Source organism: Eleutherodactylus coqui, chromosome 6, assembly GCF_035609145.1.
Source record: "Eleutherodactylus coqui strain aEleCoq1 chromosome 6, aEleCoq1.hap1, whole genome shotgun sequence".
Lineage (NCBI taxonomy): Eukaryota > Metazoa > Chordata > Amphibia > Anura > Eleutherodactylidae > Eleutherodactylus > Eleutherodactylus coqui.
Genome location: NC_089842.1, coordinates 26,070,832 through 26,215,010, shown reverse-complemented (window position 1 = coordinate 26,215,010; position 144,179 = coordinate 26,070,832). Strand labels below are relative to the sequence as shown.

General features: G+C 46.2%; 1 protein-coding gene and 1 long non-coding RNA gene across 5 annotated transcripts; one reads left to right on the top strand and one right to left on the bottom strand.

Moving 5' to 3' along the window:
• The first annotated feature begins 1,627 nt into the window (after nucleotides 1–1,627).
• LOC136572020 (uncharacterized) lies at nucleotides 1,628–16,375 on the top strand. Its single transcript, XR_010785739.1, has 3 exons — nucleotides 1,628–1,736; nucleotides 3,843–4,028; nucleotides 16,298–16,375. It is a non-coding gene; the product is annotated as an uncharacterized lncRNA (long non-coding RNA).
• A 51,538-nt stretch (nucleotides 16,376–67,913) lies between these two features.
• On the bottom strand, nucleotides 67,914–121,507 carry LOC136572018 (chymotrypsin-elastase inhibitor ixodidin-like). 4 transcript variants are annotated; one of them, XM_066572639.1, is made up of 6 exons: nucleotides 121,392–121,507; nucleotides 119,338–119,381; nucleotides 113,541–113,588; nucleotides 75,145–75,202; nucleotides 71,065–71,097; nucleotides 67,914–68,243 (listed from the first exon to the last, which is right to left on the bottom strand). In XM_066572639.1, the coding sequence occupies exons 4-6, from the start codon at nucleotides 75,182–75,184 to the stop codon at nucleotides 68,047–68,049; spliced, it is 270 nt and encodes an 89-aa protein (XP_066428736.1). In that variant the 5' UTR covers nucleotides 75,185–75,202; nucleotides 113,541–113,588; nucleotides 119,338–119,381; nucleotides 121,392–121,507; the 3' UTR covers nucleotides 67,914–68,046. The 4 variants fall into 4 exon arrangements, 3 of the variants coding, with proteins under 3 accessions (XP_066428736.1, XP_066428737.1, XP_066428738.1); XM_066572640.1 differs by lacking the exons at nucleotides 113,541–113,588; nucleotides 119,338–119,381; nucleotides 121,392–121,507 and adding an exon at nucleotides 79,245–80,113; XM_066572641.1 differs by lacking the exons at nucleotides 113,541–113,588; nucleotides 119,338–119,381; nucleotides 121,392–121,507 and adding an exon at nucleotides 79,205–79,246.
• Nucleotides 121,508–144,179: the final 22,672 nt, after the last annotated feature.

The window sequence follows — 144,179 nt, the reverse complement described above, 5'->3', positions numbered from 1 at the left end:
TCAATCTATCATCCATTCTCAACAGCATTGTGGCTATCGCCCACACTTTCAAAGAGGGTCGCTGCCTGGCCCTGCCAACCCTCTGCAGTGTGTGCCTCTGGTTCCTCCTCATGGCAGACGCACTTATAAATAGACATGAGGGTGGTGTGGCTATGAGGGCAGCGTGTGGCATGAGGGCAGCTGAAGGCTGCGCAGGGGCACTTTTGTGTGCACTGCGGATGCAGGGTCGAGCGGGGGGGGGGGGGGTTGGGCAGCATGTAACCCAGGAGAAGAGGCAGTGGTGTGTCCCGCAGGCAGTGATTGTGGTTGGTTGGAGGCAGTGTGGTGCTTAGCTAAGGTGTGCCTTGCTGATGAGGGTTTGTCCGAAGTAAAAATTGTTAGGGGGGAGGGGGGGGCGGGCACCCTCTTGCCGCTATTGTGGCTTAATAGTGGGACCTGGGAACCTGAGATGCAGTCCAGCATGTTGTCCCTCGCCTGCCCTATCCGTTTCTGTGTCTTTTCCATCACTTTCGTAGGTTTTGCAGATTTTCACAAGTGAAAACCTTAGCGAAGCATGGGTCATATACAAAAATGCTCGAGTCGCCCATTGACTTCATTGAGGTTCGTTACTCGAAACGAACCCTCGAGCATCGTAGAAAGCTCGACTCGAGCAACGAGCACCTGAGCATTTTGGTGCTTGCTCATCTCTAACCAGGACGTAACCTTACTTCATGTGTCTGTGACATCATCAGACGCCTGCGATGTAATAGTGGAGGGCCGATGGTTTGCCAGGCTTGCTAATGGACCCAACAGACCAATGTAGATGGAGGAGAAAAAAAGTATGGCATTAGAAAAGTGGAGATGAAAATCCCCCAAAGATTGCAGCATGCTTAGGTCCAAGATAGGCTGCGTCACTAAGGGGTTAATGAGCCGATCTGACCTACAGTCCTTTCACAGCAGCAGATGTGATATGTGTAATAAGATCTCTCAAAAGCCCCTACCTGCTTGTTGATGGTTTCCACATAACTATATATATATATATATATATATATATATATATATATATATATACCTTATATTCTATACCACACAGTGTACAATTAAACATAATCTGATAATGGAAATTCTTTATTTTCAGCGCCCGAATGCCCAAAGAACCAAGAATGGAATAAATGTGGGACCGCATGTCCAATCAGCTGTGACAATGTATACAATCCACCAGGAATCTGTATACTATCATGTGTGCCGGGATGTTTCTGCAAAGCACCATACATCTTCCGTTCTGGCACATCTGGTCCTTGTGTCCTTCCCAAGGATTGCCCAGGTGAGGAGCAGTGAAGAACGATCCCCCATATAATACAGGAAGAGGTTTGGAACAATGTGATTCTGAAAAATGTAACTTATTCCAAATTATATGCAATCCGTTCACAGTAAGAAAAGTAATATGTGTAATAAGATCTCTCAAAAGCCCCTGCATGCTTGTTGATGGTTTCCACACAGTACATATACCTTATTTTCTATACCGCAAAGTGTAAAAATAAACAGAATCTGATAATATGAATTCTTTATTTCAGTTCCCCAATGCCCAAAGAACCAAGAATGGCGTCAATGTGGGACTGCATGTCCAACCAACTGTGGAAATGTAGATAAACCCATTTCATGTGATAAGAAATGTGTGCCGGGATGTTTCTGCAAAGAACCGTACATCTTCCTGTCTGGCACATCCGGTACCTGTGTCCTTCGCAAGGATTGCCCAGGTGAGGAGCAGCGAAGGACAATCCTCCAAATAATACATTAAGAGGTTTGGAACTAAGTGGTTTTAAGGGCTTCTGCACACTGGCGAGAGCAATATTGGGATGTGATTGATGCCCCGATATCGCTCTCACAATCCTTCCTGAAGCCCTGAATGTGAGGCGTTTGCGCAGTGAAACAGCCACCCAACCCTACAGGGCTGAAGGAATCTGTTCTTCTCCCATTGTTTCCTATGGGGCCAGTGGCAGCACCACCAGCCGCTTTGAATTCAATGGGAGATGCTTGCAATCCTCTGCCACTGCTTTGACAGCAGTGGCAGGGGACTCTCTGTGATGAGGATTTTCAGGGGAGGGCTTGAAATATTAGCACCCCCCTCCTCCCCGAAAATCATTAATAACTGTAGTAATAAAAAAGTAGAATACATCACCTTAGTAGCGCTGTCATCTCTGGTCTCGCGTCTGCTTGCAGGTCCCGGCACTCTTCTTCTGCTCTTCCTCTGGCCGGGGATTGAAAATCCCTACCTCCTGAAGCGTTGCCTCTGATTGGTCACAGCGCTCAGCCAATCAGAGGCAACGCTTCAGGAGGTGGGTATTTTTCCTGGGCAGAAGAAGAGTGCTGAGACCTACAAGGAGACGCGCTGGAGATGACAGCACTACTAAGGTTCTACTTTTTAATTTTTATTTTTCTACAGTTATTGATTATTTTCTTGGGGGGTGGTGGCTAATATTTCAAGCACCCCCACCCCCTGTCACCAGGACGTAACCTTATTTCATGTGGATGGCATGGAATTAGAATCTGAGCCCGTGCTGTGTCGGTAACATCATCGGACGCCCGCGATGTAATAGTGGAGGGCTTGCCAATGCCTGTGATTGCTATTACAAGTGATAAGGCATTTCATAATGATCATAGCTGCTACGGTACAAGTCCCTGACAGGGATATAAAAAGCGTTAAAGAAAAAAAGATAAAAATAGTGTGAAAAAAATGTATTTTTCCTATTAGTATAACAAAACCCACATATTTGGCATCATCGCATCTGTCACAACTCGTACAATAGATTGAACACATTATTAATCCTGCATGACAAAAAGCATAAAAAACACTCAAAAACTGGAGCAAAGTGCTAATTTTCTTCATTTGCTTTCCAAAAAAGGCAATAAAAGTCATCAAAAAAGCTGTATGTACCCTAAAATGGTACCAATGAATTAAAGCTCATCTACGGAAAAATAAAAAAGTTAAATAACTTTGATTAGAGCAAGGTAAAAAAAAATCCAAAAAATGGGTTTTTATTGTTAAAAAGTGGAAACACATAAAAAATAAGAATAATTTTGGTATCGTAATCGTATCGAGCTGCAGAAGAAATGTATCAGGTCAGTTATACTGCATGATTAACGCTGTAAAAAGAAGCAAAAAAAAGACAATGGCAGAGTTGATGTGTTTTCTCTACTTGTTATAAAAAAAATAATAATTAAAGTTTTACAATATAGTATATTCACCCAAACATGGTACCAATAAAAACTTCAGTTCACCACGCAAAAAACAAGCCCTCATACGGCCAATTCGATAGAAAAATTTCAAAAAAATGATGAACTTTGAAAAGTGCAAATGAAAATCCCCCGAAAATCGTTGCATCCTTATGTCCAAAATAGGCCGTGTCCTTAAGGGGTTAATCAAGACTATTAGCAAACTTTTGTATTTTAAATGCATTGGGGTAAAAACGGGTTACAAAGCCTACATCTCCTTTTAGGTAGCTTATATATGGGCTGATGGTCCCCGAGTAATCGCTCCAAAGACCCTCATCTTGTGAAGACCCGGGATCCAACAAACCAATGTTGATGGAGAAAAAAAAATTATGGCATTAGAAAAGTGGAGATGAAAATCCCCAAAAGATTGTAGCATGTTTAGGTCCAAGATAGGCTGCGTCACTAAGAGGTTAATGAGCCGATCTGACCTAAAGTCCTTTCACAGCAGGAGATGTGATATGTGTAATAAGATCTCTCAAAAGCCCCTACCTGCTTGTTGATGGTTTCCACACAACTATATATACCTTATATTCTATACCACACTGTGTAAAAAAAACCAGAATCTGAAAATGGAAATTCTTTATTCTCAGCGCCCGAATGCCCAAAGAACCAAGAATGGAATAATTGTGGGACCGCATGTCCAATCAGCTGTGACAATGTATACCAACCACCAGGAATCTGTATTACCCTCTGTGTGCCGGGATGTTTCTGCAAAGCACCATACATCTTCCATTCTGGAAAATCTGGCACCTGTGTCCTTCCCAAGGATTGCCCAGGTGAGGAGCAGTGAAGAACGATCCCCCACATAATACATGAAGAGGTTTGGAACAATGTGATTGCAAAAAAATTAACTTATTCCAAAATATATGGAGTATTGTCTGTGTTTATAAGGAACCTAAAGCCCTGCTCATCCTGAGCCTCCAGGTCCATGAATAGAACAACAGTACTACAGTGTAGACTGACACACAGGCAGAAGAGACTGTGTGGCATTCAGAATGGGCTGGGTGACAACTCTCCTGCAATATCAGAAGACCCCCAGAAAATCTGGCAAATCTCCCCCAGTGTCTTTACATCATACTCCGCTCTTCCCATTTCTGCGGCGCCATCTGGAGGGAGAAATTAGTGCAGGAATGGGGAGAGGTGAGTATCTGCACCTCTGGTCTGGGGTCTGTAAAAAAAGAGGGGTTGTGATCTGTATACACAGAGTGTAGTGTAAAATCTGTACAATGGGGGGTTGGGTATGACATCTGTATTCGGGGTGGTCTAGGGGATCTAGTCTGAGGTCTTTATGATAAACAGGGTTTAGGAATATATTCTTAGGGGGGCTGTTCCATGGTCTGTTTATAGCTGGTCTAGGACCTATTTCTCTCTTTAGGGGGCCTGGTATATGTTTCCTGTTCATTTTTGAGTGTGCTAAGCAGGGATATATTTCTGTTTGTGGACCAATTAAAAATTGGTATCAAAGTCTACACAAACTTTGAGGGTACTTTTACGTGGGCCAATGGTTCCCCACTCAATCGCACAAAAGACCCTCAACTTGTGAAGACTCGGGAACCAACAGGGCAAGTGAGTTAGAGTCACTCACTTGTTTAACTTGCTTGGTTTTCAGCTCACCTAAACACAAAGTAACTGTCGGCCTATTTAAACAGACAATCGCCACATGTGGTATCATCTCATCTGTAAAGACCTGTAAAGTGAATTAAACACACATTTTATACTCAGTCAAACGCTATTGAAAAAAAATATCTCTTTGCTTTTTTTTTGTTAATTTTGCCTAACATGCAACAAAAATAATCGAAAAACCCTTATGTAACCCAAAGTGGTGCTATAAAAACTGCAACTTGTCACAAAAAAGAGACTTCCTAGTGCTCTGGGGTGCAATAAAAAAAGGATTTTCTGAAAACAAGGGATTTTATTTTGTAAAACTGGAATAACCTAAAATATCATTTAGTATCATTGTAATTGCACCAAACCGCAGAAGAAATGTATCGTGTCATTTGGGTGGGTGGGTGCCAGGAAGCCACCGGTGGTACATAACAATATCCCATTGCATTGCCCATCACAGCTGAGGTAGTAATGTCATGTTTAATGCAGGTGGGCTTCGGCCCACACTGCATGCCCCAGTCAGACTGGGGTTCTTTAGAAGTGGACACATGTAGTTACAACTCCCTGTGGACCCACAGCATGGGTGGCTCCCTGGAACCCACCGGCGGTACATAAATACATCCCATTGCAGTGCCCAACACAGCTGATGTTACGTCAGCTGTAATGCAGGTGGGCCAAAAATTTATTGGATTACACTGTAGGCGAGGGCCCCCAAAAATTGGTGTACCAACAGTACTAATGTACCTGAGAAAAATTGCCCATGCCCAACCGAGAGGGCAGGTGAAACCTATTAATGGCTTTGGTTAATGTGGCTTAATTGGTAACTAGGCCAGGAGACAGCCCAGTTAAAATAAAAATTGGTTGAGGTGAAAGTTTCAACGCTTTAATGAGCATTGAAACGTATAAAAATTGTTTAGAAAAATTATATGACTGAGCCTTGTGGGCCTAAGAAAAATTACACGTTCGGCGTGATTACGTGAGGTTTCAGGAGGAGGAGGAGGAGGAGGAATATTATACACAGATTGATGAAGCAAAAAGATCCCCGTTTTGGATGGTGATAGAGAACGATGCTTCCATCCGCGGGTGCAGCCTACGTATTGTTTAGGTATCGCTGCTGTCCGCTGGTGGAGAAGAGAAGTCTGGTGAAATCCAGCCTTTGTTCATCTTGATGAGTGTTAGCCTGTCGGCACTGTCGGTTGACAGGTGGGTACGCTTATCTGTGATGATTCCCCCAGCCACACTAAACACACTTTCTGACAAGACGCTAGCCGCAGGACAAGCAAGCTCCTCCAGGGCATACAGCGCGAGTTCAGGCCACGTGTCCAGCTTTAACACCCAGTAGTTGTAGGGGGCAGAGGCGTCACCGAGGACGGTGCTGCAATCGGCTACGTACTCCCTCACCATCCTTTTACAGTGCTCCCGCCAACTTAGCCTTGACTGGGGAGCAGTGACACAGTCTTGCTGGGGAGCCATAAAGCTGTCAAAGGCCTTAGAGAGTGTTCCCCTGCCTGCGCTGTACATGCTGCCTGATCTCTGCGCCTCCCCTGCTACATGGGCCGCGGAAATGTGCCTTCGGCCACTAGCGCTGTCGGATGGGAAGTTTACCATCAGTTTGTCCACCAGCGCCCTGTGGTATAGCATCATTCTCGAACCCCTTTCCTCTTCGGGAATGAGAGTGCAAAGGCTCTCCTTATACCGTGGATCGAGCAGTGTGTACACCCAGTAATCCGTAGTGGCCAGAATGCGTGTAACGCGAGGGTCACGAGAAAGGCATCCTAACATGAAGTCAGTCATGTGTGCCAGGGTACCTGTACGCAATACATGGCTGTCCTCACTCGGAAGATCACTTTCAGGATCCTCCTACTCCTTCTCCTCCTCTGGCCATACACGCTGAAAGGATGGCAGGCAAGCAGCATCTGTCCCCTCAGCAGTGGGCCAAGCTGTCTCTTCCCCCTCCTCCTCATGCTCCTCCCCCTCCTCCTCCTCTGGCCATACACGCTGAAAGGATGACAGGCAAGCAGCATCTGTCCCCTCAGCAGTGGGCCAAGCTGTCTCTTCCCCCTCCTCCTCATGCTCCTCCCCCTCCTCCTCAATGCGCTGAGATATAGACATGAGGTTGCTCTGACTATCCAGCGATATACTGTCTTCCCCCGCCTCCGTTTCCGATTCTAAAGCGTCTGCCTTTATGCTTTGCAGGGAACTTCTCAAGAGGCATAGCAGAGGAATGGTGACGCTAATGATTGCAGCATCGCCGCTCACCATCTGGGTAGAATCCTCAAATTTTCCAAGGACCTGGCAGATGGCTGCCAACCAGGCCCACTCTTCTGTAAATAATTGAGGAGGCTGACTCCCACTGCGGCGCGCAAGTTGGAGTTGGTATTCCACTATAGCTCTATGCTGCTCATAGAGTCTGGCCAACATGTGGAGCGTAGAGTTCCACTGTGTGGGCACGTCGCACAGCAGTCGGTGCACTAGCAGATTAAACCGATGTTGCAGGGTCCGCAGGGTGGCAGCGTGCGTGTGGGATTTGCGGAAATGTGCGCAGAGCTGGTGCACCTTTCCGAGCAGGTATGACAAGTGTGGGTAGCTTTTCAGAAAGCGCTGAACCACCAAATTAAAGACATGGGCCAAGCATGGCACGTGCATGAGGCTGCCGAGCTGCAGAGCCGCCACCAGGTTACGGCCGTTGTCACACACGACCATGCCCGATTGGAGGCTCAGCGGCGCAAGCCAGCGGTTGGTCTGCTCTGTCAGACCCTTCAGCAGTTCGTGGGCCGCGTGGCTCTTCTCTCCTAAGCTGAGTAGTTTCAGCACGGCCTGCTGACGCTTGCCCACCGCTGTGCTGCCACGCCGCGCGACACCGACTGCTGGCGACGTGCTGCTGCTGCTGCTGACACATCTTGATTGCGAGACAGAGGTTGCGTAGGAGGAGGAGGAGGAGGGTTTAGTGGAGGAAGCATACACTGCCGCAGATACCACCACCGAGCTGGGGCACGCAATTCGGGGGGTGGGTAGGACGTGAGCGGTCCCAGGCTCTGACTCTGTCCCAGCCTGCACTAAATTCACCCAATGTGCCGTCAGGGAGATATAGTGGCCCTGCCCGCCTGTGCTTGTCCACGTGTCTGTTGTTAAGTGGACCTTGGCAGTAACCGCGTTGGTGAGGGAGCGTACAATGCTGCGGGAGACGTGGTCGTGCAGGGCTGGGACGGCACATCGGGAAAAGTAGTGGCGACTGGGAACCGAGTAGCGCAGGGCCGCCGCCGCCATCATGCTTTTGAAAGCCTCTGTTTCCACAAGCCTATACGGCAGCATCTCTAGGCTGATCAATTTTGCAATGTGCACGTTTAACGCTTGAGCGTGCGGGTGCGTGGCGGCGTACTTGCGCTTGCGCTCAAACTGTGGCGCTAGCGACGTCTAGACGCTACGCTGAGAGACATTGCTGGATGGGGCCGAGGACAGCGGAGGTGAGGGTGTGGGTGCAGGCCAGGAGACGGTACTGCCTGTGTCCTCAGAGGGGGGTTGGATCTCAGTGGCAGGTTGGGGCACAGGGGGAGAGGCAGTGGTGCAAACCGGAGGCGGTGAACGGGCATCGTCCCACCTTGTGGGGTGCTTGGCCATCATATGCCTGCGCTTGCTGGTGGTGGTGACTCCCCAGCTGATCTTGGCGCGACAAAGGTTGCACACCACTGTTCGTCGGTCGTCAGGCGTCTCTGTGAAAAACTGCCACACCGTAGAGCACCTTGACCTCTGCAGGGTGGCATGGCGCGAGGGGGCGCTTTGGGAAACAGTTGGTGGATTATTCGGTCTGGCCCTGCCTCTACCCCTGGCCACCGCACTGGCTCGGCCTGTGCCCACTCCCTGACTTGGGCCTCCACGTCCTCGCCCGCGTCCACGTGCTATAGGCCTACCCCTACCCCTCAGCATGGTGTATTAGCAGTAGTGCAGAAACAGAACGCTGTAATTAAATGTGCCGCTTATTGGCCTGTGGTTGGAGGCTGACTTCGTTTACGGAACCCTAGGAAATAATTTTCCGCAAGCCTGCTGTAACACTTAGCTGGCTGCGTATGAATTTGGAGAACTACTACCCCCAGCAGAGACCCAGAACACTGAGCACAGTGACAGGCAGGCCAAATAGATTTTTTTCAAAAGGACCACTGCGTATATTCAATCAATAGTATATGTCTTCTGTCCCTGCCTACACAATTCTGTCCCTGAACTGTGTCACGGAACTGCAGTGTGGCACTGTTATTAACTGCAACAGACCGGTGATTTCAGAGCCAGGAAATAATTTGGCGCAAGCCTGCTGTAACACTTAGCTGGCTGCGTATTTATTTGGAGAACTACTACCCCCAGCAGACACGGACCCAGAACACTGAGCCCAGTGACAGGCAGGCCAAATAGATTTTTTTCAAAAGGACCACTGCGTATATTCAATCAATAGTATATGTCTTCTGTCCCTGCCTACACAATTCTGTCCCTGAACTGTGTCACGGAACTGCAGTCTTGCACTGTTATTAAAGGGGTTGTCCCGCGCCGAAACGTTTTTCTTTTTTTTTTCAACAGCCCCCCCGTTCGGCGCGAGACAAACCCGATGCAGGGACCTAAAAAAAAATCCGCACAGCGCTTACCTGAATCCCCGCGCTCCGGTGACTTCTTACTTACCGGCTGAAGATGGCCGCCGGGATCTTCTCCCTCGGTGGACCGCAGGGCTTCTGTGCGGTCCATTGCCGATTCCAGCCTCCTGATTGGCTGGAATTGGCACGCGACGGGGCGGAGCTACACGGAGCCGCTCTCCGGCACGAGCGGCCCCATTGAGAAAAGAAGAAGACCGGACTGCGCAAGCGCGTCTAATCCGGCGATTAGACGCTGAAAATTAGACGGCACCATGGAGACGGGGACGCTAGCAATGGAACAGGTAAGTGAATAATTTCTGATAACTTCTGTATGGCTCATAATTAATGCACAATGTACATTACAAAGTGCCTTAATATGGCCATACAGAAGTGTATAGACCCACTTGCTTTCGCGGGACAACCCCTTTAACTGCAACAGACCGGTGATTTCAGAGCCAGGAAATAATTTGGCGCAAGCCTGCTGTAACACTTAGCTGGCTGCGTATTTATTTGGAGAACTACTACCCCCAGCAGACACGGACCCAGAACACTGAGCACAGTGACAGGCAGGCCAAATAGATTTTTTTTCAAGATTTTTTTCAAAAGGACCACTGCGTATATTCAATCAATAGTATATGTCTTCTGTCCCTGCCTACACAATTCTGTCCCTGGAGTATTACTGCAGGGCGCAATGCTCTGCACGGCCGATATACCAAAAAAAAAAAAAAGTGCAACACTGCTAAAAGCAGCCTCCACAGTACTGCACACGGTTAGATGTGGCCCTAAGAAGGAACGTTGGGGTTCTTGAAGCCTACACTAACTCCTAACACTCTCCCTATAGCAGCTCCGGCACCAACAGCACTGTCCCTCAGCTATCTCACAACGCATCTGAGGCGAGCCGCGGGAGGGGCCGATTTTTATACTCGGGTGACACCTGATCTCCCCAGCCACTCACTGCAGGGGGGTGGTATAGGGCTTGAACGTCGCAGGGGGAAGTTGTAATGCCTTCCCTGTCTTTCAATTGGCCAGAAAAGCGCGCTAACGTCTCATAGATGAAAGTGAAAGTAACCCGAACATCGCGTGGTACTCGTTACGAGTAACGAGCATCCAGAACACGCTAATACTCGAACGAGTATCAAGCTCGGACGAGTACGTTCGCTCATCTCTAGATGAGACCATGCGGACTGGTTATCCCTATGGGGCTTGAATTCTGCACTTCAATTTCTTCCTCCCTGTGGATTTGCTGCACCCGCTACAGTGAGGAGGAGATTGAATAGAGTGGTGGTCAAACATGCTCCATTCATGTCAATGGGACTGACAGAAATAGCCAAGTGCAAGCCTTTAACTATCTCCGTCAGACTGGAGGTACATCACCTAACCGCCTCGCTCCCTTACTTATAGCAAAGACTCGCACTACTTCTGGCTATTAAAATGTGGGTTAGGCCACTTTATTAACAAACTTTTGAAAAATTTTAACTCTCTTTTAAACTTTTAAAACTATTACCCCTTCCCATGCTACCATAAATTCCTATTTCTTTAATCCGGAAATACCAGGGGCGTTAGTAAGCCCTGATCTCATACCACAGCTAGCATGGAAAGTTCTTCACCACCAGGGATGCGGCATACCCCCTATATCGCATTCCGCCCCACCCCACTAGCGCACACTAGCGCCACCTCCAAACCATCTTGTAGTCCATACTGGAATGTTTCCAACCCGACCTCATTAAGGTGCACCCTGTCCCTTCTCAAAGTCCCCTTTTCCCTGTCTTCTAACTCCCAATGTCTAACTGCTATACCACTAAAATATTGAACAAACATTGTCATCTTCAATTTGTTCAACTTCCTGACCCACTCGATGGCTTCTGGATCCCTAGCTCCTCTCCAGACTCTTCGTGCTACAATGTCCAACCATACTAGCACCGATTCTTCGAACCAATCCTGAACGCATAAGGCCACCTGCAGACGCCCAGGTTGGATCCCGCTGCAATGATTCTCGCAGCGAGATGCGGTCCCGTTTCCCCCTAGAGGCCTGCGACTTACCCACTCCTGGTGTCTCCTCTCTGTGCTGTGTGCCGGCTGCCACCCAGCCAGCGCATCTGCAGAGAAGAGCCGGCCCGTCACCACTGATATTTCTGTGCGGGCCTCTGCTTCAGCAGCTCTCCTCTGCCAGTTCCCATTAAAATGAGGGCACTGTACCCCATCGGTCTCCGTCATCAGGTGAAGTTCCCTGAACGTCTCCATCTGAAAACGTGCATCAGATGCTCCATTCTCACATCCTGGAACATGCTAATCCCAAAAACCTATGTGCATTTGCAAACATTGCAGAACAAAATGCCGTAACAGAGCCAAAATTAGGGGGGAAAACAAAGCTTTGTTTGTTAATTGCCTGAACCCCCGCTGAATTATCAGACCAGAGACAAATCCTCCAATTAGTCAACTGCGTACCCCATATTTCCAGAGCGACCACCAAAGGAAAAAATTCCAATAGCGTCACATTTTTGGTCCACTGCTTATCTTTCCACGATATTGGCCAGGGGGCCCTGACACTGGCACTGGGATCCAGTACCAGACAGACTAAATACAGAAGTCCCCACCTAGAGTCAGGCGAAACGAGATGACGCGCCAGCCGGTGATGTCATAAATACGGCCCCCTCCTACCAAGCCCCCTAGCAGGAGAGCCCTCGAGCCCGGCCGTGATGGACGCACCTCCGCGCTCGGCGGGACACGCACCGCCGACCAGCCCGAGTAACCACCGGCATGGGGGACCCCCAAGCGGAGACACCCACAACACCGCCAGTGGCACCAGCGATGACAACGCTGAGCACCGGCGTGCTCAGAGGGAGCCTCTTCCTAACAGGCAAATTACCTGCCCGTTGAAAGAAGACAGGAAAACCTTCCAAATATGCCCCATGTCATCCGTACGAAATGTTGCGGCTCCCTCACCCCCACTGTCGCCAAAAGCAGCCGTCTTGAAAAAGCACGACCCATTGGAATCACTTTGCAAGGGAAATTGAACAGAACCAGCAACATTTGCATCTGGTGTAATGTTGCTTTCTTCCAACTGTCTCTCATAGCCACTCCACTTGGCAACCAAAAAACCATCTCCGCTGTGTCAATCTTAATACCCCAAAAAATTTTAAACGCAACACTGGTCCCATAATTTTTTCCTCGGATAGCAAAACGCCGGCCTGACCCATCAGCTTGCAAAACGTCACCAACAAAAATTCTGAATCACTCGAAGCTTCCGGGCCGACGAACAAAAAATCGGCTAAATAGTAAATGACTGATGTGATGCCCTGTACTTGAGCATCCACTCCAAAAATGAGCTAAATCACTCAAGTAGTAGCACAAAATGGAGCATCCCATTGGTAAACACATATCTGAAAAATTGTCCGTCGAGCCTGCAACCTAGTAGGTGAAAGCAAGTGAAAAGCCACTTTTGCTAAACGGGCCCGCTTGCTGGCCAACCGCACCGACTGCACTGCCCCGTCAAATGATGAGTAGGAAACGGCAGCCTTTTCTTTAGAGATGCCATCGTTTACCGATTCGTCTGACGGGAACAACAAATGATGGATCAAACGGAACTTACCGGCCTCCCTCTTGGGTACTAGCCCCAATGGGAAAACCCGCAAATTCGAGAAAGGAGGTTCTGAGAAGGGGCTACTTCTTTCAGCAGTTTCTCACTGACTACAGCGGTATTGTCAATTGCAGATTGTAAATTGGGGCATAACAGTAACGCGGGTTGATGGGGAAATGGTATGACAAACCGCTCACAAAATGCTTGCTTCCTGCCTCTTGTGGTACCCGGCAAACCACAGATGCAGGAAACTGCTTCTCACCGGGGTTCGGCGCGCTACTGTAAGTGTCCACCGTGGCAGAGGCTCTCTGCCTACAGAAGCAACGTGTCGCTGCTTCCTGTAATCCGCACACTGAACACTCGTGTTGGAAATTACATGTCACGTAAAATCTGCAATGGCCCTCGTATAGTAAATCAGAGCCTCTTGGTCAGGTGGAGGCTACAGGTCTGGGCTGTTGCCCAGCCGCAGCTGCTCCCCCCTGGAAAGCACGTCTACAGCGGATGTCGCGCCAGAATTAGCTGAATTCACACAGTGGTAGCTTGTGATGCCCAACTAATATATCCAGTACCGAAACCCAAAGCCTAAATTCCTCATCGTAGCACCACCAAGCTACACCTCCATGCAACTTGTATGCGCTATAAGTGGAATTGATGTACACCATTATTTCGGTCCTTTGCTAAGTTGATGCTGACATGTAACGTGAATTAACCCTTAAAATGTCTGGAGTCAATTACCTAAAGTTTTTGTGACCTTATGTTTCTTCTCAGCTCAGCATATCCTCCTGCTCATTCCACACACCCCCTTTGACCCAGTGTGTGTGGCTGGCTCTGCTTCCTTCCTCGCTGCCCGCTGAGCTGAATAAGGAACTGCTCCCTCCCTCCCCACTCCCCACAGATCTCGATGTCTCCCACCTTACACTTGCCACTCCCACCTGCCCCTTCTACCACAAATCCAGCCAGCTCAAGGCCGCTGGACACAGTGCCACCATCTGGAGGGACCATATGGTGCTCCCTCTCCTCCACATGGCCCTCCTTTCCCATGTGCTGCTCCTCACCTCTGCTGGCTCCAGCAGTCCTGCGCTCGCTCACAGACTGTAGCACCACCACAGACCTTGGTGCTGCCGCTGACCTCTGCTTCTGACTCCTAGCCCCGTGCTGCTCCTTACCGCTGATGGCTACAGCTGTCCTGTGCCCACTTACGCTCTGCAACACCATCACAGACCTTGGTGCTGCTGCCGATTTCTGCTCCTGACTCCTAGCCCTATGCTGCTTCTCTCCTCTGCCAGCTCCAGATGTCCTGCGCCTGCTCACGCACTACCGCACCACCACAAACCTTGGTGCTGCCGACGACCTCTGCTTCTGTCTCCTAGCCCCATGCTGCTGCTCTGTGCCTGGGTTGCTTCCTCGCCCACCGTGCTTCGTGGCTGTGGCCTGCCCCTCTTGGCGCTCCCCTCCTGAGACGACAGCTCCCGCTTCGTCATTGTCGCTGGGTTCGACCTGCAGGCTGCCAGAAGATGTTCAAGCCATCTAGTCCCATCCTGCCTCACAGCCTCCCAGATCTTCAACTGTAAATCCTTCATGTGGTCTTCTCCTTTGTCTTCCAACTGTCCTTCTTCCACTGTCCTCCACGTGATCCCTCTACTGGCATCCTCTTCTCTTTTCTCTTTTTTCTTGCTTCACACTCCACCCACTTCCTATTCTTGCTCCACCTATTCCCACTAAGCTCTCTCACACTTAAACCTTTCTGGTCCCCTCCCCTCCAGTCCCAGGCAGCTGCATTAAACATTCTGCTGCTTGCAAGTCTGATTGAAGATGAATGGAGTGTCACCACATATGCATGACCTCCGCTCCTCTTTACTGCAAGGGTGGAGTGAACCTGCAATGAGAAGGAGATGAGGATATGGACCCTCGTTCTTGGGATCAGTGGGGTTCTTAGTGGTGAGACCTCCACTGATCAGACTTTTATCAACTGTACTATGCTGTGGATAGGTAATAAAAGCAAATTTGGCGCAATAATCTGTAATTTATCTTGTTAACTGAATTTAATGTGGTATCTTTCTGTGTATAGTGCCGAATTTCTGCAGCAGAAATTCTACATACAAAACTGCATCAAAATCTGTGCCATTACATGCAGATTTTATCACAGATCCAATTGCATTGGATCTACAGGGTAAAATCTGCTGCAGATCCATGGTGAAAAAATGTGGCAAAATCAGCATCAAATGGTGCGGTTTTTGGTATCCAATTTGCTACAAAATATGCGGCGCAAAATATGCTTTGGATTTTGGTGCAGATCCAAGAGGGAGGGGCAGAACCAGTGAAGTAACACATGACTGTGCTTTCAAACTACATCGGGGGTATTTGTAGTCGATAGTCTGAGACACATAGTTCTGCATAGGATCTGTGTGCAAAAAAACAAGGATATGTTTAATCAAGACTATTAGCAAACTTGCCTTTCATATTTTAAATGCATTGCAGTAAAAACTGATTGCAAAGTCTATAAACTCTTTTAGGGTACTTATGGGCTGATGGTCGCATGATTAATAGCTTACAAGACCCTCAACCTGTAAAGACACAGGTTCCAACAGGGTGAGTGAGTTAGAGTCGCCTACTTGTTGGAGTTGCTTGGTTTTTCTTTCCCCTATGAAGGACAGCCTGATTGTTGTGAATGGAGGCGGCAGCTATAAGAGATCTCCAGCGCTCTCCGGCTCCATTCACAGGGCCATGACCTTCACAGGAGTGACAATCGCTGGGATGGTTATCAGGCACTGAAGAGCATGACAGTCACCCTGTGTAAATGTTCCCTAACAAGGCAAACTTTGAATTGGGTATTGATATGCTAATTAGAAGCTGCAGGAGTTACTAACCCCTACCCGCCCCAGAGTGTATATGTATGCTTTGGGTGAGAAGGGATTTCTGCAAATAAGCATACAGGTATGTCCTAAAGATGCTGTGAGCTCAGAAGCTGAGCCAGTGCTATCCGTAGCGGGAGCTGGCTGTGACTGAGATGTTCGCTATTTTGTGTGTATTATCTGTTAGTTGTGAAGATACTAAAATGAGGATGATATTTGTGTTTCTAATCTAAACCTCTGGGGAAAAGGAACATCGCCTGCTTGTTGATGGTTTCCGCGCAGCTATATATACCTTATTTTCTCTACCACACAATGCAAAAATAAACTGATAATTATAGTAGGATTTCACTGATTTCAGTCATTTTACAGAATCTGACAATAGAAATTCTTTATTCCAGCACCCAAATGCCCAAAGAACCAAGAATGGAGTCAATGTGCGCCCGCATGTCCGATCAACTGTGGAAATGTAGACGATAAACCTGTTAAATGTACTAAAAAATGTGTGCCGGGATGTTCCTGCAAAGCACCGTACATCTTCCTGTCTGGCACATCCGGTTCCTGTGTGCTTCGCAAGGATTGTCCAGGTGAGGAGCAGCGTAGGACGATCCACCACATAATACATGAAGAGGTCTGGAACGATGTGATTCTAAGGGCTTCTGCAGTAAGCCATGATTTTGTGCTATTACACGGCTGTGAAAATCACAGCGGCAAAACAGAATGGAACAAAGCCATTGATTCCAATGGGTTCGTTTTAACTTTTTTTTTCGGGATTCTCGCATGTTAATACTACATGCAAGAAAAGATCAGACTCACCCTATCTTTCTCTCATCCAAGAAAGATAGGGTGGGATCTTTCTTCCCACTTTTTTTTTTTCAAACAGTTAAAAAAAATAAAAATTACCTGGTTCATGCGCTACTATGCTCCGTAGTGGCGAGCGTAGTAGCGCACACTCCCCTTTGAAGAAACCCTTACAAATACAATTAATGCCAAAATCTATAGAATCTTTTTCCTGTTTCACATGGGGCTGAATGAGACCATACGGACTCCATGTTATCCCTATGGGGCATGAATTCTGCACTCATTATAATCCGCATCTTTACTTTACAACCACAAGATTATATTCCGCAGTGTAAAAGCTTTCTGCTGAGGAATTACGGACGCCTTGTGGAATTGTTGTGGATTTCTAACATACAGAAGATGTAGTTCTGCAATTAAAGTCTGCAGGATGTTCTGCAGAACGCATTCCACAGTTAAAAACGCAACAAAATCCACATCTGCGCTGCGTCCTGCCGAAAATTCCATCCCATGTGAAAAGTCCTGATAGAAGTCAATGGGATGTGCAAATACATGCAAAAATACACTAGGAGATGTGTGAAACGCTGCGCAATTGCATAAGATAAAGAACACGTCTGGAACTCATTAGACTAATTAGCCATTTCAGCCAGTGCATATTTTTTTCCGCGCGCAAATGTACATGTCTGTGCGGATAAAGGAAAGCAAAATACACTGATGCAAGTGCAAAATAATAATGTCTGTTCCACAAAACTGCAACACTCATGGGTGTGCAAATACACATACACTTCTGTGGAGGGGGCCTAAGGAACCTAAAGCTATGAGCATACTGACCTTCCAGGTGCATGAATAAAACATCAATACTACAGTGAAGACTGACACACAGCCAGCTCAAATGAGGTGGGGTAGAGGGGTGCGGCTGTTCATACCGCGTTGTCACTGGTTGGTTTATAATATCAGTCCGATACACAACTCACCACAGTCAGTGTGTAATGTGCTGCCGGCATAAATGGCGCATACACAATGGGTGCAAAGAGCTAACTTTACTCTGCGACATGTTGGTATATCACAGCGGCCTCAGACAAGGGTTCAGCCAACAGGTTGGGATGTACAATAGTCACATTAGGATAAGTGATAAAGGTCTGATTGTTGGGTCCTCACCACTGAGACCCTCACCAATCCTGAGGATGGTATCTTTCTTACTCACTGTGGATTTACTGCACCCCCTACAGTGAGGAGGAGACTGAATAGAGCGGTGGTCAAGCATGCTCCATTCGTGTCAATGGGACTAACAGAAATAGCCAAGTATAAGCGCTCAGTTATCTCCACTAGTCTGATAGAAGATGAGTGGAGACGCACCGCACATGCGTGACCACCGCTCCTCTTTACTGCGCGGGTGGAGTGAGCCCACAGTGGGAAGGAGATGAGAACACGGGACCCTCATTCTCGGGATCAGTGGGGATCAGTGGGGGTAGTGAGATCATCTGTAGTACATTGTGGATGGGTGATGGAAGCCAGTTTGGCGCATTGCCCTGGAATTCATCTCACTAACTGAATTTAATGAAGTATCATTCTGCGTATAAAGGTCTGTTCACAGGTAGTGGAAATGGTGAAGAATTTTTGTAGAAATTCCACTTCAAAATCTGCACCATTTCCTGCAAATATTATAACAGAAATTGCACCGGATCAACAGGGTGAAATCTGCTGCAGATCCACGGCGAAAAACACGTCAAATGGTGCCGTTTTTGGTGCAAATCTGCTACAAAATATTCAGTGCTAAATATGCTGTGGATTTTGGCGCAGTTATGCAAAGTAATCCACAGTGTGTGAATGTACCCTACAACAGCGATGCTGATCTATGTGCTTTATCCTGCTCTCATGCGCTTCTCCATCTCCTCCCCTCCTTCCTTCATGACCTGCGAACAGTTGATATGGGAGGAAGAGGCAGAATCAGTGAAGTAACACATGACTGTGCTATTAGACTACTTCAGGGGTATTTGTAGTCGATAGTCTGAGACACATAGTTCTGCATAGGAGCTGTGTGCACACAATAAGGATATGTTTAATACAGACTATTAGCAAACCTGTGCTTCGTATTTTAAAGCCTATACAGTCTTTTAGGAAACTTTAACATGGGCTGACGGTCACACGAATAATAGCTTACAAGACCCTCAACCTGTAAAAACACTGGATCCAACAGGGTGAGTGAGTTAGAGTCGCTCACTTGTTGGAGTTGCTTGATTTTCCACTCCCCTAAAAAGGATGGGACTGTCAGCCCATTTAGTCAGGCAATCATCTATCTATGAAGGACAGCCTGATTAACCTCTTATTAACCCATTCCCGCCCCAGAGTGTGTATGTACACTCTGAGTGAGAAAGGATTCCTGCAAATGGGCATACAGGTATGCCCTATGGATGCCGCAGGCTCAGCAGCTGAACCCATGCCATTCGCAGCAGGAGATGCCTGTGACTGACAGCTGGCCTCCTGCTGCAAAATGGAGGGACAGTGAGAACACTGATCCCTGTTGTTAACCCTTTACCTGCCATGAACAATGTTAATCGCAATATTTTAAAGTTTTACAAAGGAAGGGTGTAACGGGCATGGTCAGTCCTTTGGCCGGGAAACACAGCGGGGAAAACCTAAAAGTGGGTGACGAGTGGCTCAACCATCTCCTCCCAGTTAATCCAAAACACGGCTGGTCAAACCGTGTACAGGGCCCGATATTACCAACCGAGCTAAATGATTTTGTTATCCGTTTACGTGACGCCAGTGCCTCTTTTAAGTGTTCGAACACCCGTACTAAATAACAGAGTTCACAATGAAAAAAAAAGCGGTTTCAGGCCGGACACGGTTTTCTTTTAACTACATTTTCAACTTTGACTTTCCAAGAACGAGGTATTACAAAGTCTTAGATATAACATTCCAAGCACGTTTTTCCTTTTGACAGAAATCTCTGACATATATGCATCTAGAAGACACTTATCTCTCTTGACCTATAACCATCATCAGTCTTAGTTTTCTGATGGACGAACTCTGGGGGGTGTACTTCTGACACGAAGGGGAACACACACAATCACTTGTTACAACCTTTTTCTCCCTGTTCCAGCAACACTCAACGGTTTAGATGCTTAAAACCAACTTGTCCTCGCACCGAAGTAGTTAAGAAGGGAAAATATGTGATCAACATCACCGACTCCTGAAACAGGATACAAATGTCAAACTCCAGTCCTCAGAGGGCATGTCCCCCATGGAAAATGAGACCGGCCTAAGACTCTGCAGAAGCATCAGAGCTTCAGCCTCCTGCTAACACGTCCTCCTCCACTGAATACATCTCTGCACTCCACTGACTCTCTCCTAAAACTCTTCCCCCAACATCCCTAACCAACCAAACACGTTGCACACACAGCAGGTTAGGGAGACAACAACATAGAACATAGACAGATATGAATACACATACAGAGATACAAAGACAATTCACATGAGGTAGGCAAACGTCACATAGAGGTACCCTAAATCTGGGCCACTCAAGGGTGCTCCCTTTGTCACATCATTAGCCTTTTGCCATTAAATGATAGCAATAAAAACTCACCACACAGAAAACAACTAAATGCCAATTGAATAGCATTGGCGGAGGTCCAATGGGTTGCCATGGCAACTAAATGCCATTCAACAGCGTCCTGGTCTTCCATGGCTTGTGATCGCTCTAATAAGTGATAATACATTTCAGTTAGGAAGTACTACAGTGTGTTATCAGAGTTGTCAAAGCATCACAGGTTCAAGTTCCCTACAAGGAAATATACACTCATGAAAAAACAAAAATGGTAAAAATAAATAAATAAATAAAAATAAATAAAAAAAAACCCCTTTGTTGTGCACTTGCCCACTTTTCTTAAAAAAAGGCATTAAAAGCCACATTTGTTATCATCTCCTTTGTAAAGGGCTGTACAGTGAATTAAACACACTTTCTATCCCATACGGCAAACATGATTAAAGAAAAATCTTTGTTTGCTTTTTGCTTTTAATTTGATCACCCAAATATATGCAACAAAAATAATCACAAAATCTCAATGTACCCCAAAATGGCGCTAAAAAAACTACAGCTCTTCACGAAAAAGTCCTCTCAGTGCTCTGCGATGTACTAAAAAAGTCATTTTCCAAAAAACGGATGTTATTTTGTGAAAGTTAAATAATCTATAAAATATATAGATGTAATTGAGTATCATTTTAATCGCACCGATGAGCAGAAAAAAATGTATCATTTAATTTATATTTCATGATGAACACCGTTAAAGCCAAAAAAGCACAATGGTAGAATTGATGAGTTTTCTTTCCCTGCCCTCCAATTAATAAAGGTGATACAATTAGAGAGGAGCGAGCATACTCGATAAGGCAAATTACTCGAGCGAGTAGTGCCTTATTCGAGTACCTGCCTCCTCGTCTCTAAAGATTCGGGTGGCAGCAGTGGGAGGGGAGCGGCGGGGCAGAGCGGGGAGGAACGGAGGGGAGATCTCTCTCTCCCCCTCCCGCTCCCTCCTGCTCATTGCCACAACTCACCTCTCACCCGTCCCGGCAGCCGAATCTTTAGAGATGAGCGGGCAGGTACTTGAATGAGGCACTACTCGCTCGAGTAATTTGCTTTATCGAGTATGCTCGCTCATCTCTAGATACAATACATTATATGTACACCAAAATGATAGCAATAAAAACTCACCACACAAAAAACAAGCCCTCATACGGCCGGGTCCATGGAGAAATAAGAAGGTTATGGCTTTTTATAAGTGGGGATGAAAATCCTCAAAAGATTGTAGCTTCCCTTGGTCCATGATAGGCCGCGTCACTAAGGGGTTAATGAGCCGATCTGACCTGCAGTCCGTTCATAGCAGGAGACGTATTATGTGTAATAAGATCTTTCAAAAGCCCCTGCCTGCTTGTTGATGGTTTCCACACAACTATATATACCTTATAATCTATACCGCACAGTGTAAAAATAAACTGATAATTTTAGTAAGATTTCACCGATTTCAGTCATTTTACAGAATCTGATAATAGAAATTCTTTATTTCAGTGCCCAAATGCCCAAAGAACCAACACTGGGAAGCCTGTGGGACCGCATGTCCGGAAAGGTGTGATATTGTAGGATATAGAGGCTTAGAGTGTCCAGAACCGTGTGTGCGGGGATGTTTCTGCAATGACGGGTACGTCTTCGAGTCTGGCACATCTGGTCCCTGTGTCCTTCCCAAGGATTGTCCAGGTGAGGAGCAGTGATGGACGATCCACCACATTATACATGAAGAGGTTTGGAACAATGTGATTCTAAGGGCTTCTGCAGACAGCCATGATTTTGTCCTATTATACGGTTGTGAAAATCACGGCTGCAAAACGGGACGTAACAAAACCATTGATTCCAATGGGTTCGTTTTCACTTTCGGGATTCTCGTGTGTTGATACTACATGCAAGAAAAGGTCAGACTCGCCCTATCTTTCTCTCATGTGTTTTTTCTACATCCAAGAAAGATAGGCTGGGATCTGTCTTCCCACTTTTTTTTCAAACAGTAATTAGAAAAAGGATTTTACCTGGTTCATGCGCTACTATGCTCAGTAGCGGCGAGCGTAGTAGTGCACACTTCCCTGTGAAGAAACCCTAACAAATACAATTAATACCAAAATCTACTGAATCTTATTTGTGTTTCTAATCACACGGGACAGAATGAGTCCATGCGGACTCCATGTTATCCCTATGGGGCATGAATTCTGAGCCCGTTATAATCCGCGTTTTTACTTCACAACCTCAGAAGGATGGAAGGCTGAGTCAACCTTAAGCCGGCTACCCGAACCGCACAGGTATTGAGCCTGCAACCTTCAGGTCATGAGCGAGAGCTTAGGACTGTGTATTGCTGCCTTAACCCTGCATAGAAGTCAATGGGGATGTGCAAATACATGGAAAATACATTAGCATAATTGTGTTAGCTAGAGAGACATTGACCTCTGGTCTAGGCCAGTACACATAACCAAACACAGTTTAACAGACACATGCACTTCACTTGAGGAAGCTAGGAAAGTGCTGTGGGGGCCCCTAACTCTGAGTCACTACAATTTCACAAGAAAAAGAAGACATCTGGAAGAAGCGTTCAGCCAACATGTTGGGATGTACAATAGTCACATTAGGATAAATGATAAAGGTCTGATCATTGGGTCCTCACCACTGAGGCCCCCACTGATCCCGAGGATGGGATCTTTCGTCCTCACTGTGGATTCGCTGCAGTGAGGAGGAGACTGAATAGAGTGGTGGTCAAGCATGCTCCATTCATGTCAATGGGACTAACAGAAATAGCCAAGTGCAAGCAGTCAGCTATCTCTGCTAGTCTAATAGAAGATGATTGGAGCCGCACCGCACATGCATAACCACCACTCCTCTTTACTGCGGGGGTGGAGTGAGCCCACAGTGGGAAGGAGATGAGGACATAGGTACAGAGGCAAGGTTATGTCATGGCAGTGCGATACTTAATGAACCAGGACGTAATTTTACTGAGCCCGCACCATCCTGCAACAGGAGCCGTCTGTTACCGATGATTGTCTTCCCACTTCAACACCCGAGATCAATGAGAACAATGATCTCCGCTTTTAACCCCCTACATGTCACGACCTATGTAGATCGCTTCATGTAAAGGCTTCTGTGACATCATCAACCCCCCACTACGTAATGGTGGAAGGCCGATGGTTTGCCATGACAATAGGACACCAGATACTGGTGCCCCGGCTTGCTATTGCCTATGATTGCTATTAGAAGCGATAAGGCATTGCAGTACAGAAGTCATGCAATGCTTTATCATAGTGATCATAGCTGCTATGGTATATGTCTCCACCAGGGATATAAAAAGTGTAAAAAAGAGATGAAAATAGTGTAAAAAAAATCTTTTTGCTTTCCTTTCCCTATTAGTATTAAAAATATCCCACATATTTGGTATCTTCATATCTGCAACAACTCGTACAATAAATTGAACCCACTATTTATCCTGCACGTCAAAAAGCTTGAAAAAAAATCCAAAATGCTTGTTTTCTTCATTTGCCAAAAAACTCAATAAAAGTAATCAAAAAAGCTGCTACCAGTAAAAACTGCAGCTCGCCGCGTAAAAAACAAGACCTCCCAGAGCTCTGTCTATGGAAAAATAAAAAAAAAGGCTTTTCCAAAAAAAAGGGATTTTATTTTGTAAAACTGAAATAATCTAAAAAATATATATAATTTAGTATCATTTGAATTGTACCAAACTGCAGAAAAAATGTATCATATCATTTATGTTTCATGATGAACACCGTTAAAACCAAAAAAGAACAATGGCCCTCCAAAAAATTAGGAAAAGTGATACAATCACTAAGATGATGGCAATAAAAACTCGCCACACAAAAAACAAGCCCTCATACGGCCGGGTCCATGGAGAAATAAGAAGGCTATGGCTTTTAAAAAGTGGAGATGAAAATCCTCAAAAGTTTGTAGCTTCCCTAGGTCCCAGATAGGCTGCGTCGCTAAGGGGTTAATAAGCCAATATGACGTGATGTCCGTTCACAGTAAGGCCCAATGTCCACTTGCATGGCACGGATTCCACTGCTGAATCCCGTAGTGGAATCCCTGTGTGCCTGTGAACATGGGGAGAAAAATAGGTTTTCTTACCATTACGGCTCCCGCACGGATCTCCTCTGCGCCAGCTAGATCTTTTTTCTTAAGCATGATGAATGGGTCCGGACATGCTGGCAATGTGGCAGACGCACGCACAGCGCATTCCATGGAAATGTCCGGCTTTCCCATGGAATCCACGGCACAGCCAAAATGACAGCTGTGGCTGTGCCTCGGATATTACGGCTTCCATTGACTTCAATCGAAGCTGTCCTATGGAATCCGTGGCGAAAATGGAGCATTTTGCAATTTTTTCCTGCAGGGTACAACCCTTACGCTGAGAGAAAATGAAATCCGCATGCTTATAAATAATTTGCGGATGCTAACGCATCCCTATGTGCAGCTTTAATTTGTGGATCTCCTACACAGGTGAGTCACGCGGATTCCGTAAATCAAAGCCGCAAGTGGACATTGGGTCTAAAAGAAGTAATATGTGTCATAAGATCTCTCAAAAGCCCCTGCCTGCTTGTTGATGGTTTCCATGCAGCTATATATACCTTACATTCTATACCTCACAGTGTAAAATAAATTGATAATTATAGTAAAATTTCACTGATTTCAGTCATTTCACAGAATCTGATAATATAAATTCTTTATTTTCAGTGCCTGAATGTCCAAAGAACCAAAAATGGAGTCAATGTGCGCCCGCATGTCCGGTCAACTGTGAGAATGTAGGGAAAACAGGGAAGGTGTGTCAAGCTCTCTGTAAGGCGGGATGTGTCTGCCAAAGCCCGTACATCTTCATATCTGGAAATTCCGGTCTTTGTGTCCTTCCCAAGGATTGCCCAAAGCCGGTCCCTGAATATGTCTAATAACTGAGGAGCAGTGAGGAACGATCCCCCACATGATACATTAAAGGGGTGAAACAATATGATTCTAATAAAAGCAATTTATTCCAAAATATATTGAATCCTCTTGGTGTGTATAAGAAACAGAGAGCCCTGCTCATCCTTAAAGGGGTTGTCCCGCGGCAGCAAGTGGGTCTATACACTTCTGTATGGCCATATTAATGCACTTTGTAATGTACATTGTGCATTAATTATGAGCCATACAGAAGTTATAAAAAGTTTTTTACTTACCTGCTCCGTTGCTGGCGTCCTCGTCTCCATGGTGCCGACTAATTTTCGCCCTCCGATGGCCAAATTAGCCGCGCTTGCGCAGTCCTGGTCTTCTGCTCTCTTCAATGGAGCCGCTCGTGCAGAATGCAGGCTCCGTGTAGCTCCGCCCCGTCACGTGCCGATTCCAGCCAATCAGGAGGCTGGAATCGGCAATGGACCGCACAGAAGAGCTGCGGTCCACGGAGGAAGAGGATTCCGGCGGCCATCTTCACAGGTAAGTATAGAAGTCACCGGTGCGCGGGGATTAAGGTAAGCGCTCCGGTAAGCTTTCTGTACGTCCCTGCATCGGGGTTGTCTCGCGCCGAACGGGGGGGGGCGGTTGAAAAAAAAAAAAACCCATTTCGGCGCGGGACAACCCCTTTAACCTCTGAGTTCATGAATAGAACAACAGTACTGCAGTGCAGACTGACACACAGGCAGAAGAAACAGCAAGTTTTTAGTAAAAAAAGTATGCGCTCGTTGAAAGTGCAACTAAGTACAATAAAAGCAGTCCGTTCGGTAAAAAACGGAAAGGGTAAAAAATAGAATAGAATGGCACTTACTCGGGAGGAGGGGGGTGTATTATACAAGAAGCCCCCTCCTTTAAGTGCTGACTCCTCTAGATCCTCTCAAACGCAGATGGTATTTTGCGACAAACCAGTTGATTTTTCCAATTTTATTTCTCAAATAAAATTGCAGGTAGGCAACGCGTTTCGGTGCGACAGGCACCTTTCTCAAGCCTATGCATACATATACAAGCAGACAAGTACACTCACATTTATAGATGTCTCGATGTCATTTTCATTCTGCTTGTATATGTATGCATAGGCTTGAGAAAGGTGCCTGTTGCACCGAAACGCGTTGCCTACCTGCAATTTTATTTGAGAAATAAAATTGGAAAAATCAACTGGTTTGTCGCAAAATACCATCTGCGTTTGAGAGGATCTAGAGGAGTCAGCACTTAAAGGAGGGGGCTTCTTGTTTAATACACCCCCCTCCTCCCGAGTAAGTGCCATTCTATTCTATTTTTTACCCTTTCCGTTTTTTACCGAACGGACTGCTTTTATTGTACTTAGTTGCACTTTCCACGAGCGCATACTTTTTTTTACTAAAAATTTGCTGTTTGTTTTTTATTGGGGGACCACTCTCCTGGTGAGAGTCCCCCCACACTGTCATTGCAGCTCTCCTCCTTCACGGAGGATAGGAAAAGAGCATATTGGAGAACCTGCTCACTATCCGTTGGCGCTGTCTGAATTGTTGTGTTTGTCTACACAGGCAGAAGAGACACCCTGTGGGTGAGCAAGGTAAAGTTGCTAATATTGTGTGTCAATTGGTTGGGCTATATGATCGGTTTGTGTGGCGCAGATACCAATCAATTGCAACAAACACTTAAATATACCGTGTAACACAACATTATATCTCAATGGCCTTAGATAAGGGTTCAACCAACAGGTTGCGTTGTACAATAGTCTTCTCTACATAGAGGCACAGCTCTTAAAAGTTCTAAAATGTTGCTCAGTCCAACAAACAAGTGCCAGTACCAGGGCAGCCCAAATGGCAAGGGTGATATCTTTCTTTGTGGATCAACAAGTTGTAGTCCTTCTGTAATACAGAGGTATTGCAGCAGGTAGCCTCTATATGGCCTGCTGTGGATGGCAGGGTTACCCTTGCAGCCTCCTAACGTAACACCCACGTGGGGTGTCCATTGCATCTGGCTGTACAGATCACAGAGTACTGTCACTAAGAAGCATGCGCCCAACTAACACTTTTACGTGATAGGGCCATATGTCCCCTGTGCTGGCTACTAATGGAAATATCTCAGGTTAGTGCCTAGGGGTCAGCCCAAGGAAAGTCTAGAAGCAATGGGATGAAGCTGAAAGGGAGGAGACACAGATTAGATATTAGACAATGAGGGAGGTCAAGGAGTGGAACAGGTTGCCACGGGAGGTGGTGAGTTCCCCAATGGAAGTGTTCAAACAAAGGCTGGACAAATATCTGTCTGGGATGATTTAGTGAATCCTGCACTGAGCAGGGGGTTGGACCAGATGACCCTGGAGGTCCCTTCCAACTCCACCATTCTTGGTGTCCTATAGTAGGGCACGATACTTGCATTCAACTACCTATTTTGTAACACAGAACAAATGGGAGCTTAAAGGGGTTTTGTCACTACAACAAAAATTTCTAACAGCTGGGCCCAGCTTAAAATAAAAAAAATAGACTATACTAACCTCTATTCGGCCCCAGGGACACAACTAAGCAGCTCCCGTGGCCTCGGCGCCTGCTCTCAGTACGTACATGAAGTGGAAGTTAGGTGAAGGCTGTGGCCTAACAGAGGCCACAGTGTGACTATGCAAACTCCTGGCCTCAACACTCACATGTTGAGTACAAGAGTTCAAGATGATGATGCTGCAGACTTTGATAGGTAGCAGTGGTCAACTGACATCTGCCACACATACACACCAGGAGCCAGGTCCATGGGAGCAACTGAGTTGTGTACTGGGGGCTGGAGCCAGGTGTTAGAATTTTTTTTTGTTGTAGTGACAAAACCCCTTTATGCAATTGTTCAACAAATCCGGCATAACTGTAAATGGCCTGTTAGCAGCTGTCATGTTGCCACCAAGGGCTGTTGTGCCAGCCCAAAGCACTATGGTGAGTGTTGATTTTATTATTGTTTGTGGCTGGCAATTAATTGTGATTAGCTTTGTTCGGATACCAGTGCCCTTGGGCACAATTTGTAGTTGTGAGTGGTGAGGTGTGGAATAATACATGGAGCCAGATATTTTGCGTAATTTGTTGTAAAACCAGTATTATTAAATGAGTTAGTGAGATGAGGTAGTTTTCTTCATAACATTCAGTGCGTAATAATTGATACACAAACTGCGACCTGTGCATAACTCATCCATATACTGGGAGCTTACTCTGGATTTCTTCTCTCTATCCTTCTTTGTATATATATATATATATATATATATATATATATCTCTTTATTTCTTTATCTCCCTCTCTTCAAATTTACATCTCTTTTATTTTCCCTCAATTCACTGTCAAAGCTGTCTCTCCTCACTCACGGTTTTCTCAGATTTCTCTCTTGTTTCTCTCTCTCTGTCACGGCTGAAATCTGTCTCTTTTCACTTCTCTCTCTTGCCTGACACTTTAATTTCTCCTGTCGGGCACTTATTTTTCTGGCACTCCCTCTCTGGCACTTGTTTTGCCTGATGCGTCACTCACTCACTCACTCACTCACTCACTCACTCTCTAGCTCACTCTCCAACTGACTCCTGTGACTGTTGTCTGGCTATTTATAGTCTATGTCACCTGACCAGTTTGTCTGCAGCCAATCACGGCCTATCTGGTTGCTAGGCTACCTGCCTCATCTGAGTTTTTATGTATTTTTTCTATCTTGTGCAGCTGGCTAATAAATGTCCTAACTGGTTGCTTAGTTACCTGCATCCCTTACGTAAACTGACTCAGATTAAACCCTAGGGACGGCTATTATATTACCCCCATAACTAAACAGTGCTATGTAGTGCCTATTTCCAGGACACTACACAATTAACCTTTTCTAAACCATTTACCAATTCTCTCTGTCACATACACACTCTAGCACATTACGCGGGTGTAACCTCCACGATTTGATCTATTTTAGCCACTCCATCTTGTGCTTACCTTCCATTCAAGCTGCCAATAGATCACACTCCAACACAGTGTTTACACAAAAAAGATAAAAGGAAGATAATATAATTATATACAATAATAACAACACGGGCCGTGGCCTAACAGAGGACCGAGACAACAGCAGCAGTATGAGCTCCACTCAGTACAGACATTCCAGCGGCAACATCCATAACATCACTGAGCAACTACCGTCGTTCCGTAAGCGAACTCAGCCTCCAACCACAGGCCAATAAGCGGCACATTTAATTACAGTGTTGTGTTTCTGCATTCCTGGTAATACAGCATGCTGAGGGGTAGGGGTAGGCCTAGAGGACGTGGGCGCGGCCGAGGACGCGGAGGCCCTAGTCCGGGTGTGGGCACAGGCCGAGCTCCTGATCCAGGTGTAGCGCAGCCGACTGCTGCGGGATTAGGAGAGAGGCACGTTTCTGGCATCCCCACATTCATAGCACATTTAATGGGTCCACGCGGTAGACCTTTATTAGAAAATGAGCAGTGTGAGCAGGTCCTGTCGTGGATGGCAGAAAGTGCTTCCAGCAACCTATCGTCCACCCAGAGTTCTGCGCCGTCCACTGCTGCAACTCAGAATCCTCTGGCTGCTGCTCCTCCTTCCTCCCAGCCTCCTCACTCCATGAAAATGAGACATTCTGAGGAGCGGGCAGACTCCCAGGAACTGTTCTCGGGCCCCTGCTCAGATTGGGCAGCAGTGGTTCCTCTCCCACCAGAGGAGTTTATCGTCACTGATGCCCAACCATTGGAAAGTTCCCGGGGTCCGGGGGATGAGGCTGGGGACTTCCGGCAACTGTCTCAAGACCTTTCAGTGGGTGAGGAGGCCGATGACGATGAGACACAGTTGTCTATCAGTGAGGTAGTAGTAAGGGCATTAAGTCCGAGGGAGGAGCGCACAGAGGATTCTGAGGAAGAGCAGCAGGACGATGAGGTGACTGACCCCACCTGGTTTGCTACGCCTACTGAGGACAGGTCTTCAGAGGGGGAGGCAAGGGCAGCAGCAGGGCAGGTTGCAAGAGGCAGTGCGGTGTCCAGGGGTAGAGGCAGGGCCAAACCGAATAATCCACCAACTGTTTCCCAAAGCGCCCCCTCGTGACATGCCACCCTGCAGAGGCCGAGGTGCTCAAAGGTCTGGCAGTTTTTCACTGAGAGTGCAGACGACCGACGAACAGTGGTGTGCAACCTTTGTCGCGCCAAGATCAGCCGGGGAGCCACCACCACCAGCCTCACCACCACCAGCATGCGCAGACATATGATGGCCAAGCACCCCACAAGGTGGGACGAAGGCCGTTCACTGCCTCCGGTTTGCACCGCTGCCTCTCCCCCTGTGCCCCAACCTGCCACTGAGATCCAACCCCGCTCTGAGGTCACAGGCACTACCGTCTCCTGGCCTGCACCCACACCCTCACCTCCGCTGTCCTAGGCCCCATCCACTAATGTCCCTCAGCGCAACGTCCAGCCGTCGCTAGCGCAAGTGTTTGAGCGCAAGCGCAAGTACGCCGCCACGCACCCGCACGCTCAAGCGTTAAACGTGCACATAGCCAAATTCATCAGCCTGGAGATGCTGCCGTATAGGGTTGTGGAAACGGAGTCCTTCAAAAGTATGATGGTGGCAGCGGCCCTGCGATACTCAGTTCCCAGTCGCCACTATTTTTCCCGATGTGCCGTCCCAGCCCTGCACGACCACGTCTCCCGCAACATTGTACGTGCCCTCACCAACGCGGTTACTGCCAAGGTCCACTTAACAACGGACACGTGGACAAGCACAGGCGGGCAGGGCCACTACATCTCCCTGACGGCACATTGGGTGAATTTAGTGGAGGCTGGGACAGAGTCAGAGCCTGGGACCGCTCACGTCCTTCCCACCCCCAGAATTGCGGGCCCCAGCTCGGTGGTGCTATCTGCGGCGGTATATGCTTCCTCCACTAAAGCACCCTCCTCCTCCTCCTCCTCCTCCTCCAACGCAACCTCTGTCTCGCAATCAAGATGTGTCAGCAGCAGCAGCACGACGCCAGCAGTCGGTGTCGCGCGTCGTGGCAGCACAGCGGTGGGCAAGCGTCAGCAGGCCGTGCTGAAACTACTCAGCTTAGGAGATAGGAGGCACACGGCCCACGAACTGCTGCAGGGTCAGACAGAGCAGACCGACCGCTGGCTTGCGCCGCTGAGCCTCCAACCGGGCATAGTCGTGTGTGACAACGGCCGTAACCTGGTGGTGGCTCTGCAGCTCGGCAGCCTCACGCACGTGCCATGCCTGGCCCATGTGTTTAATTTGGTGGTTCAGCGCCTTCTGAAAAGCTACCCACGCTTGTCAGACCTGCTCGGAAAGGTGCGCCGGCTCTGCGCACATTTCCGCAAGTCCCACACGGACGCTGCCACCCTGCGCACCCTGCAACATCGGTTTAATCTGCCAGTGCACCGACTGCTGTGCGATGTGCCCACACGGTGGAACTCTACGCTCCACATGTTGGCCAGGCTCTATGAGCAGCGTAGAGCTGTAGTGGAATACCAACTCCAACATGGGCGGCGCAGTGGGAGTCAGCCTCCTCAATTAGTTTCGGAAGAGTGGGCCTGGTTGGCAGACATCTGCCAGGTCCTTCGAAACTTTGAGGAGTCTACCCAGGTGGTGAGCGGCGATGCTGCAATCATTAGCGTCACCATTCCTCTTTTATGCCTCTTGAGAAGTTCCCTGCAAACCATAAAGGCAGACGCTTTGCACTCGGAAACAGAGCTGGGAGAAGACAGTATGTCGCTGGATAGTCAGAGCACCCTCCTGTCTATATCTCAGCGCGGTGAGGAGGAGGAGGAGGAGGAGGAGGAGGAGGAAGATGAGGAGGAGGGGGAAGACACAGCTTGGCCCACTGGTGAGGGTACACATGCTGCTGGCCTGTCATCCTTTCAGCGTGTATGGCCTGAGGAGGAGGAGGAGGATCCTGAAAGTGATCTTCCTAGTGAGGACAGCCATGTGTTGCGTACAGGTACCCTGGCACACATGGCTGACTTCATGTTAGGATGCCTTTCTCGTGACCCTCGCGTTACACGCATTCTGGCCACTACGGATTACTGGGTGTACACACTGCTCGACCCACGGTATAAGGAGAACCTTTCCACTCTCATACCCGAAGAGGAAAGGGGTTCGAGAGTGTTGCTATACCACAGGACCCTGGCGGACAAACTGATGGTAAAATTCCCATCCGACAGCGCTAGTGGCCGAAGGCGCAGTTCCGAGGGCCAGGTAGCAGGGGAGGTGCGGAGATCAGGCAGCATGTACAGCTCAGGCAGGCCAACACTCTTTAAGGCCCTTGACAGCTTTATGGCTCCCCAGCAAGACTGTGTCACCGCTCCCCAGTCACGGCTGAGTCGGCGGGAGCACTGTAAAAGGATGGTGAGGGAATACGTAGCCGATCGCACGACCGTCCTCCGTGACGCCTCTGCCCCCTACAACTACTGGGTGTTGAAGCTGGACACGCGGCCTGAACTCGCGCTGTATGCCCTGGAGGTGCTTGCTTGTCCTGCGGCTAGCGTCCTGTCAGAGAGGGTGTTTAGTGCCGCTGGGGGAATCATCACAGATAAGCGTACCCGCCTGTCAACCGACAGTGCCGACAGGCTAACACTCATCAAGATGAACAAAGCCTGGATTTCCCCAGACTTCTCTTCTCCACCAGCGGACAGCAGCGATACCTAAGCAATACGTAGGCTGCACCAGCGGATGGAAGCATCGTTCTGTATCCCCATCAAAAACGGGGACCTTTTCGCTTCATCAATCTGTGTATAATATTCCTCCTCCTCCTCCTGCTCCTCCTCCTGAAACCTCACATAATCACGCCGAACGGGCAATTTTTCTTAGGCCCACAAGGCTCAGTCATATAATTTTTCTAAAAAAATTTTTATACGTTTCAATGCTCATTAAAGCGTTGAAACTTTCACTTCCACCAATTTTTATTTTAAGTGGGCTGCCTCCTGGCCTAGTTACCAATTAAGCCACATTAACCAAAGCGATTAATGGGTTTCACCTGCCCTCTTGGTTGGCCATGGCCAATTTTTCGGACGTACATTAGTACTGTTGATACAGCAATTTTTGTGGGCCCTCGCCTACAGTGTAATCAAATGAATTTTTAGCCCACCTGCATTACAGCTGACGTTACATCCGCTGTATTGGGCAATGCAATGGGATATTTTTATGTACCGCCGGTGGGTTCCAGGGAGCCACCCATGCTGTGGGTCCACAGGGAGTTGTAAATGCATCTGTTTCCACTTCTAAAGAACCCCAGTCTGACTGGGGCATGCAGTGTGGGCCGAAGCCCACCTGCATTAAACATGACATTACTACCTCAGCTTTGTTGGGCAATGCAATGGGATATATTTATGTACCGCCGGTGGCTTCCTGGCACCCACCCATGCTGTGGGTCCACAGGGAGTTGTAAATGCATCTGTTTCCACTTCTAAAGAACCCCAGTCTGACTGGAGCATGCAGTGTGGGCCGAAGCCCACCTGCATTAAACATGACATTACTACCTCAGCTGTGTTGGGCAATGCAATGGAATATATTTATGTACCGCCGGTGGGTTCCAGGGAGCCACCCATGCTGTGGGTCCACAGGGAGTTGTAAATGCATCTGTTTCCACTTCTAAAGAACCCCAGTCTGACTGGGGCATGCAGTGTGGGCCGAAGCCCACCTGCATTAAACATGACATTACTACCTCAGCTGTGTTGGGCAATGCAATGGGATATATTTATGTACCGCCGATGGCTTCCTGGCCCCCACCCATGCTGTGGGTCCACAGGGAGTTGTAAATGCATCTGTTTCCACCTCTAAAGAACCCCAGTCTGACTGGGGCATGCAGTGTGGGCCGAAGCCCACCTGCATTAAACATGACATTACTACCTCAGCTGTGTTGTGCAATGCAATGGGATATATTTATGTACCGCCGGTGGGTTCCAGGGAGCCACCCATGCTGTGGGTCCACAGGGAGTTGTAAATGCTTCTGTTTCCACTTCTAAAGAACCCCAGTCTGACTGGGGCATGCAGTGTGGGCCGAAGCCCACCTGCATTAAACATGACATTACTACCTCAGCTGTGTTGGGCAATGCAATGGGATATATTTATGTACCGCCGGTGGGTTCCAGGGAGCCACCCATGCTGTGGGTCCACAGGGAGTTGTAAATGCATCTGTTTCCACTTCTAAAGAACCCCAGTCTGACTGGGGCATGCAGTGTGGGCCGAAGCCCACCTGCATTAAACATGACATTACTACCTCAGCTGTGTTGGGCAATGCAATGGGATATATTTATGTACCGCCGGTGGCTTCCTGGCACCCACCCATGCTGTGGGTCCACAGGGAGTTGTAAATGCATCTGTTTCCACCTCTAAAGAACCCCAGTCTGACTGGGGCATGCAGTGTGGGCCGAAGCCCACCTGCATTAAACATGACATTACTACCTCAGCTGTGTTGGGCAATGCAATGGGATATATTTATGTACCGCCGGTGGGTTCCAGGGAGCCACCCATGCTGTGGGTCCACAGGGAGTTGTAAATGCATCTGTTTCCACTTCTAAAGAACCCCAGTCTGACTGGGGCATGCAGTGTGTGCCGAAGCCCACCTGCATTAAACATGACATTACTACCTCAGCTGTGTTGGGCAATGCAATGGGATATATTTATGTACCGCCGGTGGGTTCCAGGGAGCCACCCATGCTGAGGGTCCACAGGGAGTTGTAAATGCATCTGTTTCCACTTCTAAAGAACCCCAGTCTGACTGGGGCATGCAGTGTGGGCCGAAGCCCACCTGCATTAAACATGACATTACTACCTCAGTTGTGTTGGGCAATGCAATGGGATATATTTATGTACCGCCGGTGGCTTCCTGGCACCCACCCATGCTGTGGGTCCACAGGGAGTTGTAAATGCATCTGTTTCCACCTCTAAAGAACCCCAGTCTGACTGGGGCATGCAGTGTGGGCCGAAGCCCACCTGCATTAAACATGACATTACTACCTCAGCTGTGTTGGGCAATGCAATGGGATATATTTATGTACCGCCGGTGGGTTCCAGGGAGCCACCCATGCTGTGGGTCCACAGGGAGTTGTAAATGCATCTGTTTCCACTTCTAAAGAACCCCAGTCTGACTGGAGCATGCAGTGTGGGCCGAAGCCCACCTGCATTAAACATGACATTACTACCTCAGCTGTGTTGGGCAATGCAATGGGATATATTTATGTACCGCCGGTGGGTTCCAGGGAGCCACCCATGCTGTGGGTCCACAGGGAGTTGTAAATGCATCTGTTTCCACTTCTAAAGAACCCCAGTCTGACTGGGGCATGCAGTGTGGGCCGAAGCCCACCTGCATTAAACATGACATTACTACCTCAGCTGTGTTGGGCAATGCAATGGGATATATTTATGTACCGCCGGTGGGTTCCAGGGAGCCACCCATGCTGTGGGTCCACAGGGAGTTGTAAATGCATCTGTTTCCACTTCTAAAGAACCCCAGTCTGACTGGGGCATGCAGTGTGTGCCGAAGCCCACCTGCATTAAACATGACATTACTACCTCAGCTGTGATGGGCAATGCAATAGGATATTTTTATGTACCGCCGGTGGGTACCAGGGAGCCACCCATGCTGTGGGTGCACACGGAATTCCCATTGCGGAGTTGTACCTGCCTGTGACTATATATAAAAAAACGCGGTCTGACTGGGGCATGCAGACACCTTGACAGAATGAATAGTGTGTGGCACATAGGTTCCCCATTTCTATGCCCACGTGTGCAGCTCCAGATGGAGGTGGCACAGGATTGAATTTCTCATTGCTTCTGTACAGCATTGTGGGCTATCGCCCCGCCCCTTTTAAAGAGGGTCGCTGCCTAGCCGTGCCAACCCTCTGCAGTGTGTGCCTGCTTTTTCTGTGGCAGACGCACTTATAAATAGACATGAGGGTGGCTTGGCATGAGGGCAGATGAAGGCTGGGCAGGGACAGTTTGGTGTGCGCTGTGGACACTGGGTCGTGGGGGGGGGGGGATTTGGCAGCATGTAACCCAGGAGAAGTGGCAGCGGAGTGTCATACAAGCAGTGATTGTGCTTTGTTGGAGGTAGTGTGGTGCTTAGCTAAGGTATGCATTGCTAATGAGGGCTTTTCAGATGTTAACCCCTTCACGACCAAGGACGTACCGGTACGTCCTGTGGCCGCAGGGTATGTATGAAAAGAGGTTGCGATGCAACCTCTCTTCATACAGTGTGGGCGTCAGCTGTTTATAACAGCTGACACCCGCGGGCAATAGCCGCGAGCGGCCGCGGCTATTAACCATTTAAATGCCGCTGTCAATTCTGACAGCGGCATTTAAATCCCCCGAACGATGTTCGGGGGTCCCGCACGGCCCCCCCGCGGTGAGATCGAGGGAGCCGTGCAGGTGTCATGGCAGCCGGGGGCCTAATGAAAGGCCCCAGGGCTGCCTTAACAGACTGCCTATGAAGCCATCCACACAGGGTGGCTTGATAGACTGCCTGTCAAAAAGCAGTATGACGTAATGCTATAGCATTACGTCATACTGCAGGAGCGATCAAAGCATCGCATCTTAAAGTCCCCCAGGGGGACTTCAAAGTAATGTAAAAAAAAAACAATCAATAAAGTTTTTTTTAATTGAAAAAAAAAAAAAGTTAAAGTTTAAATCACCCCCCTTTTGTCATATCTATTATTAAAAAATCAAAATAATAAATTAAAAATATGTATTTGGTATCACCGCGTCCGTAAACGTCCGAACTATCAAAGTAGTGCATTATTTTTCCCGCTCGGTGAACGTCGTCCGAAAAAAAAAATAAAGAACGCCAGAAATGCACTTTTTTAGTTACACTGTCTCCCAGAAAAAATGCAACAAAAAGCGATCAAAAAGTCGTATGTATTCCAAAATGGTACCAACGTAAACTACAGGACATCCCGCAAAAAATGAGACCTTGCTCAACTACATTGCCGCAAAAATAAAAAAGTTATTGCGCGCACAAAATGACCGCAGGAAATAATTGAAAAAAATTTAATGTCTTTGAAAAAAAAAAAAGAGGAGTATAGTGAAAAAAAAACTATAGAAGTTTGGTATCCTAGTAATCGTAACGACCCATAGAATAAAGTTATCATGTCGTTTTTGTTGCCATTTGTGCGCCGTAAAAACAAGACGCACTAAAAAATGGCGAAATGTCGTTTTTTTCCCCATTTTACTCCACTTAGAATTTTTTAAAAGTTTTTCAGTACATTATATGGTACTTTCAATAGCACTATTGAAAAATACAACTCGTCCCGCAAAAAACAAGCCCTCATAGAACGACGTCGATGGATAAATAAAGGAGTTACGGTTTTTTTAAAGGGGGGAGGAAAAAACGAAAATGGAAACAGAAAAATGGCCGCGTCATTAAGAGGTTAAAGTTGTTGGGGGGGGCCCACTCTTGCTGCTATTGTGGCTTAATAGTGGGACCTGTGAACTTCATATGCAGCCCAACATGTAGCCCCTCGCCTGCCCTATCCGTTCTGTGTCGTTCCCATCACTTTCTTGAATTGCCCCGATTTTCACAAATGAAAACCTTAGCGAGCATCGGCGATATACAAAAATGCTCGAGTCGCCCATTGACTTCAATGGGGTTCGTTACTCGAAACGAACCCTCGAGCATCGCGAAAAATTCGTCTCGAGTAACGAGCACCCGAGCATTTTGGTGCTCGCTCATCTCTAGTGAACACCTGAAAAATTTATTTACTACGAGTATAGGTGAATGTCTGTAAAAATTGGTTTGCTATAAGTATAGGCGAAGGCCAGAAAAATTGGTTTGCTATGAGTATAGGTGAAGCCCGGAAAAATTGGTTTGCTTTGAGTATCGGCGAAGCCCGGAAAAATTTGTGTAGCAAGAGTACAGGTGTACCCCTGAAGAATTTGTTTACCCACAGTGCAGGTGAAACCTTGAAACATTTTTTTAAATATAGAGCTGGTAGTTGCTTCATTTGCTAACAGAGCCTCCGAAAAAAAATAGTTTTACCAGAGCCTTTTGGCCCTCTTAAAAATGGGCTGTTCAGTGTGATGACATGCTGGTTTAGGAGGAGGAGGGAGATCAGAAAGAGATAGACCAAGCAACTTCTCCCCTTTTTTGCAATGATAGAGGATACATAGCTCTCCTCTTCCAGCTAAAAGAATCCTTAAGTTCCGCTGCTTTCCACCGGTGGAGAAGAGAAGTCTGGGGAAATCCAGCCTTTGTTCATCTTAATGAGTGTATGCCTGTCGGTGCTGTCAGCACAGGTTGCACACCACTGTTCGTTACTCTCAATAAAAAATCTCCAGACCTTCGAACGCCTAGCCCTCTGCACGGAGGCTTGCTGTGAGGGGGTGCTGTGGGAAATAGTAGGTGGATTATTTGCTCTGGCCCTGCTTCTCCCGCTGGCGACCACACTGCCTCTTCCAACCTGTTCTGCTGCTGGTCTTGCCTCCCCCTTTGAAGCCCTTTCTTCAGTAGGCTTTGCAAGCCAGGTGGAGTCAGTCACCTCATCGTCCACCTGCTCTTATTCTGAGTATTCAGTCTGCTCCTCCCTCAGACTTATCGCCCTAATAACCACCTTGCTAAAAGACAACTGTGTCTCATCCTTATCATCCACAAATAGTTCTTGAGACAGTAATTCGAAGTCCCCACCCTCATCACCCTGAGTCTGTGAAAGTTCCACATTTTCAGCATCGGTCACGACAAACTCCTCACGTGGCTGTGGAACAGTTTTTTTTATCTCAGGGCAGGGACCTGAGAAGAGTTCTTGGGTGTATGCCTGTTCATCATAATCTCTCTTTTCCTGGAATGACCAGGCTGGGAGGAAGGAGGAGCAGCCTGAGGATTCAGAGGTGCATTCCCTTGGTTGGTATGAGTAGACTGCATGGAAGACTGGGTGTTGGATAAAGTAGTGGAGGTGTTATCCTCTATCCATGTCAGCACCTGATCGCACTGCTGTGCTTTTAATAATAGTCCACCATGTGGACCTGCAAAATGTGACATGAAGCTGGGGAGTGGAGGTATGCGGCGCTCTACCAATCCCTCAGCAACCGACACTGTTTCACTCCGCCCAGGACCTCGGCCACTGCCGACACCCTCATTCGGATGCCCACATCCACGTCCTCGACCTCGACCCTTACCCCTAGTCTTCATCATGTAGGATAAAGGACAGAGCAGGGCCAGAAAAAATTTAACCAGTGGATGCTGCTGATACCTAGGGCTAATTCACTGCCCACAGAGACTGGTAGATTTGAGAGACTCTAAGCAAGGACAGAAAATATTTAACCAGTGCATAACACTGAGATCTAGGCCTAAATCACCGCCCACAGAGACTTGTAGATATGAGAGGCTCGGAGCAGGGCCAGAAAAAATGTAACCAGTGTAAAGTGCTGAGATCTAGGCCTAAATCACCGCCCACAGAGACTGGTAGATTTGAGAGACTGTGAGCAAGGCCAGAAAAAATTGAACCAGTGTAAAGTGCTGAGATCTAGGCCTAATTCACCGGCCACAGAGACCTGTAGACCTGAGAGGCTTTGAGCAAGGCCAGAATAAATTTAAGCAGTGTAAAGCGCTGAGATCTAGTGGTAATTCACCGCCCACAGAGTCTTGTAGATATGAATGTCTCTATACAGGGCCAGAAAAAATTAAACCAATGTATAGCACTGATGCCTAGTCGTAATATACCGCTAACAGAGACTTGTAGATTTGAGAGGCTTTGAGCAGAACCAAAAAATATTTAACCAGTGTATAACGCTTAGACCTAGGCCTAAATCACCACCCACAGAGACTGGTAGATTTGAGAGACTCTGAGCTGCGCCAGAAATAATGAACCCACTGTATACCGCGGTTACCTAAGCCTAATTAACCGCCCACAGAGACTGGTAGATATGAGAGGCTTTGAGCAGGACCAGAAAAAATTTAACCAGTGTATAACGCTGAGACCTAGGCCTAAATCACTGCCGACAGAGGCTGGTAGATTTGAGAGACTCTGAGCAAGGCCAGGAAAAATTAAACAACTGTATAGCGCTGAGACCTAGTGGTAATTCATCGCCCACAGAGACTTGCAGATATGACAGGCTCTATGCAGTGCCAGAAAAAAATTAAACCATTGTATAGTGCTGATACCTAGTGGTAATTTACCGCTCACAGAGACTGGTAGATTTTTTTATTTTTTTTTCAAATCAATTTTTATTCAAGTTTTCTAACAGACAAATCGTCTAGGATATCAAAAACAATTATCTTTTCACTCAATGCAAGAAACAAACATTCATTTGGATCAAATTACAAGCTTAGGTTGAGGTATAGCTGTTTGCCTACATTCATACTAAGTACGCATTTTGCATCTCAATCATCCCGGTGTTTCGCGCTACTTAGCGCTAATCCTGAGACCAAGGTGTTGAGATAAAAACCTCAAACATAAAATTCTTAATAAACAATTAAGTGGAGACTAGGGGGGGGGGGGGGGTAAATGGGGGGGTGGGAAAAGGAGGGGGGGCGGGAGGGAAGGGGGGGTTCAGGTGGTGGTGGTAGTAGGAGAGGTACCTCTGTGAGAAAAGATGTCCAAGAGCCTCAAGCTGCGCCAGGGGTTCCAGATTTTGGTAAATCTGTTATGTGTGCCATTCTTCCAACTCGATAGCTCTTCTAGATTAAAGAGACTATCTACTCTTTCTTTCCATTGTTTTAGTGAGGGGGGTGCTTCGCATTGCCAGTGCAGTGGTATTAATGCTTTAGCTGAGTCTATCAGGAATGCCATCAGTTTTTCCTTTCTGGGGTGGAATGTTGCGGAAGGCCTCCAGAGGAACAGTATCTCAGGTGAGAGTGTGAAGTGTGGTTTAATTTTCCTCAGGATCTCCTCAACTCCCCTCCAGTAGGATTTTAGGGGGGGGGGGGGGGGCAGTTCCACCATAGGTGGAGGTATGACCCCTCCTCTCTACCGCAACTCCAACATTTATCGTGGGAGGCTAATTTATAAGCATAGAGCCACTGCGGGGTCTTATACCACCTTACAAGCAGTTTATAGTGCGCCTCCTGAGCCATAATGTAGGGGGAGATACCAAATGAAGTTGCTAATATTGAATTGATGTCTTCTTGGGATAAAGAAACGCCAAGCTCTTTCTCCCATGAGCTAATGAAAGCTGGTTTAGTTATACTCTGAGGTGTTATGTAGCGTTTACGTAGAGGAGCAATTTTCCCTAATTTCGGGTCTTTGTTATTCAGGGTAGTCTCAAAGGGAAGCATAGGTCTAGCCCCTTTATATCTCTTAATGAATTCTCCTATTACGCTGGTCACCATTGCTTGGTGTAGAAAAGATAGCTTATGCGAGGGCAGGAGGGTTTGGAGTATCTCTGAAGGGGAAAGATGCACTATGGAAAGCAAGTCTCCAATCCTGAGGGTTCTGAATTTTTTCCAGACCGACTCAGTAACTGGATCAGCCCTGAGGTCTAGTAATTTGTGTATTGTATTCAGGGGAAAGATTGGTGAGGGTGATGGAGCCAGTCTCTCTCTTACCCCGTCTCATACTTCACACGGGCCTCTCAGCAAGGGATTAAAGTTTTTTGCTCTATAACGGTTTTTTTCGGGTAGCCATAAATCCCCCTCCGAAGCCTCCCTGTTATATTGCAGGGCCATTGCTGCTAGTAACTTGTCTCCTATCGGGTTCACTAGATTCATCCAGTAACCTAGTTGTGAAGCCCTGTAATAATCGCTTATGTTGGGCAGGTCGATGCCTCCCTCAGGCCCCCTCCTTATCATTAGGCTATAGGCCAGTCTCGGCCTCCGTTGTCTCCATACAAAGCCGGAGAAAATGGTGCGCAGGGTTTTAAAAAAGCTTGTAGGGAGGTGAATAGGAAGCATCCTTATTCTATATAGCACTATGGGAAGTATATAAGACTTCAGGATGTTCTTTCTACCGAATCACGATATAACTGGTATATTGTATGATCTCAGAAGGTTCTTAATTTTGTTTACCAATGGTATGAAGTTAGCTTTGAACAGGTCTTCCGCTCTTTTTGTTATAATCATTCCTAAATAGTCCAGTGACACCTCTGACCACGTAAAGGGGGAGGATGTCGAGAGGGTGTTAGAAAGGGCGCGGGGGATAGAGATATTCAACACTGTGGATTTATGGAAGTTGATTTTAAAATTTGAAATTTCTCCGAAGAGGTTCAGCAGCCCCACTAGCCCGGGGAGACCCTCAATAGGGTTGGTGATCAAAAAGACAATATCATCGGCGAATGCCGCTGTAGACAGTACCTTGTCCCCAATAGAAAGGCCTTTAATGTTCGGGTTTTGTCTTACTTCCACCAGGAGAGGCTCCAGAGCCAGAACAAATAGTTTGGGGGAGAGAGGGCACCCCTGCCGTGTACCGTTATTTATTTCAAATGGAGGGGACATAGCATTGTTTACTCGCAGTCTCGCATGGGGTTTAGCGTAGAGTGTAAAAATAGCAGATACAAAGTCTGGTGGTAGATTGTAATTAAGCAGCACACTTTTCATGTATGTCCAATTCACCCTATCAAACGCCTTTTCTGCGTCTGTTCCTACAAAGGCTAGGGGAATTTGGTGTTTTTGAGCATAACGAGCTGCGTGTAGTAGTCTATGACAGTTGTCTTTGCCCTCTCTCCCCCTCACGAACCCTGCCTGTTCCCCGTCAATCAAGGAAGGGACCAGGGCCTCGAGCCTTTTCGCCAAAAGCTTCGCCCACAACTTTACATCCAAATTAATAAGCGAAATCGGCCTATAATTTCCGCAAAGTGTGGGGTCTTTATTTTCTTTTGGGATAAGGGTAATCTGAGCCTCCTGTGCCTGTCTAGGTAGTTCTTTACCCCCCAGTAGGGCGTTAAAGAGCTCCAATAGCCTTGGAACCAGCACTGCCTGAAGGGTTTTATAATAAGCTCTGGTCAATCCGTCAGGGCCTGGACTTTTCTTAGGCGGGCAGGAATCTATCAGGTTTTTTACCTCCTCTTGGGAAACCGGGGTCAGCAGAGATTCCGTTTCCCAGTGATCCAGCTTAGGCATATTTACTTTCTGGAGGAACCTGTCAATTCGTTCTTGCAAACTCTGATTCCCTTCCCTTGTTTGTATGTTGTATAATTTTTTATAGAACATCTGGAATTCTTTGGCAATTTCCTCAGAGGATGTAGCCATTGTACCAGATGTGGTTTTGATAGCTCTAATTGTGTTCTTGGCCCGGGCTTTTTTAATTAGCGATGTCATAAATTTGCTGCCCCTATTTCCTTGCGCGTACACCACCTGCTTCATAAAGAGGCTCTTTTTGTTGAACCTCGATTCAAGGCAGAGTTTCAAATCTTTTCTTAAGTCTTCTAGTCTCTCCAAGTTATCAAGAGTCTGCGAAAGTTTGACGGATTGTTCAAGCTTAGCTATTAATGCGAGTTTTGTGTCTATATCTTTTTGTAATTTTTTCTTGACCCTGGAGCCTAGTGCGATTAATAGGCCTCTCACATAGGCCTTATGGGCCTCCCAGACTATGGGGGTGCCGACCTCTCCGTTCACGTTCAGAAGAAAGTATTCCTCAATAGCTTTAGAGAGCTTTATAGCCTCATCTTCTGAGTCCAACAGTGACAGATTTAGTCTCCATCTCCATTCTTTGCAGGGTGGGTGGATGGGTCTGAGCAGGATGTGTATGGGGGCGTGGTCAGAGATGGTCAACGGATCTATTATCGTTTTATTTAGAAACTCCAATAGTCCCTTGGATATCAACAGGTAGTCCAGTCTCTGGAAAGAGGAATGGACTGAAGAAAAAAAAGTGTAGTCCCTCACTGAGGGGTTAAGGAGACGCCATACATCGATCATTCCCAATTCCTGGAGACCTTGGTTAAGTTTTCTTAATTTGACCTGCGAGATCTGGGATTGGCCCATGGATGAGTCTAATACCGGGTTAAGGGTGACATTAAAATCGCCCCCCAATATCACGTGACCTATTGCAAAATGTTTGAGTGTGTCGAACTGTTTGAGTAACCACGTGACCTGGTTTTAACATTTTAACATTATCCAAGAGATCTTTAAGAAATAACACCCTCCCCTCTCCCTCCGAGTATTGGGACTCACATACAAAATTCACAGACTTGTGAAGGAGTATGGAGACTCCTTTAGATGCCGAGGAGGGGTGGGAGTTATGGTAGCATTGGGGGTACTGTCTGCCTGGCAATACGAAGCACTTGTCCCTTCTAAAATGCGTCTCCTGCAGGAGAACAATTTTCGAGTTATACCTTTTTAGCAGCAATGCGATGTTGTGGCGTTTCAGCGGCGTGTTGAGGCCCTTGACATTGAATGATGTGAAGCGTAGCTCATTCATAGTTTGCCGTATGTAGAAATGTAAAGCGATATCTGAGAAAAGAAGATAATATTAATTGGCGATTATACTTTTGCAATATACCACTGGGGTCCTCACCTGAGGGGTAGGGGGAGGAGTGAGGGAAAAAGGGGGAAGGGAAGGATGGGTAGGTTAAAAAAAAAACGAAAAAAAAAAAACAGAAGTCAGTATAAACAGTAATGAACTTTGGCACTCTGCGCCCTGTTAAGGAGAGGTCCGGTGTGATTCTGGTCCTCCTCCAGAGGTGGGGGGAGAGTTTCAATCGGTGTTGCACCAGTGACCCCTAACACCAGGGTCACTAGGGAAACTATCAACAGCCTGACCTGGCAGGCGCCCTCCAGGACTATTCGTGTCCTGCAGGGGGAAAGACATTTGTTCCCGAACTGGGAAGACCTCAGAGTCGCCACCCAAGGGAGAGACGGGGGGTCTGGAAGTATGTGATATAAACCCTTCTTCATCGGCGGGCAAATTGCCAGCTGATTCCTCTCTCCCTGCCCGAGATACAAAACTCGGGGCGATATTGGGGGCGAATCCCATCCCGTTCGGTAAGCCAGGGTCTCTTGATGAATGTTGTGCATCACCCTGAGAAATACTATTCGCAAAATATTGTCTAGGGGGGGGGGGGGGGTGAGAGAGGGAACAACTGCTTAAAGGTACGAATTTAGTAGGGACTAGAGTCTCTTTCAGGTATCCATTTCTGTGATGTCTTCTTTTGATTTTTTTCCTTCTATTCTTCGGCGATTTAGGATTGCTCACAGTCTGCCAATTCTCCTGCACAGCTAGGCTGGGGAATCTTGGTAAATCGGGCAAAGGTAACCATCCTTGAAGCTGTACGGGTTCCACCTCTAGTAGTTGCCATAGCTGTTGCAGATCTTCTGGGGTTCGTACATTGAGCCTGTGACCCAAACGGTAACAACCAGGAGTATTTTATGCCGTTCTCTCTTAATATTTCCAGGAGCGGACACAGTGCCCGGCGCTTCGCCAGGGTTGAGGGCGCTAAGTCCTGGTATAGCTGTATAGGGGTGTCGGCATAGTGAAGATCTTTTTGCTGTCTCGCTGCTCTCAGTATTGCTACAGCATCTGGAAACATGAGCAATTTGCAGACCACGTCCCTTGGGGGGTCTGATGCAGTGGGTAAAGGACGCAGGGCTCTGTGTATCCGCTCAATGTTAATTGCTGCGGCTCTTTCTGCTCCTAATAATGAGGTGAAAATCTCTGTTGCAACTTTGTGGAGACAGTCAGTAGCCCAGGATTCAGGGAGCCCTTTGATGCGCACGTTGCTGCGCCTGCTCCTGTTCTCCAGGTCTTCCTGCATTATCAGGGTTTTGTTGAGCTGCTCATGCTGTTCTTTTATGATTTTCTCCATCTCACACGAATGTGTGATAATGGAGGCAGAGGTGGATTCTAAGTCCTCTACACGTCGCCCCATTTGCTTCAGGTCCTCCTTGATCTCTGAGAGATCTGACTTGAGTGGAAGTAGGGCTTGGGAGAATAAGTCTCTCATAAAAGCTCTAGAGACATTCTCTCCCTCTTCCTCCTCTAATGACCCCCCCCTTCTCCTCTGCCTTACTGTGAACTGCTGCAGATGCTGCAGATTCCCGGGCCGGCGCCATCTTTAGCTGGGAGCGGGGGGAGCGCGCGCTCCGTTCTTTAAGGTATTTCTGCATATCTGTTTGTCCCTTTTGCGATCGGGGTGTTCCTGAGGGTTCCCCTCCTCTCTCCTTTGTAATCTTCCCCATCTGCGCTGCTTGTAGCTGCTGTATTTAGCCCTGGAAGGCACCGCTGAGACGGAGCTCTGTACTTAGACCTCCATCCCGCTCAGCGGCCAGGCTCCGCCCCCCAGAGACTGGTAGATTTAAGAGGCTTTGAGCAGGGACAGAAAATAATAAAACAGTGTATCGCGCTGAGATCTAGGCCTAATTCACCACCCACAGAGACTTGTAGATTTGAGACAGTCTGAGCAAGGCCAGAAACTATTTAACCAGTGTCCAGTGCTGAGAACTAGGCCTAATTCACCGCCCACAGAGGCTTGTAGATTTGAGAGACTTTGAGCTGTGCCAGAAATAATTAACCCACTGTATATCGCAGATACCTAGGCATAATTTACCGCCCACAGAGACTAGTAGATATGAGAGGCTTTCAGCAGGGCCAGAAAAAATTGAACCAGTGTATAACGCTGAAACCTAGCCCTAAATCACTGCCCAGAGACTGGTAGATTTGAGAGACTCTGAGCAAGGCCAGAAAAAATTTAACCAGTGTATAGCGCTGAGAACTAGGGCTAATTCACTGCACCCAGAGACTGGTAGATTTGAGAGACCCTGCCCAGGGCCTAAAAATATTAACTCACTATTAGAAATGAGTGAGTATACTCGCTAAGGCACTTTACTCGAGCGAAGTAGTGCCTTAGCCGAGTATCTCCCCGCTCGCATCTAAAGATTCGGGGGCCGGCGGGGAGCAGCGGGGGGCGGGGAGCAGTGGGGGAGAGCCGGGAGGAACGGAGGGGAGATCTCTCTCTCCCTCTCTCCCCGCCGCAACTCACCTGTCACCCGCGGCAGCCCCGAAATCTTTAGAGACGAGCGGGGAGATACATGGCTAAGGCACCACTCGTTCAAGAAAAGTGCCTTAGCGAGTATATTCGCTCATCTCTACTCACTGTATAGCGCTGAGACCTAGTGGTAATTCACTGCCCACAGAGAATTGTAGATATGAGAGGCTTTATGCAGTGCCAGAAAAAAAATTAAACCACTGTATAGCGCTGATACCTAGTGGTTATTTACCGCCTAGAGACTTGTAGATATGAGAGACTCTGCACAGGGCCTGAAAAAATTAACCCACTGTATAGCGCTGAGAACTAGGCCTAATTCATCGCACACAGACACTGGTAGATTTGAGAGACTCTGTGCAGGGCCAGAAAAAATTAACCCACTGTATAGCACTGGTAGATAAAAAATGGTGCACTATTGGTCCCAGCCAGCCAAAATGCTAATGCACACAATGAGAGGAGTAGTCCTAAGAAGGGTTGGGTTCTTGTAGTCAGGATCCCTGCCTAACCACAACCAAATCTCTACACTAACACTTCCCCTATCTCAGAATCTCTATCCCTAAACTCTGCCAGCATACGTCTGAGGTGAGCCATGGGCGGCAACAGCTTTAATACTCGCCGGTCACCTGATCCCGCCAACCACTCACTGCTGTAGACATGCAGAGGGTTGTCACGTAACAGTAGCGAGCATCTCGAGTAGTCTAATACTCGATCGAGCATCAAGCTCGGACGAGTGTGCTTACTCATCTCTAGTTGTAACCCCTTACTTTTCCTATTTAGGACCTAAAAGTGCAATCCAGTTTTGCACCTTGGCTTCTGAGTTAAGGTGGAACAACGAGGCTTCTGGAAGGGACTGAATGGGCAGATCAAGGATGAGTTGGCAGGATGCGAGGTTCCAACTTCTCTGGATGCTCTTTTTTCATTTGCTACGAGGATAGATCTATGCTTTCAGGAGAGAGCTGGGGAGGTTAAGCAGCGAAGGGTTCATTCGAAAGACCTCTTCCCCAGCCGGGGCCGGGTTCTTCTTTATAAAGGAAGGATGGTTCATTGTGCCCGTGCATTGACAACTGAGGCCTCAATTCTATCACGGTGAAAAACAAATATCCACTCCCGTTAATTTCTGAGCTCTCCATCATTTGTGGGTCTCTCTGATTTTTAGTAAAATCAACCTGAGGGGTGTGTAAAATCTGATTCACATTCGCAAGGGGGTCAAGTGGAAGACAACCTTCAACACTCGAGATGACCACTATAAATATTTGATAATGCTATCTAAGCTAGTCAACGCCCCAGCCGTCTTCTAGGACTTCTTCATGTGTGCGTCGAGGTATATTTGGACAGCATATTGATATTCTCTACAGATACATAATCGCATCGGAGGCAGGTATGCATGGTTCTGCAGGGATTAAGATAGAATTGCTTATTTGCTATAATTGAAAAATGTGCAATCAAACGCAACTCACTTTCATTTTTGAGATATATTGTCTCCAAACAGGGCTTGGAGAAGGACCCTGAGAAGGTCTTGGCCATGTTGAATTGGCCCCGCATTTCGGGACTCCATGCTATCCAACGATTTTTAGGCTTCGCAAATTATTACAGGCAATTTCTTCCACATTTTTCCTCGCTGGGGGCTCCTATTTCCCCTCTCACGTGAAAGGGGGCAATTGCCAAACAATGGCCTCAGGAGGCAGTGTCCGCCTTTTAGGCCCTTAAGTCAGCCTTCTCCTTTGCTTCTCTGTTGCACCAACCAGATGGCGAGAGGTAGTTTCTTCTGGTGGTCGATGCCTCCTCCTCCGGAGCAGGGGCAGTTTTCTTGCAAAAAGTTGCGTCTGGAGATGAGCGAGCATACTCGCTAAGGGCAATTACTCGAGCAAGCATTGTCCTTAGCGAGTACCTGCCCACTCGGAAAAAAAGATTGGGGTGCTGGCACGGGTGAGCGGTGAGTTGCAGGAGTGAGCAGGGGTGAGCGGTGGGGAGAGAAGGAGAGAGAGCTCTTCCCTCCGTTCCCCCCCCCGCCCTCCCCTGTCGCTCCCCACCCCCTACTGGCACCCGAATCTTTCCTTCTGAGCAGGCAGGTACTCGCTAAGGACAATGCTCACTCGAGTAATTGCCCTTAGCGAGTATGCTCGCTCATCTCTTGTTGTGTCTGATCCCAAGAGAGGCTGCAGATTCTTTTCCAAGGCGTTTTCCACAGCAGAACAAAATTACTCGATCAAAGACTGAGAGTTGTTGGCCATGGAATTTTGGCGATATCTGCTGGAGCAAGCCTCTCATCCAATTGTGATTTAAACTGACCACAAGAATCTCACATACCTCCAGACCGCTCGGCAGTTCAATCCTCGCCAGGCTCAGTGGTCTTTGTTTTTTGCATGATTCAATTTTTTTTGTACTTTCACCCAGTTAGCCGAAATATTAAAGCTGACACACTGGGGCTAGTGATTATAACAACATGGAGGAGTCTCCACAATTCATAATCAATCCTGCTAAACTGGTGACCGTGAATCCTGTTTGCATGAGGGCTATGCCATAGAGGGGAGACCTTTGTATCAGTGGTAAAAAGATGAGGGGTTTTGTCTTTGGGTCATTGCTCCAAGTTAGCTGGACATTCCGGGTTACAGGTGTCCTCTTAAAACTGTAAGATAGTGGAACAATACGAAGTAACTGCAAGCTCATCCCTAGAGGTTGTTGTGGGAATTAAACGAGACATATCTGTTTACACACACTACCATTTGGGGTTCTTGGATTGTCTCAACTTTCCCACTATGGTGGGACCATGCAGGAGTTCTGTGGTTATAAAGGGGGTATCACCTCTTTGAGTTGGTATAGAACAGGAGTGAGGAGATTTTATTAGTCCACACACTTCATTATTTTATCAGTTATCTATGAATCAGAGCTAAGTTTTAAGAATTGATTCAGTGAAAAATAAATAATACCAGGTAGATCCTCCTAGCAGGAACATCTAGTGTTGTGAGTTCTAAGTTGGTCAGGAGTCAATCCCTCTAGCTAATTCTCCTACTAATCTGGTTACAATACCCCAGAACTAAGCTAGAACTACTAGCCTGGATACAATGCCTCAGAATATAGTTGCAAAGAAAGAAATAATAATGGAGAGAAATAGCAAAGCCTTCAGCCCTAATGGTGGACTGAAGGCTAATGATCAGTCACAGTCACTTGTGAATGCACCCTTAAGAGGTTCGTGTCTTAATACATTTGTCATCGTTGGCTTGGCACTGTCTTTACTTAAGGTGCCTTCACACTGGAGAGAAAATCGTGCAAGATGTATGCATCACGGGATGCACAAATATGATACCCTTTCTTTTGAATGGATTCATACACATTAGTGATATTTTCCTGCATAGTAACATGTTGCGAGGCTATGCAGGAAAAACACTGCAGCAAGTCCTAACTTTCTGTGATAATACCCATTGTTTTCAATGGGGCTGGCATTACTGCCACCGGCCCCATTTAAAACAATGCATCCACTGGTTTCACATGGATGGCGAAGGCAATATCAGGCCGTGTTTTATGGGCCGATATCGCCCTCGTCAGTGTGAAGGAACCCTTAGATCAGCAAATGAGACACCAGTAAATTACTCTTCTATTGAGCTGCCTACGTGTCAGTCTTTACTGTGATACTGTTCTATTAATTAACCCGCAGACTCAGGATGAGCAGGGCCTTACAAACAAAAAAAGCTCAATTTATTATGGAATGAATTGTATTTATTGGAATCACATTGCTCCAAACATCTTCATGTATTGGATGATTCTTCACTTCTTCTCGTATCCAGATAGTAGGTTATTTTTCCCAATGGCGCAAGACCCACGGGGAACACAAGGGCCAGATTTGGGACCCAGAAGGATGAACCCATTCCTGCAGACACATCGGCTCTCACAACTTTCGAACCCACAAGGCCCTTGTCTTCCCCCATTTTCACAGCTAGCCGGGCATGCACTTGCACAGTTCTTCCAGATTTTGTTTGCTGCACAATTTTTCCCTGAAAGACAGAATTTCTATTATCAGATCCTGCAAAATTACTGAAATCAATTAAAAATCAATTCTCTCGGGGAATTTTCACCCGGGGCGGAATTACTCTGCGGAATTGAACACTAAAATCTGTAGGTTGCACTGTGGATTTTAATGCAGAGTTGCAGGCAGTTTTTAAGCCACTTCTATTCCAGCATGTAAGAGGTTAACAGCAGGAGGCCAATTATCAGTCACCTCCGCTATGTAAATGAGGAGAGTCAATGAGTTGGCAATGACATCCGTGTCTGCCATGGCCTATGATTGCTATGAATAGCAATATTGCATTGCAGTATAAAAGTACTACAACATATTATCATAGTGATCCATGGAAGCCAATGACAGCTGCAGTTTAGCAGCATGACCGCTAAACTCTGCCCCCTTCTCTTCTGCTTTCCGCCCCTTGCCGCTGTTTGCAATGGGAGGGGTGGGACGGGGGTGGATCTAATCCTCGCTCCATCCTGCCCGCCCCATTGCAAACAGCATCAAGGGGCAGGAGCTCAGTACACTAGCTCCCACCCCGCCCTGCCCCTCTCCTTGCAGAGAGCTGGCAAGGGGGAGGAAAGGGCTGTCTCCCCTAAATGGTAAACTCTATAAAAACAAAATCCACAAACAATGTCGGAATTTAAGGGGGATTTTTCCCTCGAACATCCCCCTGTTTCCCTGAAAATAACACCCTGTCTTATATTAATTTTTGCCCCAAAAGAGGCACAGTGTCTTATTTTTGGGGGGTGTCTTAATATTTATCTAGCAGGCGCCGCCCCCACATACGTGGTATCATCGCGTCCGTAACGACCTGTACTATAATTTTAGCACACAAATTATCCTGCACAGCACAAAACTTAAAAAACGGAGGCAAAATGCTTATCTTATTCATTTTACCTCCCAAAAAATGCAATGAAAGTGATCAAAAAAGCCATATGTACCCCAAAATGGTGCAAATAAAAACTACGGCTTGTGTCGCAAAAAAAAAAAACAAGCCCCCACAGACCACTTTCCACTGGAAGATATAAAAGTTATGCGACTTTGAATGCAATGATGCAAAAATAATTATAATTTCCAAAAAAAACAGGGTTTAATTGTGCAAAAGTGGGAAAACCTAAAAAAACTGTAATGTTTTTGGTATTGTTGTAATCATACCGACCTGCAGAAAAAAACCTATTGTGTCATTTATACTGTATGATTGACGTAGTACAAAGATTCTAAAAACAACGGCAGAACTGATGGTTTTCTCTCTCTGCTCTCAAAAAAAAAAGTGTTACAATTAGAGATGAGCGAACCTACTCGGCCACGCCCCTTTTTCGCCTGAGCACTGCGATTTTCGAGTACTTCCGTACTCGGGCGAAAAGATTCGGGGGGCGCCGTGGGTGAGTGGGGGGTTGCAGCGGGGAGTGGGGGGGGAGGGAGAGAGAGAGGGTTCCCCGCTGCTACCCCCCGCGCCACTACGCCTCCCCCCGCTCCCCCCGAATCTTTTCACCCGAGTACGGAAGTACTCGAAAATAGCGGTGCTCGATCGAGTAATTACTCGAAACGAGTATATTCGCTCATCTCTAGTTGCAATACATTATATGCACCCAAAAATGGTAACACTAACAACTAAAGTTCACCTCGCAAAAAACAAGCCCTCAGGCCTCATGTCCACGGGAAAATTCGGGCCTGCGCGTCTTCTCCATGTGAAATCCCGCCGAGGATCTCTCCTTTCCCTCATACATGAGGCCAGAGAATCTTTTTTACTTACCAGTCCGGACAATGCGGATCTCCCCTACGTCGCGGACGGATCTTCTTTCTTCGGCCCGGCGGATGTGCTCAGCACGTCAGCAGCATGCCACCCGCATACGCCGTGCTTGTTTTTCTTTTTTGAACCCCTGCTTTCCTGCGGTTCCACGGCAGAGCAGGGATTGAGCTGCGGGTGTGCCGCGGATACGGATGGCTTCCATAGGAGTCATCTGTGTGGGAGACCCGCAGCAAAATGGAGCATGATGCGATTTCTTTCCGTGTGTGTGACCCGCACGCCGGGAAGAGGTCCCATCCGCATGCTTTTAGCTGCCCTATGGATGCTAATGCCTTCCTATCGGCAGCAGGACGCAGTGCAGGGGCCACGAGCCTTATACGGCCGTGTCGACGGAAAAATAAAAAAGTTAAGGCTCTTGAAAAGTTTAAATGGAAATCTTAAGAAAATCGTTGCGTCCTCTTGGCCAATATAGGCCATTTACAGTAACAGAAAAGTAGATGCGATTTTCAAAATCTGGTCCCCACATTGCGGAAAAATCTGCACAAACCCATGAAATTGGTATGTGGTGTGGATCTTAGACCTGCAGCATGTCGATGACGTCATCAGATACTCTGAGGGTTCCACCTCTTCTAATAAGGTGGTGAAGTCCGCACTAAGTGGTGCAGTCGTTGATGTGGATTTTCCACTGCGGCCATTCTACAGCAGATCGATCCGGTGTGGACCGGGCCTAAGGGTCCTCTCACACCAGCAGTTTTTACCACGTATTACGCACATGGGTTTTGTGCGCGTAACACGCGGTAACTAACTTTACATTACTTGCTACACTGCCTCGCTCACACAGCACGGAAATTGTGCGTGCAAAAAAAAGAATGGGACATGAAATATCTTGCGGCGTATTACGTGTGCATACACCCCAAGATAGTGCATGGGGATTTGTCGGCACGCAGAAGTACACAATGTAATATATTATATACAGAGCTCAGACATATATAGAGCTCAGACCAAACCAGATATATACAAACCACAGGCCAAACCAGCTATATACAGACCCCATAACAACTATTTACAGACCCAAGACCAGTTATATACAGACTCTGGACCAGACCAGCTATTTACTGGCCCCAGACCAGGCTAGCTATATGTAGACTGCAGACCAGATCAGCTATATACAGACCCCCAACAAGCTACAGATAGATCCCTGACCAGATCAGCTATATATAGACCCCAGACCAGATCAGCTATATATAGACCCCAGACCAGATCAACTATATACAGACCCCACACCAGATCAACTATATACTGACCCCAGAGAAGCTATGCACAGACCCCAGACCAGTTATATACAGACTCTGGACCAGACCAGCTATTTACTGACCTCAGACCAGGCTAGCTATATGTAGATTGCAGACCAGATCAGCTATATACAGACCCCCAACCAGCTACAGATAGACCCCAGACCAGATCAGCTATATATAGACCCCAGATCAGATCAGCTATATATAGACCCCAGACCAGATCAACTATATACTGACCCCAGAGAAGCTATGCACAGACCCCAGACCAGTTATATACAGACTCTGGACCAGACCAGCTATTTACTGGCCCCAGACCAGGCTAGCTATATGTAGACTGCAGACCAGATCAGCTATATACAGACCCCCAACCAGCTACAGATAGACCCCAGAACAGATCATCTATATATAGACCCCAGACCAGATCAACTATATACAGACCCCAGACCAGATCAACTATATACTGACCCCAGAGAAGCTATGCACAGACCCCCGACCAGTTATATACAGACTCTGGACCAGACCAGCTATTTACTGGCCTCTGACCAGGCTAGCTATATGTAGACTGCAGACCAGATCAGCTATATACAGACCCCCAACCAGCTACAGATAGACCCCAGACCAGATCAGCTATATATAGACCCCAGATCAGATCAGCTACATATAGACCCCAGACCAGATCAGCTATATATAGACCCCAGATCAGATCAGCTATATATAAACCCCAGACCAGATCAGCTATATATAGACCCCAGATCAGATCAGCTATATATAGACCCCAGACCAGATCAGCTATATATAGACCCCAGACCAGATCAGCTATATATAGACCCCAGACCAGATCAACTATATATAGACCCCAGATCAGATCAGCTATATATAGACCCCAGATCAGATCAGCTATATATAGACCCCAGATCAGATCAGCTATATATAGACCCCAGATCAGATCAGCTATATATAGACCCCAGACCAGATCAACTATATACAGACCCAGACCAGATCAACTATATATAGACCCCAGATCAGATCAGCTATATATAGACCCCAGATCAGATCAGCTATATATAGACCCCAGATCAGATCAGCTATATATAGACCCCAGATCAGATCAGCTATATATAGACCCCAGATCAGATCAGCTATATATAGACCCCAGACCAGATCAACTATATATAGACCCCAGACCAGATCAACTATATATAGACCCCAGACCAGGCTAGCTATATGTAGACTGCAGACCAGATCAGCTATATACAGACCCCCAGACCAGATTAGCTTTATATAAAACCAGGCCAGCTATATATAGACCCCAGACCAGATCAGCTATATTTAGACCCCAGATCAGATCAGCTATATATAGACCCCAGATCAGATCAGCTATATATAGACCCCAGATCAGATCAGCTATATATAGACCCCAGACCAGATCAACTATATATAGACCCCAGACCAGATCAACTATATATAGACCCCAGACCAGGCTAGCTATATGTAGACTGCAGACCAGATCAGCTATATACAGACCCCCAGACCAGATTAGCTTTATATAAAACCAGGCCAGCTATATATAGACCCCAGAGAAGCTATGCACAGACCGCAGACCAGAGCAGCTGTATACAGACCCTAGACCCACAGTATACAGTCACCAGACTAGCTATATACAGACCCCAAACCCACTGCAAAATGATCCCAGACCCGAACAGCTTGATATAGAACCCAGAACATCTATATACAGTCCTCAGATCAGCTATACAAAGACCCCAGACCCTCTACATATACACCCCAGACTAGAACTCCTGAATATAGACTCCAATCCAACTATACACAGACCCCAGACCCACTATATACAACCACCAGAGCAGCTATACACAGACTGTAGACCCCCTAAAAAAATACACCTCAAATTCCCCTTTATACTAAACCCTATACCCCCTATATACAGACCCCAGACCAGGACCCATTATATACAGACCTCCTCTATACAGACCAACAGACCAGATGCGCAGATATTTCATCCTTCAGGACCCAGCAGCAGGAATGGGAAGAGGCGATTATGATGGAATGACGCTGGGGGAAATTGGGATAGGCGCTGTAGTCACATCATGTCAGTAAGGAGGGATATTAGGGGCCACTTACCAAGATTTCCTATATATCCCTTTTTACCTGGCCGCGGAAAATTTCCATCAGTCATGTGCAGAACTACAGGAGAGAAAAGAGAAGGAACGTCTTATGATACACGCTTCTGGACCTCAATGCAAAATCCGTAACCGCCCCCCACCCAACCTTTTGGGTTCCTCTTCTTCAGGGCCTCAATACCTGCATATAAGACAGAAGACGCCAAAGCACTGAAAAGAGGAACCCGTCACCTCCCTATAGCACTAGAAACACAGGCTCACATGACAGTGGGCACATGGGCACGCAGCCCATACATACATACTTGCTGTGGGCCACCAATCCCCATGCGCTATCCTGGCATGTATGCACGCTTAATACGCGCCAAGATAGAGCATGCTGCAACTAATATGTGTGCAAACCAAAAAATGCTGGTGCGAGTGACCCAACACAACAATGGGCGCAGGGCAAAATGACACATAAGGTGCAATGACAATATCCCCGTGCGAGCGGCCTTAGTTATGGTGTTGTTAGGGAAGGTGGCAGGGAGTTGGATGGTGTACTTTTTTGGCTCACCCACTTCCGTGTTCCAGCGCTGTCACCTGATAAAGATCTGGCAATGCTCAAAAACCTGTTTCTTTTCAGATTTCCGTGCTCGCCCGTAGACTTGTGTCCATAATTACACCTTAAGGGTGCGTTCACACAAGCATCATTTTAACGCTCAGATAGCCGCACTAAAATAGCGCAGCCCTCTGAGCGTTAAATCGAGTGAATGAATAGCAACCGTGAGCACGTTGCGACTGCTGTTAGCAAGTATGCCGCTCCCCCTGCCTCCCCTTGCCAGACGGCTCCCATAGGAGTCTATGGGAGCCGGCAGCACTGTGCCAGCAAAAAATAGGACATCAAATTGTAAAGATACGTAGCAGCATCAAAGGTGTAAACTAAATGTACTTCTTTATTGCTCCATGTTAAAAGCAGAACAGGCAACGTTTCCACATCTAGTTTTTGTCAAGATAGGAAATGTCGTATCTTTTGACAGAGAGAAATCTTGTCATCAAAAAAATGCGCCTTTTGCATTTTTTGACGCACTATTTTTTTAGCGCATCAAAAAATCGTTAATCTTAATGAACCCATAGGAAACCATGGGTTGTTTTAGATGCAATTTTTTGATGCACCTGCTCAGCGTCCAAACAGCGCTCATGTGAAAGAGCCCTAAGGACGCCATCACAACACAGGATCCACTGCGGACGTTCCGCTGGTTTGCAGTATAAGCCATGTGGAGGCATTGAAAAGATTCCCTTTCATTTGTGCGAACATTTTCTGTAACAAATCTGCAGCGTGTTTGAAATGTCTGTGGAGGTTATATCAGTACTGGAGCGTTATAAGAGGAGCGGCTGATATCAGTCACATATGATGTAAATGTCTGTGGAGGTTATATCATTACTGGAGCGTTATAAGAGGAGCGGCTGATATCAGTCACATATGATGTAAATGTCTGCGGAGGTTATATCATTACTGGAGCGTTATAAGAGGAGCTGCTGATATCAGTCACATATGATGTAAATGTCTGTGGAGGTTATATCATTACTGGAGCGTTATAAGAGGAGCTGCTGATATCAGTCACATATGATGTAAATGTCTGTGGAGGTTATATCAGTACTGGAGCGTTATAAGAGGAGCTGCTGATATCAGTCACATATGATGTAAATGTCTGTGGAGGTTATATCATTACTGGAGCGTTATAAGAGGAGCTGCGGATATCAGTCACATATGATCTAAATGTCTGTGGAGGTTATATCAGTACTGGAGCGTTATAAGAGGAGCAGCTGATATCAGTCACATATGATGTAAATGTCTGTGGAGGTTATATCAGTACTGGAGCATTATAAGAGGAGCTGCTGATATCAGTCACATATGATGTAAATGTCTGTGGAGGTTATATCATTACTGGAGCGTTATAAGAGGGGCACTTGATATCAGTCACATATGATGTAAATGTCTGTGGAGGTTATATCAGTACTGGAGCATTATAAGAGGAGCTGCTGATATCAGTCACATATGATGTAAATGTCTGTGGAGGTTATATCAGTACTGGAGCATTATAAGAGGAGCGGCTGATATCAGTCACATATGATGTAAATGTCTGTGGAGGTTATATCAGTACTGGAGCGTTATAAGAGGGGCACTTGATATCAGTCACATATGATGTAAATGTCTGTGGAGGTTATATCAGTACTGGAGTGTTATAAGAGGAGCGGCTGATATCAGTCACATATGATGTTAATATCTCCGGAGATCATATCAGTGCTGGAGTGTTATAAGAGGAGCGGCTGATATCAGTCACATATGATGTAAATGTCTGTGGAGGTTATATCAGTACTGGAGCATTATAAGAGGAGCTGCTGATATCAGTCACATATGATGTAAATGTCTGTGGAGGTTATATTAGTACTGGAGCGTTATAAGCGGGGCACTTGATATCAATCACATATGATGTTAATATCTCCGGAGATCATATCAGTGCTGGAGTGTTATAAGAGGAGCTGCTGATATCAGTCACATATGATGTAAATGTCTGTGGAGGTTGTATCCGTACTGCAAAATTATAAGAGGAGCGACTGATATCACATATATGATGTAAATGACTCCAGGGGTTATATCAGTACTGGAATTTTAGAAGATCTAATATCAGTCACAAATCCAAATCATGTGTATGTCTCCGTCGGTTATATCAGTACTGGAGCGTCATAAGAGGAGCGACTGATATCAGTCCCATATATAATGTAAATAACTGTAGGTTATATCAGTACTAGAGAATTATAAGAGGGGCAGTTGACATCATTCACATATGATGTAAATATCTCCGGAGGTCATATCAGTATTGGAGCGTTATAAGAGCAGCTGATATCAGTCACATATGATGTAAATATCTCCGGAGGTCATATCAGTATTGGAGCGTTATAAGAGCAGCTGATATCAGTCCCATATGATGTAAATGTCTTCATCGGTAATATCAGTACTGGAGCGTTATAAGAGTAGCGACTGATATCAGTCACATATATAATGTAAATAACTGTAGTTTATATCAGTACTGGAGCGTTATAAGAGGAGCTGCTGATATCAGTCATATATGATTTATATGTCTCTGGAAGCCATATCAGTACTGGAGAGTTATGAGAGCAGCGGTTGATATCACTTACACATGATGTAAATGTCTCTGGAGGTTATATCAGTTCTAAAGCATTAAAATAACAACTCACCTCTTACCTCTTCTCGCTCCGTCTGCAAACAAGATGCAGCAGCCAATTCCAACTCTCAGTGATCATGGCTGAGCGCTGTCATTGGGTGCTACAGCTGGTTTACGGGTTATCACGGGAGCCTGTACACAAAGACAATGGAGAACGGAGCCATCACCGAGGGACGAGCGGGGAGCAGGAGAGCTGAGTAATTACTGATTTGTTATTTTACGCCATGGGGACCCGGTGACAGGGGTTTCCTTAACTCGGTCAGCCCCTTTAAAGCCCTTTGGTCAAAACAATTAATATGGGTCACTTACCAGCTGCAGTAATCAGGAGGATTACACTCACTTTCCACATTTCCGATGTTAGACTTCTGACTCGTCTGTATCTAAAAGTGGAAGACAACTTATTAAATATGTAATGTGATGTGATGACGCCCTTCCTGAGTAGTTTGGCCCCGTCTACCTGTGGGCCCCCAAGTAGTGGTAGAAGGGCTATAATACTCACACTTCTGTCCTCGTCTCTTCTCTCTGCAATGTATTGTTCCCATTAGTGGGTGAGACCTGGAATTTATACTCAGTATCACTTTGTGGTCAGGGGGCGAAACAGCCGACACGCCCGGTCATCCTGGCACTTAGTGGTTATTGAAGCATCCTGGAAGGTGCAGGTGCAGTGGTGGCACACGGATTTAGTCAGATTGGGGCCATTAACTCTCTCTATACTCGAATAGTTTGAGCTAATAAGATGAACAGCAACATCTAAAATATAGTCCACAATCAATGTGTTTGATAACAGATTACATAGTCTCTAATGCATAACGGCCAGGATAGACGGTAGAGTCATAGCAGCCCTTAAAGTGCTTGGAACATTAAAAGTATATTGTTCTAATACCTAGGACTAAACTATAGTGGGGCTATTCTGAACAACTGGTGTGACCCTCTGCTGCAATGTTATGGACCGTTCCTCCTGTTGAAAACACTGGACCACAAAAAAAAAAAAAAAATTTCTGCTACTTGGGGTTTTTCATGTGTCCTATACTAATCCGAAAGTGTAGAGTCCAAATCTGTAGTGAGATTTTGCCTAGGACATTGGGTTCTGAATAGAGATGAGCGAGCATACTCGCTAAGGGCAATTACTCGATCGAACATTGCCTTAGCGAGTACCTGCCCGCTCGGAAGAAAAAGTTCGGCTGCCGGCGGCGGGCGAGGAGCGGCGGGGAGGAACAGAGGGGAGATCTCTCTCTCCCTCTCTCCCCCCCCGCTCCTCCCTGCTCACTGCCGCAACTCACCTCTCACCCGCGCCGGCAGCCGAACATTTTCTTCCAAGCGGGCAGGTACTCGCTAAGGACAATGCTCGATCGAGTAATTGTCCTTAGCGAGTATGCTCGCTCATCTCTAGTTCTGAAGTTACACACGGGATCATTGGCTATTCATACAGATGTGAGAAACTGATTTTCTGTTGGTTATACAGCCCCTGTACATAACTAAATTGTGCTTCAAAACTGTGAAAGATTACAAAAACTTGTTCACACGAACAAACGTGTACATAAAAAGTTCACTTGGGTCGTTACGCGATGCACATACAGTGTTCTAAAGAGCTTTAGGCTCCTGCTTTTCCACTTGTGAGTGTCTGTTGTTGACCGATGCTGAAACCAGCCGTAGCCGCCATCATGTTGGGGTTGAAGTGGCCTTCAGATCTTTTTCCCATGGTGGCCATATCCTGGTGGAATCTTTCCCCGTGTTCATCGCTCACGTCACCCAAATTTGTAGGGAAAAAGTCCAGATAAGAATGTAAGAAATGAATTTTGAGAGACATTGGGCGGCTGAGTTGCTGATCCGCTGCTAACATGTTGCAGTATGGTTGTCAGCCTGATGATTGCCAAGAAAGTTTTGCACAATTAATACAAATGCATCCCAAGTGGTGAGTTCATGCTCAATGTGGATCTGAATGTGTCATCATCACACATTAATTCATGGATTTCAGAACCAACAAAAAGTCCTCCCTTTAGTTTGGCCTCCTCTTTGGTTTTTCCAAACTTGTCCTTCAGATACCGGAAACCTTTTCCATTATGATTGACAACGGTTTTCATTAGGCCGAGCTTAATGTGAAGTGGTGGACGGTACACTTTCATTGGATCGATCAGTGATCCAAGTAGCACATTGTATCTGCCAACAGTGTGCTCAGCTCTGGATGGCCACTGTCTCACTTTGTAATGATGATCACAGCTGTTCTATAGGCACAGAAAGCACCTATGTTTTGTGTACCCCAAGTGTAGAGCCAACAGGAGTGTCACAACCATCAGGTCACCTGCAAATGTTCCAATTACGATTTGAAAAGTTGATCAGCTTCAAAAGAAGTTCCATTGACTCGTACATCTCTTTTATTCCCACAGCATGAGCAATGAGAACAGGAGTCTGTACATAATCTGCACTGCTCAGGTAGATAGTCGCAATCTAGCTCCAGCATAAGGCCTTTCACATCAGCACAGAAACAAATGTCATTTTGCAGCTTGTAATATGATTAGAGATGAGCGAGCATACTCACTAAGGACAATTACTCGATCGAGCATTGTCCTTAGCGAGTATCTCCCCGCTCGGAAGAAAAGGTTCGGCTGCCGGCGCGGGTGACAGGTGAGTTGCAGCCATGAGCAGGAGGGAGCAGGGGGGAGAGAAGGAGAGAGAGATCTCCCCTCCGTTCCTCCCAGCTCTCCCCGCCCCCCACCGGCAGCCGAATCTTTGCTCCTGAGTGGGCAGGTACTTGCTAAGGGCAATGCTCGCTCATCTCTAAATATGATGCTAATTCTGCATAATGATCAGAAAAGTGCGAAGTTGTACATTTTTGTAGTAAATTCTGTAATCTGGAGGCTAACAATTCAGACTTCTCTTTTGATAAAGACCGGTCTCTTACTAGATCATCTGAAATCAGATTGGCTCAGCTGGTGGGGTTTACCTTTTCAGATTCTGGTTCATAACATGCACCAGCAGCAACATCATCCTTGTGATCCCCATTAGAACTGACACTTTCAGAAGCACAAGATGCAGTCAGAATTGGCATTGTATTCTCAGTGTCACGTAGCACCGGCTTCAGACCAGACACAATCAGGATCAACTATTTTTGATTTGTTCTTATTGGGGAATCCAGCAACATTGGTCATCCAAAAATAGCAGTCCGCATTCTGATCTTTTGCTTCACCCCAAATCATAGGCACAGCAAACGGCATTGCCTTCCTCTTGCCATTGAGCTACTGTGTGAACCAGATTAGCACAGTGCAGCCGATGGGAGGTGCCATCTTTTATCTTGATCTCCAACTTTACCACCTAAAATAATACTTACTGTAGCAAAAATGTTCTGGATGGTTAACACTGCTTCCGCTACTCACCTCTAGGCTAAAACAGACATACTAGCTTTATAAGGAAACAGTATTGTCAAGTAGAAGCTTGCGCTTGGCCCATCCCGCGTTACATAAACCTAGAAAATGCTGACATCAGCTTACCGACGCGCTCAGACGTGCCCAGAGTCTGCAGGAACCTGCTGCTGCCAGGAGGTGTTGCAAACGAGGAGCTGGACAGCATGATGCAGGTAATGGTGCAGCAAACTGTAGTTGGCCTATAACTTAGGATCTAGACATCCTAGGCGAATTAGATTCGGATTAAGCACACTCGATTTCATGTAAATAACATGTTTTATCCCCAGTAGCAAAATCTTTGTTTATCAGTGTAATCAGGGTTGCATTACACCAGGTGCCCTTTTCTAGGCACGTGTCTCCTCTCTCTGGGTGGACCAGGTCTGGATCTGTCTTTCTTTCTGTGGGCGTCAGACTTCTAAGATCTGGCTGAGTATAGAAGATTGTGTAAACCTTGGTGACAAGTTCTTACAAACACGTTGTGTGAGGACCACAAGGCTATCTCTTCTCTTTCAAAGATCCATGTACTGACTTCAGGCTGCTTTGGTGGGCATTAGAGATGAGCGAACGTACACGTTAAGGGCAATTTCGCAATCGAGCATCGCTATTTTCGAGTACCTGACTACTCGAGTGAAAAGATTTGGGGGGGTGCCGGGGGGCGGGGGCGGCGTGGTGGAGCGGGGGTTAGCAGTGGGGAACAGGGGGGAGCTCTCTCCCCCCCCCCCCACTCCCCTCTGCAACCCCCCACTCACCCCCGGCGCCCCCCCTGAATCCTTTCACCCGAGTAGTCAGGTACTCGAAAATAGCGATGCTCGATTGCAAAATCGCCCTTAACGAGTACGTTCGCTCATGTCTAGTGGGCATCCTTCCACAAACCCCGAAGTGATACGAGGCGGTCTTGACATAAAAACTCCTCACGTCCACGGGGAATTCAGATGTTGGTGAGCACGATAGTGGGCCATTATTCACTGCCCGATATCACATGCGAAGTTAGTGAAGGGGTTAAGTACGGCAGAGGTTTGGTTATGGTCCGAGGATGTTTCACTTGGAATGGTCTTGGTTTGTTGGTATCTTAACCCCTTTAGCTGTTGGTAGACAAGAGGCATTCCCCACGTCCATCTGATCTGAAGATGGAGTAATGTGATTCGCCACTCCACAGAATGTCCATTGCTCAACTGTCCAATGACGGCGCTATTGCGGACTTGCTGATGCATTACACTTTGTGATGTATACCATGAATGCAGCGGCATAATCCAATTATGCAATAGTGTGCAGTCCCCATCACAAACTATGATTGGCACCTCCAAGGGTCTGCAGGTATAGCAACGTTTAGGACACATGACATGCAGATTAGACACAATCTATTCTATATTTTATACTGATACTATATTAGTTGATGGCGCTTTCAGCATTTCTAGAGGGGTTCATTGTCCCTTCAATAGACCACCGAAGATAATGGTGAAGTCAATAAGTATTTATTAGCATTGGAGCGGGTTTTTACATGGTTGCTATGTCTGTATCACATGTTCCACGGACGTTGACGATGTTATATTATATAACATTCTATCACAGCGCAGCCGCAGTCACCTGACGTCTCATATCTTATTGAGGGGGGAACTTCCTTGCGCAATGTTTGGGCAGAACACATTCACCTTTCTTCCCCATTTTAATCCTTTACAATCTAATTTTGGATCCAGAGTTTCTTAGGGGGCTTTCTCTTTCTACCATTATACAATGGCACCATCTGCTGGCTAGAGCCAGTACTGCGGTATGGGACACGCTGGGGAGGCCCCCCGACAACAGAGCGGTCAGTAATATACAGTAAGAATACCCTGACGGACGTCTTCCGACATCAGAGTTGTACAGGCTTCAATCAGAATGTCTTTAGACGTCAGACAGTGGATTGGAAAGGGTTAAAGATGTAAGGAGGTACTCAAAAACAACCAGGCACATAATTATAGTTGCAAAAAAAATTGGTATGTCATGATTTTTGCAGTTTCTGGGGCAGGAGGTTGCGCCTATATAATATCTTTGGTGTGCGGGGCAATCTAGAGTATAGAATAGATTATGGATTAAACCAATATAGTGGAAACCTGTCCAGGCGTAACATACTGGGGTCGTACAGGGACACTTTGGAATGCTGTCTCTTTAAAAGAGCATGGCGGGTGCAGCATGCCTGCAGTGTGGGTGTGGCTTGTCTATAGAGGGGTGTGGCTTAGTTGAAATTTCCATGAACAGTTCAGCATCTTTGTATCTACAGGGGGAATCAGGGAAAAATAGCGTAGCACCACACTCATGAAAGCAGTCTACAAGAAAAGCTATCTTTATTACCCACAGCAACCAATCACAGAACAGCTTTCATTTTACCTTAGCAGTATGAGAATCAAAAGCTGCATTGAGATTGGTTGCTATCTACAACACAGACAGATTTTATATTTTTCCATGGCCCACCCTGTAATTTGCGCTAATGTTTTTACACTGATTTTGAGTTTTCATGCTCTTTTCACCATTCATATCCAGAGCTACTTCTAAAACCTTACCGCTCGCTCTTGGAAGCAGACCGTGCCATAGCTGCGCCCGTGCGGCTAGACGTGTGATGTCAAGGCTTAGCGTTAAAGGTGCACATGTTGCAAAAAAATCCCACTTCTGACAAATATGCTGCAAAATCCGCATGCAAGGGCTTCTACAGACAGGCGCATGCGCAAATAGGCTCATGACTACGGAACGTATCTGCGCATGTACCTTTGCACTATTGCTCGCGAAAGATAGGACAAGGCCTATTTTTTTTTTCTTGTGCGTATTAGTAAGAATCACGTCTGCAAAACGATCCGAAAACATGCTTGTCCTTTTAAGCCCTAAGAGGGGGGTTCATATGGATGCTACGCAGTTACGATGGTTTCTCACGTGGCAGATGAATTCACCCGGGACAACTCTGTCTCGGAAGTGCTGCGGATTTCACCATTTACAAATCCACAGCAGTTTTGCTGTAAATATCCGAATGTAAGACATGTGGATTCCATGGCAGATCTTTTCATCACATGTGAAAGCACGCTAATGGACCTTTCGGACAGGATGGAATTAGTCCGCGCACAATTTCTGCATCACAGTGTTATCCCTATGGGGATATACGGGAGATGGAATTCAGCAATTAAAATCTGTGGAAAAAAACCAAGAAATTTCACAAGACATTGATTTAAATGGTTTTGTCTTCATGTGCGTGATTCCTGCGCCATATTACTATATTTGACTTGCCCTATCTTTCTGTTTTTTTTTTTTTACATGCAATGATGCAGACTTTGAACAGTTAAACGGTTAAAAAAAAAAAGACTTTTCCCTGGTTGATGTACAAATGTGCTCCATTGCGGTGAGCACGTGTGCCCGTGTCCTCAGGGCTATTTCACCCGCGCCTATGCAGTTTTCGGTCTGTAAAAGAACAGCACTTTCATAGCTCAGTACACTACGTGTTTCCTGCGTTTCTCGCCCTGCTTGCGTTTTCTCTTTTGTGTGCGTACTAGGGCTTAAACACATGGGCATGCTTTAGGGCGCCCACCCACTGGCGATTTTTTTTCCTTTGCGTTTTTTCTCAAGAGCAATTAGTTTTGAATGTGTTCCTGTCCACTGGCGTTTTTTTTTTCGGTCCGTTGCAATTTTTAACATAGGAACTGTCAGTTGCATATGTGTCCTTATTTTTCTCTTAATGCACCCATGAATGTCAATGGAAATTAACGGAAAAGGCGCGAAAAAGCCACGAAAAAGCCACAAAAAACGCCGCGGAAAACGCACGGAAAACGCTGCGTTTTTCACGCACGAAAATCGCAAACGCCAGTGGGTGGGAGCCCTTAGTCCCGTTATGCGGCTGTAAAAATCACAATCGTATAACCGGACGTAACGGAACCATTGATTTCAATGGTTCTGTTTCTACTATCAGGATTCTCGCGGGTTAATACTACCTGCGGGAAAGATAAGACAGGACCATCTTCCCGCTTTCTTCTTTTCCAACTCATGTGCACTAGCGCGGAATTTGAATAGTCCGGAAAAAAAAAAAAAAACGGTTCATGCACAACTACACTCCATAGCAGTCAGCGTATTAGCACATGCTAGCACGTGTTATTGACCTCAACGATATTTTCATACATGCGGAACCCCCCCCCCCCCCATCCCCCGCAAACCGGTCCATTTCATGTGTAATACGAATATGCATTATGGGTATTTACTTCATATTTGCGCATTCCTGTTGACTTCAATGGGCTATTTTATCCATAATACAAACAAAATAAGTCATGCCGCCAAATCTTTTGATTTCTCACCCATTCAGACAGCCTGGTGCGGCGAATATGTATGCTGCAGTCCGGAATTCCATCAGCTGGGGAGAAAGAGTTTAAACTCCCTCCCCCTTCCGTTGCTGGCAGCTACTATAGCCTTCTATGGGAGCTGCCTGCTGATCACATCCAAAAGTTGGGGCATGACCTATTTTTTCCGGCTACGTGTAGAAGCGGCCGTCTGGAATCCACACTCTATGGCTATCTTTTCCAGATGGTTGATTTTACGTGCCGGAAAATGGAATCCAATGCTTCAGATGGTCGCGATTTTCGGACAATGTTTTATACCAGCAAAGTAGGCGCGATAAAGCGTTTGTGTGAATAAATAAATAAATCTCGGTATTTTGTATAGCGCCAACTTATTCCGCAGCGCTTTCAGGCAATTATTACTTATTACCCCCCACCAAGCTGGGTTCTCATTTTGTCGACCTTGGAAGGATTAAAGGCTGAGTCAACCTTGAGCCGGCTACCTGAATCATGGGGGGATTGAACTTGCAACCTTCAGGTCGTAGGTGAGAGCTAACACTCTGCATCACACAAATGCATCAAAACTGCATCAGAAAAACGTTGGTGCAAACTTTGACACGGATCCGCGGCTTTACCCCTTTAATTGAAATGCTTTGATGCGGATTTTGGTGACATTTCCCACCATGGACTACTGATAGGAGTGCCCAAATGCGTATGCTAGGATAGTGTATTAGTTGATGGCGCTTTGAACATTTCCGGAAAGGGTTCATTGCCCCTCCAATTGACCACAGTAGACAACGGTGAAGTCAATGAGTTTATTAGCATTGGAGCAGGTTATTACATGGTTACTATGTCTGTATCACATGTTCCACGGGTGTTGCCGCTTGCGGTATTATATTATATAATGTTCTATCACAGCGCAGCCGCAGTCACCTGACTTCTCATATCTTATGCATAGAGGAACTTCCTTGGGCAATGATCAAAGGGAATACATGGACCTTTGTTCCCCTTTCTAAAAACATAAGGCGGTACACAAAAACAGCCGCGCACGCACATACGTATGCAGTCTATTTGTGCGAAGTAATTTGCGCAGTTTTTGGGGCAGGCGGTTCCACATGTCTTAAATTCTTGATGTTCTTCGCAAGCTAAAAAATAGAACAAACAGATTATAGATTAAATGAATGTGGTGGAAACCAGAAGAAGCGTAACATACTGGGGTCGTACGGGGACACTATGGAATGCTGTCTCCTTAAAAGGGTATGGCGGGTGCAGCATGCTTGCACTGTGGGTGTGGCATGTCTATAGAGGGGTGTGGCTTAGTTGAAATTACCATGAACCGTTCAGCATCTTTGTAACTATATAGCGTGCGTTCCGGAAAAGTAACACTCTTATGAACCTGACCGCAAGAAAATCTGTCTTTATTGCCGACAGCAACCAATCACAGTGCGGCTGCTTTCATTTTACCGCAGCGGTAAAAGAAATGAAATCTGTGTTGCGATTGGTTGCGATGGACAGCGAAGATTGTTAATGTTTTTCCACAGATTTTCAGTTTTCATGCACATTTCTCCGTTCACATCCAGAGCTACATTTAAAACTTTACTGTTCGCTCTTGTGATGTCACAGCTAAGCGCTAAAGTTGGCTTCATATGTTGTTAGAAAAGCCGGCTACCGACAGATACGCTGCAAAATGTGCATGGAAGCAGGGGGTACAAATGGATGCTACACGGTTATGTTGGTTTGGCACACGGCAGTAACACATCTGCCTCGGAAGTGCTGCGGATTCCACCCTTTAGGGCTCCTTCCCATGGACGGATTTCCGCCGCGTAATTCACGGCAGAAATCCGTTGCGTTGCCCGCAGCTATTAGGTTCTATTGAACCTAATTGCTCAGGGCTCACGGTGCGGAATTCCCATCCTCACCCGCGGCATGCTCTATTTGCCGCGGGTGTACGCGCTGACGGCTTCCATTGCAGTCAGTGGTGTCGTCCATTCACACTATCTTCCGCTGTAGCACAGGGGAAGATAGCGTGAAACCGCTTCCCCGCCTACCGCCGCCGCGTCATATGACACGGCCGGCCGCGTCATGTGATGCAGTGGGCGTGTCATGTGACGTGGCCGGCGTGTCACATGACACTATGGCGCGTCACGCCAAAGCATCATGCGGGAGCAAGGACGCCGGAATTCCGCGGCGGGGGCCCGTCATGGCTGTGTGCAGCCGGCCTTAGGCTGGGTTCACACGGGGCGGAATGGCGCGGACATTCTGCATGCAAATACTGCATACATTTTAAAATCTAAGTTAAGCCGCAAAGTGGACAAGATTTGCAAAAATCTCGTGCACACGCTGTCGACAGTCAGCTGCAATTAAAATCTGCGGGCTCAGTTATCCCTATAGGGAGAGATTTCCGCAGCGGAATACAGGCTGAAAAGCCACTGCAGCAGACTTTTTTGCTGCAGAAATCTGGTGAAATTTCCACGTGGCTCCGCTACGGACATTACGACTTGACATTCGCCCCGTGTGAACCCAGCCTTAGAATCACTCTTTAGGTCACATCTGGACCTCATTAGGCTATTTAACCTTGCAATCCGCAGAAAGGGTGTGTTACGTGCGCAAAAATTTGGTAATTTGAGCAGGCGCAGACTTGCGCGCAAATGTGCCTAATCCAACCTCGTCATATGTAAATACTGTGCACTGCGGCAAGCACTTTTGAGACTACCCTCATATCAATAAACCCGATTTTGCTTGCGCAAGCTGCAGGCGATGTGAACCCGTTGACTTCAATGGGTTCCCCAGCATAGAGCGATTTTGCGTCCCTATTTTTTCTGCAGGCGAAAAAAATACACCAAATACCCAATTTTTTTTGCACCCTGTCAGGTAACTGCGCAATTATGTGGTGTTAATTGCTAACACCGGGGACTAAGCCTTTCCAAGCATTTGTTCCAATCGTTGCTCGCTAGAGATGAGCGAGCATACTCGGTAAGGCGATATACTCGAGAGAGCATCGCCTTTTTCGAGTACCTGCTGGCTCGTCCCTAAAGATTCGGGGGGGGGGGGGGGGGGGTCTTTGGGGGTTGTGGAGAGGATTGGGAGGGAGAGAAAGAGGGATCTCTCTCACTCTCCTCCCCGCTCCCCCTCACTGCACCGCACCGCCCCGTATCTTCAGGAACGAACCAGCAGGTACTCGAAAAAGGCGATGCTCTCTCGAGTATATCGCCTTACCGAGTATGCTCGCTCATCTCTAATGCTCGCCATCGCTTCAGCGTATTGTTTTTAAATGCACAATGCAGCGCCCGGTGTGAAGGGCTTTAAAAATGCCAATTCCGATCAGCAGAAGTCCATGATGTTTTCAATGGGGCTGGCGCTGCTGCAATATCGCAGACTTTTCTTAGCGCTGCGAGTAAAACATCGCAAATGAGTATGAAACCAATGAAAATCATTGGTTTTATAATCATGTGTTTTCATTCACTCTCGCATCGCTTTTTTGAAAACCATAATTTTTTTTTTTTTGCATCGCTGCATTCAAAGTCCCATAACTTTTTTGATTTTTCCATCAGTGGATGTCTGTGAGGGTTGTTTTTTGTGCGACGAGCTGTATTTTTATTAGTACCATTTTAGGGCTTATTCAGATGGACGTATATCAGTCGGGTTTTCACGCCCGGCCAATATACGCTGCCCCTCTCTGCAAGGGGAGGAGGTGGGACTGGACGGGAGCTAGTGCATTCAGCTCCCACCCCTTTTCTGCCCTCTCTCCGCCCCTCGCCACTGTTTGCAATGGGAGGGGGCAGGGTGGGGTGGAAATAATGCAGTTTTATATATATATATACATTGATGTAACGGACAGGATGGAAGAAATATAATCGGTTGCTGATCTGGATTTTATATGTATCAGGCAGGAATCTGGACTCTCAGCCTTGTTGACATTAAGCAAGAAGTAACCCCCTCCCCTCGGCCCCCGATCACATTACTCACTTGGCTCCCTTTCTTCCGCCATTGATTGCAGGACTGTAGAGATAAAATAATAGAAATAATTAATTACAAGAAAATGTTCTACAAATGTCTAAAGAGAGATGTCATATTTCTTGGATCACTTTAAAGTTTACATTTGCACTCACTGGCGTACCACTAGGGGTCGCAATTGCAACCCGGCCCCTTATAGAATGGGGACCAAAGGGCACCCGCCATTCACTCTATCACCAACGGGGGACGACTCTGGGTGACACTCATGGTGGAGGGCTATTTCATGGGGCAACCGGCAGCCAATTCCCCACTGCAGACTCCCCGCATTCTTTCCTTCAACTGAGAGACTGCAGTCTATCAGTACACCGCCAGCCATGTGATTGCTATGGCTGGCAGAGGAGGGGAGCGGACCATGCGGTGTAAGCCCGGCTTCATGCGGCCGTGAAAATCGCGTGAGATTTGTGCATTGAGAGACACACAAATCTCGCACAAATATGAACCCAATTCATTTGACTGGGGCCATACATGAGTGAGGTTTTCATGCATGGCACTGCGATGTGGGCAGGAAAAAAATCGCAGCATGATCTATGTTTCTGCTATATTGCCCATTGTTATCAATGGGGTGGCAGCAGCGCCGGCGCTATTGAAAGCAATGGGAGAACTCAGTGATCCTCTGCGATTCCCTTCATCCCCGCAGTGATGCGAGGCTGTTTTCACATGAAAATGCCTCGCATCCACGGTGCTCTCACATGGTGACAAGTGTGATATCGGGCCATGATTCATGGCCCGATATCGCCGTCACCCTTGTGAAGTTAGTCTAACCACATAAACATATTTGTACAGCTGTATAAGTTATACATCTCCTGTATATAGTGATATGGAGCATACAGGTATAACCTGGGTATCTCCTGTATATAATTATATATGTGCAGCTGGTATAAGCTATACATCCCCCTGTATATAGTGATATAGAGCATGCTGGTATAACCTGGGTATCACGTGTGTATAATTATATATGTACAGCTGGTATAGGTTATACATCTCCTGTATATAGTGATATGGACCATGCTGGTATAACCTGGGTATCACTTGTGTATAATTATATATGTACAGGTGGTATAAGTTGTACATCTCCTGTATATAGTGATATGGAGCATACAGGTATAACCTGGGAATCTCCTGTATATAATTATATATATACAGATGGTATAAGCTATACATCCCCCTGTATATAGTGATATGGATCATACTAGTATAACCTGGGTATCACTTGTGTATAATTATATATGTACAGCTGGTATAAGTTATACATCTCCTGTATATAGTGATATGGAGCATTCAGGTATAACCTGGGTATCTCCTGTATATAATTATATATGTACAGCTGGTATAAGCTATACATCCCCTGTATATAGTGATATGGATCATACTAATATAAACTGGGTATCTCCTGTATATAATTATATATGTACAGCTGGTATAAGTTATACATGCCCTGTATATAGTGATATGGATCATACTAATATAACCTGGGTATCTCCTGTATATAAATATATATGTACAGCTGGTATAAGCTATACATCCCCTGTATATAGTGATATGGATCATACTAATATAACCTGGGTATCTCCTGTATATAATTATATATGTACAGCTGGTATAAGTTATACATCCCCCTGTATATAGTGATATGGATCATACTGGTATAACCTGGTTATAACTTGTTTATAATTATATATGTACAGCTGGTATAAGTTATACATCTCCTGTATATAGTGATATGGAGCATACAGGTATAACCTGGGTATCTCCTGTATATAATTATATATGTGCAGCTGGTATAAGCTATACATCCCCCTGTATATAGTGATATGGAGCATACAGGTATAACCTGGGTATCTCATGTATATAATTATATATGTACAGCTGGTATAAGCTATATATCCCCCTGTATATAGTGATATGGATCATACTGGTATAACCTGGGTATCACTTGTGTATAATTATATATGTACAGCTGGTATAAGTTATACATCCCCCTGTATATAGTGATATGGATCATACTAGTATAACCTGGGTATCACTTGTGTATAATTATATATGTACAGCTGGTATAAGTTATACATGCCCTGTATATAGTGCTATGGAACATGCTGGTATAACCTGGGTATCACTTGTGTATAATTATATATGTACAGCTGGTAAAAGTTATACATCTCCTGTATATAGTGATATGGAGCATGCTGGTATAACCTGGGTATCTCCTGTATATAATTATATATGTACAGCTGGTATAAGTTATACATGCCCTGTATATAGTGCTATGGAACATGCTGGTATAACTTGGATATTTCCTATATATAATTATATATGTACAGCTGGTATAAACAAATAAAGTATAGGACAGCGCTCCATAGGTTTGGATCAGGTGGTAAGCTGCTCCCCAAAAAACCTTAATCCACAGCAAAATGAAGCTTATAAAAAAAACAAACCTAGGGCGGAAACACTTTGCCTTTTATCTGTTATTGTGCTCCTACCAAATAAATCCCATAATTGAAGCACCTCTTGGTCTTAAGACTACTTCTCTCAACTGCCGTGATACGCTGTAAGGCCCGCTGTCCGCCACGGGGATACCTGTCAGTTCTCTGCGGTGAGTATATCTGACAGATAGGCTCAACGCAGAGGATTGCGGCAAATCGCGGCATACCACGATTTGAATCCCGCGAGCAGAGAATCGCTATGATTCTCCGCTCGTGGATAGGGGGCTGCGCTTTCCATAGCAATGCTATAGAAGGCGTTCACTGTGCTACCCGCGGCCGGATTATCGTCGTGAATAACGCAGTGAACTGCCGCCCATGAACAGGAAGCCTAAGGGGGACTCATGGAGGGATCCCCCCAAACCAGTAAGTGATTTCTCTATATCTCACAGGCATGTACATGTAAAATCTCAATTAGAGATGCCCTCCTTAGTGTGAACTGTTTTCAAACTTCCATTGAGCATAAGCCTTTTATTTTTCTTTTCCCTTGTGGTATACGTTACACATGTCCTGTATACAGTAATATAGACCATGCTGATAACCTGGGTGTTTCCTGTCTATAATGATATGGACCATGTAGTAGACGGTAGGCCGCTCGCCCGCTAGCCTTACGGGCTACAAACAAATATTCACGTAGTCCAGTAAATAAAACATGTTTGGAAAACTTATGCCAAAAGGCTAAATCATGTATGTAAATTCATTTTGCCGCAGTATGTAGTACGGTTTAGGTATAGATACAGGTACAGGTGAGGGGGGGGGGGGGGGGGGGGTCACGAGCTGAATTTTTGCCCCAGGCCCCTGAGCCTTTAGTTATGTCCCTACAGGGGCATAAAAATGTAAATAAATAAATTTAAAATGTTTAAAAAGTACCTAATCCCCCTTTTTTGTGCACTTTGATATTTGTATAAAAAAAATTGCTATCATTGTATTCATATTGACCTGTACGCAAAAAGCAAAGCAAAATGTTTACTTTGGTAATTTTGCTTCCCAAAAACCGCAATAAGGTCTTATACTCACGAGTGGCAATGCGATGATTGGTATTAGTTCATTGAGCACTACAATGATTGGCTAAGCTCTGGCGCTCGACAACCAATCAGAGCCAGCAATTCCTGGAGGCGGGGTTTTTGAATCCCTGACCAGGAAGAATTGGGTGAAAACTACAAGCAATTGCGGCAGAGCTGTAGAGGAGACGTGTGGCAGAGCCGAAGAGCGCGTCTTAGGCGATGTATTGTGCTTTTTTTTTTTTCATGCAGCCAGGGCTTATTTTCAGGGTAAGGCTTTTACATAATTAGCCTACAAATTAGCACGACTTTGTAGCTGCAATGATATCGCTATCACCCGTGTGAAAGAGTCCTTATGCTTATACTGTATTTGACAAGTGAGTTTTAGTGTGATAGTGATATGACTGCATATTGTGATGTGTGATGCCACATTGCTCTGCGGTAATGCGACTCCATTATCACTTCTTCTGTAGAGATGCATGAAAACATCAATTCCAGCTCTGCTACATCTGTATGATAAATTCATAGAATGACATTATTATTAGGGTACTTACTCAGGGAGAAACAAAGCAGCAATGAGCAGATCTTCAGCATCTTTGCTATTTCGGTCGTCTACAAATAAAAAATAGTAACATAAAGTCCAATTCACCGGGTCTTCTGGACTATAAAATGTTTGTGAAAAAGTATAGAAAACTTTAGAAAGAACCTTTAGGCCTCATGTCCACGGGCAGAAGATGATTTAAAATCCGCAGCGGATCACCCGCACGCGGATCCGCATCCCATAGGGATGCATTAACCACCCGCGGGTAGATAAATACCCGAGGATGGTCAATAAAAGTGAATAAAAAAAAATATGGAGCATGAAAAAAAATGGACATGCTCCATTTTCGTGCGGGTCTCCCGCAGGCTTCTATTGAAGCCTATGGAAGCCGCCCGGATTCGCGGGAGACCTAAAATCAGAATATAATCACCTGCTCCGGATCTTCCCTTCTTCGTGGCTTGATCTTCTCTCCGTCGCGGCCGGATCTTCTTTCTTCGGGCTGGCGCATGCGCTTTTGTGCATGTGTGGATCGCTTTGGGTTTTGCCAGGGAAAGCCCCAAGCAGTCTGACATTTCTGAGGGGGAGATGTAGCATTACAGGATGGCCAGCCACATGTACAGTATGGCCCTCCTGTAATAACAGGATAGTAGAAGCTCCACCAGTAAGGGAGCCGCTCACCATTCTCGGACATAGTGGGGAATTCCGCCCTATGACGTTCATATTCCTTATAGAGCATATGAACATGGAAGGTCTTCTTGGCACAATCCCTTTAAAGGCGTTATACCAAGAACAACTTTTATCAGCCATCCACAGGATAAGCAATAAAAGCCTAATCAGTTGGGGTCTCACCACTGAATGTCCCCACGCATGCGCAACTTCAGCACCACCTTCTCATTGCAGAGGATGCAGCAAGCCCGTGTAGTGGCCCAGAGGGTCTTCAAGAATAGTCACACATTTATTGTCCCATGAACCCCCCGGCTGTGTACTCATTCAGCAGACATAGAAGGGGTCACACGTCGGAAAGCCCTGTCTTACCCCTTTCTTTCAACAAGCTAAACTAACTGCTTGGCAACAGCTGGCTGCTGATTGGCTGCTTGTTACACAGACACTCATTGGTGGAGGGGGAAGGGTGAGAGTCCCAAGAGGGAGAAGAAGCTCAGGACGAGACAGGATGTTAGGAGGTGTATGAAGAGAGCTGGAAGAGAGCGGATGTGTTGTTGGAGCAGGATGTGCAGGAGGTGTGTAGTGGCCCAGTAAATGCTTTCCTGACCCCCTTCATAATGATATATATGTATGTTTTATGTAGATGCCCTGTGCCAAACTGCCTTGTCATTCTGTTATGTGTATTGCTCAGCTGCAGCAAATGAGAGGGTAATGTCTGAGCTGACTGTCTGTGAATGTATCAATTTATGTCCTGTCACGTTGTATGAGAGAAGGTATAAATGTAAGTGCTTGAGAGCGGGAAAGGAGTTCCATGTCTTCTGGAGTCAGAGTGGAGAGGTCCAGCTACATGGGGGCACCTTCTGCCCTTGGGTATTAGTGTACTTTGACGCCACCAGAAGCTAGGGTATAGACAGGAGGACGCCCCTCACACACCCCTAGCTCCTGATAGGGTGAAGGCACAAAGGTCCTCTGCAGTTATTTGTCATACATTATTATCTGTAAATGCTGGCTTGTTACGGCTGAAACATGGCAGCATTTACATGTCATAATGTAAGGCTAATAACTGTAGTAACCCTGAGTGTAACGCTGCAGCAGTGGAAGTCAAATCTGTGGAGATGCTGCAGAGTGTTTCTGCCCTGTTATGCCCGCCATTTAAGCTAAGGTTGATGCTCTGCTGCCCGTTTGCCTATCTGTTCTGCCCGACTCCTCCGTCCCCGCCGCTTTGCCATTATGCCTTGGTCCCGGCCGACGTAAGGCATTTGCGTTGCGGAGGCTGCATCAGTGGCCCATGTATGGCGCTACTGGCTTACATTTGCAGTCCCTGCTGGTGACAGCCCGCAGCACTTCTACACTGAGGGGAATTCAGGGTCGCGGCCGCCGGGGAATCCACTTCTTCCTGGCAGCGGTAATACTGTAACGAAGGCTTCCACCTTCTGCCCCGCCACCACAGCCGATGCTGCCGGCCAAAGCACTTGTTCCTTGGGGTTTCTCGGCTGCACCGCCGGCGTCCGCAGTTATGGATTCTCTATTTTTTACTGTAGTGCCCTTGCAGGACCTGGGGGCTCTCCCCATGTGCAACCAATCACATTGAGGGGGCGTCACCCAGTTTCAATCTTGACTCCAACAGGAATTCATGGTGGCGTCAAGATACACTAATACCCAGCTCTTGTGTAGTGAAGCATGGAGGAGGAGGAGAGGTTTCCCGAGTGCAAGAATCAGCATGATCAGTGAGTGATCCCCCATCGAGAGCGAGAGAGCGCGAGTCAGTCCTACGTTTTTCTTCCAAGGCCCAGTGTAGAGGTACTCTTTCTGTTTACAATTGTCACACACACACAGGTTTCCTGAAGTCTGGGATCACTGTGTGGAGGTACTCATCTTCAAGTCTCTCTGTATATATTTATAATGCTACCTGCACATGGAACATTATGTATTGTTTGTCTTGTATTGTTTGGAGTTTATCAAGTAAAGTTATTCCAGGTCCTGACTGTTCCCGGGGACCTGGGGTACTATACTCTTGTCTGTGGCTCCTTTTTTTCCCTGTCAATGCTCATGCTGGGGGATACCGGAACGGTGGCGTCACCCATGACAACCTCATCGTATGTTCGACCGTTTATTGGGCATCCACATGCCGGGGGTGTCCGGAAGAGGACCAGTGCTGCCCTGGCTTTGGCTGCGTGTGTCCCTCCGGGAGGGAGCGGTGTAAGCAAGAAGCTGGCTTGTCACGGCGGCACTTACCACGCTCCTCAGCGTATGTCATGTGTCCGTGGTCACCCTACAGGACACTGCAGTGTTCCACAGACATACCACAGAGAGAGAACGTTGCCTGGAGTGAGAAGCCAGGATTACATCAGCTTCTGAATCAACGCACAGCGTGGAGAAACTGGGACCTTTATATTTAACAATGAATTACACTGAACCCTGCTCAAATATATTCAGGAAAAGTAAGAGAGGGCCATCTTTAAACTAGCTTCAGTTACTACCGTAAAGTCTTCTAAACAAACACCCCAACACATAACTAGGACTGTGGGAGCATTGTTAGTTAACCTTTAGGAACAAATAGAGTGTTGAAGAGTAAAGTGTTAAATGTACCGAACAGGATTTGTGAAGCAACGTTACCAACTGTGTGTCAAGTGAATACTTCTGTCATTATCTGCAAGTTTGACATTTTTGTGAGTGTTGCACTATTTCAAAAGCTAGTAAACTGTGTACCTCCACTTTGCAAACTAAGGCAACACAGGACTCGTATCAGTTATTTGGTATTCAACTCCAAAGATCCTGAAGTGATGTTGGCGTCACGTGACAAACCACCATTCAACTCTGTTTTACTAAACTAATCCTTTTGCCACTGTGTGCAGCCGAGCCAGGCACCTTTCCACCATTGCTGGGAGAGATTGCAGAGCCACCCATGACAACAATCCTGATAACCCATGCTCTGCCCACATTGGTGTGCCCCGCTCGGACACTGCACCCAAAGTGAGGAGCAACAGGGGACAAAGGACCCCTGTTCTTGGGGCATCTCAGTGGTGAGATCCCAACCAATTGTACTTTTAGCATCTAACCCTTTTAAAGAGAACCTGTCATGATCTTTGGCTCCAAGGTGAGGGATCGGGGATGGGGAATGGGAGTGAGGAGGTTCAATACTCAGGGGGCGCCATGTTCCTGTGTCCTAGCAAAGTTAGTATGCTCCCACATCATAACTGTTCTCAGCCGACTTTGTGTGCATGGGCTCACACAGGGATGACTGAGAAAGCACATGCACAGAAAAGGCTTCACCATTTAGCTTGCGCCAACTTCACAGGGACAGAACACAGGAACCGGGTGAGTATGAAGCTTCGCTCCCCAGACTTCCCTCTGCCTAACCTCTGTGCCCCAAAATATAGGAAGGACATAACTGTATATACAAGTTTCACCTGTGCAAACTTCTGCGCACTGGTCGTTGTTCTTACTCACATGCAAGATGAATCTCCAGCGGGAACCACAAGATGTAGGAACCTGAAGAACTGCTCTTTTTATAGGACTAGTTGTCAGGGGTGGATATGAGAGTCCTCAGTATTGCTTCTGTCCAGATGGGGTCAGTTGTTCCCAGGGTCACTTGGTTGATCATTTTAGGAAAACTCACGTGGAGAGAAACTGAGCCAAATCAGCGGAAATGCAGAGAATTCTTATCACAACACAAAACAAATGATACTGGTGGCAACAAAAGACAAGATAATTATATATAACACTAGGTGATATACTGGTGCATAGTAATATGGTATACTAGGAGATATACAGGTGTGTTGTTATATGGTATACTAGGAGATATACCCATGCGTTGTTATATGGTATACTAGGTGATATACAGGTGCATTGTAATATGGTATACTAGGTGATATATATGTGTGGTGTTGTATGGTATACTAAGTGATATGCCGGAGCGTGGTTATGTGGAATACTAGGTAATATACCGGAGCGTTATGTGGTATACTAGGTGATATACCGATCTGTTATTATATGGTATACTGTGTAATATACCTGTGTGTTGTTATATGGTATACTAGTTGATATGCCGTGTGTTGTTATACGGCATGCTAGGTGATATACCAGTGCATTGTTATATGGTATACTAGGTGATATGCCCATGCGTTATAAGGCATACTAGGTGATACGTCCGTTTGTTGTTATATGGTATACTAGGTGATATACTTGTGCGTTGTATGGCATACTAGGTGATATACCAGTGCGTTGTTGTGTGGTATACTAGATGATATACCGGTATGTTGTTATATGGCATACTAGGTTATATACCAGTGTGTTCTTATATGGCATACTAGGTGATATACCTGTGCGTTGTTGTGTGGTATACTAGATGATATACCAGTATGTTGTTATATGGCATACTAGGTGATATACCTGTGTGTTGTATGGCATTCTAGGTGATATACTGGTATGTTGTTATATGGCATACTAGGTGATATACCGGTGCGTTGTTATATGGCATACTCGGTGTTATACCGTTGCGTTGTTATTTGGCATACTAGGTGATATACCGGTGCGCTGCTATATGGCATAGTAGGTGATATATAGGGTGCATTTTTATATGACATACTAGGTGATATACCAGTGTGTTCTAATATGGCATATTAGGTGATATACCCATGTGTTATATGGCATACTCGGTGTTATACTGGTGCATTGTTATATGGCATACTAGGTGATATACAGATGCGTTCTTATATGGCTACTAGGTGACATACCTGTGCGTTGTATGGCATACTAGGTGATATACCAGTATGTTTTTATATGGCATACTCTGTGTTATACCGGTGCGTTGTTATATGGCATACTTGGTGACATACCTGTGCGTTGTATGGCATACTAGGTGATATACCGGTATGTTTTTAGATGGCATACTCGGTGTTATACCGGTGCATTGTTATATGGCATACTAGGTGATATACATGTGTGTTGTATGGCATACTAGGTGATATACCGGTGCGTTGTTATATGGCATACTAGGTGATATACGGGTGCGTTGTTATATGGCATACTATGTGATATACCGGTGCGTTGTTATATGGTATACTAGGTGATATACCAGTGTGTTCTAATATGGCATACTAGGTGATATACCCATCCGTTATATGGCATAGTAGGTGATATACCGGTATTTTGTTATGTGGCATCTTAGATGATATACTGGTATGTTGTTATATGGCATACTAGGGGATATACCATTGTGTTCTTATATGGCATACTAGGGGATAGACATATGTAATATTCGAAGATATACCCTGCGTTGTATGAGGATTTTATGAATAGCGATCCTGAAATATACAAAGTGGGCCAGAAAAATGAGCCGAGCGCCGCGCTGTGATGAAAGCTGCCCAAAAGAAAAGCTGTGTTGCCCATAGCAACCAATCACAGTGCAGCTTTCATTTTACCTCAGCAGTACAGGAAATAGCAACCATTCACAGCACAACCTTTATTTTACCTCAGTAGTATAAGAAATAGCAACCAATCACAGCGCAGCTTTCATTTTACCTCAGCAGTATAAGAAATAGCAACCAATCACAGCGCAGCTTTCATTTTACCTCAGCAGTATAAGAAATAGCAACCAATCACAGCACAGCTTTCATTTTACCTCAGCAGTATACCCGCCCACAATAAAAAATACTCGTTGGGACTGTCACTTTCAGTGTTTCTTCACTTGGCAGCCACCATCCCCCTTGGCAATCCCCGCTGCATCAGAGAGTCTCGGACTATGAGATCTCACAAGTTCTAACAGACGAACTTGAACTTAAACAGATGAATGTTTTTGCACAGTTTTTTTTCACCCATGAAACTCACGCCCGCAAAACATGATGAAGCAAAACCATTGATTTCAATTGGTTCGCTCTTATGCGTGTGTTTCCTGCGCGTAATTCTAGGACCTGCCCTGTCTTTCTGTGTCGGGAGGGGTATTGTCTCTTCTCGAAGAGACACCTACTGTGTTTCCTCAAAAATAAGACACTGTTTTATATTGTTTTTTGCCCCAAAAAAGTAACGGTGTCTTATTTTTGGGTAGGCTTATACTCACCTTGTCCGCGGCGTCCCGATGCCCCTCGATGGTCTCCGGCAGTGGCGGCGGCGCTGCGTCCTCCTTGTCTCACAGCGGTGCTTCTTCTGGTGGCCATTGGGACGCCGCAGGCAGGTGAGTATTGTGGTTTTTTTTTTTGGGGGGGGGGGGGTTCACCTAAGTTAGGTCCTATTTTCGAGGGAGGCCTTATATATTTAAGCCTCTCCCGAAAATCCGACAGGTCTTACTATCGGGGGTAGGACCTATTTTTGTGGCCAAGCATGCTCCTCTGGGTAATCTTCTATATATATAAAAATGAATGTATGTCTGTCTGTGTGTCTGTCTGTCTGTCCTTTATGCATTACTACTAGAGATGAGCGAACACCAAAATGTTCGGGTGTTCGTTATTCGGGACGAAATTATCGCGATGCTCGAGGGTTCGTTTCGAACAACGAACCCCATTGAAGTCAATGGGCGACCAGAACATTTTTGTATTTCGCCGATGCTCGCTAAGGTTTTCATGTGTGAAAATCTGGGCAATTCAAGAAAGTGATGGGAACGACACAGCAACGGATAGGGCAGGCGAGGGGCTACATGTTGGGCTGCATCTCAAGTTCACAGGTCCCACTATTAAGCCACAATACCGGCAAGAGTGGGCCCCCCCCCTCCCAAAAACTTTTACTTCTGAAAAGCCCTCATTAGCATGGCATACCTTTGCTAAGCACCACACTAGCTACAACAAAGCACAATCACTGCCTGGATGACACTCCGCTGCCACTTCTCCTGGGTTACATGCTGCCCAACCGCCCCCCCTCCCCCCCACAGCGCACACCAAAGTGTCCCTGCGCAGCCTTCAGCTGCCCTCATGCCACGCCACACTCATGTCTATTTAGAAGTGCGTCTGCCATGAGGAGGAACCGCAGGCACACACTGCAGAGGGTTGGCACGGCTAGGCAGCGACCCTCTTTAAAAGGGGCGGGGCGATAGCCCACAATGCTGTACAGAAGCAATGAGAAATATAATCCTGTGCCACCGCCATCAGGAGCTGCACACGTGGGCATAGCAATGGGGAACCTATGTGCCACACACTATTCATTCTGTCAAGGTGTCTGCATGCCCCAGTCAGACTGGTAATATGCACCTTAACAGTAACCGCGTTGGTGGTAATGTGGTGGTGACTGCGGACCTAGTAGCACGGTTGTATTTTGTTGGTTTTCGGAATGCGGCCAGGATTAAGTGGGCCGTGGCGGGGGGATGGTGTGGGGGCTCTCTTGTTGTGTCGGTAAAGGTGAAATTCTTGGACTGCCACCAGACGAACCAATGCAAAGGCATTTGCCAAGAATGTTTTCCCTGTTGGAGGAGGAGGGGGATGTTTTTGAGGCACTACGTGTCCTCTCCACGTGTCCGTGGTTATATGCACCCTAACAGTAACCGCGTTGGTGGTAATGTGGTGGTGACTGCGGACCTAGTAGCACGGTTGTATTTTGTTGGTTTTCGGAATGTGGCCAGGATTAAGTGGGCCATGGCGGGGGGATGGTGGGGGGGCTCTCTTGTTGTGTCGGTAAAGGTGAAATTCTTGGACTGCTACCAGACGAACCAATGCAAAGGCATTTGCCAAGAATGTTTTCATTGTTGGAGGAGGAGGGGGATGTTTTTAAGGCACTACATGTCCTCTCCACGTGTCCGTGGTTATATGCACCTTAACAGTAACCGCGTTGGTGGGAAATGGCCTCGCCGCCATCATGTCTTTGGGAAGCCTCTGTTTCCACACCCCAGAGACATACCATTAGCAGCGGTATAGGCAGAGCCCAGAATTCGTAACATTTCAGCCGTAGCATTAGGACAGGCCCCACTAACATATCAGTAGCAGCATTATAGGAGGAGCGCAGTCTTCGTTCCATGTCAGCAATAGTAGCACTCAAGACAGGCCCCAGTAACAATTCCGAAGCAGCAGTATAGCGGGAGCGCAGTCTTCGTTCCATGTCAGCAATAGTAGCACTCAAGACAGGCCCCAGTAACAATTCCGAAGCAGCAGTATAGCGGGAGCGCAGTCTTCGTTCCATGTCAGCAATAGTAGCACTCAAGACAGGCCCCAGTAACAATTCCGAAGCAGCAGTATAGCGGGAGCGCAGTCTTCGTTCCATGTCAGCAATAGTAGCACTCAAGACAGGCCCCAGTAACAATTCCGAAGCAGCATTATAGGAGGAGCGCAGTCTTCGTTCCATGTCAGCAATAGTAGCACTCAAGACAGGCCCCAGTAACAATTCCGAAGCAGCAGTATAGCGGGAGCGCAGTCTTCGTTCCATGTCAGCAATAGTAGCACTCAAGACAGGCCCCAGTAACAATTCCGAAGCAGCAGTATAGCGGGAGCGCAGTCTTCGTTCCATGTCAGCAATAGTAGCACTCAAGACAGGCCCCAGTAACAATTCCGAAGCAGCAGTATAGCGGGAGCGCAGTCTTCGTTCCATGTCAGCAATAGTAGCACTCAAGACAGGCCCCAGTAACAATTCCGAAGCAGCAGTATAGCGGGAGCGCAGTCTTCGTTCCATGTCAGCAATAGTAGCACTCAAGACAGGCCCCAGTAACAATTCCGAAGCAGCAGTATAGCGGGAGCGCAGTCTTCGTTCCATGTCAGCAATAGTAGCACTCAAGACAGGCCCCAGTAACAATTCCGAAGCAGCAGTATAGTGGGAGCGCAGTCTTAGTTCCATTTCAGTAGCCTTAGTATAGCCAAGGCACAAGTTACATTTATGTAGCTAAAGTGTAGGCCAACCCCACACACCTTTCTGTACCATGAGTGCAGGCGAAGAACATAGAAATTACTATGATTACACTGTAGGTGAGGGCCCCAAAAAATTGGTATACCAACAGTACTAATGTACCTCAGTAAAAATTGGCCATGCCCAACCAAGATGGCAGGTGAATCGCTTTGGTTAATGTGGCTTAAGTGGTAACTAGGCCTGGAGGCAGCCCAGTGTAACGAAAAATTGGTTCAAGTTTAAGTTCCAACGCTTTTAAGCGCATTGAAACTTATAAAAATTGTTCAGAAAAATTATTTGAGTGAGCCTTGTGGCCCTAAGAAAAATTGCCCGTTCAGCGTGATTACGTGAGGTTTCAGGAGCAGGAGGAGGAGGAGGAATATTAGACACAGATTGATGAAGCAGAAATGTCCCCGTTTTGGATGGTGAGAGAGAACGTAGCTTCCATCCGCGGGTGCAGCCTACGTATTGCTTAGGTATCGCTGCTGTCCGCTGGTGGAGAAGAGAAGTGTGGGGAAATCCAGGCTTTGTTCATCTTGATGAGTGTTAGCCTGTCGGCACTGTCGGTTGACAAGCGGCTACGCTTATCTGTGATGATTCCCCCAGCCGCACTAAACACCCTCTCCGACAAGACGCTAGCCGCAGGACAAGCAAGCACCTCCAGGGCATACAGCGCTAGTTCAGGCCACGTGTCCAGCTTCGACACCCAGTAGTTGTAGGGGGCAGAGGCGTCACCGAGGACGGTCGTGCAATCGGCTACGTACTCCCTCACCATCCTTTTACAGTGCTCCCGCCGACTCAGCCTTGACTGGGGAGCGGTGACACAGTCTTGGTGGGGAGCCATAAAGCTGGCCAGGCCCTTAAAGACTATTGCACTGCCTGGGATGTACATGCTGCTCGATCTCCGCACCTCCCCTGCTACCTTGCCCTCGGTACTGCGCCTTCTGCCACTAGCGCTGTCGGATGGGAATTTTACCATCAGCTTGTCCGCAGGGTCCTGTGGTATAGCAACACTCTCGAACCCCTTTCCTCTTCGGGAATGAGAGTGGGAAGGTTCTCCTTATAGCGTGGGTCGAGCAGTGTGTACACCCAGTAATCCGTTGTGGCCAGAATGCGTGCAACGCGAGGGTCACGAGAAAGGCATCCTAACATGAAGTCAGCCATGTGTGCCAGGGTACCAGTACGCAACACATGGCTGTCTTCACTAGGAAGATCACTTTCAGGATCCTCCTCCTCCTCCTCCTCCTCCTCCTCAGGCCATACACGCTGAAAGGATGACAGGCAATCAGCCGGTGTACCGTCAGCAGCGGGCCAGCGTGTCTCTTCCCCCTCCTCCTCATCCTCCTCATGCTCCTCCTCCTCCTCCTGTACGCGCTGAGAAATAGACAGGGGGGTGCCCTGACTATCCAGTGGCATACTGTCTTCCCCCCACCCCCCGTTTCCGAGCGCAAAGCAGCTGCCTTTATGGTTTGCAGGGAATTTCTCAAGATGCATAGCAGAGGAATGGTGACGCTAATGATTGTAGCATCGCCGCTCACCACCTGGGTAGACTCCTCAAAATTACCAAGGACATGGCAGATGTCTGCCAACCAGGCCCACTCTTCTGAAAGGAATTGAGGAGGCTGACTCCCACTGCGCCGCCCATGTTGGAGTTGGTATTCGACTATAGCTCTACGTTGTTCATAGAGCCTGGCCAACATGTGGAGCGTAGAGTTCCACCGTGTGGGCACGTGGCACAGCAGTCGGTGCACTGGCAGCTTAAAGTGATGTTGCAGGGTCCGCAGGGTGGCAGCGTCCGTGTGGGACTTGCGGAAATGTGCGCAGAGCCGGCGCGCCTTTACGAGCAGGTCTGACAAGCGTGGGTAGCTTTTCAGAAAGCGCTGAACCACCAAATTAAAGACGTGGGCCAGGCATGGCACGTGCGTGAGGCTGCCGAGCTGCAGAGCCGCCACCAGGTTACGGCCGTTGTCACACACGACCATGCCCGGTTGGAGGCTCAGCGGCGCAAGCCAGCGGTCGGTCTGCTGTGTCAGACCCTGCAGCAGTTCGTGGGCCGTGTGCCTCTTATCGCCTAAGCTGAGTAGTTTCAGCACGGCCTGCTGACGCTTGCCCACCGCTATGCTGCCACACCGCGCGACACCGACTGCTGGCGACATGCTGCTGCTAACACATCTTGATTGCGAGACAGAGGAGGAGGAGGAGGGTGCTTTAGTGGAGGAAGCATACACCTCCGCAGATACCAGCACCGAGCTGGGGCCCGCAATTCTGGGGGTGGGTAGGACGTGAGCGGTCCCAGGCTCTGACTCTGTCCCAGCCTCCACTAAATTCACCCAATGTGCCGTCAGGGAGATGTAGTGGCCCTGCCCGCCTGTGCTTGTCCACGTGTCCGTAGTTAAGTGGACCGTGGCAGTAACCGCGTTGGTGAGGGCGCGTACAATGTTGCGGGAGACGTGGTCGTGCAGGGCTGGGACGGCACATCGGGAAAAGTAGTGGCGACTGGGAACTGAGTAGCGCGGGGCCGCCGCCTCCATGATACTTTTGAAGGACTCAGTTTCCACAACCCTATACGGCAGCATCTCAAGGCTGATGAATTTTGCTATGCGGACGGTTAACGTTTGAGCGTGCGGGTTCGTGGCGGCGTACTTGCGCTTGCGCTCGAACACTTGCGCAAGCGACGGCTGGACGGTGCGCTGAACTACACTGCTGGATGGGGCCGAGGACAGCGGAGATGAGGGTGTGGGTGCAGGCCATGAGGCGGTAGTGCCTGTGTCCTGAGAGGGGGGTTGCATCTCAGTGGCAGGTTGGGGCACAGGGGGAGAGGCAGGGGTGCAAACCGGAGGCGCTGAACGGCCTTCGTCCCACCTTGTGGGGTGCTTGGCCATCATATGTCTGCGCATGGTGGTGGTGGTGAGGCTGTTGGTGTTGGCTCCCCGGCTGAGCTTTGCGCAACAAAGGTTGCACACCACTGTTCGTCGGTCGTCAGGCGTCTCTGTGAAAAACTGCCAGACCTTAGAGCACCTCGGCCTCTGCAGGGTGGCATGGCGCGAGGGGGCGCTTTGGGAAACACTTGGTGGATTATTCGGTCTGGCCCTGCCTCTACCCCTGGCCACCGCACTGCCTCTTGCAACCTGCCCTGCTGATGCCCTTGACTCCCCCTCTGAAGACCTGTCCTCCTGAGTAAGCGTTGCACACCAGGTGGGGTCAGTCACCTCATCGTCCTGCTGCTCTTCCTCCGAATCCTCTGTGCGCTCCTCCCTCGGACTTACTGCCCTTACTACTACCTCACTGCAAGACAACTGTGTCTGATCGTCATCGTCCTCCTCACCCACAGAAAGTTGTTGAGACAGTTGGCGGAAGTCCCCAGCCTCTTCCCCCGGACCCCGGGAACTTTCGAATGGTTGGGCATCAGTGACGATAAACTCCTCTGGTGGGAGAGGAACCGCTGCTGCCCAATCTGAGCAGGGGCCCGAGAACAGTTCCTGGGAGTCTTCCCGCTCCTGAGCAGGTGTCATTGTAGTGGAGTGAGGAGGCTGGGAGGAAGGAGGAGCAGCAGACAGAGGATTCGGATTTGCAGCAGTGGACGGCGCAGAACTGCGTGTTGACGATAGGTTGCTCGAAGCACTTTCTGCCATCCAGGACAGGACCTGCTCACACTGCTCATTTTCTAATAACCGTCTCCCGCGTGGACCCATTAATTGGGCGATGAATGTGGGGACGCCAGAAACGTGCCTCTCTCCTAATCACGCAGCAGTCGGCTGCGACACACCGGGATCAGGAGCTCGGCCTGTGCCCACACCCTGACTTGGCCCTCCGCGTCCTCGGCCGCGTCCACGTCCTCTAGGCCTACCCCTACCCCTCAGCATGCTGTATTACCAGTGATTTGATTTCACAGGCAGGAAATAAATTGGCGCAAGACTGCAGGCCAAATATAATTTTTTCCCTTTTTGGAAAACGAAAGGCCCCACTGCCTCTAATGAATGAATAATCTAAGTTTAATAACTGTGCTGTGTCCCTGCTAATGTGTCACAGAACGTGAGGGTAGCAGAGTTATTATAACTCTGGCAGAGCAGGTATTTTTTTCCCAATTAAGGAAAGCAAATGGCGAAGCCAGCAGTAAAGCGTAGCTGGGTGCGTCTGATTTTTCAACTTTGTTCACGCAGCTCACACGTGTCCACAGCCCTTAGGACGGACAGAGGCTGGACAAATAGATTTGTTTTCAGTTTTTTTCCACCAAAAGGCAGCACTGCGTATATTCAATGAACATGAGAAGTTTAATAACTGTGCTGTGGCCCTGCTAATGTGTCACAGAACGTGAGGGTAGCAGAGTTATTATAACTCTGGCAGAGCAGGTATTTTTTTCCCAATTAAGGAAAGCAAATGGCGAAGCCAGCAGTAAAGCGTAGCTGGGTGCGTCTGATTTTTTAACGTTGTTCACGCAGCTCACACGTGTCCACAGCCCTTAGGACGGACAGAGGCTGGACAAATAGATTTGTTTTCAGTTTTTTTCCACCAAAAGGCAGCACTGCGTATATTCAATGAATAATAACTGTGTTGTGGCCCTGCCTACACAATTCTTTCCCTGCAGTATCAATGGAGGGTGCAATGCTCTGCAGAGGCGATTTTGAGAAGAAAAAAAAATGCAGCACAGCTAACAGCAGCCTGGACAGTACTGCACACGGATAAATATGGCCCTAGAAAGGACCGTTGAGGTTCTTGAAGGCTACACTCACTCCTAACACTCTCCCTGCCTATCCAACACTTCTGTCCCTAATGCCGGGTGCAACGCTCTGCAGAGGCGATTTTGAGAAAAAAAAATAATTGCCACTGCTAACAGCAGCCAACACACAGCTATCAGTGGCCCTAATAAGGACCTTTGGGGGTCTTGAAGCCTACACTAACTACCAATTCTTTCCCTACAGCAGCTCCGGTACAAACAGCACTGTCCCTCATCTAACTCACACGGCATCTGAGGCGAGCCCCGGGAGGGGCCGACTTTTATATTAGGCGGACACCTGATCTCCCCAGCCACTCACAGCAGGGGGGTGGTATAGGGCTTAAACGTTGCAGGGGAAAGTTGTAATGCCTTCCCTGTCTTTCAATTGGCCAGAAAAGCGCGCTAACGTCTCAGAGAAGGAAGTGAAAGTAACCGGAACACCGCATGGTGTTGGTTACGAATAACGAACATCCCGAACACCCTAATATTCGCACGAATATCAAGCTCGGACGAACGCGTTCGCTCATCTCTAATTACTACGCCATTCATCCGATCGCCATGAAACTTTGGGAAGTTGCTGAGTACACTCCTGGTAAGATTATAGGCATAGGACAACTATCCTACGATAGGTGGCGCGCGTGCGAGCGTCGTCGACAGTTACGCTCCCCAGACGTAGATCGATTTCCATCTGAGGTAACATGAAAGCTGCACTGTGATTGGTTGTTATTTCTCATACTGCTGAGGTAACATGAAAGCTGTGCTGTGATTGGTTGTTATATATTATACTGCAGAGGTAACATGAAAGCTGCATTGTGATTGGTTGTTATATATTATACTGCTGAGATAACATGAAAGCTGTACTGTGATTGGTTGCTATTCCTTATACTGCTGAGGTAACATGAAAGCTGCGCTGTGATTGGTTGCTATTTCTTATACGGCTGAGGTAACATGAAAGCTGTGCTGTGATTGGTTGTTATATATTATACTGCTGAGGTAACATGAAAGCTGCGCTGTGATTGGTTGCTATTCCTTATACTGCTGAGGAAACATAAAAGCTGTGCTGTGATTGGTTGCTCTTTCTTATATTGCTGAGGTAAAATGAAAGCTGTGCTGTGATTGGTTGCTATATATATATATATATATATATATATATATATATATATATATAAAAACGAATGTATGTATGTCTGCCTGTCTTCGCAGCAACGCGCGATGGGTAAGCCAGTATGCAAATAAGGAAGATGGAACAATATGTCTGCAGCTCCAGCAATTGGATGGCAGCATAACTGCACACTGATGAGGGGCAAACACCCCCAAACAGCTGTCTGTGTATGGATTCTGGCTTGGCTAGTGAGAAGCCTGTGAGGTGGGTCGGGAGGGGTATCATCTCTACTTAAGGAGAGCACCAAGGAGGTAACATAGTTTGTAAGGCCAAATGAAGGCAATGTCCATCTAGTCCAGCCTGTCTATCCTCCTGTGTTGTTGATCCAGAGGAAAGCAAAAAAAAACCAAGAGCAGAAGCCAATTAGCCCTTTTGGGGGAAAAATTCCTTCCGACTCCCTAATGGCAATCAGACTAATCCCTGGATCAACCCCTAATAGTTCCTACCTACCTGTATACCCGGATTAACAATTAATCCGGATATTATCCTGTAATATCCTTCCGCTCTAGAAAGACATGGATTTTGCCATCACCATATCCTCAGGCAGAGAGTTCCACAGTCTCACTGCTCTTTCAGTAAAGAACCCTTTTCTGTGTTGGTGATGAAACCTGCTTTCCTCTAGACGTAGCGGATGCCCTCTTGTTACCGTCGCAGTCCTGGGTGTAAACAGATCATGGGAGAGATCCTTGTATTGTCCCCTCATGTATTTATACATAGTTATTTGATCACCCCTTAGCCGTCTTTTTTCTAGAGTAAATAGTCCCAATTTGGATGCCTCTCTGGGTATTCCAGTCCCGTCATTCAATGTATTAGTTTAGTTGCTCTTCTTTGAACTCCCTCCAGCACTGTAACATCTTTCCTGAGCACCGGTGACCAGAACTGTGCGCCGTATTCCATGTGAGGCCTGACAAGTGCCTTATATAGTGGGAGGATAATGTTCTCGTCCTTCGCCCCTATACCTCTTTTAATGCACCCCAAGACTTTATTAGCTTTTGCAGCAGCTGACTGGCATTGGTTACTCCAGTTTAGTCTACAGTCCACTAGTACCCCCAGGTCTTTTTCCATATCACTATTGGTGACACCCGTTTCTCTTGCCCATGTGCATAATCTTACATTTATCCACATTGAACTTCATCTGCTATTTTCCTGCCCAAGCCCCCAGCTTATCTAGGTCCATTTGTAGCCGCACATTGTCCTCCGTTGCATTGATTATATTGTATAATTTTGTGTCATCTGCAAATATTGATATTTTACTGTGCAGTCCCTCTATCAGGTCGTTGATAAATATATTAAACAGAATGGGGTACTAGTTCTGTGGCACCCTGCTAGCGACGGTGGCCCAATCAGAGTATGAACCATTTATTACCACCCTCTGCTTTCTATCATTGAACCAATTCTTAACCCAATTACACACGTTTTCACCCAGTCCGAGCTGTCTCATTTTGTATATTAGCCTATTATGCGGCACGGTGTCAAATGCTTTAGAGAAGTCCAGATATACAAGATCAATAGATTCTCCCAGGTCCAGCCTAGAGCTTACTTCATCGTAGAAGCTGATCAGATTGGTCTGACATGATCGACCCTTCATGAACCCATGCTGATGAGGAGTTATTCCATTGTTCTCCTTGAGGTATTCTTCGATTGTGTCTCTCAGGAGCCCCTCGAATATTTTCCCGTTACTGAAGTGAGACTTACCGGCCTGTAGTTACCAGGCTCACTTTTGGTCCCCTTTTTGTAAATTGGAACCACGTTGGCAATATGCCAATCCAATGGTACAACCCCGGTCTTGATAGTATCCACAAATATTAGATATAGCGGCCTAGCTATCACATCATTTAGTTCTCTTAGAACCCTTGGGTGTATTCCATCTGGGCCCGGCGATTTATCGATTTTAATCTTCTTCAACCTGTTCCGCACTTCCTCCTGCGTTAGGTATGAGATATTTTGTGAGGGGTTCATTTTATTCCCCTGTATCTCGTGTGGCATTTCCTTTTCGTTTGTGAATACGCTTGAAAAGAAACTATTTAATAGATTTGCCTTCCCTCCATCATCTTCAGTGATTTCTCCTGCATTATTTGTTAAAGGGCCAGTGCTTCCAGTGCAAATCCTTTTGCTGTTAATATAGTTGAAAAATAGTTTTGGGTTGTTTTTGCTCTCTTTGGCGATCAGTCTTTCTGCCTCCTCCTTAGCAGTTTTGATCTTATATTTGCAAATTTAGTTTTTTTCCCTGTACGATTTTAGCGCTTCTTCGCTGCCTTCTTGCTTTAGTAGTTTGAATGCTTTCTTATTTTCGTTTATTGCCCCCCTTACCGTCTTGTCGAGCCACATTGGTTTCCTTTTAGTTGAGATTCTTTTATTTTTAAAGGGAATGAACTGTTCATATGAAGTGATTAGGATCCTTTTGAACTTTTCCCATTGGTCCTCCGTACTGTGATTTTTGAGGATGTTGTCCCAATTAATGTTACTGACAGTAGTTCTAAGCTGATCAAATTTTGCTTTACTAAAGTTTAGTTTCTTTGTTGCTCCCTGATAAGGCCTCTTATTGAATGGCAGCTGGAAGTTGATTATATTGTAGTCACTGTTCCCCAAGTGCCCCTCAACCTGTACCCCCTTTATTCGGTCCGGTTCGTTAGTTAGTACTAAGTCCAGAATGGCCCTCCCTCTCGTTGGTTCCTGCACAAGTTGGATAAGGTAATTATGTTTCATTGATCTTAAGAACATATCACCCCTATGAGATTTGCAGGTTTCGTCTTCCCATATTATATCTGGATAATTAAAGTCCCCCATTATAATTATTTTGTTGCGGTTTGACACCTCTTCTATCTGCCTTAATAGTAAGGTTTCAGTTTCTTCAGTTGCTTTTGGTGGTCTATAGAAGACCCCTACCAGGATTTTGTTATTTTTTTATCCCTGTATTTCCACCCACAGAGGTGAGTGAGGAGACTTTTAAGGCCATGCATGCTCCTCTGGCTAATAGCCAAGCCAGGATCCTACTGCACAATGATGGGGGGCAAATACCCCCAAACAGCTGTCTGTGTATAGATGCTGGTTGGCTTTCAATTTCCAATCTTTTGTTAGGACCTGTATAAAGTGTTATGCATTGACTTGCAGGAATGCTGCAATCCAATAGGTGGCGCTGCAAAGGTATTGTTCCATCACCCTGAGGCTTCTTTCACACGAGCGCATATTGGCCGGCCGTTTTCACAGCCGGCCGATATACGCTAAATTGTTAGTAAAAAATCTGGTGAACGGGCGCACAAATCAAACGTTTCTGCGCCCGTTCATATGGCCTGGTGTTCCGGCCTCTTTCTGCTACTTGGAGTTGATCAGGGAAGCTTATAGGGTTCATGGGGGTCATACCTGGCTGTGCTGTGAGGAGCAGTTCAGGCAGAGGAAAGTGGTCTGTCCATCGATTCGATGGGATCAAAAGGATATTGGGTTGTGGCTGAGGCTAATGGCCACAGTGCATTTTGGGCTGCCCTTGCAGGGGTAAGCAGGGTCTTCTGGCTCAGCATCCACATCCATGGCAAGAGTTCAAGGGGCACAGGCCAGGGGGAACAAATTTGTTTTTTGTAGGCAGTTCAATGTAAGTTTGGTGCAGGATGTAAGTTTAAGCATGCCTGCTTCCATTGGAGCGCAGGGTCGCACACAGCATCAAAATGCTTAAAAAAAAGGGGTGGGCACAGTTTTTGAGAAAAGGGAGGACTCCTGGGAAATTGGCAGAGATGGTGCCGTTACTAAATATATATCCGGACAGGCGTTATTGTTTAAGGGTTTCTAGCGAGGTGTTCGTCGTTCCGCCCCCTGCACATAAAGTCCCATTTTCCACAGAAAATCTGCGTTTGGCCCTTGAGTATCTGAGTGTGGTGTTAGAGAAACTGGGTAAGGAAGTTAGCTTCGGCTGTATGTCTGGTCTGTTTAGGAACCCTCCTCTACAGGATTTGGTGGTGTCTCTGCTTGGTGTAGTCATAAAGGAAGGAACCAAACAAGCTTCGATTAATTCATCACTAGTCATACCCCAAAGGGTGTCTATACATGATGACAGAGACTCTGATATTTGTCCGGTTGTTTATACGTCATTTGACGCCACAGTGCGTTGGATGCGGACATATGGACACAGGGCTTTACTGGAAAAGGTAGATATCAAATCGGCCTTTCGCTAGCTACCGGTGGCGCCGGAGAGCACTTTGTTACTGGAGTATTTGGGAAGAAAATTATTTGGCTGATGTTTGTTTGCCCATGGCATGTTTCATCGTATGTGCATATTTTTAAAAGGGGTTTAGCTCATTCTTAGAGTGGGGTATGTGAGACCCAGTCGGGTATCCATTACTTGGATGACTTTGTGCTTGGGGCGAATGGGTCGCCTGTGTGTGCGTCATACTGGGGCCTGATAATTGTATGGTCGGAGGAGTCCATAGGAGGAGATGGAGGGGAGTGAGGTCGGTGAAGGGTGTGATAAAGCTAAATAGGGGGGGTTCTCGATTTATAGGCCACAAGGGCAGTGTGGGGGTTAGGCATGTAGATTTGGAGGCAGGCACAGGTAAATTACTGGAGATCGGACAAGGATCACGGAAACGTCATAGGGATAGATTTGTGGTTAAAAGGAATTCATAAGGGCATTGAATGAGCTCTAGTGTTGTGAAGGGCGGCGCAGGCTTGAGGGGGTCAAGCCGTGCTGGCTATGGCGGTGAGGGGAGGAGTCATTGGAGTCAGAAGAAAAGTATGGTGGGGGAAAGCGGGGGCTGGATAGCTACTTAGCTTTTTGATTGTTTAATTGGTGGGTCTGTCGCCTCTTGGCTTTGCCAGGTTGGTGCCCTGCAAAATTGATGGGTGTGGCTAGCCAGGGTATGGCTAGTCGGCCTCTGTGTCGGGAGGTTGGTGACTAGAGGCGAGTCGATGGGCCTCCCGAGTTGGTTGGTTTGCGGCGGGAGGCATGTGTTGGGAAATAGGGTCACCCGAGTTGGTTATTATGCGATGGGCGGCAGTTACAACTATTTCCCGGGTGGTGAGGCGAAAGAGTGGTACAGATCTCCAAGGATCTCTCCCCAGTTTTTCCAGAGGGTTATAAAATGTTGTTTTATATTAATGTTGTTTGTCAATAAATATGGCTGCTGTGGCCAAAATTATTCAAAAATAAAATGGTGCCAGTGGTTACTTTAGGTAAGTGGGGTGAGGGAGGTTTTGGATGGGGGGTGGCTACTTTCTGTAACATTACTATTTCTGCAGACTCTGTTACTGTACTTTTACTCATTGGTCAGCGCTGTTACTTTGCATCATGATGGCTCTGCGTTCAAATTCGGTAACATCTGCCGAGAGTTTTCAGGTACATTTACTGGTTCCTGCTAAACCCAAAATGTATTAATAAATACAATGACTTTGTATGGAATTGGCTTTAAGGGGTTTTCGGGGCACAAAAAGGAAATTCTGATAATGCTGAAATCTAGGAGGTACAGCTAATCAACAGCAACTTGTACCTTTTATCTGCCAGTCTGAACACTCTTCTTTGTACCATGCAGCCACCGATCTGCCGCCGTGTTTACATGCATTACTCCACAGTAAAAACACAGCAACAGACTGTTACATACAACTTGCAGCATGTATAGAGCTTGTTATCAGGCCAGCACGGTAGCTCAGCCCGCAGCTCACAGGGCCTCAACTTGCTAGCGCCAACCTCCCTCTCATTCAGAGTGCCAGAGAAAGCAGCTGAAGCCGGCCGACAGGACCGTCTGGCTTTCTGAACTGCGCATGAGCAATACAGCGCAGTACTACCACTTCTGTCCTCCCATCATGCACTGCTCACAGGAGGCTCTGGACAGGGGAAGAAGTAGGAAATGCAGACAACATGTTAGAGGAAGTGGAGGTATTTTTCTGGTGGAGCGTCACAAGACATAGATAGAAAATGAAGAAAGTAGCTAGACCAGGTATAGTGGTCCTATTACAGAATGACTTATTGTGATGATGGTCATTAGATTTTAAAATGTTAGTCTGTGCCCAGAATACCCCTTTAAGTGTCCAACATTGCACAGCCCACTGAAGTGTGTACAGATGTAACATCATAGACAGAGATGTTTTTCGAGTTATGTAAACTACATAGTGCACCACATGGCTCTACACTATTTGCATAGCGTGGCTGTTCTAATTTAAAAGAATAAACATTGAATCGTCTTAAATTATTTTTGCCCCAAAAGAGGCACTAGGTTTTAAGGCCCATCTACAAGCAACAATTATCGCTCAACGTTTACTCAAAAGCCATCATTTGAGCGATAATCGTTGTGTGTAAATGCTCCCATCTTTCCATCTTCGGCTGAACAATGATTTTTAGGTGAGCATAAAATCCATCATTCAGCCGCAGAAAAGATAACACAGACTGCGTGCTGTGTTTGCTGTCGATAATTCTATATTTTCTACAGGAGCTGCTGATTACATTGTATTCAGCTTCAAAACATCACTTTCTGGTCACGGGATTTATAAATCCCTCCTCCAGTAAGTGATGGCTCTGATTGGTTCCGTGAGTGCTACTCTCAACCAATTAATGCAGCGCTTACTGAATCAATGAGACAGCTGTGATTGGTTCAGTGAGCGCTGCTCTCAGCTAATCACAGCCGATGTGTTGGTTCAGCGAGCGCTGCGTTGATTGGCTGAGAGCAGTGCTTGCAGAACCAATCAGAGCCTTTGCTTCCTGGAGGAGAAATTTATGAATCCCGCAACCAGGAAGTGCAGCCAAGGTGTGCAGGATGCGGGGTGGAGCTACAGAACTTCGGAGTGCTGCTAGGTAATGTATCCATTTTTTTTTTTTCTTTTTAATGTTGTCTAGATAGGCTTATTTTTGTGTAGGGCCTAAATTTCAGGGTAGGTCTTATCTTCGGGGAAACACGGTAGTAACATAGTATGTAATGCTGAAAAAGAAATTTGTCCATCCAGTTCAGTATATTACCCCCGAATGTTGATCCAGAGGAAGGAAAAAAAACTGTGAGGTAGAAGCCAAATTTCCTCATTTAAGGGAGGAAAATCCTTGCTGACTCACACTATACAAATAGTATGGGTATGCTACTCTAATGGCATAGTGCACTGTGGATATCAGTATATTCCCTGCACATTCTGCACAATATGGTGGTGCTATGTAAATGTAGCTAATTGGAGAAAATGAATCAGAACTGGAAAGTACAGCAGTTGTCAATAGCAACCAATCACATTGTCCTCGAGCCTGGTTGATTGCTATGTGGAATAGCTCCACAACATCTCTTTATTGTACCTGTAGTTAAAAGGGTATTCCACTTCAAACATATATGGCACATTCACATCTGTAGCCCCATACTATCACGAGGATGGGGGTGCTTTGGCTCTGTGCAGTTAGCCGAGGAGATTGGTACAAATGTCATGCATGTACGGTATAACCCAAGATGTATTCCATGAGATGAGATAAAAACAATCCCAGGATTGGTGGGGGTTCCAGCAGTTGGACCACCAGTGATCAGACATTTATACCCTATACTATAGATAGGAAATAACTGTCTAATGTGACAACCCTCTTTAAGTTTATAAACCTCTGTATGAGGTAAAAGTACCACCTTAACCCCTTCATGCCCCATGATCTACATGTACATCATGGGAAGGAAGGGGTTCCTGTGGAATGCTGAAATATACCACATATGGATGGCATGGGCTCAGGAGCTAAGTTCATGTAATCTGTAGCGGACACCAACTGTGTCTGACAACCAGGGACCAGCTACAAAGGCGGGGATAGGAGAGAACACTGATCCCAGCTGTTAACTCCCCTATATGCTGCGATCAACATTGATGTATGGAGTTAACAGCGGATGGGAGATCCCTCTGCGATGTCATCAGCCCTCCGCCATCCAATCTCAGAGGGCTGATGGGTTGCACAGGCAACCTGACAACAGTTAAAATACAGAGATAATACACTGCAGTATGGAAGTACTGCAGTGCATTATCTGAGAGATCATAAGATCACAGCTCCATGTACCCTGTAGGGATATAGAAGAACGTGAAAAAAATAACTAAAAAAAGTAAAAAAGAAATCTCTTTTTGCACATTTTTCAAATTTTATGTTTACAAAAAATGAATAAAAATAAAAAGTTTGAAAATTGCCACATGCATAACGACTAGAGTTGAGCGAACATACTCTGCCAAACTTGATGCTCATTCGAGTATTAGCGTACTCGATGGTGCTCGTTACTCGAACGAGCATCAAGCCATGTTCGACCCTGCCCCCAGTTTTTGGCTCCTCCCCGCTGTGACGTACCTGTTTTGGCCCCTCCCTGCCGCGACGCATCGCACGTCATTGACAAATTGTTTGTCGGGCAGGGAGGGAGAGGGAGAGAGAGAAACGAACCTAGGAAAAAAAAAAAGAAAGCTCGGCACCCGGCGTTCCACATACAAAAATGCTCGAATCTCCCATTGTAGTCAATGGGGTTCATTACTCGAGTAGAGCTCTCAAATTTTACGAAAAGCTCGACTCGAATAACGCGGACCCGAGAATTTGGGTGCTCGCTCATCTCTAATAACGACCTATTCAAACAATTGACCACAATTTTATCGCGTATGGCAAACCCTAAAAAAAAAGCTTAAAAAAATGGAGCAAGAATGCTTGTTTTGGTTATCTCCCAAAAAATGAAATAAAAGTGATCAGAAAAGTCATATGCACTCCAAAACAGTATCAAAAAATTATGCGTGGAGAAAACAAGCGCTAATACAGCTCCACCCATGGAAAAATAAAAAAAGCTCTATGAATGCAGTGGTGGCAAAAAAAACCCCCAAAAATACAAAAAGGGTTTTTATTGGGCAAAAGTGGAAAAACCTAAAAGAATATATTTGGCATTGTCATTAACGTACGAACCTGTAGAAAAAAAAGTTATGTCATTTACAGCTCAGAGTGAATCCTAAAAAAATAGCAGAATTGATGTGTTCTTTCAGCCTGGCTTTTTTCTTTTCCCCCCAAAATGATAAGTTATACAATACATTATATGTGCCTCAAAATGGAGACAATTTCACAAAATCATCCTATCCTTAAGTACAAAACTAGGTCGGATCCTTAAGGGGTTAATGCAGACAGCCTTTCTATCTGTCAGCCCTGGGTGTCAGCCCAGAAGATAAAAATGCTATAAATGATTAATGAGGTGACCTGAGTCCTGGAGGTGACCGTGACCTGATCACTGCTCTGCTGGAAAGCTGCTTCTGTTTGGAAATGGTTGTCACATGTCTCCGGGGAAGAACAGAAGATTAGGCTCCGATTTTATAGCTTAAAACAAGGGGGGATCTTGCTGAGGGCCACAGTTTGGGATTCTATTCTCTAACAAGAAGGAGGCTGGGGGGGGGAGTAGAACTTTTGTGATCCCATAACATACTTTAGACATCAGTAGCATGTAGCTCATGAAAGGAGTGATGTGTGGCGAGTTGGCTTGGTGGGTATACAAGGTGTGCGATAGGCTACCTGCTCACATGTTACTTGTTGTCACGGGAAAAAGGGGCGATTTATTAGAATTGGAAAGAAGGGATTATTAATGGCTTTCGGCTAAGGGTGATAGTGCAGTTTGTGTAGTGTTCGAAGACAGCTATGGTGAAAGAGTAACGTGGGCAGATAAATGGCACCATTGGCAATAATCATCATGAAACTGCAGAGAACCAAGTGCCATTGATATGAGAAGTCGGTTACAAAGTTGCGCGAGGGCCGACCGGTATGTTACTGTGGAGAAGCTCACCATGAAAATGAACCAGGGGGCTACCAGACGTGGGTCTAATACGTATGGGGCTCCGAAACAGATGGATGGTCACTGCACCTACTGTATGCTAAGAAAGGTGCATTGGAAGAAAAGGCTTCAATCTGCACGGCACCACCACTGATCAGCTAGGGGTTGGCTTCTCCGATGAGTCACGTTTTCTGCTTCATTGAATGGATGGATGTTGGGGGGTCAGACGAGAAACTTCAGAGTACAAACACCCAGCAACCATTGCTAGAAGAACACAAGTCGTGGCGGCAGCGTTACAATTCTTTGTGGAACTTTTTTGTGCCGCTCATCCATGTGGAAGGCACTCTAAACCGATCTGGTTACGAATCCATCCTTGAAGATTACGGACACCCATACATGCTAATTGTCTTGCTTGGGGCAGATGGGATCTTCCAGAAAGACAACGCAACATGTCACATGGCTAAAAATGTCCGCCCGTGGTAGGAAGAGCACGACCAAGACTTCCATGTACTTCCCTGGCCCTCTAATACCCCAGACTTAAACCCAATTGAGTATCTGTGGTACCACCTTGATCGTCGTGTTCACTCTATGTATGCTCCCCCACGTACCCTCCAGCCGGAGATCTCTCTGCCCCTCGCCATTATTTGCAATGAGAGGGAGTGGGGCGGAACCTAGCCCCGACCCCATCCAGCCCTCCTATTGCACTGCTCCCGGCTCAGCCCTCCTTCTCCTCATGTAGAGAGGGACAGAGTATATCGGTCGGGCGTGAAAACCCGGCCGATATACGCACGTCGGAATAAGCCCTTAAGGGAACTTGTCATGTCCCCACAGCACCATAAACTAAATTATGGGGCGATTAGAGAAGGTGAAAGGGAGCCAGTTGAGGTGTTTTTTTTTGTTTTTTTTAATTCACACGCTCCCTGGGTAGTGCGGTGCCCAATGCTGAAGATCGTGTGCCACACAAAAGTCTGACTCTTTTTACATGCTTTTGCGCATGCTCTCCCGTAGATTTCTGGGGACATCACAGGTTCAATTTAAATCTGCAGTGGACAAATCTTTTCATTTGCTGAAGTGCTGTGGATTTTAACTCCTGTAGTAGTGGCAATATTAGTGGTGATTCTCCTTTAGTGCTGCCATTATTGGCAGTGACTACCTCTGTAGTGGAGCCATTATTGTCTCTGGCTACCCCTGTAGTGGTGGTGTTATTGGTTGTGATTACTTCTGTAGCGGTGGTGCTATTGGTTGTGATTACCTCTGTAGTGGTGGTGTTATTGGTTGTGATTACCACTGTAGCGGTGGTGTTATTGGTTGTGATTACCACTGTAGCGGTGGTGTTATTGGTTGTGATTACCTCTGTAGCGGTGGTGTTATTGGTTGTGATTACCTCTGCAGCAGTAGTGTTATTGGTTGTGATCACCTCTGCAGTGGTGGTGTTATTGGTTTGTGATCACCTCTCTAGCGGTGGTGTTATTGGTTATGATTACCTCTGTAGCGGTAGTGTTATTGGCTGTGATTACCTCTGTATCGGTGGTGTTATTTGTTGTGATCACCTCTTGTTGTGACCACCGATACAGAGGTAATCACAGCCAATAACACTACCGCTACAGAGGTAATCATAACCAATAACACCACCGCTAGAGAGGTGATCACAAACCAATAACACCACCACTGCAGAGGTGATCACAACCAATAACACTACTGCTGCAGAGGTAATCACAACCAATAACACCACCGCTACAGAGGTAATCACAACCAATAACACCACCGCTACAGTGGTAATCACAACAAATAACACCCCCGATACAGAGGTAGAGTTATTGGATGTGATTACCTGTAGAAGCGGTGGTGTTATTGGTTGTGATTACCCCTGTAGCGGTGGTGTTATTGGTTGTGATCACCTCTGTAGCGGTGGTGTTATTGGTTGTGATTACCTCTGTAGCGCTGGTGTTATTGGTTATGATTACCCCTGTAGTGGTGGTGTTATTGGTTGTGATTACCTTTGTAGTGGTGGTGTTATTGGTTATGATTAGAGATGAGTGAGCACCAAAATGCTCGAGTGCTCGTTACTGAGAGCTGCCCCTGATTGGCCCCTGCACTGAGCCAATCCGAGGCAGCACTCACTCACCGATTCATGAATTCATGAATGGGTGTGAGTGAGAGCTGCCTCCGATTGGTGAGGCTGTGACCAATCAGAGGCAGCTCATTGAGCAGGCGGGGATTTTAAATCCCCGGCTGCTGAATACTACTCACAGCAGTTCAGGAGAACTGCCGGCCGGCCGCGGCTGAACTCCGTCTGCCGGGACAAAGTGAGTATATTTTTTTTTTTTACTTTTTACACATTTCTGGATGAATTTCAGGGAAGGGCTTATATATTTAAGCCCTTCCCAACAATTCATCCCGCGCTCGCCGGCAGCCCATTGCTTCAATGGAGCCGGCTGTATTGCCGGCTCCATTGAATTCAATGGTCAGTGCTCGTTTAATCGAGATGAGTATCGCGTGGTGCTCGTCTCGAGTAACGAGCATCTCGAGCACCCTAATACTCGAACGAGCATCAAGCTCGGACGAGTATGCTCGCTCATCTCAAGTTATGATTACCTCTGCAGTGGTGGTGTTATTGGTTGTGATTACCTCTGTAGAGGCAGAGTTATTGGTTGTGATCACCTCTGTAGCGGTGGTGTTATTGGTGGTCACTGAGCTTTCCTAAATTATTGAAGTATTGAAAAGAGCCGAGTAGAATGATTTCCGTCATTCAAGATATTTTATTACTTTAGGAGGACGCTGAGGTTTGTTTGCTGTGTAAATAGAACAGGAATGTCACTGTAACACGACCTTTCCACATTGATAAGGCAGATAACTCAGACTATCAGAGTGTTGGGATGTGGAGAGATTGATGAGCACAGCAGACATTGCTCCTCAGCAGTCTGTAATCTTAGCAATGCTTGGGGAGAACGCAGACTCCAGATGTTCCTTTATAAAATATGTATGGAGTGCGGCAGAAGCAACCAGATACACAGCTCAGAGAGCAGAAGGCTGGAGGGGTACGATAATTTTCACAACTCCTCGGGCAGCTCCTTTCACATTCTTTCCAAAGTTGGTGCTGCAAATGGCATCTTCTCTCTGTGGGAGACACATTGCCATCAATAAACAGACAATCATTAATGGGATTTACTTTGTATTTCTGTTCCTCTGCAGGATCTCTGCTTGCTGTCGGTGAATGGCAGCATTATTTGCATTCAGGGCTCTTTCCCACGAGCACATAAACAGCAAGGGGGTTGTTACGTTTTTACACCTGCTCCATATTAGCTCCTGAATGGGCGTTTTTCCGCAATCACAGCCAGCGCTTTCTTGTCCATTCACATGACCGCAAGCGTCATTTTTAGTGAAAAAATATGCCGCACCCCGGAAAACCCTTGCTTTGCCAAAAACCTCAGGATGCCTTCCAGTGCCTATATAGAGGCACCTGTAAGCTTTTCACAGCGTTGGATGCTGCAGAAATGCCTCCCCCTCCCTTCTCTTTACCTGCTCCCATAGAAGTCTATGGACCCGCCGGCTAATATTGGCCAAAAGATAGTTCCAGGACTATGTTTTGGCTGAGTGTATATGCGCCAGAGGTGTATATGTTGTATTTTTCGCGCTGCCAGTGTATTTTCGTGCTTTATATTCGCCTGAGTGAACGGCTGCATTGAAAACCAATGCTTCACATGGGTAGCGTATATGCACCCGGGCATGAAAATATAGCGTATATGCGCTCGTGGGAATAAAGCCTCAATGGTAGAAAATAGTGTTCCCTCAGAGATAAAACGACATTCTAATGAGGATTAATGAGCCTAAAAACTCTTAGGCCTCTTTCAAACGAGTGACCTAATCGCGCAAAAGTTCGGTGCACAAAAAAAATCACGACTATTAGAACTAATGGTTTACTATGGAAACATTCAGACAAAGGAATTTTAGGTGCGCAAAAAAAAATGCACCTAAAAAAAATAGGACACCGGTGACCAAACTCAGCGACCAAAATTTCCTGTTGTAGGAAAAAACTAGGTCTTGGCCTATGTTTGGATCGCAAAACGCAGGAACCTCCATAGACTCCTATAGGAACTAGAAAAAAAAGAGAGGGGGAGGGAGTCTAGCTGCATCTAACACTCGGAAAGAGTGACAGGTGCCTCTATTTTAGACATTAGAAGTAGAGATGAGCGAACGTACTTGTCCGAGCTTGATACTCGTTCGAGTATTAGCGTGTTCGAGATGCTCGTTACTCGTAACGAGTACCACGCGATGTTCGAGTTACTTTCACTTTCATCTCTGAGACGTTAGCGCGCTTTTCTGGCCAATAGAAAGACAGGGAAGGCATTACAACTTCCCCCTGCGACGTTCAAGCCCTATACCACCCCCCTGCAGTGAGTGGCTGGCGAGATTAGGTGTCACCCAAGTATATAAATCGGCCCCTCCCGCGGCTCGCCACAGATGCATTCTGACAGAGATCAGGGAAAGTGCTGCTGGTGCCAGAGCTGCTATAGGGAGAGCGTTAGGAGTTATTTTAGGCTTCAAGAACCCCAACGGTCCTTCTTAGGGCCACATCTAACCGTGTGCAATAGTGTAGAGGCTGCTTTTAGCAGTGTTGCACATTTTTTTTTTTTGTATATCGGCCGTGCAGAGCATTGCGCCCTGCAGTAATTATACATAGTCCAGGGCCAGTAGTGGTGGTGAGGCAGGGACAGAAGACATATTTATTGAATATAGGCAGTGGGCCTTTCCAAAAACATTTGGGAAAAAAAATCTATTTGGGCTGCCTGTGACTGTCCTCAGTGTACTGGGTCTGTGCTGGGGGTAGTTGTCCTAATTCATACGCAGAAAGCTAGGTGTTACAGCAGGCTTGCACAAAATTATTTCCTGGCTCTGCTGTGCGTTCCGTAAGCGAAGTCAGCCTCCAACCACAGGCCAATAAGTGGCACATTTAATTACAGCGTTCTGTTTCTGCACTACTGGTAATAGTAGGTAGGGGTAGGCCTAGAGGACGCAGGCGAGGACGCGGAGGCCCAAGTCAGGGTGTGGGCACAGGCCGAGCCAGTGCGGTGGCCAGGGGTAGAGGCAGGGCCAGACCGAATAATCCACCAACTGTTTCCCAAAGCGCCCCCTCGCGCCATGCCACCCTGCAGAGGTCAAGGTGCTCTACGGTGTGGCAGTTTTTCACAGAGACGCCTGACGACCAACGAACAGTGGTGTGCAACCTTTGTCGCGCCAAGATCAGCTGGGGAGCCACCACCACCAGCATGCGCAGGCATATGATGGCCAAGCACCCCACAAGGTGGGACGAAGGCCGTTAACCGCCTCCGGTTTGCACCACTGCCTCTCCCCCTGTGCCCCAACCTGCCACTGAGATCCAACCCCCCTCTCAGGACACAGGCACTACCGTCTCCTGGCCTGCACCCACACCCTCACCTCCGCTGTCCTCGGCCCCATCCAGCAATGTCTCTCAGCGCAGCATCCAGACGTCGCTAGCGCCACTTTTTGAGCGCAAGCGCAAGTACGCCGCCACGCACCCGCACGCTCAAGCGTTAAACGTGCACATTGCCAAATTGATCAGCCTGGAGATGCTGCCGTATAGGCTTGTGGAAACGGAGGCTTTCAAAAGCATGATGGCGGCGGCGGCCCCGCGCTACTCGGTTCCCAGTTGCCACTACTTTTCCCGAAGTGCCGTTCCAGCCCTGCACGACCACGTCTCCCGCAACATTGTACGCGCCCTCAGCAACGCGGTTACTGCCAAGGTCCACTTAACAACAGACACGTGGACAAGCACAGGTGGGCAGGGCCACTATATCTCCCTGACGGCACATTGGGTGAATTTAGTGGAGGCTGGGACAGAGTCAGAGCCTGGGACCGCTCATGTCCTACCCACCCCCAGAATTGCGGGCCCCAGCTCAGTGCTGGTATCTGCGGCGGTGTATGCTTCCTCCACTAAACCACTCTCCTCCTCCTCCTCCAACGCAACCTCTGTCTCGCAATCAAGATGTGTCAGCAGCAGCAGCACGTCGCCAGCAGCCGGTGTCGCGCGGCATGGCAGCACAGCGGTGGGCAAGCGTCAGCAGGCCGTGCTGAAACTACTCAGGTTAGGAGAGAAGAGGCACACGGCCCACGAACTGCTGCAGGGTCTGACAGAGCAGACCGACCGCTGGCTTTCGCCGCTGAGCCTCCAACCGGGCATGGTTGTGTGTGACAACGGCCGTAACCTGGTGGCGGCTCTGCAGCTCGGCAGCCTCACGCACGTGCCATGCCTGGCCCATGTCTTTAATTTGGTGGTTCAGCGCTTTCTGAAAAGCTACCCACACTTGTCAGCGCACATTTCCGCAACTCCAAGACGGACGCTGCCACCCTGTGCACCCTGCAACATCGGTTTAATCTGCCAGTGCACCGACTGCTGTGCGGCATACCCACACGGTGGAACTCTATGCTCCACATGTTGGCCAGACTCTATGAGCAGCGTAGAGCTATAGTGGAATACCAACTCTAACATGGGCGGCATAGTGGGAGTCAGCCTCCTCAATTCTTTACAGAAGAGTGGGCCTGGTTGGCAGACATCTGCCAGGTCCTTGGAAACTTTGAGGAGTCTACCCAGATGGTGAGCGGGGATGCTGCAATCATTAGCGTCACCATTCCTCTGCTATGCCTCTTGAGAAGTTCCCTGCAAAGCATGAAGACAGACGCTTTGCACTCGGAAACGGAGGCGGGGGAAGACAGCATGTCGCTGGATAGTCAGAGCACCCTCATGTCTATATCTCAGCGCGTTGAGGAGGAGGAGGAGGGGGAGGAGCATGAGGAGGAGGGGGAAGAGACAGCTTGGCCCACTGCTGAGGGTACCCATGCTGCTTGCCTGTCATCCTTTCAGCATGTATGGCTGGAGGAGGAGGAGGATCCTGAAAGTGATTTTCCTAGTGAGGACAGCCATGTGTTGTGTACAGGTACCCTGGCACACATGGCTGACTTCATGTTAGGATGCCTTTCTCGTGACCCTCGCGTTACACGCATTCTGGCCACTACGGATTACTTGGTGTACACACTGCTCGACCCACGGTATAAGGAGAACCTTTCCACTCTCATTCCCGAAGAGGAAAGGGGTTCGAGAATGATGCTATACCACAGGGCCCTGGTGGACAAACTGATGGTAAACTTCCCATCCGACAGCGCTAGTGGCAGAAGGCGCAGTTCCGAGGGCCAGGTAGCAGGGGAGGCGCAGAGATCAGGCAGCATGTACAGCGCAGGCAGGGGAACATTCTCCCAGGCCTTTGCCAGCTTTATGGCTCTCCAGCAAGACTGTGTAACGGCTCCCCAGTTTAGGCTGAGTTGGCGGGAGCACTGTAAAAGGATGGTGAGGGAGTACGTAGCCGATCGCACGACCGTCCTCGGTGACGCCTCTGCCCCCTACAACTACTGGATGTCGAAGCTGGACACGTGGCCTGAACTCGCGCTGTATGCCCTGGAGGTGCTTGCTTGTCCTGCGGCTAGCGTCTTGTCAGAGAGGGTGTTTAGTGCGGCTGGGGGAATCATCACAGATAAGCGTACCCGCCTGTCAATCGACAGTGCCGACAGGCTAACACTCATCAATATGAACAAAGCCTGGATTTCCCCAGACTTCTCTTCTCCACCAGCGGACAGCAGCGATACCTAATCAATACGTAGGCTGCACCCGTGGATGGAAGCATCGTTCTCTATCACCATCAATAACGGGGACATTTTTGCTTCATCAATCTGTGTATAATATTCCTCCTCTTCCTCCTGCTCCTCCTCCTGAAACCTCACGTAATCACGCCGAACGGGCAATTTTTCTTAGGCCCACAAGGCTCAGTCATATAATTTTTCTAAACAATTTTTATACGTTTCAATGCTCATTAAAGCGTTGAAACTTGCACCTGAACCAATTTTTATTTTTACTGGGCTGCCTCCAGGCCTAGTTACCAATTAAGCCACATTAACCAAAGCGATTAATGGGTTTCACCTGCCCTCTTGGTTGGGCATGGGCAATTTTTCTGAAGTACATTAGTACTGTTGGTACACCAATTTTTGGGGGCCCTCGCCTGCAGTGTAATCCAATTAATTTTTTGCCCACCTGCATTACAGCTGACGTTACATCAGCTGTGATGGGCATTGCAATGGGATATATTTATGTACCGCCGGTGGGTTCCAGGGAGCCACCCATGCTGTCGGTCCACAGGGAGTTGTAACTGCATGTGTCTACTTATAAAGAACCCCAGTCTGACTGGGGCATGCAGTGTGGGCCGAAGCCCACCTGCATTAAACATGACATTACCTCAGCTGTGATGGGCAATGCAATGGGATATATTTATGTACCGCCGGTGGCTTCCTGGCACCCACCCATGCTGTCGGTCCACAGGGACTTCACAATAGGGAGTTGTACCTGCCTGTGTCTATGAATTAAAAAGCCCGGTCAGGTTGGGGCATGCAGTGTGGGCCGAAGCCCACCTGCATTTAATCTGACGTTAGCTCTGCTGTCCAGGGCACTGCAATGGGATACATTTATGTACAGCCGGTGGGTTCCAGGGAGCCACCCATGCTGTGGGTGCACACAGAATTCCCATTGCGGAGTTGGGGATTCCCAGTTGTACCTGCCTGTGACTATTTATAAAAAAACGCGGTCTGACTGGGGCATGCAGACACCTTGACAGAATGAATAGTGTGTGGCACATAGGTTCCCCATTGCTATGCCCACGTGTGCAGCTCCTGATGGCGGTGGCACAGGATTATATTTCTCATTGCTTCTGTACAGCATTGTGGGCTATCTCCCCACCCCTTTTAAAGAGGGTCGCTGCCTAGCCGTGCCAACCCTCTGCAGTGTGTGCCTGCGGTTCCTCCTCATGGCAGACACACTTATAAATAGACATGAGTGTAGCGTGGCATGAGAGCAGCTGAAGGCTGCGCAGGGACAATTTGGTGTGCGCTGTGGACACTGGGTCGTGCGGGGGGGTTGGGCAGCATGTAACCCAGGAGAAGTGGCAGCAGAGTGTCATGCAGGCAGTGATTGCGCTTTGTTGGAGGTAGTGTGGTGCTTAGCTAAGGTATGCATTGCTAATGAGGGCTTTTCAGAAGTAAAAGTTGTTGGGAGGGGGGGGCACTCTTGCCGCTATTGTGGCTTAATAGTGGGACCTGGGAACTTGAGATGCAGCCCAACATGTAGCCCCTCGCCTGCCCTATCCGTTTCTGTGTCGTTCCCATCACTTGAACGACATCACTTGAATTGCCCAGATTTTCACAAACGAAAACCTTAGCGAGCATCGGCGATATACAAAAATGCTCAGGTCGCCCATTGACTTCAATGGGGTTCGTTATTCGAAACGAACCCTCGAGCATCGCAAAATTTTCGTCCCGAGTAACGAGCACCCAAGCATTTTGGTGCTCGCTCATCTCTAATTACAAGTCATTAGGAGGATTTTTACCGACTGAGGGAATTCCAAAAAGTAGCGTATTTTTCATCAACAAACTTCTCCAGATTGTGCGGATGGGCGATTTAAAAGCTAATGAAGCTCGGGATTTGATCACAGAAAATCATGCAGTCACGTGATTTGTAGCAGAGGTTGGCCCCCTGCGCAGAGGCGGAAATTCCGCGGTGGGATTTCCCGCAGAATTTCCTCCTGACCCTGTCTGCATAGCATTGTATTGCAAAACGCAATCCAATGCAGATTGACGTGATTTGTCCGCGTGAAAATATACGCTGAAAACAAATCGCGGCATGTTCTATTACTGTGCGGGTCTCGCAGAGGCTCACACAGAAATGTCAGTAGTGCCGGCCCGACTACGTTCTGCACATGTGCCAGCTGGCCGGCAGCCTGCACATCACAGAGCCAGAGTCGCGGGAGCAGGTGAGAGCCGCACTGGTCCCTGCAGGGACACGGGTCAGATCCCGCTGCGAGAATTCTCACTGGGGATCCGACCCGGCTGTCTGTAGGGGATCCAACCCAGCTGTCTGTAGGGGATCCAACCCGGCCGTCTGTAGGGGATCCAACCCGGCCGTCTGTAGGGGATCCAACCCGGCCGTTTGTAGGGGATCCAACCCGGCCGTCTGTAGGGGGTCCAACCCGGCTGTCTGTAGGCAGCCTTTGCCGCGGTTTTATTGCACTTTTACGCGATTAGGTCGCTCAAGTGAACAAGGCCTAAGCCTACCTACACTCAGGCCAGCATGATATCGGGCCTTGGAACTCGTGAACGTGTGATTTACCTGCGGATGTGAGGCGTTTTTCAGGCAAGAACGCCTCACATCATTTCTGTGAAGTTCCGATCTTTTCACATGAGTTTTTTTGTGGGATAGAGGGTCAGAAATGTTTCCCTTCGATTCAATGCGTTTTTGGTAACTAACTACGCTTTTTTGTGTGTGTATCAGTGTGTTTTACTGCTTTTTTCCTACCATATCATACATCTCCTTGCGTATTGCATGCACATTTGTGCACCCCTGATTGACTTCTATGGGGACCTCTGGTGCGCAAATGTGCAAAAAACTAGGCATTTTTTTTGCGCAAATGAAATGCTTGCGCAAAATACGGTAATGTGAACAAGCCTGTTGGAATCAATAGGGTCTATGCTCTGTACATTGCATGCGCAAATTACGCCGGCGTGAAGGAGCCCTGACTGCTGCAGAGTTTGAAAACTTTCAGGCTTCTATTATACGGACGCTAATGTTGGCCACTAGCGCTCATGTTTTCTCGACAACTGCCAGGCTAATTCTACAAGCGGAGGAGCAGCCTGTTGTTAGCGCTATTACATGAGTGTTACCAGCGCTTGTATAATATCAGCCTCAGGGCTCCCTCACACGCCCTAGGCGTTTTTATGCTCGCCCGCCGGCGTCATAAAAAAGGTGTTAACGGGCGCACGAATCTGCATATACGCCAAGCCCACTATGTCGTCGGGCAGGGGCAGATAGTTTAGCTCTGCTAAACTGCCCCCTTGCTGGCTTTCGGCAGGAGGTGGAGGCAGGATGGAGCGGGAGCTGGTGTGCTAAGCCTCCGCCCCCTCTCTGCCCCTTGTTGGCTGCCAGCAATGAAAGGGGGTGGGAGCTTAGCAACTAGGTCCGCCTCCACCCCACCCATTCCATTGCAAACAGCCGGGAAAGGGTGGAGAGGAGGAGAGAAAGGGGAGGGAGTTTAGCAGTCATGCTGCTTAACTCCCTCCCACCTCCCTTCTTCAGCCACTGTCTGTGGCTCCCATAGGAGTCTATGCAGCCTCCAACGTATTCCGGCCAGAAAGATAGTTCCAGGACTATCTTCCTGCCTGGCATAAAAGCGCCCGGCGCTATATTGGCCAGGCTCTTTTTCTCCGCGGGAATACACACATCTGAACTGTGCCTTTTTAACTCCTTCAATTCCAGAGTGCTTAGAGGGCCCAGTGTTGGGAGTTTGTTACAATGGTATCCAGTCTAGACGATCTCAGTAAACCGGTAAGAAGTATAGCGGCCGGAACCGCAGTCTCTGGAGTATTGCGCAAAACCAACAGTTCTTTTAGTTCTATCCTTCTGTTCTGTGAGACACACAAAACTCATACGGAAATAAAACCCATTATTTGCAACGGGTCTTTTTACACGTGCCATTTTTTTCTTGCATCAAGACAGAGAAATTGCAGCATGCCATATTTTTTGAACGATATTGCCCATTATGTCCTACGGGAATAAAAAATAGCATCACCCTCCCATTGCAAACGCATGCCATGTGCAATTTTTACCATGATTTTTCACATGGCTGAAAAAAACGTGTGAGATTTGTGTATTGCGAGATGCACAAATCTCACACAAATACGAACCCCATTCTTTTGAATAGGGTCAAACATGAGCGATTTTTTTTTTTTTTTTTCCCCACATCGCAGTGCGTTGCAATGTGGGAAACAATTCTTTAGGCATGCCCCCATATCGCCCATTGTTCTCAATGGGGCCGGCAGCAGCATCACACCACATGCCAGGTGCACGCAGTGTAATTCAATACGAGGTTTCCCCATTGAAAACAATGAGAGAAACTCTGTGATCCTCTGCTGCGGCTGTCAGCCACAGTGGAGGATCGCTACTTCCCTGAAGTGATGCGGGGCGGTATTGATATAAAAACGCCTCACATCCGTGGGAATATTGCATGTTGGCGAGTGGCATATCAGCCTGTGATTCACGGCAATATCGCACTCGCCCGTGTGAAGTTAGCCGTGCAGTGATGCGCTTTTCTTGCGAAATACATCGCACTCCCTGAAAAATTGCATGTTTACAAGTGCAATGTTGGCCCGAGATAGGCCGCCTGTACACAAGCGTTCCGGATTATGCCAGTGGATATTCACGCGTGGGAGACCTGCGTATGGCACCTAAGGCCGCCTGCACACGGGCGGAAATCCCGCGGCGGGATTTCCACCACTGAAAGCCTGCATAGGAGTGCATTACAATACGCACTTCTATGCAGACGGCCGCGGTTTGGCCGCGCGAAATGTCGCGCGGCAAACAAACCACGTCATGTCCTATTTCTGTGCGGGGCTCTGCGAGAAACGTCACTTACCCGGCCGCCGGCTCCGCTCTGCGCATGAAAGAGACGGGGCCGCCGGGCGCGGGTGAGTACGCGCTCGTCCCTGCAGGCGCTCGGGTCGGGTCGCCAGATCCAACCCGCTCGTCTGTAGGCGGCCTTAAGGCTGGGTTCACACAGGGCGGATTTGCTGCGGAAATTCCGTCCGGAATTTTGTCGCGGCAAATCCACCTGCGGCCGCTAATCTCGAGATTAGCTAGCCATGTGGACGAGATTTTTCAGAAATCTCGTCCACACGGGACGGCCAAACCGCTGCGGTTAATCCAGCCGAAAGCACGGCTGCGGCGCGGCTTTGCCGACCGCAGACGCGGCTTTGCCGACTGCAGCATGTCCATTCTTTTTTTCTTTCCGCTGCGGCCACGCTCTCCTCTATGGGAGTGCCGGCCGCAGCGGAAGAGCGAGCGTCCGGGCCGCTTCAAAGCCACCGCAGGTTTTTCCGCGGCGCTTCTCCCTGCGGAAATCTCACGGTTTTTGCTGCGGCCAAACCGCGAGATTTCCGGTGGGAATCCGCCCAGTGGGAACCCAGCATTACTGATATAACCCTCACCTGTATAAATACAGCCTCACACATATTACCTGCACTGATACATTGTAACAAACTATCAGCACAGGAGAAAGGTTTGTGCTACTGATGTGTTATTCTCACAGAGGTTTGTCTGCACTGATACACTGAAACAAACCCTCAGCTTTCAGAAGTATTAGGCCAAAATGAGTTGTTACATCCAGATCTAGCGTTACATCCAGGATCGCACCAATCCTTCGTTATCTTCTAGATGTCTGGATATTTTCATAGTCATATCATCATTAATGCATGTCACTTACTTCCTTTTACATGTTGGCCGCGGCCTTCGACACACTCAGAAGTCAACACTTCAAAAGAAAAGAAATGGAAAATAAAAAGTTATACAATTGTAAAATAGGCATAGATGTAGCAGAGCTGGATTTGTCAGATATAGCAGAGGCTCCTTACTAGTTGTAGGGATCCTTACAAGTTGTGCTCCAACCTGAGAACTAATGGGCTGTTACTATGCTTAGTGCCATATAAAGAGGTTATGCTGACCCTGTTCCAGCGCTGTGACACATGTTGTCTGCATGCTGCAGTGATGACATCCCGCATACTCATGTAACCACTGCCCCAATTAGAAGCCCTAGGGGTGCATAATGATTGGCTGCAATACCTACTGCAGCTCCTTGCTGGTATGTATTCTCATCTGACGCATGGAGCTGCTGCCAAATTCTACAAAAGTATCAAGAGGCTTGTGCCTTTTTAATACAATTGTCGCTGGTAGATTGGCGCAAGGCTTACTTAGACCGGCATGTAAAATGCCGGTCTGAGTAAATATACCCCATTGCCTTTGCCTATATTGTGACCGAGGGTAGATTCACATGGGCGATTGCGATATCGCAGAGAGAAAATCAAAGCAAAGTCGCATTTTTCCCTCTGATTTTTGAGGGTCATCGCTGCTTTTTCTCGCATTAAAAAATCGCTGCCACTTTTTTCTCTCCACAATTTTTAGCGCAAAAGTCAATAGGGCCTCCTAATGTTAAAAACACATTGCACAAAAATCACAAAAAGTTTGTACTTTGCAATGCAATAAAAAGGAGGCTCCATAGGGAAACATGGGAAATACAAAATCGCACATCGCAGAAAGATAGGACAGGCTGCGATTTTTTTCTCTTGCAACATTGCATGAGTGAAAATATCGCAAATGTGAAGGAAACCATTGAAAATCATTCGTTTCATAATTATGCGCTTCTACTCACTTCGCATCTCGAGATTTTATCTCCTATGTGAAACCACCCTTTAAGTACTTTTACATGGGGCAATTATAGCCCAAATTATTGCTGGAAATGGGTTAACCACTACTTAATTGACCTTATGACAGAGCTATTAATTTAATCTTGATTGGTTGCTGGCAGATTGAACTCTAATTGGCTGCAAACCAGTGGAGAGACAGTTAGGAGGCAGTTGATCGTGCAGGTCTGGGGAGTGCGGAGAGGGCGGAGAGGAGTTGTGTCGTAGGAATAGTGAGACGATCGTCAGTCAGTGAGATTTCAGTCAGATCAGAACAGTAAAGTGCAGAACAGAAGAGTTTGTCAGTAAGTCGGCTGTTAAACAAGTGAACTGTATAGTTAGTCAGCGTGACCATGTGTGTAATTGAGAGGAGTTAGTCAGACAAGTGAGAGAGGTAGATAGTAAAAATCTGCGGGTGTCCATCAGAGAGAGAGGGACAGTGATAGTATGCATAGAGAGAGAGAGTTAGGATTACCGGAAGAAAGATCCCCGTCAGCATTACAGTCAGGGAGCTGCCGGAAGAGTTTTTGGGTCCGGAGGAGAGTTGCGGTCGGTCACAGGAGAGTCCCTGCGAGGTGGCCGAGCTTATAAGCTCCATGAGTTTAAACACCGAATGAAAGCTATGTATCACCTATGTCCTATTACCAATGAACAGACGTTGGAAATGCTGTTGGGTCAATTGGAGGGAGCTGCGGCCCAAGAAGTTAAATCGTGGCCTAAAGACCAGAAGAAAACAGTGGATCTGCTCTTTGAGAGATTGCAGAATATTTTTGAGATCAGAATGACCACTGGAGTGAAGAAGCAATTGTTCAACAAGAAGCAGAAGACAGGCAAGTCCCTGAGAGACAATGCCCTGTCATTACAAGAAAACATGAGGACAGCAATCCAAGCAGATCCCAGAGAAGCATCTGGAGCAGACTAAATGTTTTGTGAGCAGTTTATTGAAGGGGCAGCTACAGAGGATTTGAGAAGACAGCTAAAGATGCTATCTGTTTGGGACACGGATACCTCCTTCCTTGACTTTAAGGAGCTGGCCAGTTAAGTATTAGGCCAAGAAACTTGGAGTAATTCTGAAGAGACAAAGGAAACCACCTTCCTTCCCAAAGTAGATAATCCACAGGTCAAGCCCTTAAAGCATGCCATTGCATTACAGGCAGAGCAGTCTCAGACTGGTACAGCTGACCTGCTCAGAAAAATGCAAAAGAGCATGGCAGAAATGGCTCATAGTGTGACCACGCTCTGTCAGAGGATTAAAAAGTTGAAAGCCATATCCAACACAAGACAAGAAAAAGTGGCACATAATAGTACTCTGAGACCACACATCCTTCCAGCTGAAAGACCGTCCGAAACCATGCAAAATAACCTGGGGCCCGTCATCTGCAACCACTGTCATAGGAGAGGACATGTTGAAAGAAACTGCTGGCAGGTAAATGGACAGCCCCTGAAGTCAAGAACTGCAGCTCAGGTGGACGTAGATTAGGTCCTGAACATTCAAGATGGCTCTCTAAATATGTGGGACCCTGTCCTGATGTGACCATCTATTTTATTGGCATACCACTTTCAGCCTTGATAGATACCGGTCACAGGTCACCACAATAAGAAGAGCCACATTTGAGCAGTACTAATACAACCGCCAGATTGAGTTCTAGATGTCATTGCCACCAATGGACAAGTTGTACCCTTGGTAGGGTACTGGGAGGCAACTGTACTGGCAGGAAGAGCAGAATTGCCATGGCAGGGGATTTTAGTTATCGATGTAGAAGAAAAAAACACCCCTGCTGTGATTCTGGGCATAAACATATTATAAAATTGTTACAATGAGATGTTGGAGGCTCTTCAGAAATTAATGCCATCTGCTTCAGAAGCTCAGCAGACAGTCCTACAAAGAGCCATAAAAGCCCTATCCGCGCAACAGCAGTTCACAAATGTGAAAGGACAAGTTGGGGATGCACGCATAAGCAACATGAGACCCGTTATCCTGAAACCCGGAACCAAAACCATAATCCGGTGACAAACCAGACCCGGCATTAAAAAAAAAAGATTATCAAGCCCTTGTAGAACCGATTCAGCTTGAATAACATCCTTTTATCATGGCGGCTAGAAGTGTAGCGTGTTACCATGCAGGGCGGCACGGGGTCCCGCGGTCGGCGCGTGTCGCTCCGGCATCCTGGAGCTCTGGTGCCGGGGCTCTCCCGGCGGCTTGGGGCGGCCGGTGGGCAGCGGCGTGGGCGTGTCCGCCCATAGGGTGCCGCCCGCATGCCTCCATCCTTCTTATGCAGCAGTGGGAGGAGTTGCCTCCTCCCACTCTCAGCCCCTGGGCGGAGCCTTGTAGTTAATAGACTGGCAGTGATCTGAGCTCACGGCCAGTTATTGGTTCTGTCAGCGGCTTCTGAACGCCACACCCTCTGGTGCTCAGATTTAGAGGTTGACAATGATGATACTCCTACTCAAAAGGTCGAAGGATTAGTTTAAGTAGCTCAAAAATGTCATTCCACCATCAGTAAGTATCCACTAGACTTCGGGAGAGCCAAGGATATATGCCATACCATACCAACTGATCGTCATCCTCCGATAAAAGAACGATACCAGCCAAGTATCAACCATTAAAAAAATTAATAAAGGAAATGAAAGAGACTAAAGTGATACAAGAGAGTTATAGCCCATGGGCAGCACCCATCGGGTTAGTTAAAAAGAAAGAAGAAAACATCAGATTCTGTGTAGAATACCGAAAGCTAAATAATATTACATATAAGGATGCTTATCCTATGCCTAGAATCAAAGAGTCGTTGGCAGCCTTAGGCTCTGACATATATTTTTCCACCCTGGACTTAACAAGTGGTTACTGGCAAGTGCCATTGGCTCTAGAGGACTGAGAAAAAACAGCCTTCACTACTCCTATAGGACTTTTCAATTTCAATAACATGCCCTTCGGATTTGCAACAACTGGCGAACGTGTTTGAAATCCTAATCAAATACGGATTGAAAATTAAACCTACCAAGTGCCACCTACTCAAAGTGTGCCATTTAGGCCACACAGTGAGCTCTGAAGGCATTAGACTTGACCCTGAAAAGACAGACATCGTACAGAATTGGCCAACACCTAAAACTATAAAGGACATGATGTAATATAATAAATCACGGTTGCATCTCACAACCAGCAGCACACGCTCTGCCACACAATCAATCCACAAATAATAGGTTAGCATGCAAAGCTTCCATAAAAAGACTTTTATATATTTTATTCATTACAATTAAAAAGATGTTACAATACAACAAAGATGAGTCTCCAATGTGAAGCAGACAGGTGGAAGGAAGGCATACAGACATCTAGTTCATAGAAATATATATATGCTCAAAAATGCATGTATGCAAAATTATATATCGACAAACATTTAATCATATAGAATGACACGCCACTGAAGCGCCATTTAGCCGGCCCAAGGAACACTAATAGCACTGTCATAGGTTACTAAGAGCATCATCTCTGTCTGTAACCTGAAGAATCCCATGTGCATTATTCCTGTTAATGATGCTCGCTCCTAACATGTAAAGAGGATAACCATTTTTAATGAAATGCTTGTATGTGTACACTGATATATGATCGCTACTGGCATCAACAAAGAAATGGAAAATAAAATTATTACGTTTTAAACCCTGGTTCTTGTGATGTTTTTAATTGCATCACATTTAACATTCTTGCGCTAATGTAGCAATGGCATCATGATTTACCAATGCTATAAATAAAATTGCAGTCCGCCACAAAGAGGCCATCGTGGCTCTGCTGCAGACAACTGGGAGTCACATCAGAGCACCTAAGCAGCCGCCTCTATGGAGCCACCTCATTAGTGTAGAAACCATCTACATTAATGACACGGCACTGGGGCATTGGTAGCCCAGAACCAAATCAATGAAAATTGCAACGTAGTAAGATGAAAGCTCTTCAGCTCTTTTCAACGGGAAGTATTGTTCTGGGAATCAGCAGCAGCAGAAATCTCCAAGCAACCCTAAATTGGTCTGAACACTCAGAGATCACAAAACCACTTTATTAGGGGGACTAAAAGAGTTCCAGAACTTGAGAGAGATCCAAAAGTAAAGCTGGAGATAAATAGAGATGCCAACAGCACAATCCTCACACCAGCATTTGGTGGGATGATTTCATGCAGAGTCACCAATCGGGTCCGATCCTTGAGACCCAATGGATATTGCACCATGCAAACGCAATGGGACAGCATGCCCGGTGCAGCTTCACGTAGATTCCTTTATTCCTCTTAGCAAGAGCCAAAATTAAGGCTAGTCTCACACAGGCAATCACGATTTTGCCACAGGAAAATTGTGTCAAAATCTTGTCTTTGTTCCCATTGTTCGCATTGCAACACGCATTTGTTGCTTTGCAATGTGATAAAAAGAAGCCTCCATAGGGAAAAATGGGAGATAAAAAAATCGCACATTGCAGAAAGGTAGAGCATGCTGCGATTTTTTTTGTTCTCTCAACATCGCATCAGTGAAAACATCGCTAATGGGAAGGAAACCATTGTAAATCATTGGTTTGCTAATCTGCTTTTCGATTCACTACCGCATCAGGCGAAAATCGCACGATTTTGTTGCCCATGTGAAACCACCCTAAGAGTCTTCTGTAGTGTTTGGATTTTCTTCTAGCTCCTTGGGTTTGTATATCCAAGCTACTTCGAAGAAGTCTATACCCCCTGCAGGTAGACTACTACCAAGATCCTGTTCATGGTCTACCACCAATGCACCGAATCTTATGAATTGTCCGAGATCTTTTTAGCTAATCTTCTAATTGAAGCATCTGTTTATGGAACTCACCCAGAGAGATGATCAGGATGGTGATGGCTCTCAGCATCTTATCACTGTAAATTGTAAAAAATAAGATTAAAAGCAACTATAGTCCTGGTGGAAGCAGATACAAGCACTGTCGTGATGTTTGTAAGGGGGTAGATGCAGATGCTGTCATGTACCACACCTTCTTACTGACTGTGTTATCGTTTGTTGTGGTATGGACTTCCTAGGCTCTAATGACCATGATTGGGACTGTAAAAGGGTTGTCCGGTTGACGAACAACATTAGTGCAATAGCACTAACTGCCTTAAAACAGCAAACAGAACAGTACTTACTTGTCCTCTGGGGATCCAGCAATGTTGCCCCATTGTCCTTTCAATAAATGTTGTGGAAGACAATGTCATTGGAAATCACCTGACTGCTGCAGCCAATCAGAGGCTGTAGCCTCACCACTCATTCTTCTAGCATCAGCGCTCACATCCTAGGTGCCATGATGCCAGGAGTTTTGAACAAGGACTTTGCAGTCTCTGATTGATGGAGCAATATCACTGAATCTCTGCAGTAGAGGATGAGTAAGTACTGGTCTGTTATGTTAAGGCAGTTGGAGCTATTGCACAAATATTGATGAACAACCCCTTTAAGATTAGCACCACCATATTTGTTCTGTGGCCTTGTGTACTACACTCTGGAGAGAATCCCCTTCAGCAAGCATTCTTTAATATTGGTGTGGTTCCAAACTGCTACTTGGAAGTCTGCACTGTAGGCCAGTTGAACCCAAGAAGATCTGCCAAGTGAATCAAATGGTGGGTGCAACCTATTGCCCTAGATTTGTTCTGTTCAAGTGAGTGCCCGGTGAAACTAACAGACTGGAACCAATACGCTAATTGCCCTGCAAACAGACCAAAACCATTAGGCTGAGCACTATGAAAAAAAGACTGTTTAATGTTAACTGTAACTGTCAAGTTGAATATGCTTATTAAGAGACTGTGAATATTAAGCACAATGCCTTATTGGGAAGCTGTAATCACCAAACTCAGTGTGGTCAGCAGAGACATTGACTGCCCAGCTCTGTGTCTGTTATAGACACTGCAACCAACAAGCTTGTACCCATTATGGTTATAACCATTATGCTTTGTCCCTGCTAATAAGTAAAGATTTCTTAAGTTACCACTAGTCTCTGCCACAGTTATTGTGCCACCCATGAGTGGAACCCCACAAGTGGATCAAGGACCACACATATAAACCTTCATGTACATACACTGCACAGAGTGGGGCTGGCACTGTACAAGGCACACTATAGAAATACCTAAAAAACATTTGCATATTGATTTCAGATTTGTATATTATTAACCGATTTACATACTAAAGTCCAGAGGGGTAATTTAAAGCTTCTGGACCACAATATAAAATGTCTAACAGTGCTACCTAATTACCGCTTGAACACCAGGGCCGATCACCTCTACCTGTAAGTACCTATAACTATATCCCTGTTTTGACCTCATTTACCATTTGCTAAAGCTGCAGCAATACACCATTAACCACCAATAGGCACACGGCAGTAATGGCAGCCATATTGGTTGTTGCCTTACCTCTTGACAGAAGACAATTTCGCCATGGTGCCCAAACCAAATCATGCTTGTACTGGCAAAGGGTTAGCTTAAAGCTCCAAGACAAAATGCCAGATCTGTACCAACCCCTCCCCCTCTGTCTAATGAGACAGGGGAGCCTTTGGGCCCCTCATGCACAAGGGCCCTGGTACACCCCACAGCTATACCATTGAGAAATGATCTTCCACTTGTATATATCTAATATGAACAAAATGAACAATCCTGTTATTAATGCAAAGATAATAGATTATTATCAGTCTAATAGGAGGTAAATGGAGACCGTCATTGGATTTTAGGTTATCGTCCTTGAGGTTTCTCATCCTCATGAGTAAAACTTTGCTGGTACTCTCTGATAACCCAAAATTCTTTAACAGATTAAGAAATAATCTGGGTTATGTTTCTACAAGCTTTCTTAAACCCCATAATTTCCTGAAAGACATAAAAATCCTCGAAAGCAGTTGTTCTGCTACTTACGCTGGTCAGAGAGCTGGGATCTGTATTCGCCGAGCTCTAGGAGGCTCTCCTTGTGCTGCAGCACATACCTGTAAACAGGAAATGAGAAGAGCAAGTATATGGGGAATGGAAAAAACTGCTCATCCTTCTAATGCACGTGTGATCCGTCAATTAATTCTGAGTCATTTAGGAGGCCAATTAAGTATGCAGGAACTGTGAAGACAAGTTTATTCTGGAATGATCCCAACAAGAGATACAACACGCCCGGCCTCACTTATAATGTCACTCTACTCCGAAACATAGATAATTTATGGCAGAAATGATATATGATCCACTAGTCTGCCATTAAATTATTTCCTTCTTGTTTCTCTCATAGGATAGATACCTGTTTACCCCAAGGCATGCTTGAGTTCATTTATTGTTGATTTTCTAACTACATATGCTGGAAATCTGTTTCAAGAGAACATGCAGCTTGAAATCTATCTCTGTAGGAGACATTACCCGATATGTTAACGGAGAAGAATGGTAGAAATTAACATTAAATGACACAAAGGTTGTCTAAGTTCCCAGATCTTCCTGAGCAAACATGTGCACAAACCTCAGCATGCAGGCAGCCATACTGCCAAATGAGGGAGCCAATTACACCTGTGGAGGACACCAGTGAGACATCACAGAAAGGGAAATATAAAAACGATTGGCTTCTGAGCTCAAGTATTGAGCAGTATGGCTGCCTGGATGCTGTGGTTGGTGCACATGTTTGCCTATCTGCGTCAGTAAGTATATGTCCGTTTCCAGTGATTGTTTGTTTTTATATACACGGTTTAAGGTGCAGAGCAGCCCACCGAACTATTAGGGGATCATTAATAAGTTGCTTGTTTGCATGCTACACTACATGTATCAGGATGGTCTGACACTTTGTATCTACTCTGCAAGAGTATACACCAAGCAGCCACCCCCCTCTATATAGGAAGTTGTGTGAGTGGCTGTCTCATCGGTGTCCTCCGCAGGTTTAATTGGCTCCCTCATTTGGCATATGGCTGCCTGCATGCTGTGGTTGGTGCACATGTTTGCCCTCCTGTGTCAGTAAGTATATGGCAGTGTCCAGTGATTGTTTGTTTTTATATTTCCCTTTCTGTGATACATTTGTGTGCTCTTGAAAGCACGTTGGGACCAGAGATCAGCTATTGTAAGGTTGCTGAAGAGTGACCAGATCTGTTCTGTGTGGATGTCCAGTTTTACTTCCAGACAACCAGTGACGAGGTTCAGGGGCACTGTGGGGGTTGGGTAAGGACATAGATTCCCTTGGAAGGAATCCCAGACTTCGCAGGCACCTCTCAAAAGAGGATCACATGTGGATCTTTCATAAAATTTCTGTGAAGGATACCATAAGTCCCTTAATAAGGTTGGTTTGTAGGATGCTAGAGCTAAGGAGCGTAAGATTAGATTTTTCGAGGGTTTTATAATTTCCAGCCATCTATTTAATTGGATTGATTTGTAGTATTGAGATATATCTGGAAGGTTAATGCCACCTCTCCCTCCTCTGAACTAAGAGGCTATGAGCTAATCAAAGTCTTCTGTGTTTTCAAATAAATCTGGAGAAAATCTATTTAATGTGCTTGAAAAGGGAATTTCGAAGATAGATCGGTATCATTTGTAACTTGTGTGATATTTTAAGGGACAATGTATGTTTGCAGTAAATTTTTCCGTCCGAACCAAAAGACATAGTAAGTCACATGTTTGTAAAAGTTATGCAATTTCTTTTAAGAGAGGAGCAAAGTTCATATCGTACAGGTTGTCGAGATTTTCCATGATTTGAATCCCTAGATAGTCAATGTGGGTTTCAATGCATTTAAATTGTGAAGACCTTTGTTACGGATTACGGATTGTGGATCCACTGGACCAATGAACCAAGCCTAGACCAGTCCTGGAGTGGTTGGCAGCTGACTCCTATAATAGATGGACTGTTGCAAGGAAAAGGGAGACTGACCCTTGGCTGTAAAAGGAATAGAAGACCGCAGCCTAAAGGTAGGCAATCGCCCTGATAAGGGCATCCCTACGCTGGAACCTCAAGTATGACTATCCCTGATGAGGTAGCAAACATAGGAACAGGCAGCAGACAGAGGAGAACACAGATGCAGGACAGAGCAAGGGCAAACCATAAACAGGAATGGGAACTAACAGCATAAACGATAGACGCTGATCTATCAGTGTAAATAGTAGCCGTTCAGTACTAAACTGATGCTATGTTAAGTCAATGGAGAGGGGCAAGGGAGAGTGAGGAGAGAAATCTCCTTCCTGATGTCCTGCTGTAAGCCAGCGATACTAGCTCCCGTGCAGCAGCATGAGAGCGAGTATGTGCGTGACGAGTGTCAGGCACCCATCTAAATGGTCCTTTAACTTTGCTTGAGCTTGCTGTACTTTTTTGTTTCGACAGCTGTACTAGTTTAAAGATTTGTGTTAGAATTTCATCCATCTCTTTTTGCCTATGTTTTTTTGTGCCGAGCCCAGAGCCATAAATAATCCTCTATTGTATGCTTTGCCGGTCTCCCAAAGGATGCTTTTCTGGAGATTGCCTGTTTTCTTTAAACAATAGCTTTGAATGAGAATAAATAGCTTAATTTGTTTCTTGGTTATCTAGTAACGACTTGTTCAGTGTCCAGCTCCAGCTTCTGTGTGCTGGGGCTTTCAGAGCTAGAGAAACCATGACTGGGGCATGATCTGACACTTTTACACTCCCTATGCTTGAGTTCCTTAACTGGTGGATCAAAGACGAGGAGATCAGGACATAATCTATTCTTTGATGCATGTCATGCACCGAGGAGTAAAAGAAGTAGTTCCTAGTTGACGGGTTAACGGTTCTCTTAGCATCTATAACAAGTATATCCTGAAGCATGCTTTGTAGTTTCTTCCTGAGTCCTCCCTAAAGAGGAGTCTGGGCATAGGTGTACCATCAGGGGTCAGAATGGCGATTGGGCCCCTGCGTTGAGGAGGCCCAGAGGCCACCCTCCGCTATATACAATGCATACGACCAGCATGAGAGGAAGCAGTGAAGAAGAGGAGGCGGAGGGAGGCAGACCCACTGCACAGCACTGAGGGGAGTAGAAAGATGGTAAGACCATCACTCTGCGGCTCCTGCAGACAGTGTACAGTGGCCACGTCTGCCTGCCCTGCTGCTCTCCTCACACAGGAGAGTTGTCTGGACTCTGTGATATGTGTGTGTGTGTGTATATATATATATATATATATATATATTTATTATGTGTATGTGTCTATCTATCTATCTATCTATCTATATCTCTCATCTATCTCTCTCTCTCTCACATCTATCACATACTGTATCTCTTCCTCTCATATCTCTCTCTCTCATATCTATCTATGGATGGTATAAGTTATACATCTCCCTGTATATACTGTATATAATTGCACACTTTACACACAATTTAAAAACACATCAAAAACACATACGGTCTTTTAATAGTGTACACGGTTTCTTTAAAACATATGTGGTCTTTGAATACCATATGAAGTTTTTTTCATGAGTTTTTCTTTATTTTAGTTCAAAAGTCCAACAAAAAACATGAACACACACTATAGGCACTATCACACCTGCATTCAGAAAGTGCATCTCGAAATCATGTGATTTTTACTGCAATTTTGAGTGGCAGTTTTGAATGCATAGTATAGCACTTTTTTATGCACCACATCATTGGGATGGGTGAGGAGGTGCGTTAACACAAAAATAGAACAGACAGCTCTCGAAATCACAGCATTAGAAACACCGCGTTTGAGCACAGGTCTAAGTAATCCCATTAAAATCAATGGGAGCATTGTACCGCAGTTAGCATGGCACTTGAGTCAATGCACTAATATCGGTAAAAAGTGGTGCATGTGTGAGAGTGGCCTAAGGAGCTACAAACTAATTTTTATGTATTACAGGAAATGAGTCATGTTTGGAAAGATTATGTCAAGGGACTAGATCATGTATGTAAATTTGTTTTGAAGCTGTATGCTGCACGATTTTGGTATGGGTACAGAGGATTGGGGAGGCCGAACTGAACTTTTGCACCTGGGCCCCTGAGCTTTTATATACATCAACGAGTCTAGGGTAGGGTTTAGGGTAAGTTTGACATCAGACCCCAGGATTTTTTTAAATAGGGACATATAAGTTTACCAATGTAAACATCTCTGAGTAAATATTGCTCTTTAGGAAGAGCATTCATCCTTCTGAGCCTGCTGTCTAGGACGAAAGGGACTGAGGAGTGTAGCACTATGGCGACTCCTTTAGAAGCATTAGTGGGGTGGTTATTAAAGTAACATTTATCAAATGGCTTGGTGATAGTTTTCCTTTGAAATGTGTCTCCTGAAGAAATGCAAGGGAAGAGGGACCAGCTAGGCCCACACTGATGAAGTTTCCCAGTGAGTCAAACCCCACCAGCGGACCTGTAAAATGGGTCAGGCCACCTGAATGGGGGGCTACTGTTAGGGATCAAACCCAGAACCTCTTGTGTTCCAGTCGGCAGCTCTCTCCGCTAGGCTATCCAGGACTTAGACAGTTCTCTTGCTGGGGCTCAGAGCATTGTCATTGTGCAATCTAGGTTGCTAGTACAGATTAGAATGGGTAATAGAGCAATTTGTGTTGCAACGGAGGGGTGAATTTAGGAGGGCAAATTGGTGAATTAAGGAGCTTGGTAAGAAGAGGGGAGAGGATTCTAAACTAATGCATATTCACTCACTGATCTCTATGCAGTTGTTTCCAGGGTGAATGTATGGAGTGTCTCTTGTAGTATCAGTTTGAGCTGGTACTCACTGTGGTCCTGATCAATCCTCCGCAGGAAAGTTCACAAGCCTCCAGTGTGTAGAAATATTCAGCCCTTGTATGTGCCAGAGGCTCTTTTGGGAGATCCGGAGCTCCTCTTAGCTGCTTAGCTGATTTCCCTGCGGCAGCAGGGAGGTCTGTGGATGGATTCACCTTAATAGTGCTGAGCTCTGCAACCTCAGGTGTTAGAAATTTAGCCCCCGGCTCTGAGGGCCCAGCTAGGCCTTAACCCGCGCGTTCTTTCTTATAGCTCCTGTTGACACTGCAGGTCTTTTTCTCCCTGCTTCTGTCCCCTGAAGGACTTACAAGGGTCGGAGAGCTCTTGTTTTGCAGAGCTCTCCTACTATGCTTCTCTAACTATGGCCATGCCCCCTCCAACTTATTACATTTAAACTGTGAAAGTTTAGGCTGCTTCTACACTGGTGGTAGGCCTCAAGTTCAGGGTTTCCCTGTCTCTGCTCAGTTTTTGGAGGAAAGAAACTGAAATAAAACAGAAAAAAAATTGTCTGTTTATTTGCCCATTGATTTCAATGTGTTTCAAAAAGCAGATATCAAACCGAGAGGCTTTTATTTGTTTCCATTCCATTAGGTTTCCATTTTTTTTTGGATGCGAAAATACAGCAGTCATCGTTGTTGTATTTTCATCCAAAAAAACTGAGCCCTGACAGAATGCAAGCAAAAGGAAGCCTTTCCGTTTGATTTCCGCTTTTTAAAAAAAAAAAAAACCCTATTGAAATCAATAAGGAAAAGAAAATGGGTCAATTTTTTCCCATTTTATTTCAGTTTCTCCCCTCTAAAAACAGACCAGAAATGGAAACCCTGAATTGAGCCCTAACACAGGTGTGAAAGCAGCCATGCTTACAACTCTAGCTTCTAAGAACACTAGATCTGAGTTCTTACAACTAGAAGTAATATCATTCAGAAAACTAGATTCTGAAGATACTGAAAATAAGTAGCTACTCAGAAGGTCAGCAACTTCCTTATCTCCATTAACATAGTAATTATCCCAGTTTTGTATTTTGTAATCCCGATTTTTCTTCTTTCTGCCTCTAATACACCTAAAATGTTTTATCTCCCTCCTTAATCGATTTGTCCATTTCTTCCTCCCTTTGTGCTTTAGCAGCATTAATAATATGTTTTGCCTCCTTCTGTCTGCTTCTATACAATTCTGTCAGTTACACTTCCACTTTCTTTAAGTCTCTTATAGGCAGACTCTTTTCTTTTACTGTATTACTAACTTCTCTAGTGAGCCAAAGTAGTTTTAGTGTTTTTTTTTTCCCTTTGCTAGTTTGTTTGACAAAGTTTAGTTACTTTTAAGATAGTCAATTTTAATAGGGTCTTCTGGGCACACACTCCTGCTGTTTTATTCCAGTCTGTTCATTCATTTTGTAAAAACCCATCTTTATCCTTTTAGTCTTTCTAAAATCTAATAAGTTGGTTGTAGTAAAGGATTGCTTAAAATCTGCTCTTATGGTGGTCTCTAAAACCCAAATTCTCTTCCGCCTAAGGATGGATTCACACGAACGTATATCGGCTTGGTTTTCACGCCGAGCCGATATACGTTGTTCTCATGTGCAGGGGGGGGGGGAGGAAGGAAGAGCCAGGAGCAGTAATGGAGCTCCGCCACCTCTCTGCCTCCTCTAAGCCCCTCTGCACTATTTGCAATGAAAGGAGGTGGGACAGGGGCGGGGCTAAGTTCTGAGGATTAGCCCCACCCACATCCCACCTCTCCCCATTGCAAATAGTGCAGAGGGGCGGAGAGGAGGCAGAGAGGGGGCGGGAGCTCAGAGCACTGCTCCTGGCTCTTCCAGGCTCCCCCCCCCCCCCCCCCCCCGCAGAGAGACGACGTATATCGGCTCGGCATGAAAACCGAGCCGATATACCTTCATGTGAATCCACCCTTAAACTCAGATACTAGATCCTCGTTTATAAATACTAAATCCAGAATGACATAATCTCTGGTTGATGATCTGATAGGCTGTTTTAGAGATGCTTCTTTAAGTTCCTTTATCATATTTCTGCTCCTGTACAATGTGTATGTAGTTATGGCAATTTTTCATTGCAATCCTTAAACCAGGTCTCTATTATGGCAACTAGATCTAAGTTATTCCGGATATAATAGCTTTAGTTCACATAACTTGTTGGCTAAGCTAAAGGCATTAGTATACATTGTGTGGTGAGCATTGCTTTTTGCTGTATACTTAGCGACTACAATGATTCCATCTCCAATATTAACCACCACGTTTTTGGAGTTACCAACACACTGCTTCATCCTAACTGGCAGGGGACAGATTGTCCTCACACATTATATTTCTGGCCCTTCATCTAGTTTAAATGTCTGTCAGAACAAATTCTTACTGAGCACTTATCTACCTTTATGTGAAGGGTGCAAAGTAATAGTCCATTGCCTCATTTAGAACAAGTCAATGGTGTCCATTGAATGCTGTTCATGTGCTGAAGCCAGTAATTCAGTTATTTTCATTATCCTGCTCCTGTGACCATGCGGAACAAGAGAAATGAAAAAGCCCAGGTGTGAAGATTACAGGTCATTGTCGGTAGAAGAAAGATACAAAGAATAAAGGTTTCAACAATTAACTGCAGTGTATTGTTTTTACCTAATTTTTTATAGCATTCGGCTTATTTTTGGACGTGGTGTTTACTCATTTCCAGGAGGACAGACAGAGGATCTATCACCATAATTAAGTGACTGTAAAATTATCTTTGTACACAAAGCTTTCACTCCATTGTGCAGAGTTCCATAGCGGTCACTGTTACCTACTTGGATTGTAACAATTGTTCATTTTCTGCATGATTGTGCAGTCTACACTCTGATGAACAAATCTAAGAATGTTCAGGTCATGCAATGAAGGGAAATTTATCAGAGATCCTGGCAAAAACATTCTGTTCCTGGAGGCAAAATTCAATGTAGTTCTCAAGATCTGTGCAGCCCCCTGGGCAAACATATGGTGGAGGAGGTAAATGTAGCGTGCTATTGACCCTAGTATACTACACATGTACCACTATACAGTGTTGTATAATACTGACCCCAATAAGTTGTGCCCCTTGTGGGATATTAGAAAGCAACTGTGCATGCAGAAAGAGCTGAATTATTACAACAAGCAATCTTAGTCATATATGAAAGAGAGAAACATTCCAGCAGTAATACTGGGAATGAATGTGCTACAAAACTGCTACAATGAAATATTGGAGGCACTTCAGAAATATGTGCCTTCTTCTTTTCAAGCTCAGCAATGAGCCCTACAAAAATCCTTTAAAGCACTGTCCGCTCAGCAGAGGTTTACCAATATCAAAAGGCAAGCAGGTCATGCAAGTATAAGTGATGTAAGGCCCGTTACTCGTTTATCGGGAACAGAGATCTTACTATAGTGGGAAACCAGATCTGGTCTCCAAGGAAAAGACTATCAAACCCTTGTGGAGCCTCTTCAGCTGGAAGAATATCCCTTCATCAATGCTGCTAGAAGTGTAGTGACCACCTTAGCTGGAAGATTACAAATCTGTATACCCATCATGGGAGAATCACCAATCCAACTAAAAAAAATACTAACCAGTTGTACAGGTATCTATAGTAAATGTGGAGGATGTCATCGCTCCCTCTAGTGTAAAGACTCAACAATCTGCACAGTATTTGAACAAACAAAAGAATGAGCCAGACACCCCATGGTGGTCGAATTTACAAGCTGGTGATGATAATACTCCTACCCAACAGACAGTAGGAGTCATACAAGTGGCCCTAGAATTCAACTCAGCTTTCAGCAAATACCCATTGGACTTTGGGAGAGCCTGAGATGTATATCACACAATACCCCCTGAACTTCTTTCTCCAATAAAGAAGAAATACCAACCTATTCCAGCAGCCATGTATCAACCAATCAAGAAAATGATTCATGAAATGAAAGAGGTCAAAGTCATTCAAAAGAGTCACAGTCCAGGGGCAGTAACTTTGATACTTGTCAAAAAGAAGGATGGAAGCTTCATAATGCTCAATGCTCAACAATATAACTCACAAAGATACCTAGCCATTACCCTAAATCAAGGAGTCATTAATAGCATTAAAGGGGTTTTGTCATAAAAAAAAAAATCAATATTGACCTATTCCTCCCCAGGCAGTCTACTTACTGCACCTTCTCCCTGCCAATCTTCTCCTGGCTTCTGCAGTCCCCTTAGGTCACCTCACCTCCAGCTGGCTGATTCTTTGTCTTTCGGTGACAAAGTGCCCGTTAGCTGTAGTCTTCTTCTTGCAGGTCAAAGTATGCTACATCACTAAGGACATAGCATTCACTGCTTAGATGAAAGCGTCAGATGCTATGTTGGGCTAATGCCGAGACTGCGTATGCGCGCAGTCTCGTCACGAGAGTTCCTATACTAAAGCTGTGAGACAGCGCACATGCACAGTCTGGGCAACAGCCTGGAACAGCATCTGGTGCTTCCTGCCTACACTGACCTGCTGGAAGAGGAAACACACTGCATAACAAAAGAAGAGGATCCGACTGACCTTGCGGAGAGGTGACTCGGCGGACTGCAGGAGTCAGGAGAAAATTGGTGAGTAGTAGATGCGGTAAGTAGACTGCCTGGGGAGAAATAAGAAGTAAGTATTGACTAAGGAAGATAACAGTTTGTCTTTCGGACTCTGTAATGCTCCTTGCACTTTTCAGAGACTTATGGAAAGATGTTTCAGCCATAAAAATTTAGAGACTGTGGTGTTTTATTTGGATGACTCATTTACTAAAAGATGTATGAAGATCATGTACAGCATCTAGAAGAAGTGCTCAAAATACTTCTCCAGCATGGGTTGAAAATAAATCCGTTCAAGTGTCACCTCCTCCAAACCAAAGTACATTACTTAGGCCACATAGTCAGCACAGAAGGTGTACGACCTGACCCCAAGAAAACAGAGGCAGTAAAAAACTGGCTATTATAGATGCTTCTTCCCCAATTTTGCTAGAATACCTGAACCCCTAAAACAACTGATCAGAGGACACCCAAAAGAGAAGCAGAAAAAACTGTTTACATTAATTGGGAGCAGGAACAAAAAATCCCATTCCAACAGCTGCAAGTTTATTACTCCTCCAATATTGGGATACCCCAATTACAACAAACCCTTTCTACTTTACACTGACACAAGTTTAAAAGGGCTAGGCGCTGTCCTGAGTTAAATACAAGATAGGAAAGTCACTCACTCAAAGGAGCCGAATGAAACTATCAAAACTACATTTTCTTCAAATTGGAATTCCTGACCTTAGTATGGGTCAAAGCAGAGAAATTCAAGGGCTATCTAGCTGCTTTGCGTCTTGTAGCCTACACTGACAACAATCCTTTAGCACATTTAAACCGCTAGGTTAGGAGCCCTAGAACAAACATGAGCCTTAAGACTAGCAAACTTTGATTTTACGATCAAATAGAGAGCAGGGAAGAAAAATTAGAATGTAGATCTATTGTCTAGATTACCAACATCATTAGAATTTACCACAGAAAAAGACAAATGGGAAGAAGTTTAAATGCCAAATTTCTGTACCTAAAATACCCAACAAAATGCTATTTACACAACAGCTAGAAACTAATGATCATCCAGTAGAGGAAAAACAGTGGATAAACATTCAGGATGACAGCAGAATAATGGGAGAATTGCAAGAATGTTTAGTTCATGGTACAGCTCCAACAAGGAACAGGAGAGGAAAAACTGATCCTGAACTGCACAAATTATGGAGACAAAGATAGAAACTGTTCATAAAAGTGGTCTAATATACAGAGGGACAATTGACCCTATAACAGGCAACAGAGTACACCAAAATTTTAATCTCGAGAAAAGATGCACATATTGTCCTTACCACATACCATGATCAGTCCAGACGTTTTGGGATACACAAAATAGAAAACACTATCCGAAAAAGATTTTATTGGATAGGAATGAGGAAAAATATAAAAACCTGGCGCCAAGAGTGTCAAACTTGCAAATTAACGTGGGCGGAGCCTGCCACGGAGCAAGATGGCTGCTTGAGACTGGAGCTCCCTTAGCACGGCGCCCACGGAGGTCTCACAGCACTGCTCACAGCTGCCGAAAATGAGAAGAATAGTGAAAGACAAGGTCGGAGAACAACCCAGCACCCCCAAACCTACTAAAAATCAAGCAGGCATGCAGCGCTACCTGAAGGAGCACTGCTCCCACTCCCCGCACCCGTCCTCCAAGATGGCGCCAGCACATGAAGCTGCTGCTATTTACAGTAAGGAGGGGGAGGAAGAGCCCTCTTCAGATGAGGATGACTCGGAGAATGTCTCACGAGGGTTCATGAAAGAGCTTATTATGAACGCTCTGAACCCTATCATATTGGACCTCACTGAAATAAAAGAGGACATTAAACATATGGGGCATAGGGTAGAGGACCTGGAGTCTGCCTCAGCCTCTGTCACCCCACATGCCTTGGCTATCGCAAAAATCTTAAAGGACCAGCATGACAATCTAAATCAAGCCCTTATTCTACAGGAGGACTTTGAAAACCGCAACAGGCGGTGCAACCTGAGGTTCAAAGGTCTCTCTGAGTCCTGGGCTATAGAGTCCCTCAATAAGGTAGCCATGGAAATATTTGAGCAGTTGCTGGGAGAAGAGAGAGCTGCCACAATAACTATTGAGCGAATTCATAGAGCTCTCAGACCGACACCCCCACCTACAGAGCCCCCCAGAGATGTTGTCTGCAAATTGCTATCCTTTCAGGACACCTCTGCTATCCTAAAAACAGCTAGAACCTGTAAAGAACTTAAATACGGAGAATCCCCCATCCAGATCTATCAAGATCTCTCCCTCGCCACCCTGGCGAAGCGCCGCATATTTCGCCCTCTCCTGGAAGCGTTGAGAGCAAGGGACATTCGCTACACCTGGCTATTTCCCTTTGGCATCAGCATATCCTATAAAGGCCATAGACTGATGGTTCGCTCCCCGGAGGACCTCTGTGACTGCTGGGAACACCTAGAGATGGACCCCATCGAATTGCCTTGCTGGCTGCCACTTCCTGAATTTCCCAAGCTCCCTAAGCTATCGCCACCTGAAACATGGCAGCTAGCTAGCAATCTCAAGTCCCCGAAAGCAAAAAAGAAGGCCAAAGAACCTACGGCTAATATGGACACTTGATTACAGAGCCCTATCTGCGCTCCCCTGCGGAATCCACAGGACTGACTCCAATGGCTTGCCCCTTTAAACGCGGGGAGAAACCCCGCAGGGACAACATCCCCCTTTTGTTTTCGGTCAACTTCCCCTCCGTGGATCCCTTCCTACACCTAATGGCCTGGGGGTAGCCATTGCAATCCAATGTATCTACACGTTGATGCGTTAAAATGTTTCCATGCTATGTTCCCTCCATGCAAGGACCTTTTCTTCATACAACTGTGTTATGCGTGGATTTATACTATAAGTTTATTGTTCAATGACCCGGTGGGCGCCTAACTGACCAGGCTGATTTCATAGTTATCTACCCTTTAGTATCTGAGGACTAGATAACTCGCCCCCTCTAAAGTTCTAAAGTCCTAAAGTCCTGGGGTCCAAGCTCGTGACTCCCAGACTCATGGACACAAAAGCTGTACTTACAGCAATTTTACGTTTCTTTGTTCGATTGGTATTTGCATTTAACCACCCCTTCTGTCTCAACCCCCCCTTCTCCTCCCCCTCTCATCCTTTTCCTACCCCACCTATCCATCTCTAACCCCTCCCCAGTCTCAGCTCACTTCTGGCTCTAAAGAGTAGTGGAACAGACGACGTCTGTAAAGACTAACTCTACCTGTAACACTTCTTCCTCTCTTCCCTGAACAGAGAAAGAGACCAGCTCGCCTATCCCGCACTGGCGACATGAACGAGCTACTCAGAGTCACCACTCTCAACGTAAATGGCCTGAACTCCCCGGCTAAGAGACATCACATCGCTCTACTATTAAAGAGGTATGGATCCAGGGTTGTATTCCTGCAGGAGACCCACTACAGGGGAGATAGATGCATATCCCTACCGGGCAGGCAGTTTCCACTCACATTTCATAGCTCTCACCCCTCATCTGCCTCGAAAGGGGTATCCATCCTGCTTCACAAGGGGCGCTACTCAGACGAGGAAGGCAGGGCTCTATTCCTAAAGGGCGTACTAAACAACATCAAAATTACAATTGCAAATCTTTATGCTCCCAATACTAACCAGATACCTTGGCTGATTAAGCAAATAGAAGGCACTTTGCCATTGGTCAGATAATATTGGGAGGAGATTTTAATCTCACTCTGTCCGCTATTGGCCTCTTCCGCTGGGAAATCCCAGATATCCCAGAGAAAACTCAACAAACTCACGCGCTCCCTATCGGAAGCCAATGTAGTCGATGGCTGGAGATGCTTGAATCCGACTGTTAAAGACTACACATTTCTCTCGCAGGTCCACTCCTCCTTTCAGTGTCTCGATTATATCTTTGTATCCTCCTCCCTTCTGCAGCATATAGTAAAAGCGTCAATAGACCCTATCATAATTACTGATCACGCCCCGGTCCATCTAAACCTCCATTTACCCAACCCCTCACCCAGGGAGTGGCGGTGGAGACTCAACCCTTCCCTTCTAGACCAAGAAGAGGAGAGAGCACAATTGAAGGATTCAATAGAAGAATACTTCCATCTAAACAAATCTGAAGACCTCCCAGCTCCACTAACCTGGGAGGCCCATAAGGCTTTTGTAAAGGGTCTCCTAATCGCAGCAGGATCCAGAGCTAAAAAGAAACAGCAAAGAGAAATCGATAATAAACTCCTTCAAATTGCTAAGCTTGAACGCGTTTCAAAACTTTCCATAAGCAAGACCTCCTTAGAGGAATTAACCTCGCTAAGAAAAGAACTCAAACTCCAAATACAGCAAAAAACATTTATATCTGAAACACATCACTTAAGCCCAGGGAAATAAGGGGAGTAGATATACGTCTGTCCTTATTAAAAAAGCCAGGACTAGAAATCACATAAAATCTATTAAGACCCCCAATGGTCAACCAGTCTCCCCCACACCTGAGATCACCACCGGATTTCAAAGCTTCTACTCCTCCCTCTATAATCTTCATGACCCCCTAACCCCAGAAACCGCCATCAACGCCAAAAAACAAATTGACCTTTTCCTCAAAGAATTAAATCTCCCAAAATTAGAGGAAGAAGAAACCGACACCTTCATGATCCCTATTACACACTACTCCCTAGAGAAGGAAGTCTAGTTCCTCAAGAGCAAACTGACCGATTTAGAGGATAGGAGTAGAAGAAACAACGTGAAATTCAGAGGCATACCCGAAAATGTAACGCAACCCGAGCTAAAAAATTTTCTTATCAAGCTGATAAAGCATTTCCTTCCAAACTCTACAGAACAAGAATGCACCATCGATAGAGCTCACAGATTAGCCAAACCAAGTTTTCTTCCTGACATGACTCCACGAGACGTGATTGCCAGGATTCATTTTTTCCGCCTAAAAGAAGCTCTTATGTCAGCCTCTAGAGTCTCTGGCTCTCCCTCATCTCCATATACCAATATTCATCTGTACACAGATCTATCTCAGTCCACAATTCAAGCTAGAAAGGCTTTCTTGCAGATAACTTTGGCCCTGAGAACCGCCAAAATACCCTACAAGTGGGGTTTCCCTACCAAGCTAATCACTCATAAAGATAATGCAACACAAGTTATATCTTCTCCAGATGAAGGTAAAAAACTTCTAACTTAATGGAACGTTCCTCTAGCAGATTCCTTCCAAACAGGGAAACCTCAGAGACTCCAGAAGATGCCCAACCGGCGCACGCTTCCTACTACGCCTCCTTGAAGGAACTGTACTATTCTCAACTCGACCTTATTCACCATATGCGCTGGAAATCCCACAAAAAAAAAAAAAAAGGCTATCACCTGCTTGCCAAACTTTCCCCCCCCAAAATGTACCAGGTTTCAACACCTGTTATGCTGTTTCACTTTAACTGTTTCTGTTCTCAGGTCTTCAACCGTTCCCTTGGAGAACAACCCTCTCTAATCCCACCTGGCAGGAGAGCCACTTCTGTCTCCAAGAATAACGCTTACAAATTTACGCCTTCATCCACAAGAAGACCAATCTTTGTTGTTGTAAATTCACATGTTTTTGTATTGAATGTTAATTATGCTGCCAAACTAACCCCACACACAATGCATGCATTTGTCACCTATCATGTCGCTGAATGTTTGCTCACTGAACGTTAAGGGACTGAACACCCCTTTCAAAAGGGCAATGGTCTGGAAAGACGCCACGTCAGCAAACATAGACATACTATGCCTCCAAGAGACACATCTCACACACTCTTCCTGCAATAAACTCTCAAATAAACTTTACCCCAAAATCTTCTTTGCAAATGCTCAAAAGAAACACACAGGCATCTTGGTCGCACTTAGAGAGACTTTAAATTTCTCCCTAAAAGAACAAATCATCGACCCAAAAGGAAGATACCTTATCTTAGTAGGCACACTCCATGGAACCCCAATAACACTAGTAAACATATACGTGCCTAACAAGGCACAAATTTCCTTTTTAAACAAACTAATTAAAAAACTCAAAAGAGTTCACATAGGCAAACCAACTCCTCAATAGGCACCACCACGTGATCAGATCATTCCCCCATCTACTTAAAGTTTAACATCAACGCCCCTTTCAACCCAGCTAGAATCTGGAGAAACGACACAAACTTGTTTAATTCCCCCTCCAACCAAAATTTCATTGTAAGCGCTTTGGATGAATATTTCTCCAAGAATGCTACACCCGACATTAACAATTTTACGCTATGGAATGCCCACAAGGCAGTAATCTGAGGAATACTGATAAAACTCAAAATCCAAGACCGAAAAAACAAACAAGCAAAAATCGACTGCTTTCTAGAAAATATAAAAAAATAGGAGAGAGCTCAACAAGAACTCCCTCAAAATAATCATCACCTGGAGTTGATGGCCCTGAGGAGAGAACTGAGGAAAATTCTTCTAGATAAACATGCTAACAACATTACCTTCCTCAGAGCAAATTTCTACTCCTATATTGACAAGCCTTCAAAACTAATGGCTAAAATGGCCAAAAAGAAACAAATCAAAGCAAAAATTCCATACATAAACTCCCTCAATGACCCCACCACAAGAATTACTCACCCAAAACAAATATCAGAACAATTTAGAACTTTCTACGCCAATCTTTATAACCTAGCTAATGACCCAAATACTTTCCAACCCACCTCTGAAGAAGTTCTTAGAGAGTGTGTCCCTTCCTTCCTTGAAATCGAAAAACAAGTCCCTTAGCGAACGGCCAAGAGTACTATAGCAAGAAAATGGAAATCAACGTCTCCGCCTGTTCTGAAGGACTTACTGGACATAATAGCAGACCACCATTGCTTTGAAAAAATATACGTAAAAAACAACAATTCTCTTTCAAAATTCAAACGCCTATGGGAACCTTGGCAGCAATTCAAGTTAAAATGTTTGTTTTAATTTTTTTTTATTTAAATTCTTTATTTATGGTAATAACTTGGGTACAAAAAGGAAAGAGGGGAGGGGATACAACAAAAAAAAAAAAATAGCATACAGCAGTTTGTCTTAAATGTTTGTTTTAATTTTATTAACACTTTGTTTCCACTGATGAAGCTGATAACAAGCCCTACCAGTGAATCTAAAACGTGTTGCATTTCAGTTTCTTCTCTATCCATCAGTGATTCATTTTATTTCAATGCTGGACATGTTCACATTATATCTTGCTCATATATTAGTTACTGTACACACTGCAAGTTATCCCTGCATGTATGTACCAAGCTTTACCAGCGAACTTAACGCTTGTTGCATTTTAGTTTCCTATCCACCCAATTGTAGCTTACTTTATTCCAACCCTTTACGTACTCGTTTTATATCTTGCTTCTATATCAGCTATTGTACACACTGCAAGTTAATCCTGCATTTATGTATAATTCAAAATGTTTAATAAAAAAATATTAAAAAAAAAATATATATATATATCATCGGCCATCTTCCATGCAAATTACTTGATCTACCAATCTAATGCCTGTTGAGAAATGCAGCTTAGCTTCACTCTATACTGAGACAAATGCTGTTTTGCTTGCTCTGATGAAATTACAGTAACGAATGTTTATTTTAATATTTTCATAGCCACTGGCCTTTGTGTATTACTGACTCTTCTCACCTAACTATTGTGCTGTATAGCACTGGCGTCACAACATATATTATCTACAATGCCATAAAACCTGTTGGGTTCCACTGTGGACTTTACTACCTAAAGAGCTGTGGTGATAGCTGCTTTGACACCATTTTATTTCATATGCCACTCTTATCATCATCCAAGCTATCATCCTACACTCTGCAGGTGCATCAGTAAGACAATAGTGAGACATAGAGATAGATCGATAGAAAGATAGGAGATAGATAGACATGACTTGATAGGCAATCTGCAATGGCAGCCTTAGGGGCTTTAAAAAGCCCCTGGCTGCCATGTCAACCACAGGGCAACCCTCGATCTCATCATGGAGGGCAATGGCAGACCCCCTAAACATCAATCATGGCAATTAAATGCCGCTGTCAGAATTGACCACAGCATTTAAAGTGTTAATAGCTCCAATCAGTAGCATGGTTTTTCGGAGCTGTTGTGGGCATGTGTCAGCTGTTAGAAACAACCGGCACCTGCAGTGTATAGAGCGGGATTGAACTTTAATTCTCCTGCATACAGAATTTATTGCTTATATGTCGATATGTCTGTGGCATCTTTTCAGGCTTGATAAAGACTTTTTTGGTTGAAATATTGCCTTATTGACATGATTACGGAAAAATAAAGATTTTTTACACCATAGATGCTGCCACTGCCTATCTTATCTTTTGCCTAAACCTTTGCTGGAGTTTACGGTTCATAACTCCTTGGGTGGCTATGTATTTCTCTCTCCCGCCCTGTTGGGCTATGATTTTGGTCTGAGTGCTGCTGGATGTGTCTACTTTTTGACCCCTGCATACATATCCCCAAACTCCAGAATTTAAATGTATATCCTGTAGCATTAAGGGGTTAAAAATGATAAACTAACATTTTGCATTGACAGAAGTATTCAAACCCTGTACTAAGTACTTAGGTGAAGCACCTTTGGCAGTGATTTGGCAGATGACTTCTTGGGTATAAGGTACAAGGTTTGCACACTTGGATTTGGGGATTTTCTGCCATTCTACTGCATATCCTCTCAAGCTCTGTCAGGTTTGATGGGGGCCGTCTGTGGACAGCCATTTTCAGGTCTCTCCAAAGATGCTCGATAGGGTTCATGTCAGGGGTCTGGCTCGATCACTCAAATTTCAAGCATCATACCAGAAGGTGTGAATGTTTATGTCAATGCTAGTTGATATAAAATGTTAGTTTTTCATTTTTTAAAAATGTATAAATTTCTAATGTTCTGTTGTCACTTTGCCTTTATGGGGTACTGAGTGCAGAATGATGGGGAAATAATTTGCACAAGGCAACAACATAACAAAATATAAAAAGTGAAAGGGTCTGAGGACGGTCCGCACCCGCTGTATCACATCAGTAAATTTTGTGTTTGCAAACCAAAGTTCATCCACAGGAGAATTAATGTTTGGCTAGACTTTAGTTGTTAGATTGTCAAATCCCAACTGTAGTGCTGCTGCCGATCAGAAAACAGGAACCTGGATAACAAACTAAATAGACCCCCCCCCCCTGCAACCCACCATTTTGTAATTGCCCCCTGAATTGTAATTGCAGATCTGCAACATTTTTGTTAAAGAACAATGACCATGATGTGACAGAGGCAGACGGACGGATGCAAAATGAATTCATATGTACTGCCTAACAAGGCTTATGCAAACAGGCTCAGCTAGTAGGGATGACTGCACTTTTCAGCATTATCCTCCTCTTCCTCAAGCGACTCTGAACTCCTTGTACCCCCAAGAAGATGACGTCCAAGGATTGCTACTTCAGAGGACCTTGATTCATCTGAGTGGACTACCCCAGAAAATTTCAGATCCCAGACCTCTGAGTTTACTAGGAGCTCAGGGATGCAATTTAATGTAGCCCGACTCAGAGAGGTAGACTTTTTTAAGATTTTCCTTTTAAATGATTTGATTGCCCACCTTGTTACCCAAACTAGTTTATATGCCCCAAATTTCATCCGAGAAAACCCCAACTCCAGTTAGAGTTAACATTCTAGGGCATTGTATTATATATGGGGCTAGTAAAGAAGCTGATCATTAGGGTCTACCACACCCCACACCCCAATGTTCCACATGGCTATGTAGCGATCATAGAATTCTTGCATTATAATGACAATACGCAGTGTCTATGTAGTGATTGGAGACAACACTGATCCCTGTCATTAACCCCTTACATGCCCCAGTGTGTTGATTAGAGCATATAGTGAGTTAACAGAGTAAGGAGCTCCCTCTATGATGTCATCAGCCCTCAAGCATCTAATTGTGGAGGGCCGATGGCAAACTATGGCAACCGTAAGGCTGGGTTCACACAGGGCGGATTTGCCGCGGAAATTCCGCACGGAATTTCGCCGCGGCAAATCTGCCTGCGGCCGCTAATCTCGGGATTAGCCAGTCATGTGGACGAGATTTCTCAGAAATCTCGTCCACACGGGACGGCCAATCCGCTGCGGTAAGTCAGGCTGGAACCGCGGCTGCGGCGGCTGCAGCCGTGATTTCAGAATATGCAGCATGTCTATTTATATTTTCTTTCCGCCGCGGCCAAGCTCTCCTCTATGGGAGCGCAGCGGAAGAGCGAGCGGCCGGGCAGCTTCAAAAACGCCGCGGGTCTTTTCCGCGGCGGTTCTCCCAGGGAAAATCTCGCGGTTTTTGCTGCGGCCAAACCGCAGGATTTTCGGCGGGAATACGTCCAGTGTGAACCCAGCCTAAGTCTAACAGTGGCTTTCGGATCTGCTATTGCTTTCAATGTAAATGTATAGTGATAATACACTGCAGTAGAGAAGTACAGCAGGGTACTATCTAAGCAATCACAGAATTGCGGGTTCAAGTCCCCTACAGAGACATAAAAAAAAAAGTAGAAAACTTTTTTTATGCACTTTCTTTTTTTTTTTTTTTAAATGAATAAAAAGAAAAGCTTGTATCGCCCTGTCCATAATGACCTTTATAATAAAGTGAACGCTTTTTATTCCGCATAGTAAACTCTATAAAGGAAAAAAAATGCTGCCAAATTGCTTCCATATTCATATATTCCCCAAAATGGTACCAATAAGAATTACACCTAGTCATGCAAAAGCAAGTCCTCATAAATTATTTTTAAAAAACAGAGGGCTTTCATATGCTAAAGTGGCAAAAATGAAAAGCATATAAAGTATTTTGGATTCATCCTAATCATAATGACTCGCAAAAAAACATAGGTTTTTTTTTAGGACGAGCGCTGTTAGCCATGAGAAAAGATTGCGGCTATAGTGCTGTAAAGATCACGTGAATGGGCTACTTCTAGCTACTTGAAGTAGTTTTCACACGATCCGAGGTGCGTGCTATGTGCTTTCAAGGCTCCAACAGGAGCCTATGGAAAGCATGCAGCAAAGATGTCCTATCATTGAGCGCACCTCGGAGCCGGCATGTGAGTTCGCCCTTGCACGTCCTACCTTTTGTTAGATGTGCTGATCCAGTGCGCCTAACATTCTCTCATGTGAATGCTTCTATTGGTTCCTAATAGAAGCACGTTCTGTGCGCTCCTAACCAGCGCTCGTCTGAATGAGGCCTTAGTGAACTGAAAAAAATATCAACGGTAGAATTGATGTTTTTTGACTCTGTCCCTGCAAAAAAATGAATAAAAGTTATACAATAGATTATATGCATCCCAAAAATAGTACTATTAAAACTACAGCTCGCCACGCAGCAAACAGGCCTCATACGGTCATGTCGACTGAAGAATAAAAAAGTTAAGGCTTTTGAAAAGTAGAGATGAAGATCCAAAATAAATGTAGCATTTTTTAATCTGCAGCAGACCCGAATTTATTTATCTTTTTAAGAAAGGATTGTTTCTTTAACTTTTTCACAGAATTATTTACTGAAAATTCGACACGGTCTTAAGTAAAATCTCACGAAACACATTATTGTATCACAATGAGTTGTCCTAACGGACAATCTCACATCTGCTATATCTATATGGAACATTGTGATGTATTATAAAGAGTTATATAAATACAGATGTAGCATTTTTAGGTATCAAACTAAGGGCTAATTCACAGGAGTGTTTTTATGGCCACTGTTTTTACGATATACGCTACCATCTGAGTTGTCTATCCCCTTCTCTCCCCTCGCCAGCTTTTTGTCTCACTTCTCCCCTCCGGCTGTTTACAATAGTAGGGGGCGAAACGGGTGTAGCTAGGCTCCGCCCCATTGCTGGCTGCAGACAAGGGGCGGGGAGGGGGCAGGAATTTAGCTCCGCCCAAATCCCACTCCTCCCATTGCAAACAGCCGGAGTGGGGGGAAAGGCAGAGAGTCGGTGAGGGGAAAGAAGGGGATAGACAGCTTAGATGGTAGCGTACATCAGCTGGACGTGAAAACGGAAGCCGATATACGCTCCTGTGAATAAGCCCTAAGGGCGGCTTCACACAGGCATATGCATTTTTGCACGCAGTTCAGCGCAACATATTTGCGCTATGAATTATTTATTTTTGCGTATGGTGTATTTTACTGTACTTTTTGCGCATGCAGGGCATGTTCATTTGCGCGAGTCAGATGAAGATGCTCTAATTTAAATGGCCATTTAGCCTAATGAGTTCCAGATTTGTTCTTTTTTTAACTGAATTGCCGCACGGCTCAATATGTGAATATGGGAAATACAATACACTGCAATACTAAAGTATTACAGTGTATTATAGAAGTGATCAAATGATTACACGTTCAAATCCCCTGAGAGGACTAAAAAACGTAACGTGAATGTTATTAAAATAAAGTTTTAAAAATATTAAAAATTAAAAACCCTAATCCCAGTTTCCCCACAAAACTATTAAAACATTTTTAAAAAATGTAAGTCGCATCACTGCATTCAAAACAGCCCAAAATATCTAAGCATCACATTATTTATCTAACATGGGGAATGTTGTAAAAAAGAGCCACTTGCGATTTTTTAATGCTGCTCTATCGCAGCTGTTTTTTTATGTGACTGTCAATGGGATTCTCTAATGTTAAAAACATATCGCAAGATTGTGCTTTGCAATTTTTGAGTGATGTGTTTTTAACTTTAGAAAGTCCCATTGACGAAAAAAATGAGTGAGAAAATTCCGCGAGATTTGTGCGTTGCAAGACGCACTAATATGAACCCAATTTTTTTGAATGGGTTCATGTACATGACCGATGTTTTTTTGCATAGCACCACAATGCGATGCTATGCAGGTAGCAAATCATTGCATGTTCTATCTTCCTGCGTGATCTTGCAACGTCCATTGTCTTTAATTGCTGGCAGCAGCATCGCGAGGTCACCTATTGAATGTAATGGGAGAGACTCCAGAATCCTTCTGCCACAGCTGACAGCCATGGCGGAGGATTGCTTCTGCCCCGAAGTGATGTGAGGCTGTTTTGACATGAAAATACCTCGCATTCTCGGGGAATTCAGATGGTGATTCACGGTCATATCACGCTCGCCAGTGCAAAGTTAGCCTAAGGGCGCCCACCCACTGGCGTTTGCGATTTCCGTGCGTGAAAAACGCAGCGTTTTCGGCGCGTTTTCCACGCGTTTTTCGTGGCGTTTTCGCGGCATTTTTTTAACTTTTCCATTAATTTCCATTGACATTCATGGGTGCATTAAGAGAAAAATAAGGACACATATGCAACTGACAGTTCCTATGTTAAAAATTGCAACGGACCGAAAAAAAAAAACGCCAGTGGACAGGAACACATTCAAAACTAATTGCTCTTGAGAAAAAACGCAAAACGCAAAGGAAAAAAAATCGCCAGTGGGTGGGCGCCCTTACTATACCATGAGTGCCGCAAAATATGG

Coding starts and splice junctions, on each gene's coding strand:
- LOC136572018 (XM_066572639.1), bottom strand. CDS start 75,184: ATGCTGAAGATCTGCTCATTGCTGCTTTGTTTCTCCCTGA. Junction 71,098..75,144: donor GCTGCTTTGTTTCTCCCTGA/GTAAGTACCCTA, acceptor TTATCTCTACAG/TCCTGCAATCAATGGCGGAA. Junction 68,244..71,064: donor GGCGGAAGAAAGGGAGCCAA/GTGAGTAATGTG, acceptor TCTATTTTTTAG/CTTGCGAAGAACATCAAGAA.